At 47.8% G+C, this 132,191-nt stretch overlaps 3 protein-coding genes across 4 annotated transcripts; 1 reads left to right on the forward strand and 2 right to left on the reverse strand.

The window, feature by feature from the left end:
* Positions 1–9,342: 9,342 nt before the first annotated feature.
* On the reverse strand, positions 9,343–57,786 carry CDC42 (cell division cycle 42). 2 transcript variants are annotated; one of them, XM_044996280.1, is made up of 6 exons: positions 57,646–57,786; positions 42,562–42,703; positions 23,653–23,725; positions 19,517–19,626; positions 19,206–19,403; positions 9,343–10,783 (listed from the first exon to the last, which is right to left on the reverse strand). In XM_044996280.1, the coding sequence occupies exons 2-6, from the start codon at positions 42,664–42,666 to the stop codon at positions 10,694–10,696; spliced, it is 576 nt and encodes a 191-aa protein (XP_044852215.1). In that variant the 5' UTR covers positions 42,667–42,703; positions 57,646–57,786; the 3' UTR covers positions 9,343–10,693. The 2 variants fall into 2 exon arrangements, with proteins under 2 accessions (XP_044852215.1, XP_044852216.1); XM_044996281.1 differs by lacking the exon at positions 9,343–10,783 and adding an exon at positions 11,595–12,319.
* An 8,028-nt stretch (positions 57,787–65,814) lies between these two features.
* Positions 65,815–79,570, reverse strand: C21H1orf50 (chromosome 21 C1orf50 homolog). The gene is made up of 5 exons (XM_044996371.1): positions 79,444–79,570; positions 79,279–79,364; positions 71,484–71,570; positions 69,760–69,891; positions 65,815–68,116 (listed from the first exon to the last, which is right to left on the reverse strand). The coding sequence occupies exons 1-5, from the start codon at positions 79,469–79,471 to the stop codon at positions 67,931–67,933; spliced, it is 519 nt and encodes a 172-aa protein (XP_044852306.1). The 5' UTR covers positions 79,472–79,570; the 3' UTR covers positions 65,815–67,930.
* A 45-nt stretch (positions 79,571–79,615) lies between these two features.
* P3H1 (prolyl 3-hydroxylase 1) lies at positions 79,616–105,338 on the forward strand. Its single transcript, XM_044996369.1, has 15 exons — positions 79,616–80,045; positions 85,606–85,758; positions 87,500–87,689; positions 88,015–88,146; positions 95,043–95,182; positions 96,267–96,356; positions 96,643–96,695; positions 97,179–97,300; positions 97,570–97,697; positions 98,551–98,646; positions 99,090–99,240; positions 100,625–100,742; positions 101,248–101,323; positions 103,708–103,848; positions 104,678–105,338. Exons 1-15 carry the CDS (start codon positions 79,632–79,634, stop codon positions 104,819–104,821), a joined length of 2,148 nt encoding a protein of 715 aa, XP_044852304.1. The 5' UTR covers positions 79,616–79,631; the 3' UTR covers positions 104,822–105,338.
* The last annotated feature ends 26,853 nt before the right edge of the window (positions 105,339–132,191 follow it).

Genomic DNA, 132,191 nt, shown 5'->3' on the forward strand with positions numbered 1-132,191 from the left:
CGAGAGAGAGGGGTCCCTGAAGAGGGACTGGAAAGGTAGGGGGTGTGTGTGTGGCATAGCCCAATGAAACTCTCTCCAAAACCCATTTGTCTGTGGCGATATGCTCCCATGCACATTGGAAATGGGAACAATGGCTTATAAATGGGAGAGGGTGGGCAAACTGTTGGAGCTGGCAAGTTAAAGAGTGGAGAGGCTTCAAACCTTAGACCAGCTCATCAAAATGGATGCTTTGAAGACAAAGCCAATTGAGTGCTTGAACCAGATGGTTTTGTGGTTCTCTTCCTATGGAACCTGTGCTTTTTTCTAGAGGGCTCGGCTAGCCTAGCCTCTGGAACCCAGAGAAATGTATTGGATGGGATCTTTGGGCAGTGTGATATCTACTAAACCTCCTCTTGCTCGCAGGGGTATAGATTCCTAGTGACCACAGCTTAGCTCAAGTATTTTAGAGTATGGAGGGACTCATCCATGTTCTCTACAAATAACTTGAGCCTCTCAAATTGAAAGTCCTCCACCATACTCTGGACCTCCCTTGGGAAGCTGGACTGCTGAAGCCGTGACTGGTGCCACAGAGATGGAACAGGCCACAGCGTCTGTGCATCTAGGGATGCTTGGAGGGATGTCAACACTAATAACTGTCCTTCCACAATGAAAGCTTGGAATGCTCTTTGTTCCAGAGGAAGATGATAATTGTATCAACTATGCAAAGTTCAGTGCATTTATTTGTATTTGGACATAAGTGCCTGATTAGTGATCCAAAATTGTACGGCTGCTAATGAATAGGACTTCTGTCCAAAATGATCAAGACGCTTCTGGTCCTTGTCATATGGGGTTACCTTGGCATGATGCTGCTTCTTCCATTCATTTACTAACCTCCACCAGCAGGGAATTAGGAGAGAGATGAGAATTCAGAGTCCCTGGTGGAAATGTAGTATAGCTTATCAGACCTCTTGCAAGTTGGTGGTGTTGGTGCTGAGGTCTGCCAAACAATCCAGTCAGGATTGAAGATCACCTTGTTAATCAGAAGGGTAACTCTAGATGATGTAACTGATTGGAGACTATCCAATAACTTATGTTGTGGCTCCTTGAGCAGTATCTGCAGGGAGTCTGCCACGTGCTTGATGAGCTCTTGGAATCACTTACAGTCAGCAACCATAGATGGCTGAGTGAGCATCACTGCTTCATCAGGTGAGGATGAGATAGCCTCCTCATCTACCCTATCTACTGCTAACCTGTTCCTCAAATGTCTCCCCCTGCTTGGGAATGGTCTGAGGTAGCAGAGATTGAGTCTCATCCCGGTGGGCTGGGTTTGGAGTCCGAGAAAACTGCTGATGGTAAGCAGTCCTGTGGTCCCAGTTTGACCACTGGAGGGGTCCATAGAGGAGCAATGGTGGCACCAAGGGCTGTGATGTCTTGCTCTGGACTCTTCCTTGTCCCCATGGTGCACAAAGAAAGGGTTCCTATATGAGTAGGTGGGGGAAAACGGTATACAAAAATTGACAAGGCTGAATGGACAGAGTGAAAGTCCCCTTCATTCTCCTCTTCCTCAGAGCAACGGAGGAGTCCCAACTGAAAAAAAAGTGGTGAATCAAGTGTCAGTGATAAATGGGAGTCCAGCAACTGAACTAGTCTTGGTACCGTGGAAACCTTGGTGCCCAGAATCAGCAGAGACTGCAGTTCCTCTACTATGGCTAGGTCCATAATGAATCAAAATCCCTGCAGTACCGAATGGGGTGACAGCACTGACGCAATTGTCTCTGGAAGCTGACAATACTGAGGGTTCAGAATGCTTTGATGAAGGTGCTGGAGTAAGATGTTTACATTATTACAGCACCAGTAGGCCTGTCGGAAATACTGATGAAAGATACATCTTGTCTGTATGAGTGTTTCTCCTTGTCATTCCTGTTGTGTCTGGTTGGTATCAAGGCTAGCTTGGAGTAGTATTTACTCTTTAACCTTCTTGGTTTTCTAGCCCTGACCGCAATGGAGGAACCTGCAGCCTCCACAGTACTGGATCTAGAAGTCAATTATTCCAAGACTGCTAACTTAGTAGGAGACAAGGCCTCTTTGGAGCAGATTCCTTACAAAGTGAGTCAGACCCCCTTTTCCTGGGGCCGTTAGAGGTTTCTGAGGCCTTCCCCTTCTTGGGGGAGTGATGGGCTGAGGTCAAAGGAGCACTAGATCTGCCCAGAGACCGATGTAGAGGGGAATCCTGATCTTGCTCTGCCACAGGGCAAAGAGAGCACTCCACCATCAGATGTCTCAGTTTGATCTCTTGGTTATTCCTAGCCATAGATTTGTGTGATGTGCAATTTTTAAAGGCAGCGCAGACACTTGAAGTGGCCACTGCTAACCAGCATAGCCTCCTGGCAAGCGAGGCAACGTTTGAAGCCCTGGGAGCTGACCCTCTCTCCTCCCATCCAGGAGAGTTGCCTCTTTGGGAGGATATGAAAAGAAAGAGGTGCTCCTAAACTAGACTAAAAACTAAACTACTATTCAGATAAAAAGGAAATGATTCTAGGAAGAGGAGGCATGCTGGTAGCGGACATGCTACAGTTCTGTCTTAGGCCAAGGTGGTTGAGAAGGAATGGACTCAGGTTTGCCTGCACAGCCCTCTATAGCCTTGGTGCTGTGTACAAGGGTATGTAGAGTACATGCAGAGGCAAAACAGCACTGCTAACAAAAAAACACTAATCAAAAGGCATCTAGAGCACGTGTGCACCTGAAGTTGAGCACCCACAGGGACGCTACTTGAGGAACCAAAGCTGTGGTCCCTAATTCTCTGCCCCAGCTCAGGATAGAGCAGCTTGTAGGGACCATTTGCCACCACTCCCAATGCCCCCTGAAGCAAGAGCTGAAGAAGAAAACAGATGGGGTAACTGGGTCCGCTGTGGACATACTAGGGAATCCCCAACGGGGATTCCATGTGATTTCTGCTTCCCTTGCACTGACTGAGCAGAACTAGACTGAGAACCTGCCCCAGGATATTGTGGCCCCTTGAAATTTTTCCATCATATGTTTGGCCCTTGTGCTGGAAAGGGTGTACTGCACTGGTATAAGGGAACCAGGTGCCCTTGGAGAAGTATTCAACGGTTGTTTCTTTTAACATCCCAAATTAAAAGTAGCAAATAAGCAGCACATGTAGTACATCAATAGATTCAGAGTGTATTGCCACAAAGCGCCACAGTGATCAATTCAGGGCTCCTGCCTAATGAAGACCAGAGAATTTCACACACTACACTTGCCACATTAGTGTAAATATGGGGGAGAAGCAACTTCCATGGCATCTCTCTCTTTTCTGCTCTTTAAGATTATCTCTCCTAATGACACAAGCTACATTTGAAGTTTGGACTGCAGTTTCCCCTGTGCCATATTTGCTTTAAAACGGTTAGAAACACCACAAGTGAGTCAACAACTGTATCTACCTGATTATGATGTGTAGGCCATCGGTTTGACGATGACATTTTCATGCTCTCTTTTTGTGGATTCTGGAGTGACTCTGAAGTCCAAAGCGTGACGTGCAGGCTCATGAGCAGATGAGGCAGACAAAGTCATTGGTAAGAGTCTTGATAGCTATAGCAGTAGTATGATGCTTTTCTTTCCCTTGCAGCTAACAAGCGATTATTTCTGTACTCTTCAAAGGTTTGGAAAGCTCTGAGTGCTGGGTGTTGTCAGGCTGATCCATTTGATGCAGCCTTCTTGAGATCATCCGATTTTATTGCACCAAAGTGTGTGCTGTTCTTGATGCTGTCCTTGTAGCGTTTTCTGGGGTGGCCTAGATTCCGATGTCCTTGTGCCAATTCTCCATAGAACATTTTTCTGGGGAGTCAATGTTCAGGCATCCTAATGATGTGTCCAACCCAGCGTAATTGGGCTTTTATCAGCATGGCCTCGATGCTTATAGCATTTGACCTTCAGAGAACCTCCAGGTTCGTAATTTTGTCCTGCCAGCAGATCCCCATAATGGCACGCAGAGTGCGGTTATGGGAGGCCTCTAGCTGTTTGATATGCCATTTGTATGGTGTCCAGGTCGCACAGCCGAAGAGGAAAGATGTGAGCATAAAAGCATGATAAACTTTTGGTTTTGAGAGGGTTTTGTTGTGGGATTTCAGGACTTTGCCACGTAGCTTTCCTAATGACCGAGACACTTTCTGTATCCTGTTCGTGATCTCTTTTTCAAGAGATTCATCATTGGAGATGTTACTGCCGAGACAAGTAAAATTGCCAACTTGCTTTAGTTGGATTCCACTCCTGGATATGCTAGGGATATAGCATGGAACCATGAAGATGACTGGTGCAAAACCTACCTACATAGATAGATCTATTCTCCTAATCACCATAATATCTGTCAGCTCCTTGTGCATTTAAAAAACAGAAAGTGCATCTCTCCCCTTATTTCCAGACTGTAGGAGAAATAGGAAGTAGTTTCCTGCCCCCTTCTTTCTAAAAAAAAAAAAAAAAAAAAAAAAAAAATAATGGGAATATTAAGTGGAAGAGCTAAGTTCTGAGTAGGGTGAGGCCTGAGGTAGCAGTGTCTCGGTCCAGGTCACAGTCTAGGTCCAGCTCCAGTGAAAATTCTGGCTCCAGCACTCATAAGCCTCCCCTGCACTGGTCACAGGTTTCACTGTTACAGTGGAATACAGCCATCAGAGTGCTAGGGCCAACTGCACTGAAGGCTTTGACCATCAGGGCAGATAGATTGCACCAGGTGGCTCTCTCTAGCTAATTCACAACAGATTCAGAAAGCACTCAAATGTGCCATACTATGATGCCAAAACTGTCTTACAAGCCCTGCTCTAGCCCACTGTTGCATCTACACAGGGCCCTGTTGCATCCTTACCAGGGGTGAAAGTAACTTAATGGACTTACCGGTACTCCAGAGTCCTGAGCAGGGTGTGTGGCCTCAACCAGAAGAGTCGTGGCTTCAACTGGAAGAGGCAGGGCCTTTAAATTCCCTGGGCCCTTTAAAAAAAATCAAGATTTAAAGGCCCCAGGGCTACGGCTGCAGGTGGGAGCCCCAGAGCCTTTAAATCACCCCTGGAGCTCACAGCTGCAGAGGCGGCTGGGAGCCCCAGGGCTCCCACTGCTACCACAGTGGAGTTCAGGGCCCTTTAAATCACCATGGGAGCCCTGCCGCTGCTACCTCAGGGCTCCAGCAGCGGGGCTCGGGCAGCGCTTTAAAGACCCCAGGGCTCCGGCTGCTGCAGGGAGCCCCGGGCCCTTTTAAATCACCAGCCGGTCTGGTCAAGCATGGCGTACTGCCTCTTGCCAATACACCGTACCAGCTTACTTTCACCTCTGATCCTCACCTCTTACCAATACATCTTTGCAAAAAATGACCAAGACACAAAGCTGGAAGGTATGGTGAATTTGGAGCCAACTCCCTATAACTAGGCAAGGATTAGAAGTAGCTTAGGTTTAGAGAGTAATTCCACAGCCTAGCCACTAACAAAATTTTTCCACTTGAACTACAGCTGTGTTCCAGACCCAGAGTTAGTTGGGACACAGCCTTGTAAAGCTGTAGGGAAAAATCTCTATAAATGATTTCTCTGGTAGGCTGCTTATTAACAGCAGGAAGATAGTATAAGCATTGCTCTGGGTACCTGCTACCAAAAAAAGTTAGCACATTGCTCCCTAGGACTTAAATGTACTATTTTCAGAATAAAAAGCTTTGGATACGTGCTATTCTACCACAAGGATGAAGTTAGTACAAGTAAACCTGCTAGGGAATTTCTTCCCTAAGTGGCTTGGTTTTACTAGTTAGAAGATATATGGCCCATCAAGCACTTCTTTCTGTTGCTTGGCCTCACCCTCCTCTTTAAAAGAGGATTACAACTCCCATTACTGCGGAGCACCAGGCTGAGGGATGTGCAGCATGACACTTCTCTGGTACCATATCTATTTTTGCAAAATCAGAGCTTTCATTAAACCAAAAATTCTGCTTCTAGCCCTGATGCAAAGATTTTCCACTGCAACTACCAAAAATTGCCTGCTAGAGACCTTTCCACCCACAGAAGTTTCCAAAAATTTTCCACCATTTCTCACAGCAGTTCAGCTCTGCTATTAGTGCTATGGGGACATGCAGGCAGGCTACCTGGCTAACACTGATGTAACCTTGCTCAGAGCAGGTCTAGTTGACATGTATAAAAACGATCAGAGGCCCATCTACATTTGAGCACCTGATATTGCTTAAGTGGGGAAAGCTGAACTAGTACTGGCACCAGATTTTTAGTGTTGACCTAGACACAAAAAAAACTTTTGAGAAGTGGGAACTGTTCACAGCACTGGAGTAATAATTAAAAAGTTATATTATATCATCTGCAGTATTGGTATAGCCATGCTGGTCCCAGAACATGAGAAAGACAAGATAGGTGAGGGAACAATATTAATTGGAACAACTTCTGGTAGTGGAAGGTAAAAGCTTTTGAGCTACATAGAGCCCTCCTTCAGGTCTGGAGAAGGAAATCAGATTTTCTAGTAACTAAAGTTGGTCGAATAAAAGAACGTTACCTCACTTACCTTGCCTTTTATTACAGTGTTGAAATATCAGCTGTTCACTGGCAGGATCTTTCTGCTAAGAAACATTGGAAGTGGGGCAGGGAACAGAATTTCTTTCCACACCTAAGCTCCAGCCACTACCCATCTGATATTACTACTGAATTAGAGTACGTTAACTTTACCATATAGCCTCTTTGAAACAGGCAACTACTTTATATGAAACCAGGACTCTGCTCTTAACTATGTTGTTAGGCAGACTAAAGTTCTTGGGGATGCTCTAATCCACCTCTTCTGAGCATACTTTCCAACCTCTGAGTGCACTCTCTTTTCTGAATGGACAGATAATACAAGAATCAGCCTAAAGTCACAGCTTCTGGAAGCACTGATACAGGTACAACCTGTGACCAGGACACCAGCAGGAAAATTCAAGGCCATTGAGATCAAGCCAGTAGTCTGTACTAATGTCTTGAACATTAGAGTGCTGGTAGTGTTTTAATAAAGTGCTCCCACAAAATTATTCTCCTTCCGCTTTCCTAATGACAAACCACTCATACAGGGGGATATTTGTTGTCAGAGAGGGAGGGGCTGGGGATCTAGCCATTTGTTCTCCTATTTAAAGGATAAGCAAAGGAGGCAACACGCTGTAGTAAACATGCTTCTATTAAGCTCACCTCCTACCACTCTGAGCCTGACAAACAGAGTCCACAGATTACCATACTACATTCAACTTGTATAAAGACTTCTTGGGTGTGGGAGCCAGCTGCTAGCAGTAGCCTTGTAGATTTTTAGGACAGATGGGTTCCAAAACAGAAAACTGATTACATTTAAGCAAAACAATTGTTTTCCTTCCTCTAGCAGAGGAAGGGAAGATGGTCCACGCATCCTTTTAGTGTAGTGCCAAGCTAAGAGAAGCACCTGTAGCACAACTGGGTGACAAGGCAAGGGCAGCACACCACTGCAGCTAAGTAATAGAAAGAGGTAGTAGCTATGTTATCAAAGCCACAGATTAAGCTGTTTTCATTATCCAGGATCTCATCCCCTTCTAAAACAGGAACATGCTTAGAGGTACATATTAGGAGATGTTGCTACAGCTACTGGGGGGAGCAGGAGGGGGAAAAAGGCCCTCTGCACAAGGTTTGTAAGCTAGTTTTGCAATTTAGATAATTCATCCTACCAGCAACTAAGTCAAGACAGTCCACTGAAAACCCACAAGTTTCTCCATGAATCAAAAGCATTCTCGTCCAGAGAGGTTAGGCACTCAGCCAATTCTGACTGCAGACCTTTCTTCCTAGCTAAGTTGCTGGGGTTGGGTAGAAGACTGGCATATCCCTTTTTGAGAGGGAGGAGGTACATGATGAGACATTACTGGTCTTGAATGAGACTGACCAGCCAACTAGCTGCATACACAGCTCCTCCATGAGGATGTACACAGGTGAAAAAATGAGATGCTTTATGAGCCAGAGCAACAGCTTTATAGAGTAAAACAGCTACTTCAGGAAGAACAATGGAAATTGATGTGTCTCCTCCATTTCAGGCTTTGTTTCAGTATGTCACTTTAGTGCAGTGGTCCCCAAACTGGGGGGCACACTCCCCAGGGGGGTGCAGAGGAACATTTGGTGAGCATCCGGCAGGGCACAAGCCAACACCCACAGGGCAGGGAAGGAGTGCCACCCAGGCCTGCTCTGTCCCCAGCCACAGCTGCACTCTGTCCCCAGCCCAGTCCCACCTCTTAGCCCCAGTTCCTCCCCTGTCCCCAGTTCTGCCCCCCCCCCCCAGCTCTGCCTTCAGCTGAAGCTCCTCTGATGAAGAAGCCTTGGCTGTGCAGACAGATTCCATTACTGGTAAGGGGGGGGAGAGGAGCACAACAGGAAAAGTTTGGGCACTGCTGCTTTAGTGCCCGCCTTTAACTAAGCAAGCTCTGTGATCTAAATTCAACAGTGAAACTGGCATGTTCTGCAGGAGCATGGTCAGCTTTGGGGGTCTGAGGAACAGCATGGGAAATACAAGTCCCTGTTTGTCCCTGCCATAGGCTGTCAGAAGCCTGCAGCCTCCAACCTTTGCTGGATGTCAAAGCCAGTATTTCAACAGCATTGACAAACTTACCTTGAAGCAAAGCCTTCCTACGCAATCAGAGAAGTTGAACTCCACAAAAGCAGTCCTGAGTGGCGGCACCAACAGCAAAGCTTAAAAGTTGGAAGCCACCTGGGTTTTAAGTTTGGTTACGTAGGTTGTTGTACAATTCTATTCAACTTCTTCAAACAAAAGTAATCTTCAACAAAGCTCTTTGGAACGTGTTTTAATCATTAATACAAAATAATGCTTCCACACTGCAAGACTTCATTGATCTCCATAGCTGAGAGAAATTGCTAACAAAACCAAAATATACGTTTGGAGAGAGGAACATCACAATATTTGGTTTCCTGAGATCTATGCACAAGCAGAAAGCAACATGGAGTTTCTGTAATAGCATCGCATCTCACTCCAGAAAAAGTAATCTGAAGAGGTCATCTTTTCATTTACGAAAGATTTTGGAACATGTTAAATATTAAATGGTAAAATCTCAACAGACCTAAGTTTAAGAGAACAGCATGCATCTCTTTACAGACCCTGATGCTATGGCAGTAATTTTCTGATGTGGAAGAATTACTTTGTGAGCATTACAATATGAGACCATTAATGAGGGAGGAGAGCATGGGAGGGATAAATATTTGGAACTAGGTGTGAAGAATGGAATGAAAGCTACTCACAACTGGAGAGCAGGGCTCAAGGGAGAAAAGTTAGCTGTGTTTGCAAGTCCTTAAAAGAACCATAATGAGAGTCAGGGGGAAAAATTACCCTTAGGCGGGCTTGTGAAGATATTTTATGTTTAATACATCTGAAAAGAATGCATATACAAAGAACTTAGACATGAAAAAGCATTGGTTCAACATTAATGAGTCTACAAGAATTAGGAATTTGGGAAGACTGAAAGAATTCCCCATGTACTAAAAAAATTTGAATCTGCAAGCCAAAATATAGTTTTGGTAAAATCCCTATTAACACTGGAGTCTAAAGATCTCATACATGATCCTTATTAGACTGGAACCCATCTTACAGGCTTTAGGGTTACTAACATGCACAATGCAGATAAAGGGGATTCCCTTAACTGGTCCATATGGTGCCACACCAAACACTAGACATCCCTCCCCTGCAGTTCTTTCCTACTGAAGCAGGTCTATTTTTCCACTCCTCCTAAAAGGATGCTGAACTGTTCTGTAGGATATGCACCCACCAGCACCACTTCCCCAACTCACCTTAATACATCCCAGGCTCTTTAGAAGTGTCCTAGCAACACCACACTGGTAATTTGTAAGCCTGCCCGTACCAAGCAATTCAGTGATTGAGAGGAGTATGTGGGTTTTGGGCGTTTGTTTTTCCTTGTTAAAAACCAACTGTAAGTTGGGTGTGCTTAAAAATGTGCAGTTATTTCTTCACATTTGATTAAAGCCTGTAATGTCGTGTGAGGGAAAAAAAAGTGACCCATTCCTCACCTCCACTGCCAATAATAAACTAATTTTCTTAAATACAAGTTGATGGTGCATCCACAGAGAAAGGAACAATTCACCTCCCGTTTCAAAGGTTTCATAACTTAAAAGGACAGGGTAGGAATTTCTGACCTGCTCAGAGAAAAGTGAGGGAGAGAGATAACAAGGCAACTTTTAGAGAAGGAGCACCAGCTGGGGACATCTTAGTTTCAGTCCTCAAAACTGAGTCACAAACATGCTCATACCCAGGCTGCCTGCTGATTACACAATATAGCCCCAGAAGATCAATGAATCAGAGTCTTGCCAGCTTGAGACAAGATTTCAGTAACACAGCCCAGAATTAGTCTGTTACAGAGAAAGTCATCACAAGCATGCCTGGATTTTAAACAAAAATTAGAAACAGTAAACAAAATAAAAAACTAGTACTGATCAGTATTTTCTGATAATACGTAATTACTCAAAATTAACTAGTCTGTAACTGAATTGGGAAGGGCACTGGGAATGAACACTAACATTCTCAACTCACACAGGGAGAGTGTGGGGGAGATGGGAGTGCAGGGCATTTGTCATTATTGCAAAAACAAATTTTAAAATTTGTATCTTTAGTTTGATTTAAACATTGCTTTTAGTATGACATCAAACATCAGCTTTGCAGAGGGGCTGTGGAGGGACGCTCATAGCAGCACACACCTGCGACTCTTCTTCGGCTCCGGAGGCTCCAGGGCAGCCAATATCGCCTCGTCAAATACATTCTTTAGGCCTTTCTGAAAAGGGGCAAAGAGAGAAAGGGGCGGTCTCATTTTCTGGGTTGTTATAAAAAACAAATAAAACCAAGGCAGAATTAAACCCCAATAATGGTGAATAAAGCATTGAGATCTACAATTTCCAGAAAGTCATTTTGCTTTGTCCAAATTGTGTTGCTGTACTGAGCAGTTCTTTAGAAGAGTATCTGATATTCAGAATAGTACAGTAGTCCTTTGAAACCATTTTCTGCAGACCAGTGTATTTCATAAGAAGCAAAGCAAATACAGAAGTAACTGCCTCAATCAATGGCAGTTTTATGATTAGTTTGCTGGTAACGAATTTCACATGCTAATGACAAAGCAGAAAGTACTGCATTCAGATGAAACAGCTGAATCTGGAATACAGAACAGTAATGATTCCAGAACATGTTGCAATGACACCTGTGTTATACAGGAGGCAAGCATGCAAAGATGGATCGCAGTCTGGTATATTTCAATCAAGCTTCTGTTCCCCGCACCAAATGTTTAGCAGCAGCTGTGCTAAATAGATAGAATTCAGAAGCTGTGCATGGTATCCATACTAGAATTCAAATGGGAGAATTACAAAATGGGTACTATAACATTGTATAAATGTTAAATTGAAGCCAGTGAATGCAAACAGAAATAAAGCTTCATCAGTCATTTATACAAACAACTGCACTTTTTAATTTCAAAATTTAAGGTAACTACAATTGAAGTTTTTCCCCTTAAGACAAAAATCAGAAGCATGAAATTAAAAGGCAAACTTTACATGTTACATTAACAAGCTTTAAGAATCAGTTATTAAAATGAAGCGGTCTACTGGTGTTAGTGAAAGCAAGAATTTAACATCTTTGTAAAGCAGTAGCAGATACATTGATATTTCCTTCCCCCGAGGACTGACAAATACTCCACTACAGCACAGACAGCCAAAGCAATAGCAACAGAAAGTCTCACTGCACAAAGGAGAACCAGAAAATCCTTCACATTACACCATTACTTGCAGGTCACTTTCATGTATGTTTATCATGCAAATACAGTTAACAATAGACTCAAGTAGAAAATGAAGTGTGCATTTTTTTCCAGTTGGAGCTCAGGAAGATAAAACATGTCTTTATTCCTTCTTGATTAGGGGTTTTTTGTCGTCCTTCTGTTTTTACATGACACACCCAAGCCCTTTCCCCAATAACCTAAATTGTAAAGCTATCCACATCTGGCAACCCAAGCAGCAGAGAGTTAAAGGAGTCCAGTTCATGTTCCACAGTGACAAATGTTTTACTAAGGAACTCTATATGTTGTTTTCAGTACAAAAGCTAATACAGAGGTTGCTCTAAGATGTTAAGCAGAGACACGGAAGCTTTCAATCAGGATAGTTTTATTCATTTTTAATCAAGTTTCTACAGTAGTGGGACAGAAGAAGCAGCAGCAAGAGGGGAAGGAGAAAACAGTTTAGAATATACAGCACTTCCTTTTGGGCTGAGTTTCCGGAGGCTCGAGGGCAGCTAGGATAGCCTCATCAAACACATTCTTCAGACCTCTCTACAAGACAGAGGGGAGGAGAAAAAACAGCAGCCAGGTTAGAGGATTAGAGAAAAAACAAGCAGATAAAGAGCATTCAGGATAAGTTGGGCTGAATTCACAGAAGCAGCAAGCAGATTTACTTTGTTGTAACAAAGTAGATCCTGGAGAAAATAATTCACCATTTAGATGAACAGAAGATCAAACTAACAAGACAGCCGTGTTCAGAAAGCCAACAACTGGATGAAACACATACACCCATAAGGACAAACATAGCAGAGGTTAGCGAGAATACTAGAATCTTAACAGAATCTTCGCTGCCACCTATCTGAACTATTAGACTGAACATTTCCAATGAGTTTGATACACAAACAAATGTGATACAAAAGTAGCTTGTCCCATGTGGCTGTGATGGAAGGTCAGTTACATACATATCTTTCCTATCCATATTAGATACGTTATCATTTTAGGTATGAGACGTTTCAAACTTGTGCTGCTGTTCCCCACTTACTGCAGAAGCAGTTAGTTTTAAGTGGTACCTTCAAATTACTGGATTGCTATGTGAATTCAGCCCCGAATAACTGAAGATTTCCAACACACAGACTGCGGGCATGTGCACGCTGGGATGGAAGCAGGACTTGTGCCTGGTAAACCACTCTTCCAATGTAAGGGCTCAGTAATTTAACATAAGGCAATGCCTTATCAGTGCTATTATTTTGACATTTAGAGAGCCAACTATAGAAATGGTATATTCCAGTTAGTCAGCTATACTGTTACTAAAGCAAGTATTATAACCACTCAAGTTACAGAGACACAGAAAAATGGTGTTAGAATTGGAATGTTTCTTTGACACTATGGAATCCAACATCAAGCAAGCAGTCAAAAGCTTTAAGAAGTCTGCAAGGATTACAACTGAGCACAAAGCATGCATTACAGCTCAGCGGTTCTCAAACTTCATTGCACTGCGACCCCCTTCTGACAACGAAATTACTACATGACTGCGGGGGTGAGAAAGGCAAGTCCAATCCCCACCACCATGGGAGGAGTGGGGGGCTTCAGCCCTGGGCCCCAGCAAGTCTAATGCTGGCCCTGGTGACCCCATTAAAATGGGCTCCTTCACATTACACCATTGAGAACCACTGCATTAGCTCTACGGAAACAGGAATTCTGCAATATATTCTCACTGCCATACAATTCTAAAAAGTTAAACGTGGGCACCAGAAGAGAAACCTTGCTCAGTTTATACTAACTGGACTTGCCTAGCTTTACTGTCATGTGTGTGACCTGCAGAATTTCAGAGAAAGAGGTTTACAAGGTAAGAAAAAGGAAAACAAAAAGGTAAAACTCATTCCTCAGAGATTACCATCTGTGCATAGGGAGGAAATTCAGTCACCCAAGATGAAAAGCGTCTCTCCCCCACTGATTTGAATGGGAAAAGCACTCAGGTTTGAATACTGGTTTTAGGAAAAGCTTTAGTGTATGTTTTTAGACATGTGTTTACAGGAATATATCTAGTTGTGCTTTAGAGCTTGCAGAGGACACAAAAACTGGAGAAGCAGTTAATAATGAAGAGGACTGATCACTGATTCAGAGTGATATGAATCACTTCATAAAATGGGCACAAGCAAAATGCAAGTGTATACATCTAGAAAAAAGAATACAGACCATACTCACAGGACAGGAGACTATCTTGGGCAGCAGTGACTCTGAAAAAAATGTGGAGGTCGTGGTGGATAATCAGCCCAACATAAGCTCCCAGTCTGACTGTGTCCAAAAGAGCTAATGCAACCCTGGATGCATGAACAGGGGTATCTTGAGTAGGAGTAGAGAGGTTATTTTATCTCTGTTTTATTTTGCCATTGGTGCGACTGCTGATAGAATGTTTTATCCAGTTCTGGTGCCCACAGTCCAAGAAAGACATTGATCAAGAGGGTGCAGAGAAGAGCCACAAAAATAATTAAAGGATTAGAAAATATGCCTTACTATGATAGACTCAAGGAGCTCAATCTAGTTAGCTTAGCAAAGAGAAGGTTAAGGGGTGACTTGATTGTCTGCAAGTACCTACCCGGGGAACAAATATGTAATAATGGGCTCTTCAATCTAGCAGAGAAAGACCTTAGAATCCATTAAAGGAGAAAGTCGCCTTTTGGGGGGGGGAAAAAATCACCTCTAGCTGAAAATGTTTAAGCCTATTATTGTTACAGGTAACACCTAAGATTGTTACAACTGAAATATAACTGGAAAAAGATAGTTTCTTCTCTATATTTCATAAATATGTCAAACATTTTGTGTAAAATCCATTTTCATTTCTCCTAGAAAGGAAGTGTGTTTCGCCTTTTGTTTCTATGGATCTTTCAAAAGCACCAACCAGAGGAGGGGGGAAAAATTGAAAGGCAAATGACTAACGTCACCAGGGCAGATACAGAACTATTTTGAAAATAGACTTCAAATCAAGGGGTCCTTGACATGGAGAAAAAAGGTAGCCCATTAAGAGTTGTGCTTGAAATCCTTATTCAAAACATGACTCAGGCTGAATATGGATGTGTCAAAATGGTCAGTTAATGCTGAAGTCTGACTTAAAAGGGAGAAAGGAAGGAGACCAATTTTGAAAAAAAAAAAAAAAAAATTTAAACTTCTCCATGGTCTAGAATAAATAGAGCCTTTCAGTGCTCAATACATCTAGGACAGTTTAAAGATTAGGCTGCAAAAGTGATATATTGAGGAGATAACAGACCAAAAGCAGGTTAAGTTGCCTCTTCATAGTCACTAACACCTACTTTAAGACATGCTTTAAAAAAAAATTATAGGTTTTTCAGCAACATAGAACTGTAGTATCCAAGCAGCTCACAACCCTCTTATGACGTAGGGATGTATTACACACTTTTTACAGATAGACTGAGGCACTGGTTTACCAAAGGGAGTCTATTAGCAGAACTAGGAACAGTATTAAACACAAGATTACCCTTCCTCTCAAATCAGGAGAAACACCCATGAATTGACCCTGTACCTCCTATATGTCAAACTCTGCTACTGAATCTCCAATGCTGTACAACAACACAGACTCATCCAGCCAACACAAGCTGTGTACCGACCGGATAGGTGCATGTTTATCTTCACATCAAAGTCCCAGAACTTATCTGCCTATGAGTCGCTATTATTTTGATAGAAACATTAGAGCTTGAAACTTGTTTTTCCCCCCTCAAAAGACTAAATCCCATCCATCAAGCATTGTCTCTGTCTGCCACATGGAAGCAACTCCACCAGATTTCCCAATTATTCGTCTGTCACTAGCCATGACACTGCCAGCAGCAGAGAAGCACTTTACATATAGAATCCATTGCAAAGGGAAACCAACAAGGACTGTACAATTCTAGTCCATTCCCTGATGCCTGATTTGATGAGTTTCCTCTGAAGGAAGGAAAGAGACTCATCCTACTCAGGGAAAGTCAGGATCCTTCTACATTTAGTTTACATACAATAGATCAGCAGGTGGAAGCTAACTAGGAACTTTAGTTTCCCTCTGCAGGCTTCCGGTGTGTAAATTTTTGTTCAGTGGCTGTGGCTGATTTAGTTAAAGAAAAAACAGAACAAAAAATAAAGATACAATAGCAAATTAAGAAGAATAGGGAAGAGAGATGGGGCTGGGCAAATTAAAAAGAACAGGGAATTAAAAAGATGGAGAAGAGAAGAAAAATGGTGAATCTGCAATTTATTCCATTAAGAATTCTTGGGCAAGTTTAGAGATGCATAACAAAAGTGTATTTGGGTCATACAAAAGACTATAAGCAAACAGTTTGTTTACTCCAGCTAACCACCAACAGTAATTTTGGTGAACAAGGTATTAGAACACAGGGGAGTAGTTACATTTAAGAGATATGTATCCATCCCCTTTTCCCAAAGCCCTGGGGAAAAAACACTAATTAGTCTATTTAATATTAAAGGAGTAGGTAGATAGAAGAGCAGCAATCCATGGACATGAGGTGAGGCATGAAAGGCATCTTTATCCATTAATGGGAATGTCACAACACAATACCACCATCTCGCTCTTATATAGCGCTTCTCATCCGTGGATCTCAAAGTGCTTTACAAGAGGTCAATCACATTATCCTTATTTTAATGATGGGTGGGGGTGGGGGAAAAGGTTTGCCCACTGCCACCCAGCAGGCCACTGACAGAGCCAGGAACAGAACTCAGATCTTCCAGGCCAGTGCTCTATGGATCTAGACTGTTCACAGTGGGATCAGATGACAGAAAAGGAGTAATAGTCTCAACTTGCAGTGGGGGAGGTTTAGGTTGGCTATTAGGAAAAACTTTTTCACTAGGCGGGTGGTGAAGCACTGGAATGGGTTACCTAGGGAGGTGGTAGAATCTCCTTCCTTAGAGGTTTACGGTCAGGCTTGACAAAGCCCTGGCTGGGATGATTTAGTTGGGGATTGGTCCTGCTTTGAGCAGGGGGTTGGACTAGATGACCTCCTGAGGTCCCTTCCAACCCTGATATTCTGTGATTCTATGATTAGCCATCACTGCTTCATACTGGTCACAAATTTTAAAAGACTCATATTGGATAGCAGTAAGATTACCAATGGATCCACTGTGCATGCATTTGGGTCTCCCAAGTAAAGACCTGTTTGCTCTCATTTTCGGAGAGCATCAAGATGTGCATTAGTAGAATTTTGGAAGAGGACGGAGCCCCTGAGGAAAAAAGCTTCCAGATGGTCTGAGACAGAATTAGTTACTTACAAATTGAACTACCATTTCTAGAATACATGGAAAGCAAGAAAGAGCCCCAGGAAATATGGAAATTTCTCCTTCTGCAAAATTTTGAGTATGTAGTTTCTATTTTAATATCTGGAAGTAACAGAATTGATGGATGTTGAATTTCTGATACTGACTGACTGAGTTCTTACTCCAACAACTGTCAGTGCTGCATGTAATTTAAAACAAAATGATTTTATCTTGCATTTGCTCAAAGCCTGCAAAATGTAAGTAAAAGAATTGAAGTCCATGACATGGATTACCAAGGGAGTCGCCTCTAATTTCATTGCCATGGGTAACAAGAAGTCCCTGGACACATTGTTCAGCGAGAATGCACTAGAACCTGGTTAACAGCATGTGGACAGTTGTAAACAGGATGGAATTATTCAAATCACAGATTTAAATCAATTTAAAATCAGCAAGCAGAAAACCTTGCTTTAAATCTTCCTGGGAAACAGTGACTCTGGGGCTTGTGGTGAATAATCAGCTGAACACGGAACTGACAATGTGACACTGTGGCCAAGAGCTAACATGATCCTCAGATGCATAAATTGGGGAATCTTGAGTAGGAGCACAGAGATTATTTTACCTCTGTATTTGGCACTGGAGCAACTGCTGCTGGAATACAGTGCCCAGTTTTGGTGCCTATAATTCAAGGAGGATGTTGATAAATTGGAGAGAGAGTTCAGACAAGTGCCATGAAAATGATTAAAGGATTAGAAAACATGCCTGACAGTGATTGAGCTCTGAGTCTATCTACTTAGTTTAAACAAAGAGAAGGTTAAGAGGTGTCTTGCTTATAGTCTGTAAGCACCTACATAGGGAACAAATGTTTAATAACGGGCTCTTCAATCTAGCAGAAAAAGGTATAACATGATCCAAAGGGCGGAAGTTGAAGCTAGACAATTAAGGCATAATTTTTTTCCAATGAGGGTAATTAAAAACATTGGAACAATTTACAAAGAATCAAGGTGGATTCTCCATCACTGAATTTTTAAATAAAGGTTGGTTGTTTTCCTCAAAGATCTGCTCTAGGAACTATTTTGGGGGTGTTTATGACTTGCGTTATACAGAAGGTCGGATTAGATGATCATAATGTTCCCTTCTGACCTTGGAATCTATGAACAACAAATTGGGGTTAAGGCAAGATTTACAGAATACAGGAAACTGAGGTAAGGCTTCATACTCCAGATACTGGGCCAAGACAATACATGGAATTGAGAAAAGCATGCCATTTTGTATCTCATATCTCTCTACAGTTCCCCATGCATGTAGGGACATATGAAGCCAACTCTCAGTTTTCAACTATCTGTGGATTCACGTCAGATTAGTATTATTTTAACATAATTATGTGATTAAGAGCAGGTATGCCAGGATTTTAAATTACTAGGGTCTGTGTAATTATCTAAAGAAGCTGATTACTCTCTAGGACCGCCACAGGATTTCCAATTTTGTTGGCCTTAAATCACCACTGGCTTTAAAGTTAAACATGTTGGAGTTTATTTTTTTTATAAATAGCTGCCACTGTTTATCTCCATTTCTGTGGATGGGGTAATGTCTTAGAGTTGCCATTTCATGGTTAGTCCGAGTCACATTAGGCTTCTGGTGGGAAGCAGACATAAGAAATGCAGCTCACCATAGGCTGTACAGGAAGGGAAAGAGACTGTCAAGACTGCTATAAGGTTATTAGATGGGGGAAGGGGGGAAGGGTAATTTAACTTTCTTTAAAGGGAATAAAAAACTGACCTTGGCAAAGTCTCTGCTTTCCCCAGTGATAAACTTCATCCTGTGTCCTAACCCACAGACCATCCAGATCACAGCTTCCTCTTTAAATGTACTCTTTAAATAATTAACACTACACTGCAGTTCCTCCAACACAGAACAAACCCAGGCATGAGATCCCTCCTCTAACTACACAATCCCCATCCCCCTCTAGTTAGACTGTGCTCCATGCTAGGATTTTCTTCGTGCCATTTCTAATCCCTCATTCCTCAGAAACTTCCTTTCTGCTCAGCCATTTTGCATCCATACCAGCAGAAAGAGCACTCTCACCTTTTAACATGCCCTATTTAGCTGTACTCCACAGCTGTGAAGGAGAAAAAAAATGAGTAGTGAACACAACCAGGAAAGATGTTTAGTGGATGATTCTCACCTGTGTAAGTGCAGAACACTCTACATATTTGACAGCCTTCAGGTCCCGGGCCAGTTTTTCAGCAGTCTCTGGAGTTATGGGCTTCTGCTTGTTCTTGGCAAGCTTCTCAATTGTTGAGGGGTCATCTCTGAGATCAATTTGGGTCCCAACAAGCAGAAAAGGGGTTTTTGGACAATGGTGAGTAATTTCAGGTACCCACTAAAGGGGACAAAGAACGTTTTGTTACTATTCAAGCTCCTGAGGCAATTCAAATGACATTGCCTAAAGCATTGCTACAGCTCCAGTTTTGGGTAGAAAGATATCTGACAAACCTTTTCTTTCACATTTTCAAACGAAGAGGGAGAGACCACTGAAAAACAAACCAGAAACACATCTGTCTGTGGATAGCTGAGGGGTCGTAATCTGTCATAATCTTCCTGTCCTAGAAAAAAGAAAAAACAGCAGCATTAGAAGGGGAGCCTTCAGAAGTCTCTCCTAGAGAAGGATTCTTTTTTAGTCAGATTACAAAATGTTTGTAGGATGTATTGGTGAAGAGTTGCACATCCAATTTGTATTCCAATAAAAAAGACATTTTGCTTAACCTTACGCATTAGAGAATACCACCGCCCACTACCACATAACAGGGCAGAAATCTAGTTATGTCAAATATGTTATGTGGCAACCAAAACCAATAATTTATAGAAAGCAGAGTCTTCACACCCAGTTCAACACAGCACACCACCACACTCAAAAGGAAATAACTCATCAAAACTACCTTAACTTTGCCCTTGGAGTGATGCAAACACAATATTTACAAAAAAGCATCAGAGAATCCCCATATATAACTAAGTTTCAAATCGTAAGTATTTCAAACTCTAGAATACTTTACTCTTGATTGTACAGTTCTGCAAATTCTAGCTACAACAGAGTCCACACACAAGAGGTGCTTAAAATTTGATAACAGCATGCAGGAAGCCATCTTTGTTCGTTAAAAAGCCTTGTGCCACCAATGCACATTGCTCCCATGTAAAAAGCCTAAGCAAAAAATAAAGTTACAGAAATGATACAAAAAATGAAGTCAGAGTGGTGAGAAAGTGTTACAATATCAGATGCAGATCACAGAATAAAGGCCTTATCAATTAAAGATAAAAGCGAAGCAGAGATGGAGACTATTTGATAATAGCGCTGTTACAGAAACTACAGATTTAAGGGGGAGTAGTTAGGATTATGAAGGATCCAAATCCTATGACAGCACCACCTTAAATGCCTTAAGAGGACTCAAGGAGGGCCCTGGATGATTATGTGATCTAAAGGGATGCCACAAGGCTCTTCTTCAAGGCTATGAGATGGTTCCTCCCTCTCTGCAGGGCACAGTTAGATTTTGCCCAACTCAGTAGTTTGGTACTTAATCCTATGTGATCAACATCTCTGCTTTTTCTTTTTAGAAAGACAAGGTGGGTGAGGGAAGATCTTTTAATGGACCAACTTCTCTGGGTGAGAGAGACAAGTTTCCAGGCTACACAGAGCTCTTCCTCAGGACTGGGAAAGGTGCTCAGAGTTTCACAGCTAAATATAAAGTTGAACAGACAGAATATGTTCTAACTACCTATGCTAAACTAAGAGAACATTAAAAGGGTGTTAACAGGCCACCTCACCTTAAATCATAGGACAAAAAGGAGGGTTTAATGGGTTACAGATGGCTGTACCACCACATAAATCCAGTGCCTTTATTAAAATCATTATTTTAGTGTCTACCAAAGTTAAAAATTTAAGCTCCTAGGCTCGTCTTTTGAAAGCGCTGTGCAGATTTAAAGAAGGATTTTAAGAAACAGTTAAATGTGGAAAGGTACTGGATTCACAGATTTAGAATGCAACATCACCTGTTTATCTCTAGATTGCTGCTTGTCTGTGCTGCAACTATGAATGCATCCTCAGCAAATCAGTTCTAATATGGAACTGCCTCTCATGGCAAAAAAAAAGTGGTCTCCAAGGCCCATTCAATATTGAATTACTGAGATTTAACAAGGACATCAGTTATACTGGGTTTTGCAACATGGACAAATAACGACTGCTGTTTGATATTAACTATTTTCTGTACAACTTACCTAACTTAGAGTTGAGCTGGTAAACAGCTCCAGTTTCTCTCATTAACTCCTTATGACATGCAGTCAAAGACTTGCTATAAATATTTTACAATTTGTAGAGCATTAATGGCATCAAACTTTTCCCCCTAAAATGAGGGGGGATTTGATAGCTGCTTTCAACTACCTGAAAGGGGGTTCCAAAGAGGATGGATCTAGACTGTTCTCAGTGGTAGAAGATGACAGAACAAGGAGTAATGGTCTCAAGTTGCAGAGGGGGAGGTTTAGGCTGGATATTAGGAAAAACTTTTTCACTAATAGGGTGGTGAAGAACTGGAATGGGTTACCTAGGGAGGTAGTGGAATCTCCTTCCTTAGAGGTTTTTAAGGTCAGGCTTGACAAAGCCCTGGCTGGGATGATTTAGTTGGGTTTGGTCCTGCTTTGAGCAGGGGGTTGGACTAGATGACCTCCTGAGGTCCCTTCCAACCCTGAGATTCTATGATCTAAATAAGAGCTGTCCTCATTTTCCTTCAGTGTTTCTAGTAATACAGTAACTTAACTGAAAAGGTCATTAATGTCCCCACTATTTTAATCTGAATCATTGTGTATTTTTGGAACTACTTCTCATTGCTCCCATCTATACTGTTTGTAATACATAGTTAAGGATTAATCAACAATATCTACTACATTCTGTACTGAAATTGTAGGTTCACAAAGAACAGAACTGGGGAGAGTCAGTCTGGCTTTGTTATATGGCAGCTTTCCCCTGGTTCTGTGTGTTTTGTTCCTATTTGCTCATTGTCTTAGATAGACGAATCTCTTTGGGACAAGCACAATTTTGGACAGCATTAAGTATCTTCACGCTCATTCACCACATAATGACATAAAAATGCCCCTACTGGGTCAGACCAATGACCCATCTAGCTCAGTATCCTGTCTTTCAACAGTGTCCAATGCCAGGTGCTTCAGAGGGAACGAACAAAACAGGTCACTGAGTGATCCATCCCCTGTTGTCCACTCCCAGCTTCTGACAATCAGAGGCTTGGGACACCCAGAGGACAGGGTTGCATCCTTGACCATCTTGGCTAATAGCCATTGATGGACCTATTCTTTTTTGAGCCCAGTTATACTTTTGGCCTCCACAACATTGGGTAACAAAATGGAAGATGAAATTCAATCACCCAGTTTAGTGAGATCTCTTTGTAACTCTTCACTGTCTGATTTGGACTTCACTATCTTGAGTAATTTTGTAACATCTGCAAATTTTGCCACCTCCGTGTTGACCCCTTTTTCCAGATCGAGAATTATTTAGGAATTATAGGGGCTAACAAACCCCAGAGTTTTAAACAGTTTGAAAGTTAAGCAAGAAGAAGATGGAATTTTTAGTCACTCTCATATATAATATCACCTATTTTCCAGTCACCCTAGAGCATTTCAGTGTAGACCATACACTAGAAACTGAGGTTAAAAAAAAACCCCACATTTTAAAATATAAAGCTTTCTAGCCTTTATGCTCCAGCAAAAACGGGCAGACACCCAATTTCTTTCTTCAAAGATCACGTTTAATGAACAATAATTCAAACATCGGGCATGTATCCAGCCGATTTTATGACAGATAAAGGCAGCATGACAGGTTGATGCCTAAACACTAGCAAATTTTTGACCTTATAAATTCAGGTTCTATCTAGGCCAGAAAACAGGCTACTGGAAAAACTAGTAAAATTACTGTACCACAGAGACTCGAGAATGAAAGTTATGCAACAAATAGGAAAGAATTTTAGTCAGGATTTTTAAGAACTTTTAATGACTCTTATTTAACTTCAATGGCTAACATTTTGAAAAGAACCCTCAGTCCAAGATTCAACACTCCCAGCTGTCTAATAAAGGTTTTTGTTCAAATAACTTTCAGTCATCTCAGGGTTTACCTGAACCAAGATGAGTTTTGTTTTTTAAATGTGACAGCTAACATTTTAGAACTCTAACGCAGATAGGACTTTGAAAATATATTAATTAAAAACACCTTTTATCCTAGTTTATGCAAGCCCCCCAGAGATCCACCAGAAAAACCAGAGAAGAATTAATTGACATCTCAGAGGTGTTTTAAGATTTAAAAAGGCAGAAAAGAGTACAAAAGCCTATCAGACTCTTTATCCATCATAAGATAAAGTAGGCACAAGCTAAAATTAAAAAAAATATATACTAAGTCACCTTTAAAAAATTGGAAAGTTGTTATTAACCGTGATAAGTCTGCCATGATGGCTGGCAAGATAGATTGTTGCATACTAGCATAGTTTTTTCTACAAGGAACTGATTGTGTGTAACTAGTACCTAAAATATACCTAAATGTTACAGAGTTAGTATAAATACAGAAAAGTTAACGTTCTCACCTGCAGTATCAAATAAGCCTAGGGTATATGGCTCCCCACCAATCATCACTGTTACAGCATAGTTATCAAACACCTGGAGAGAGGGAAAAAAAGTAGGTCAATAATCTAACCTTTCATTTTAAAAAAGTTAAGCCCGTGTAGATCAAAGAAATCCTTCCAAACATGAACTGAGTATAAATTAATAAAGCGAAGTCTACTTGAGCATGCAGACCTGAAACAGTATCTCAATGGAGTGAGAACTCTGGAACACAATGTAAAATATCAATATTAACCATTTCACTTGTGATCATTTTAGCAGAATTAAGTTCATGTGTTCCCCCATTACTGCTGGATGTAGTAAACAGATATCAGGGCAGGAGTACACCTGGGAAGCTAGTTGCTGACAAAGAAAGTGGGGCATTCAAAGCACTCTACTTCTAAACAGAATCACTGCTGCCCAAAATGGGAAGGAAATATACACCTTTCTTAATACCAGAAGCTCCAGTGCCCACCCATCCTGCCCCTACACACACTCATCCTTCCCTACCTTTCTGGGCACCAAAATATTTCATTACCCTATTCAGCTGCCAAAAATATCCACCATCTCTCCCAAGTCTACAATGTAATTGCACATTTTCAACTATGAGCTTCTATGACAGTGAAATTTTAAAATTTGGTGAAAGCATCAACTAAGCTATGTCTATTAAGGGTTCATGCCACATGACAAGGGACTTGATCATTTCTGGCCTCTGGAAAACTATTATTGCCCCGTAAACCTTTGTTCTCATGTTTTATCTAATTTCATCCGTGTTGATCCTCCATTACTAACTAGCATTGCTGCAACCATAGCCAGTCTCCTCAGCTGAAGAAAATGTATAGTTTGAACTTTCTTTTCTTGACCACCAGCCTTATGTCAAGAAATTCCTAGCGATATTCCCATCCCCTCAAGATGGTGCCTATCATAGGAGACATCCTGCTAAAGGTTTGAACTGCATATGAATGCCCCACTTCCTTTGTCAGCAACTATCTGCCCAATTGCACTCCTGCCCCGATATCTGTTACTACATCCTTTCAAAACTTTGGGAAATCTACCATTGAAAGAAAGGAATCTGATTTGAAGATCTGAACCAGGTTCCTCATGAAGGAATGTTCCTTGGGCTACTGTGTGAACAGAAGATACTGCCTTAACCACCGCTTTTTCTATAAAGGTCCAGGAAATTGTAAGCAGCACCCTCATTGCCACAAAGGGGAAGTGGCCCCAGTTTTGGCTCTCTTCTATAATCTGATTTTTATCTATGGTGGAACAGAGTTTCTGAAATCTGAAGTGTTGGCAGGCAAATAATTCCTTCTTTGGGGTCAAGTACTACTCCCATGTGAATTATGGTATGTATAGGCATTGGGTGGTCAACAATTAAGCAGTGTGCCACTGAGTATTCTCAGAGTGAACTCCATAATGGTCTGTATCCTCTAGTAGTTGAAATACCTGATAAGTAGATCAGCCAGAAGTGGACAGATGAGTATTCCCTGTACTCTCAGGTTGCTGATCACTGAATATTATGCATGCTGTCACGAGGCCGAGTGGGTAACACTTGCTACTGGATGTCTCAGTAGACGATAAATCAGTGACCACTTCAAGAATAAACTTTGGGTATGGTTTAACACTTCGTCCTTTCACACCAGAATTATAGGGTAGGTCAGTTATCAGGGCTTGAAGTTCACCAAACCTCTCATAGAAGTGATGGGTATTAAGAATGCTGCCTTGGATGACAGGCAGGAAAGAGCATTTTCCTAGTGGTTCCATCAGTTTTGTTAGCACTGAGTTTAAAAGTTCCAAAAAGAGGGAATGGTTCTTTTGCAGTAGTAAAGTGTTTGAGGCTTTGCAGGCATCAAAGTGATGGGATGAAAGAACGTTAACTCCATGTGCTGGAGCATGATAACCTGATATGGCAGCCAGACTGACTGAAGGATGATAGAAGTACTGCAGCTGAATTAGTGACTTATAGGTGTCGAAAATGTCTTTCATGTCTTAGTGTAATTTTATTTTGGGTAGAATTCCTACATTGTAGCAAGACTGCCTGAAATTGAAGAGCGTAAGCTAGCTCTGTGGAAGCCTGCTTCCTATGATACATGCTATCAAGTCTGGAAACTCCAAAATGGGATGGAGAATTTGATCATACCTCTAGAGTATAGGAGATCCTAAAAGAGAGGCAGTTGATAAGATGTAAGCTCTTTGGGGCACGGATTGTCTTTTTGTTTGTATGGTGCTTTGCAATAGAGTCCTTGTCTCTAGGCCAGAAGTGGGGAACCGTTTTTGTTTTTGTCATTGGGGGGAGGGATAGCTCAGTGGTTTGAGCATTGGCCTGCTAAACCCAGGGTTGTGAGTTCAGTCCTTGAGGGGGCCATTTGGGGAACTAGGGTAAAAATCTGGGGATTGGTCCTGCTTTGAGCAGGGGGTTGGACTAGATGACCTCCTGAGGTCCCTTCCAACCCTGATATTCTATGATTCTATGACCCACTGAAAAAAAAAAAAAATCAGTGTTGGGCCACACATGTTCAACTCACCTGTGTGTGTACGTACGTAAACACACACGTATGTGTACACAGGTGAAGGCTTGGGGCTTCCCCCTCAGCGGGTCAAGCTGGCGGTCATGGTTCCAGCCCTGCGGGAGGGTGCCGAGACTCACGGTTTTCCCTCACACCCACCCACACTGTGGGGCAAGCTGGCACTCACTGCTCCAACCCCATGGATGGGAAGCCAAAAGTCTCAGTGCCCCCCACTCCGCAGGCTGGAGCTGTGAGCATCAGTGCCCCCGCACAGGGCTGGAACTGCAAGCGCCGGGTGCCCTGAGCCTCCACGCTGCCCCACTAGGTGAGCTGAACGTGTGTGGCCCGCGGACCAGACAAAAATAAGCAAGGGGCCAAATCCATCCCACGGGCCATAGGTTCCCCACCCCTGCTCTAGGCATTAGCACAATACAAATAAAGACATTAACAACAACCAGCACAGTTCCTGTGACTGCTCTAGAAGTTGGCCTGTCAGTGATGCCTTAGCCATCCTGAAGCCATGGAGACTATTGCTCTGTCTCAACATATCTTTTGAACGACCACAGGAGTGAGACGAGTTGGAAGGAACTCTCTTCTCCAGTACTTGAGGAAAGTATTCACCAGAAATATTTTCCCTGAACAGAAGGTGGTATAACTTTGAATTTCCTATGAAGGCAAAGGGTTCTGCTCGAAAATCCCTACCTGAAACCATCACTGATTATTTCTGACACCACTCATGCTTGCTTTGAACCTTTTCTGTCAAGTGCAATCCAACCACTAGGTGCATGTGATGGTCAAGATACCAGTCAAAAAAATCAGGGCTTCTTTGCAGAGTATTTGGGAGAGACTTCTCTCATGCTTTTTCAGAACATTCACTTCCATTGTGGTTCTGACAGCATGTGAACAACTGGACCTTGCAGAGATGGCAGAAGTGACTTTAGGGCCCAAACAAATATCTCTGCATTCCAGCGCATTTAGGTGGCCATGGACTTCTTGTTCATGTAAATGGGCTCCTAGCCCAGTTTGGAAGCATCTGTGGTGATAATTGCTAAGGAAGCTAGTGGGTTGAAGGAAGCTTTCATTACATTGTCCCTGGGCTCACACCATCTGAGCTGTTGTAGGATGTAAAGAATTGGTGAACCAAGTCTCTAAGGTGTCCATTTTTACGGTTTAATTTAGGGACACCCAGTGTGGTAGAGGCTTCATGTGTAGGTATTTATAGTCATATGTGAACAAAGACACCAATGTGAGGAAAAACACTGTTCCCTGACATGGTTTCTTTAAGACAGACATGGCTCTTCAGATCTGTCTTATGGCAGAAAGGCTTCTGCCAGAGTTGGGGCCAGAACTGCTCCTCCTTGTAAGATATCCTCCAATATAAAACAAGCATACTGTTTATTTGCAGACCAAGAGTCTGCAACAGAGGATGTTAACCTAGAAGTAAGTATGCAAGTGCCTGGCTGAATCATGCTTGAATGAGCCAAAGGTTCAGGTAGGGTAAGATATGCAATTACCATAGCTAAGCACTTTGAACACCTTTGGTGCCATGGATAGCTCAAAAGCCTGCCCTCTGTACCAATAGTAACTTTTTCCCCCAACAGTTCGATATTTCCGGTGCAACTGTCAGATGGCTATGTAGAGCGGGGGTGGGCAAACTACGACCCGCAAGCCGCGTCTGGGCTGTCAGACCTTTTAATCTGGCCCTCGAGCTCCACTACCCCACTCCAGCGCTCCCTCTCCACCCACCCAGCACTCTAGCTGAGGAGCGGGGTCGGGGACTTGCCCCGCTCCAGCCGCCTGGTGCTCCTGTGTGTGAGAAAAGACGGTTACTCACCGTTGTAACTGTTGTTCTTCGAGATGTGTTGCTCCTATCCATTCCATGTAGGTGTGCGCGCCGCGCGTGCACGGCTCTTCGGAACATTTTTAGCCTAGCAACACCAGCGGGCCGGCTGGGCGCCCCCTGGAGTGGCGCCGCTATAGCGCTAGTTATATACCCCAGCCGGCCCGTCCGCTCCTCAGTTCCTTCTTGCCGGCTACTCCGACAGTGGGGAAGGAGGGCGGGTCTGGAATGGATAGGAGCAACACATCTCGAAGAACAACAGTTACAACGGTGAGTAACCGTCTTTTCTTCTTCGAGTGATTGCTCCTATGCATTCCATGTAGGTGACTCCCAAGCCTTACCTAGGCGGTGGGGTCGGAGTGAGACGTGGCAGAGTGCAAGACTGCGGAGCCGAAGGCTGCATCGTCTCTGGATTGCTGCACCAACGCGTAGTGGGAGGCGAAGGTGTGGACAGAGGACCAGGTGGCCGCTCTACAGATGTCCTGAATGGGGACATGGGCCAGGAAGGCGGCAGACGAGGCGTGCGCTCTCGTAGAGTGAGCGGTAAGACGGTCAGCTGGCACCCCAGCCAGCTCATAGCAAGTTCTGATGCATGCGGTGACCCATGAGGAAATCCTCTGAGAGGAGACCGGCTTGCCTTTCATACATTCTGCAACCGCTATGAACAGTTGTGGCGAACGCCGGAAGGATTTTGTCCGGTGTATGTAGAACGCAAGGGCCCTGCGGACATCCAGGGTGTGCAGCTGTTGATCCCGACTCGAGGCATGAGGCTTCGGGAAAAAAATGGGAAGGAAAATGTCCTGATTTACATGGAAGGCTGACACCACCTTAGGGAGGAAGGCCGGGTGAGGCCGAAGCTGGACCTTGTCCGCATGAAAGATGGTGTACGGAGGACCGGCCGTCAGGGCCTGGAGCTCGGAAACTCGCCTTGCTGAGGTTATTGCGATGAGAAAAGCTGTTTTCCACGACAGGTGAAGCAGTGAACACGCAGCCATGGGCTCAAAGGGAGGTCCCATGAGCCTGCCCAAGACCAGATTCAGGTTCCAGGGCGGAGTCGGGGCCCGCACTGGCGGGAACAAACGCTCAAGACCCTTGAGGAAGCGGGAAACCGTAGGATCAGAGAAGATGGATCGGTGACCGACGGGTGGCCTGAAGGCCGATATCGCTGCCAGGTGCACCTTTAACGATGAGACCACCAGGCCCTGTTCTTTAAGTGACCAGAGGTAGTCCAGTATCGTTGGGATAGGGACGACGAATGGATTCAGATCTTTCTGGTCGCACCATATGGCGAAGCGCTTCCATTTGGAGAGGTAGGTCGAGCGAGTGGAGGGCTTTCTGCTCTCCAGCAGGACCCGCTGGACCGCTGCCGAACAGGTCCGCTCCGCGCGGGTCAACCACTCAGGTACCAGGCTGTCAGATGGAGGGACTGCAGGTCCGGGTGGCGGAGCCTGCCGAAGTCCTGCGTTATCAGGTCCGGCCATAAGGGCAGAGGGATGGGATCTCGTACCGATAGCTCGAGCAGCAGAGTGTACCAGTGCTGTCTCGGCCAGGCCGGAGCGACGAGTATGAGGCGGGCTCTGTCCCTCCGAAGCTTGAGAAGCACCCGATGCATGAGTGGGAACGGAGGGAAGGCATACAGTAGGTGACCCGTCCAGGGGTAGAGGAATGCGTCCGACAGGGAGCCCGGGGCGCGACCCTGGAGCGAGCAGAACTGGTGGCACTTCCTGTTCTCTCTGGAGGCGAACAGGTCTATCCGGGGAAACCCCCACCTCCGGAAAATCATGTGAACCACATCTGGGCGGAGGGACCACTCATGGGACAGGAACGACCTGCTCAGACGGTCGGCCAGCGTGTTCTGCACCCCTGGAAGATAGGACGCCATTAGGTGAAAGGAGTGGGCTATGCAGAAGTCCCACAGTAGCATCGCCTCCGTGCACAGCGGAGAAGATCGGGCTCCACCCTGCTTGTTGACATAAAACATCGCCGTTGTGTTGTCCGTCAACACCGCGATGCAACGCCCCTGGAGACTGGGGCAAAAGGCTTGACAGGCGAGGCGAATCGCTCGGAGCTCTCTGACATTGATATGGAGGGAGAGCTCTCGGGGCGACCAGAGGCCTTGGGTGTGCAGGTCGGCTAGGTGCGCTCCCCACCCCAGCTCTGACGCATCCGTGGTCAGAGTGGCGGATGGTTGAAGAGGGCGGAAAGAGACTCCGGCACACACGACTGCTGGGTCCAGCCACCAAGTGAGCGAAGCGAGTGCTGGCTTCGTGGGCGTGACCACCATATCGATGGAGTCGCGATGGGGCCGGTACACTGACGCGAGCCAACTTTGAAATGGGCGAAGGTGCAACCTCGCGTACTGAGTGACGAACGTACACGACGCCATGTGGCCTAGAAGGCGGAGGCAGGAACGCACTGTTGTCCGTGGGAAAGCTTGTAGGTCTCGAACTAGAGAGACCAGAGACTGATGCTGAGGTTGGGGCAGGCAGGCCGGCCCTGGCCAAGTTGGAATCTAGGACCGCACCGATGAACTCCACTCTTTGCGAGGGGGTCAACATCGACTTCTCGGCATTTATCATGAGCCCTAGACGCTGAAACAGGGCTAGGACCGTGGCCATGTGGGACGCCACCAGTTGGCGGGATGGTCCCCGGACTAGCCAGTCGTCGAGATAGGGGTAGACACGTATCCGACGACGGCGGATGGCCGCGGCCACCACTGCCATACACTTGGTGAATACCCTCGGCGCTGTAGAGAGGCCGAAAGGCAGCACTGTGAATTGGTAGTGCGTATTGTTGACAACGAAGCGCAGGTATCGCCGATGAGGAGGGTAAATGGCGACATGAAAATACGCGTCCTTCATGTCGAGGGCGGCAAACCAGTCTCCCGGATCCAGGGAGGGAATGATAGTTCCCAGGGTTACCATGCGAAACTTGAGCTTGACAAGGTATTTGTTGAGCTCTCGGAGGTCGAGTATGGGTCGTCGGCCTCCCTTCGCCTTGGGGATTAAGAAATATCGGGAGTAAAATCCCCTGCCTCGCATATCGCTCGGCACCTCCTCTATAGCACCCAATCTCAGCAGAGACTCGACCTCTTGTAGGAGGACTTGCTCGTGAGAGGGGTCCCTGAAGAGGGATGGGGTGGGTGGGTGGGAGCGAAACAAACTGGAGATGGTAACCAGACTCTACCGTGCGTAGCACCCAGTTGTCCGATGTAATCTGGGACCACGCCGGGAGGAAGTGGGAAAGACGACTGAAAAATAATGGGGAAGGATCCGGGGAAGAGACTGCTGGGCCGTCCTCGTGCGTCCCGTCAAAACGCCTGCTTCGGCCCTTGGGGGGCCTTGGAAGGCGCCTGGGACTGGGTACGGCGATTGCCCGATGGCCTACGGCGGTTTAGTCTGCCCCGGCGTGTATTGTCCGGCCGAGACCTGGACTGATTGAACGGCCGAAAGGGCTGTTGCCTGAAAGGCCTCCGTTGAGTCGCAGGCGTATGCATGCCTAGCATACGGATGGCAATGCGCCCATCCTTAAGGGTCTGTATCCTGGAGTCCGTTTTCTCCGAGAATAAGCCCTTAGTATCGAAGGGCAAGTCTTGCAGAGTATACTGAACCTCTGGCGGCAAGGTGGATGATTGCAGCCAGGAGATCCGTCTCATTGTCACTCCCGATGCCAAGGTCCTGGCTCCGGAGTCTGCAGAGTCCAGTGAACCCTGAATGGAGGACCTGGTAGCTTTCTTGCCCTCTTCCAGCAAAGCTGAGAACTCCTGCCTGGAGGATGTTGGAACCAACTCCGTAAATTTAGAGAGGGCTACGAAGTTATCGTAAGCATAGCGGGCCAGGAGAACCAACTGATTTGCTATGCGTAATTGGAGGCCGCCAGCCGAATATATTTTTCGGCCCAAGAGGTCCATCCTGCGCGCGTCCTTAGACTTAGGAGCCGGCGCAGGTTGCCCATTTCGCTCCCTGTCATTCACGGACTGTACCACTAGGGAGTCCGGGGTCGGGTGGGTGTACAGGTACTCGTACCCAGTCGGGGGTACCGAGTACTTCCTCTCCACTCCACGGGCAGTGGGAGGGATGGACGCCGGGGACTGCCAAAGTGTGGTGGCATTTTTCTGGATCGTCCGAACAAACGGTAGGGTCACTCGCATGGGGGCCTCTGTTCCGACCACATTAGTGATCGGGTCCTCGTCCTCGACGACCTCCGCTACCGGAAGGTTAACTGCTTGTGCCACCCGATGAAGGAGGTCCTGATGGGCACGTAAGTCAATCGGCGGGGGATCGGATGACGAGGATCCCGCCACCGCCTCGTCGGGCGAGGAAGACGAGAAGTGGGCCTGACCGATAGGCAGAGGCTGAGGCTCGTCCATGGGGTGTGAGGTCGCCGTCTCTACGGGATGTTCCGTCTGCACAGGCGGCGGTGGAACCTCAACCGGAGGCGATGGAGGGGGCCTGCTGACGGTGGCTTCCGGCACCCCATGGTCAGAAGGCCCCTGTCGCGGGAGGAAGGGGGCGCCTTGAGCCTCGTGACCCGCCCAGGGGGTCCAGAAACCCCATTGCTGGGGACCCAGGTCTTGTCCTTGTGGGTCCGCGCGGTAATCTGCACCGCTGCCGTCGTGTGAAGCGACCGACGGTTGGCGGGAAGGCCACGGGGGGGCAGAGGCGCTCAGAGACTGCGCCGTCGATGCCACCAGTCTGTCCGTGGACGGTGCCGTGTACCGGTGCCGATCGTCTCGGTGCCGGGAGCGGGACCTCCGACCGCGAGAGTAGCGGGAGGTCGACCGCGATCTCGATCGTCGTCGACGGGAGCGGCTTCGAGAATGGCGTCGGGAGCGGTGCCGGGATCCGGACCTCCCTCGGTGCCGACGGTCCGGAGAGCGGGACCGGGACCTGGAACGCCTCCGGGAGTACGACCGGTACCGCGATGAGGAGCGGTACCGGGACTGCGACTGGCGCCGAGAAGGAGAGCGGTACCATGATGGAGACCGGTGCCGTGACCTTGAACGGCGGGAAGGTGACCGTCTCCGGGATCGAGACCGGGAGCGGGACCTGGATTGCCTCCTATCCCGTTTGTCAGGGGTGGCCGGTCGTACCATGGCCGGTTTACCCGCTGACGGAACAGCCCACACCGGCGGTGCCGGGGGCCGGAGGCTCGGTGCCTCTGTTAGCTCTATGAGCTCCCTCGCCGTCGAGAACGTCTCGGGCGTGGACGGGAGAGGCAGCTCGACCACGGCTTGCACCGGGGAGCGCGGGGGTACCGGACTCGACGGCCCAGCCGGTGCCGGAGTCGACGGTACCGCGCACGGTCCGTGCGCTGTCACGGACGGTGCCGAAGGCGCCGCTGCTGGACCGATGGTCTCGGCGTAGCAGAGTCTACAGCCTTGGGCTTAGGCTTCCGTTTCCCAGATGGTGAATGGGAACGGTGCCGGGGCTTCGGTGCCGGCTGTTCTTAACAGTCTCGGTACCGGACCGGCCGGGGACCGCTGGAGCACTCCGCACCGAGGACGACGCTGGAGCCGGAGGAGTCGGCACCGCAGGGGTAAGCGCCGACTCCATAAGGAGCTGCCGCAACCTAATGTCCCGCTCCTTTTTAGTTCGCGGCTTGAATGACCTGCAAATGAGGCACTTGTCTGGTCGATGTCCCTCGCCGAGACAACGAAGGCAGGCGTCGTGGGGGTCCCCAACGGGCATATGCCGCTGGCAAGCCGCACAGGGCTTGAATCCCGGTGTCTTGGGCATACACCCGCACCGGACGGGAAAAGAGGGGCTAAGCCCCCCTAATTCCCCCTAATCTAACTACTAACTAATCAACTAACTCAGTTTAACAACTAACTATACACACTAAATACAAACTAGAACCAAGGTGAGCTAGGTAAGTGGAGGACGACAAGCACTCCACAGTTCCAACTGCCATCACGGGCGGGAAGAAGGAACTGAGGAGCGGACGGGCCGGCTGGGGTATATAACTAGCGCTATAGCGGCGCCACTCCAGGGGGCGCCCAGCCGGCCCGCCGGTGTTGCTAAGCTAAAAATGTTCCGAAGAGCCGTGCACGCGCGGCGCACACACCTACATGGAATGCATAGGAGCAATCACTCGAAGAAGAACACACATTACTCTGGCTACCCAAGCCAAAAGTGCCTCATCAGAGCCTGGAACATGCAAGCCCAGGTGTCTGCTACTTGTTGACTTAGGTGACTTTCCAAGCACCCAGAGGTGATTTGATTGTGGACTGTTGAGACCTATGTGGGAGGAGATTTCTGAGAGCAGGGGGCTGGGTGAATCTTAATGAGTTCCCATGACTGGAAGCTGATGCCCGACAAATCCAGGGTAACATACAATTTCTGTTCAGACAGAAGCAAAATTGTGTGGTAAAAATCAACAAACAGCCCAGTAATGTAATTTTCTAACAGCGCATTGTTCAAAATTATTTTAATAGTGTTGATTTTGAAACAAACCTGTATTGTCCCTGTCTGAACATGAATTGTTAATTTTGTGAACATTCATGGCCCGCCATAAAACCTCCATACCCAGATGTGGCGTTCAGGCTAAAAAGCTTGCCCACCCCTGATGTAGAGGCTAGCATTTTGTTTAGATGAAGACCAGCACAGTCAGCTTAGGACAGGGTAGAGATGACTATTCAAGCTCAGCATTTTGAACTTGAGGGACTTGATGAATCTGCTTCATCTTGGATTCAGAGAGGCCTTCTACCTTCTTTGGTATCAGCAAGCACCTGAGGTAGAATCATACCCCCCTACTCCCTCTCCCACAGATACTCCTTGAGGAACTGTCTCTATAGCTCCTTTGTTGCAAAGGTATTCTCAGAGGTGGTGAATATCTTGGACTACTTTGCATTATTCCCCTTCCTTCCATTGCTGAGCATGTTCTAGGAAGAGGGGAATGATGGAAGCTGAGGAGGTGGAACAGAGTGAAAGAGAAAGGGGATCCACCACACTGGTGTAGTGACAATGCATCACTTTCAGATGAAAGCCTTGTCTATACTGGGGTTTTCACTATTGCAGCTACAAAATGGCTCGTGCGGTACAGAAGTGAAAACCATTACTTGCACCAGTGTAGCTAACAGGGATAAGCTGAAAGTGGGAGTTCACAGCATACACCAGTGCCTAAAAACCCAAGTGTGCCACTTTTTGCATAATCTCCCTTCTCCTTCCCTCTACTCTAAGAGTAATCAATAGACAGACCGCTGGCCAAATCTGGACCGCTAGATGCTTTTGAACGGATGCCAAAATCTTTTTTTTTAAATTATAATTGTTATTGTTTTTCCTCTGGAGTCTGGACCTTCACTAGACCTTAGTCAATTTTTGTCATGGTCCAAATTTCTTGATGATCCCTGCACTTGCCAGCTCCCTTCTCCTTGAGCACAACCAGCAAAAGGGGATCTACACTTTTCTCTTGCTAGAATACGAGTCATTTCTAGCCAGTTACTCTCTACTCTTACTGGTATGCTTGGGGGCGGGCGGAGGGGTGAGGGGGGGAGGAACGACACGACACACGACTTACTGTCCATCATCCCAGATTCTACCTCTGAGGTAGAAAATATCAGTGGGGGTAAGAAAGCGTATTTCAGCAATCCCACACAGAACCCTTAGCTGCTTTTAAAGTTTCCTTGCCAGGAATCACAACTGATCATTTAACACTGTTCACCACAGCAGAAAACAGCCTTGCAGGCACTCAGTTAAGTTTCTTTTTCAGCTATAAATGCCTTTGAGACATTAAGGCTGGCTGATGACAAATGGATGACTCGTTTTCATTTTAGAAACAATACTGGCTGTTGTATTTCTATATTTTTTGCCTGTTCTTTTATTACTATGAGCATTGGCAAGAAAAATGAAAGTCACTGTCCATTAACAGGAGTTTGAAATAAGCCTCTGTGCATTCACACTATAGGAAGATGGGCCTGTAGAGTTGCAGGCCAATGGAATATTCCAACAGCAGTGCTTGCTGGGGCTCCTGCAAGCAGACCCTACCCACTTTCAGACTCTGAACATTCTGCATGCAAGGGCTAGAAAAGGGGATGTGACATAACCAAGGTTCCTTCCACCTGAACCTCAAAGCTTGAGAGTAACAGAACTCCAAGGAAGAAGGGCAGATAGGCTTCTGCATGTTCATACTGCCCATCTTGACCACCACCAGCTATTGCTAAGTAACTATGTAACTTTTGTTTCTTTACGGTCACTTACCTTACAGTAACTGCTGGGAATTTAGCAAGCAATGCTACCCTTCCCCAGAAAGGTGGGCTTAGGAGTCCTAGATAAACAAAGACTGAACACTGCTCTCAAATGTGCATAATATATTGAGGCTTGGTGGAAGGCATAAGGCTTATTAAAAGTATGTATTGAGCTCCATGTAGAAGCCCTATAGATTTCCTACTACGGGAAAACAGTCAAGCCCCTGAAGTTGCCTTAGCCCTAGTGGAATGAGCCATGAGCCCTTCGGACACAAGAATGCTGGCTATCTTATGACCTCTTTAATAAAGACTCTGATCCACTTGGACACGCACTGAGCAGTAATAAATTTCCCTTATCACCATATGCAATGAAGAGATGGTGAATTTTTATGGTAGAAAGCCCTCTTGACATCTGCTGCAAGTAGTTGTACATGCACCCCTAGGGGTACGCAGAGGTCTTCCAGGGGGTACATCAACTCATCTAGATATTTGCCTAGTTTTACAACAGGCTACATAAAAAGCACTAGCAAAGTCAGTACAAACTAAAATTTCATACAGACAATGACTTGTTTATACAGTTCTATATACTATACTCTGAAATGCAAGTACAATATTTATATTCAATTTATTTATTTTATAATTATATGGTAAAAATGAGAAAGCAAGCAATTTTTCAGTAATAGTTTGTTGTGACACTTTTGCATTTTTATGTCTGATTTTGTAAGCAAGTAGTATAAGTGAAGTGAAATCTGGGGGGTACACAAGACAAATCATATTCCTAAAAGGGGAATAATAGTCTGGAAAGGTTGAGAATGACTCGTTTAGGAACCCAAAGCTCGAAGAGATACTAACAGATATAACAAATGATTAATATATGGTAATCTTATCAATTTAGGAAAAAATTTGGGGTGACTGCAAAGGACCACATTCTCAGGGAAAAGCATAAAAAGAAGATCAGTGATAAGAACCTTAAGATCACTGACACTTCTTGCAGTTGTTACAGCTATAAGGAATGCAATTTTCAGAGACAAAACAGTGAGCCATCTCCCATGGGTTCAAAAGTGGACTTACACTGCTCTCAGATCAGGGTTTATTATCTGCAAGAGGATAGTTTCTCCATCCTCCTCCTGTGGTATAGGTAGAATCACAGAGATTGCCAGCACAGCCACATCATTCAAGCTTCAAACTTAATCCCTCCAATGTCTGTAATAAGATTCACTCTTGCCAGAAGGTGGAGTTGTAGATCAATGCATATGCATAGGTCCTCGGGCTTTGAGCCTAACCTCCAACAGCTTCAGGTCCACACTAGTCCAAGATTAAGAAGATAGTCTTCCTATAGTCCCAGATACGGGAGTGGATCAGAGTAATTTTCTTTTGTGGAAGAGACTGTCCCATTGTTAAGGAGCTCCAGAAAAAATGATTATTTATCTTACAGTAACTGTTCTTCAAGATGCATTGCGCACATATACATTCCACTGTAACTATGTGCACACTCCGTGCACTCGAGCTGGAGATTTTTGCCAGCAGTACCACCTGGCAGAGCATGTGCTCCTTCTCTCCTCATGCTCCTAGGCGATGCCATAGAAGAGGCATCCCTGCCATATCCTTCTCCATTCCTTCCTCAGTTATGACTAGTGGGAAAGTTGGGAGGGTCGTGGAGTGTATATGTTCTTCGATGTGTTGTGCACAAGTTACCGTAAGATAAGTAACTTTTTTCTGAGTGATTGTGCACATATACATTCCACTGTAGGTGACTCAACAACAGTTTCCTTTCAGGTGGAATGACTTGAGATCTAAACAGACTGTAGCACCAATTTGCCAAAGCCAGCACCATCATGAGAGGCTTGCATGATGGCATAATGTGTAGAAAAGCTATGACCATGTTGGTGCCTTCCATATAACATCACCTATTGGAACATTGCTCAGGAAAGTTGAAGTGGAGGACTGAGCTCTGGCAGAGTGAGCCATTATCCTCTGCAGGAGAGACTTAGTGAGCTGGTAGCAGCCAGAAATCCAGTGAGATTCTCAGACAATACAGATTGGCCCTTCACTCTTTCAACAAAGGTTACAAAGAGTCTAGGAGAAGATCTGAAGCAGTGGTTCTCAAACTTTTGTCTGGTGACCCTTTTCACACAGCAAGCCTCTGAATGTATATATATATGCTGTGGGCAAAGCGGGGTTTGGGGTGGAGGCTGACAGCTCGCAACACCCCACGTAATAACCTCGAGACTCCCTGAGGGATCACGACCCCCAGGTTGAGAACCCCTTATCTAAAGAATCTAGTACAGTCCAAATAAAATGCCAGAGCTCTATGAACATCCAATGGAGAGTTTCCTCGGCCTGAGAGGAATAGGATTTCGTGAAAAAAACTGAAAGGTTAATGGTTTGATTTAGATGGAAGGCTGATACTACCTCAGGCATAAACTTAGGATGTGTTTAAGGAACATCTTGTCCTTACAAAAGACTGTAAAAGGAAGGTCAGCAAGAAGAGCTTTAAGTTCTGAAACCCTCCTCATGGAAGTGATTGCCACTAAAAATGTGATCTTCATAGACAACACAGATAGTGAAGTTGTCACCATAGGCTCAAAGGGGAACCCACAAATCTAGAGAACTAAATTTAAATCTCAGACACAGGACGATAAGTATTAACTAGGCCTTCTGAAAATCTCAAAACAAGAGGATCAGAGAAGATGGAAAAATCCATCTATTGGCAGATATGCTAAAATAGAACCCAGGTGAAATAGAACCCAGGTGAACTCTCAAAGAACTATCTGAGAGGCCTGAGGACTTCAAATATAGGAGATACTGCAGTTATGCACACACTGGACTGCGACGTGGCGATACTTTGTCAGACTGTGCCCAAAGGGGAAAATCTCTTCCACTTTGATTTGTGTGTGGCTCTAGCAGACTCCTTTCTGCTACTCACCAAGATGGTCTGGACCTATTGGGATCACAGTTTCTCATGAGTGTTCAACCAGAGATCATCCAGGCAGTAAGGTGAGTGCAGAGATACACCCTAATTCTATGACAGAAGATCTGCCACTAGTGGTGAAGTTCTCAGTGAACAGATGGAGAGGCAACGTAGATCCGTGAACCAACAATGTCTTGGCCATGCTTGTGAAATGATGATCAACAATACTTTGTCCTGTTTCAGCTTCCTGAGAATTCAGGGAATGAGAGGAACTGGAGGGAATGCATATAGGAGCAGACTGGACCAGGGAAGAAGAAATGCATCTATGATGGAACAAAGGCTAGGAGCTGCAGGCAGGTATACACTGTTAAAGGGTTGGATCTGAGGCCACTGGAAAGGCTGCTATAATTCTATACCTTTCCACTAGGAGAGAAGCCATGACTATTGAGGTATGCCCCTGTTAAAGATATACATTGAGTGGGTTACACTTGAGACCTCTCCAAATGTTAGTTTCAGGTGTAGACAAAAGAGGACTTAATGACAGGCATCTGATGCTTCTGATGTTGGATCTGGTCTCTTGATGCTGCCCACATCAGCCAATTGTCCAGGTAAATGAAAGTTTGAATGCCTAAATGACAGATGTGCTGCTAATACTGACATACATATGGTGAAGACCCTTAAAGCTTATGACAAACTAAAAGGGAGCACTATGTACTGGTAGTGGTTGGTGCCTACCACAAATCGAAGGTAATTAATGTGGGAGGGACATATCACAATGTGGAAGTATACATATTGCAAAAATCGAGGACAGCTACCAATCTCCAGGGAAGAAGCAAGGGCAACCATCCTTAACTTGACCTTTCTGATTAATCCGTTCAGCTTTCTTAAGTCTAGAATAGGATGGATGCCCCCAGATTTCTTCAAAATCAGAAGGTATCAGGAATAGAAGCCTTTCTATTCATGTTGGTAAGGAACGTCTTCTATTGCTCCCAATTCTAGAAAAGACCACAGCACTTGAAGCAACAGTCTCATGAGAGGGGCCCTGAAGAGGGACAAGGAATGTGGGTTGCTAAAAGGAACTGGATAACATGTCCCTCCTTAACCATGACCCACTTGTCTGATGTGATGTTTTCCCAAGCATGGTAAAAAAGGGACAGACGTGACTCAAAAGGAGATATTGTTGATATACTGTCTTCAACCAAAATGTCTGTTCTGAAGATGTCTGATGAGAAGGGCCCACTACATTAAAGACAGCTGTTGACATCTAGGAGATCTTGGTTTCTTCTTAGGGGGATATTGAGGTCTGTGTTGGAGAGAGGGTCTAGTGCAGCAGTTCTCAAACAGTGGGTCGGGACCCCAAAGTGGGGGTTGCCAAGAGTGACATTAGACTTCCTGAGGCCTGGGGCTGAATCCCAAGCCCCACTGCCCAAGGCCCAAGAACTTCAGCCCTGAGTGGCGGGTCTCAGGTTACAGCCCCCACCACAGGCTGTCAGGGCTGAAGTCCTTGGGTTTCAGTTTTCACACACACACACACACACACACACCCACCCACCCCCCTCAGGTTTTGGCTGTGGGCCCCCGCCTGTGGCCTTCTCCTGTTTCTCTCTTGTGCCCACCTGACCAGGATAACAGCCTTGCATGTGGCACATTGTTTAGAACCAGGGATTTCTTCATAGTAAATCTTCCAGGTAGTAATAAAAGTATAACTGTGACGCAGTAGAGAGTGGGGTGGATTGACCTGGGAATGTCATTTAGTTTTACTGGAACTGTCTGCATGGGGGATGGGAGAGCAGGGGATTACTTTAGGTGAGGGACGGTACCTGAGCCAGGAAGGGGGATGGGGCAAGTCGACACCTTTGCCTGGTAAACTGGACAAAGGGAGAGAAGGAGGGGGAGAGAGCCTGCTCGAAGGGTTTTGGTTTCAGTTTTGGGCTGGCTGGGAAGAGGCAGGGAACCCCAAGTCTGGGGTTTAAGATCCTTGCCCCCATCCCAGAGGGACCTGGCTGAGGGATCCTGGTTGTACCTACAAGCCCTGCTTGGGACTGTGCTCCTGTCATCTAATAAACCTTCTGTTTTACTGGCTGGCTGAGACTCACAGTGAATCGCAGGAAGTGGGGGATGTAGGACCCTGACTCCCCCACACTCGGTGACAATAACTATACTATTCTACACTATATACACTAAACTACACTTATACTATAACTAGAACAACTTTATAAAGTTTTCTAAAGCTGGTTGACCAAAGCTAAGGCTACATGGAGCTCCAGCTCTTGCCACAAGCAGTGAGAAGAGAGTCAGAGGAAGGTGGTGGACATGTCCCTTTTATGCCCTTGCCTGAGACCACAAGGAGACCAGGGGCACATGCGCTGACTATTGCTGGCAAAAGTCTCCAACTCAAGTGCATTGCACGCGCACACACACACCTACAATGGAATGTATATGTGCACAATCACTTGAAGGAAAACTAGGTAATCAGTTCCAATAGAACCAGAAGCTTGTACTGCCACCTCAGCACTCTCACTTAGGGCTAGTCTACACTTACGAGCCGGGTCGACGCAGTGAGTTCGACTTCTCGGAGTTCGAACTATCGCGTCTAATCTGGACGCGATAGTTCGAACTCCGGAAGCGATAGTTCGAACTCCGGTAATCCACCACTGCAAAAGGCGGTGGCGGAGTCGACCTTGGAGCCGCGGACTTCAATTCCGCGGCGTCTGGACGGGTGAGTAGTTCGAACTAGGGTACTTCGAATTCAGCTACGCTATTCACGTAGCTGAATTTGCGTACCCTAGTTCGACCCCAATTCTTAGTGTGGACCAGCCCCTAGTGATTTTTTTCCCTCCTCCAAAGGAAAGGAAGAAGGGGTTCTAGATACCTCCCTCTTGCCCTCAGGACCACAGAGAGGATTAGGACCTGCAGGGTAATGCTTCCTAGAGCTATCAGATAGATCCTCTGCAGCCACAACTTTGCCATGCTTCTTCCAAGTTTAAACTGGAGAGGGAAGTATATTGATACCTTGTACCAACAGACCTTCTGATTCTTGCTGGTCAAATTCCTTTGCCTTGATTCCTAGAATCTTAAGTATATGGCTACCTCCACTACCTTTTAGCCTCTAGATGGGTCATGAGACAAACATGGGTCCGTCATAGAAACAGATAAATCATGGACAAGAATTCACTTATACCAATGTCTCAAAACACACAGAGAAGCAATACAGACGCTATTATAACTTTTGCTTATTATAAGCAGAATGTGCCTTGAACATGTTGCTTTCTAGCTTGTCATAAGACGTCAGGTCTGGGTACCAAGTAGAGAGGGAGAGATGTGATAAAAGTAAAGATCTGGGAGGAGCACAAGAAAGTAACAGTATATAGACCATAAAATTAACTACAGGATTATGCTTTTCATTTCGCCAGCCCCCAAAACAATGACATTTTCACCCTTTATACTCACCGTTGGTACATATTCCGATGGGAATTTGTTTGTTGTGTAAGAAATTAAGAGACATGTTTTACCAACAGCACCATCACCCACAACCACACATTTAATTGTCTGCATAGCTGAAGTCCGTTAGTATATCAAATCCAATATGAATCTAAGGGAACAAAAGAAAAAAATTTAGATTTTTTGCTTACTTTCTCACAGAAAAGCACTAAGTGTCATTATCAACCCAGTTTCATCGAGCAGTCTCAACTGCAGAATGAGCATCTTTGGTCACTGGAGTCCTCTGGTCAAGGTAGCCCCACACTCATAATTTCACACAAACCTCAAATATGTCGTAAAAAACTGGTTAATACACTAGGTAATTTTTAGCCTTAGTCCAGTGGATATTTTCTATTTAGCACACCTATTGGTCAATTTATGGTATCAGCTGGCATCTTGACTCCAACTGGTGACAAACAGCATGAAGAAAACAAGAGTCCAGAAAGCAACTTTCTGGGAAGGGTGTCCAGAAGTCCATATCACTTACAGATGCGGCAATGCAAATTAACTGAAGAGTACAGAGTTGGGCCACAACAAAACTAACTTAGGCCTTGTCTACACCACTGGTTCTCAACCAGGGGTCCAGGGCCCCCGGGGGGCTACAAGAAGATTTCAGGGGGTCCGTCAAAATAATCCAGAGAGCAAGGCAGGTGTTAGACTCACTGGGGCCCAGGGCAGAAAGCTAAAGCCCGAGCCCCACTGCCTGGGGCTGAAGTCTGAGCAACATACCTTCATAGTGCCCCCTGTGGCATGGGTCCCCAAGCAGTTGCCCTGCTTGCCACCACCTACTGCCAGCCCTGGCTGTTAATCTACTGGATATGCAGAAAAACAGTTGTTGTGGCACAGGTGGGCCGTGGAATTTTTATAGCATACTGGGCAGGGCCTCAGAAAGAAAAAAGGTTCAGAACTGCTGGTCTACACCACCACTTTTGTTGGTAAAACTTTTGTCAGTCAGGGGTGTGAAAAAACACACACACCCCTGACCAACGTAAGTTTCACCAGCAAAAGTGGTGGTGTGGACAGCTTTATGTCGGCAAGAAAGGCTCTCCTGACAGGGAAAGCTTTCAGCAGTACAGTTGTGCTGCTGTAAAGTCTGTAGTGTAGACATAGCCTTAATTTGGTTGTCAATGTTACCTTGGGTTTAGGAAGTTTTTTTCCCCCAATAATTATTTCAATTCAACCCAAGTATTTTAATGCAATCTGCATTTTTGTAACAAGTTATTCTCCATCCATGTGACAGAAGTGAAGAATTACCGGTTTTTCTTCCAATGCTTATTTGTCTTCAGAACAGATATGGAAATTGTTAGACATTTTCAGTGGTTTCTAAAAATAAGGTTTGCAATAGAATCCTCACTACAATCTTATCTTTTGAGCCATGGGTGCATAAGAATTAAGAATTAAGCCAATTTTAGGAAATGGTAGCAAAGAATTTCTCAGAACAAGATATAAAGCACCATCTGGCATTTCACTCCTTCAACACTGTCATTTATACTGCTCTTTTCATACACATTAAGCCCTTTACTACAGGGAAGACTTATGTAGGCATGGTAGACAATGACATTAAACCTCTACTCCATGTCATACTTTGGCTAGCACCAGAAAAACCAGGAATTTGCTAACCTATGTAGACATGATAGAGTAAGAAGCATACGTATGCGGCAAAAATTCCAATGTCTAATCTGATACCACATTTTAGGGAACACACTCCATTCATGTGCCCAGTATTTAATTTCAATAATCTGGCCCCCCCAGGAGAGTGCAGGGTTAGTGTATTTTCAAAGGACAAGTCCAAGTTCAAAACAATTACTGGTAAATTTAGTCCTTTCATTCAGGTCAATTTGACTACATATTTGAGGTTAAGACCAGTGACCAGAGAAATATTTAATGACCTACACAATCTCACTTAATATTTTCCCTACATTCTATGGCACTTGCATATAAAGGCAGAGTTTAGCATTTAGTTATAAGAATGGCATCTGAAGAAGTGGGTATTCACCCACGAAAGCTCATGCTGCAAAACGTCTGTTAGTCTATAAGGTGCCACAGGACTCTTTGCTGCTTCTACAGAACCAGACTAACACGGCTACCCCTCTGATACCTGAGTACCTGTGGCACCTTAGAGACAAACAAATTTATTTAAGCATAGCCTTTCGTGGGCTAAAACCTACTTCATCAGATGCATGCAATGGAAAAATACAGTAGGAAGATATATATATATATACAGAGAACATGAAAAATGGGTGTTGCCATACCAACTATAACGAGTGTAATCACTTATAGTATGACTGAGGGACAAGAATAATGTTTCAGAGAAAAAAAATCATGTCAGTGAAAAGCAGACAACACGGAGACCAACTCAGTCCTGATTTAAGAAACAGGATTCTTACTAAAAAAGGGGGAGAGGGGGAGTGTTTTACAGCAGTGATACTCAGACCTCAGCGGTTCAGAAGCCAAATTAGCGATCAGCATTACCCAAAAGAGCCACAGTAGTGTGAATTCATTGTTTCATTTACTATACTATACTATATATTTTTAATATATAAAATTCTCACAGCAAATACATTAATAATTTAGTGCAAGTAGATAACTTAATTGGTTAACAACACAGTAAAAGCACAGTGTTTTGATATGTCTCCTGCAGCTCTTTGCAGCACACACTAAAGAGCCTCAGTTTGAGTGAGTATCACTGGTTTAGAGAAACAGATCCATAAGAAGATAGGGACTAGACTACTCTACTTTTAAAATGATTTATAGTGAATCATTCATCCTAGGATGCAGAACTGCACAAAAGACATAAGGATTCAGACGCAACCCCCATCGATGGCAAGAGCAACACGATTGCAGCTGCTGGCAATACTATAATATGCCTGATGCAGGAAATAGCTAAATATTCATGTGCTTAGTTGTGGGAGAAATAAGGCAAAAGAAAGATGTTGAAGGTCAGAGAGGATAAGGGGCAAAAGAAAGTTGGTTAAGAAGTGAACTGAGCAAAGACTAAGCTTTAGTGAGAATTTACTGGTTCATTTTATTCAATTTCTACATGAAAATGGAAGGAGTATAGAACTCCAACTAAGTTACCCAGTATATTCCAAAGTGATATCAGGTCACAACTAACAAGCTCAAATACCAACAGATCCAAATTATGAATATGCCACACTAACTCTCCAATGGGATCCATTCAGGAAGATAGGCTGATCTGCATTTTTTTTTTTGTTGGACTTGTTATAGGGTAGGCTCTCTCAAGCTGTGTGGCCAGGCTGCATTGGTAGGGAGTGGATAGTATCTGGGCGAGGCCTGGAACTCACTTCCTGTTTTCAAGAGGGTGAGTTGAAAATGTAAGTTGCTGCATGGGCTTCTCAGTTTTTTGTATGCTTGTAGCAGCTTTAGTTACAATCTGTCAGTCACCCACCCAGCAGCGCTTCCTCTGCAATGACGACTCTTGGCCACCTTTGGGAGCCACTACAATACCAGCACTGAGAACAAGATAACTCTTCTCCACGCTAAGTGCTCCACTTATTGGTGACTACAGCCAGCCTGCAACCTTTCAGAAGTGGTGTGCCGAGTCTTCATTTATTCACTCTAATTTAAGGTTTCGCGTGCCAGTGATACATTTTAATGTTTTTAGAAGGTCTCTTTCTATAAGTCTATAATTTATAACTAAACTATTGTTGTATGTAAAGTAAATAAAGTTTTTAAAATGTTTAAGAAGCTTCATTTAAAATTAAATTAAAATGCAGAGCCCCCCGGACCAGTGACCAGGACCCAGGTGAGAGTGCCACTGAAAATCAGCTCACGTGCCTACCCCTGCTGTAGTAGATAGCAGCTCCCAGGCCTTAATCTCCTTTATCTCCCATTCTGTTGTTCTCCCCTTGGAACCCTACCCCAAAATTCCACTGAAGGCCACTCCCAGTTTTAGTTTGGATAGGTTTTTCCACAACTAGAAATGCTAAACACACACAGTGACACTTTGTAACTAAATGGATGAGCTTCTGATGGTTTAATTATAAACTTTATAGCTTTAGCCAATATGAACATGGGGCCTGAACTAATCTCCTTTGACAGGAGAGTGAGGTGTGATAGTAAAGAGGTTTCAGAATCACTTGCTCTAAAAGATACCAAGTGCAATAATTAAATACAACAGGGAACATAAACAAAGATACACAAAAAAAAAGAAATTCCTTTGTGGAATTTAAACCTGTAACTGAATCTTTCCAAGTTACTGACATGCCAAATGACCCCTTTTCAATAACATGTATAAAATACTCCCAAATACAGTGGTGTCCTTTTAAAGACACATTCAGAAGTCTTTTTTTTGGGGGGGGGGGGGGAGGGATAAGAGTCAGTTTAAGGATTTATCCATGCTGCTTCTTGTCCAAAAAATCTTGCGTTATGATTTAAAAAAAAATCCACACACATTTTGGCTTTTAAGGCCATATTTAGGTACCTAAATAAATGGTCTGATTTCCAAATACAGATCTGGTCTACACTGGGGGGGAGGGGGAGAGAAATCGATCTAAGATGCGCAACTTCAGCTACAAGAATAGCATAGCTGAAGTTGTCGTATCTTAGATCGAATTAAAATTACTTACTTCGCGTCCCCACAGCGCGCCACGGCTCCCCCATCGACTTTGCTTCCGCCTCTCACCGAGCTGGAATTCAGCAATCGAAGGGAGAGAGATCGGGGATCGATTTATCGCATCTACACTACACGCGATAAATTGATCTGCGATAGATCGATCGCTACCCGCCAATCCGGCGGGTAGATCGAATTAGGACGTACCCTTAGGATCTTAAGTTTAGACCTCCATTTCTGAAAGTCTTACCTGACACCTAGTGTAAGTCTAACAAAGGAAAATTAAACATTATCTACAGATTTTTTAAAAAGTGCACACACGCATACACACAGATTATTTTTTTTCTTAATCTAGTTCAACCCAAGATATGAGCAAATTCCTCACACCCAATAAAAAGTGCATAATCTGCTGAGAAAAGCAAGGAAAATACTTGTTCATACTTTTATAGATAGTAAGTACTTCAAGACAGGAACAGTGTCCATATATATCTAGTGGGATGGGGTTCCTGGGTGTTAACTATAATTAAGATGAAATTATTTATATAAAATTTCCTTCCTGTGTTTGCCTCCTCTCCATGTTTTCTACCCAGTCCATCTCTCTATTCCTTTCCTTTTTACTTAAGGACCATTTCTATCTGCTCTACGAAGTACATAGCACATTATAAATAAAGTCTGTCCCCTTAGCTCAGCAAAACTACTAGATTCCTACAGAAGGAGCTTCAGTGGTCAGGAATATTACGTGTCACTTAGTTTCTACCAGCACACAAAACAGGTTGATGCACAGCTCAAAGAGTTACAGAAGTAGATGCCTTGATTTCTTATTTAAGCACAGTCTCTTATCAGTAATTAAATTAAAATGCAAGTTTCTTGATTTACTTCCAAATTTAAAACAAAAAGCTAAAAGGTTCCTAAGGCAACAGTCATCCACACATTGCAGATTAGTTAAAATATGCTCTAGTTCAACCACAAGTTATTGGGATCATTGCAAGAATTAGAAGGCAATTCTATGGGCTGTTAGCAAAAGATCAGATGATCACATCCCTTCTAGCCCTAAAGTCAGAATCTATAAGCTATTAAGTTTTCACCGTCACATATGCAGTATGAGCCATTAAAATTGATATGGAAGACATAGCTTTTCCATTTCCAGCCTTGAGTCTAAGTTTGGTAACTTACACTTGCATCAATGCCTCTTTTTTAGGTTAAAATGTACATACATCTATCTGCCTGAGGAAACTGATCCGTCAAATTTGTGTACACATCCTGTATTAGTTTCCTGTTGAGCGCCAGCTGCATCACAGCTTCCTCTTTTATGGACCATGTAACCGCGGCCGTTTCATTGCATGGATTGGCTGAACTTAAAAAGTTCACTACAGGTAAATAACTGCCTGTTGGTAACTGAGAACTTACTTAATCAAGCTCTTTGGAACATCAAAATTAATTTGCATCACATCAACTCTATTATTACAAGATCTGAGATTAAGTCACAAATTACTCAAGTAAGGAATTTGCTTAGAGAGGCATTTTGCTTGTTGAATGCTCAGATTTAACAAGTCCTCATTAGAACAAAGTGAAACTATTTTTTAAAGTGGTTTCAAATGCAAAGCTGTATTTTAAATGACTTGACAGCCTATTTACAGCATTCATATTATTTCTCTAGAAACCAAGGCTAAATGTGCTTCATAATGCATAGAATCAGGGACATAGTGGAACCACATGGATCAATTCCACTCACACTCACCTCCATTGAACATTTTGACCCTTCCCAGAACTTCAGTATTAACCAGCAGTGTTAACTATATAACTAACAGATTGTAAGAAATTAATGCACTGTTAACATTACTAAAGTTCATATTTTAGTTTCCATTTTCAATAAAAAATACAAATTCAAGTTCCAGCTACCTTACTTCTGCTGAGCATGAGACTTTCCCATGTCTATTAGCTAGGTATTTAAGTAGCACAATTAATAACTTGGGGCTTGGCTACACTGGCGCTTTACAGAACTGCAACTTTCTCGCTCAGGGGTGTGAAAACACACACCCCTGAGCGCAGCAAGTTACAGCGCTGCAAAGCGCCAGTGTAAACAATGCCCCAGCGCTGGGAGCACGGCTCCCAGCTATAAGCTAATCCCCACAGGGAGGTGGAGTACGTGCAGCGCTGGGAGAGCTCTCTGCTGGCGCTGTGACCACACTCGCACTTCAAAGCGCTGCCGCGGAAGCACTCCCGCGGCAGCGCTGTGCCGCTCTAAGTGTAGCCATACCCTTGGATTGCAATGATAGCAAGACACTTTACTCAGAGTACATCTCCAATGCAAAAAGGGAAAGAAAAAAAAAGTATTCCTAACTTGAGGTGAAACAGTAGTGAGGGCAACTGCTTTTAACTCTGGTTAGCAGCTCAAGTTCAACTCTCCCCCCATCCCTAAAAGCTTTAACTTTAGCTGCTAAGGAAAGCTAAAAGCCAAGGTGCCATGTCTTCACTGCTATTTAAAGTCAAGTTAGCTAACCTGAGATAAGCACACAACCTCTTTTTGCAGTGAAGCTATACTCTGTTACTTTCTGCGCTTATTTTGAAAGTTCACAAAGTAACCAAAGAGCATCTTACCTGAAGACTTCTGATATTAAAGTTTTGCTTCCAGTTTTGCATGTAAAAAAAGCTACCTAAAAACACAAGTACTTTTTTTACCCCCTGTTAATTCAAATTGGTTTAGAGCTAATTTGAGCAAAATTCCCTTTCAAAAGTGACTTCTAAACTAAGACCAAGCATGGAAAATTTCAGCAGCTTACAAGCACCTACAAAAAATAAAAATGCTGTTTTGGTGATGAAGACAAACCTTCATGTGTAGTAAAATGGTACACAATCCCATGTAAATACTGGTTCACGGTGCCTTAAAAAACTGATGTTATCTTCCTCATTATCTTAACTCCAAACTATTTCCACCCCAAAACAATTTTCATCTCACCAAAAATGTTACAGGGATGGACACACACACCACCTTCATTAACTTGCTTATTTTTTGAAAAATAAACAAGTAATTTCAGGTCGTACACATTCCCTCAAGTCTCAATATTCTTTCCCCCCCCCCACCCCACCCCTTTTTTGGTTAAAGAGATTTCTTACTGCCTTACCGCTGTGCGAAAGGTCGAGGAAACTGACCATAAATGAAGTGCTGTTAAACACAAAGTATATAAAGTGAAAAATAAAATGTTTTGCCTCTTAAGTTTAGTGATATTCGGTGTTACCTGCACTAGGTAAAAACGTCAGTTTTCTTTTAATTAATTTTATGCCCTTTTACAGTTTGTGGATGTAATTATTTGTTCACCAATTCCAATACCTATTCACAACCTTTACAGCTAATCTGTGCCTGGTTAGTTGTTTGGCTGGCTCTTGACATTGTTTGTGTTTGCTTACCCCATGGTTAACACTATTAGTAACTGAAAGCTAACAGTGTTTAACTTTTGCCAGTGTCCTACTCTGACATACTGGCTTCCTGTCACTGGCTGAGCACACATTTTTTGAAGCAAGGATAAGACCATGCCCCTGTAATTGGTTTTGACTGATCATCTTTCCTCTCAGCTCTCTGTCCAGTGGATGTCCCAGAATATTGTGCTCTGTGTGTGCACCTTCTAGGCATTCTATCCCACCACAATGCAGTATTGTAATCTGTGAGATAACTAAAGGCCCATCAGTAAAATGACAATTTATATTTGCCTCCTTCTGTGAGTAGCTGTGGTGTCAGATTTCACTCAAGTGTATGAAAGGAGGATAGCACAAAAAGTATCCTGAAAGCATCAGACTACTTAAAAATTTGTAACATTGTCAAAAACAACCAACTCAATTTGAAGAGGGCTAGGAGCCTGGCCAAAAGCCAGACTAAAGAGAGAGGTTCCTCTCCATGCAGCCTAACCACAGGAAGGAAGTGAAGCAGTTGAGAGTCATACCTCCCTTGTGCAACACCAGGTGCTGACCATTCAAGTGCTGTGGTGAGCATGGACCTGATAAAATTCAGAAGCTTACAATGCTGTTGGTGACTTAGCCCAAGAGTAGGTATATGCAGAGGCCCCCCCTAAGGAAGAAACAGCAATTATTGAGGGCAGGAAGTGGAAGAGGAAATCTTAGAACTCTAGACCTCCTGCCTCCCAGTTTTGTGCTCATTACCCAGCGGTTCTCAAACTGTGGGTAAGGATGCCAAACTTGGTCACGACCCCATTTTAATGGAGTTGCCTGGGAAAGTATTAGATTCACTGGGGCACAGGGCTAAAGCCCAAGCCCCGCCACCCTGGGCTAAAGCCGGAGCCCAAGGGCTTCAGCCTGGGGCGGTGGGGCTCAGGCTCTGCCTCCCCGCAATCTGCCCAGGGCAGTGGAGCTCAGGATCCACTCATATACCCCCGCCAGGTATTTTTGTTGTCAGAACAGAGTCAAGGTGCAATGAAGTTTGAAAACTGCTGCATAAGCTAAGGAGGCCTTTTCTCAATGAGAGCAACAGCAATTCTTACAAGACCATGTTTCTGATAATTGCTTAAAAATCTCTAAAACCCACCTCTGCAGAAGGTCAGGAGAGAACGGAATTAAGCTTATAGTGCATGAGGATCAAACAGCATGGACACACTGCACTTGGACTGTCAAACTTGCTGAACTCAAACCAACTCTACTGCACATGAGCAAAGGCTTAAAAAAGCAACCATATCAAGACTGATTTTTACCAAGCAGCTAGAAGACACTTCTTAAGGGCTATTCCCATGCAAAATTTCAACCTCCTTCACCCAATTTCATCAGCCTGAAACTGTTTTTAAAAGAATACAAAATTGAAGATTTAAGTAGTTTGGGCAGGGGAAGAATTTTCCCATTAATTTCACAAAAACAGAAGTAGTTTTGCTCATCTTTTCCAAACAGAATTTCACTATTGGACAGAGACCAGGCATAGTAAATATCAGTTTGAAAGATGGTTAAAATGGAACTAAGAAAACTTTAGCTATTGCTACAGCTATATTATATAGAAATAGAAGGTAGATTTTGTTTCGAACCGTGAAGTTGAAACCACAGACAGCTACGCTCCTAATCTTCTCTTGCCTTGTCTATTCCCTCCCACTTCTCATTAAATTGACTTGTTATATTTGGTCTTATTTCCTTTGCAAGCTTTTTGGAGCAGGAAACGTGCCTTCTCATAACTTTGCCAATATTAAGCAAAAGGACACTGGCATTTCTAGATTTCGTTATAGTGGTGTAAGTTTTCAAAATACAGAAAAGGCCCATGCCACTTAGCATAATGGGGCCCAGATCCCGAATAATGCGTCTGGCGATACTATGAAACAAATGATGCTTCACGAACGGTATGTGATCAGTTTTCAATTTTATTGTCTATTCCTTAGACAGTTGAAAGTAACGTGTACAAAAAGTTGGATGCTCATGCAGTGATGGTGTAGCAAGAGATCCTAAATAGGACAGAAGGTAAAGTACCAGCAGAACATCTGAAATTCAGAAGTGTTGATTTAAAAACCTGTGTGTGTCTTTCTTCTACATTTCTAAAAAATTTAATAATGGTATAAAAAAATCTCTCTTCCATCTCATTCCTTTTCATTCAGAATAAGGATCTGCAGGGTGACCTGATTATCAACTGAGGATGCTGTGTCCAATTTGGAGATATAAACTGCTTCTCTTTAAAGTGGGAATCATTAGCAAGAGACAGAGAAGCAGCAGTTCAAACAATTAAATATTGGTATCTCTAAAAATCTGGACCTTGCTTGCATCAGTTTAACTTTACTCTGTGTCTAGGGACTAGAGGTATGTGGACTTGTTTTTTTCACCCAGCAATTCAATGAACTACAGGATATGTAGCAGAAAACCACAGACCATCTCCTGCCTTAAACTAAGTTCTTCACACCTTTATGCTCTTCCCACTGATTTTAGACCTTTATACCCACACTACTGTAGGGAGGGATGTGCTAGAAGCTGTAACAGGCTACAGAATGCCTTATAAAGCAGCAGCAGGAGATGTCTTGAGTTTGCACAGCCATATGGGATTACAGTCCATCCACAGCTCTGCACCAAATTTAAACCCTACAATATACATGACACACAGTTTTAGAGTCTGCTAAAGTATCAGAATTGGTGGCAATTCCCTCTCACTGATTCCTTTGGCTAACTAACACAGCATATGACCCATTCATTATGGCTGGGATTTTCAAAGGAGCTTAAATAAATTAGATCCCAACTCTCCCTGAACTTCAATGGGATGTGGGTGTCTAAAGAACAGAAAGTCATTGACAGGTTGTTGATATTACAAGTCAGTTAAACAAAAATCTATCTAGGCTACTGTTATTGTAATAATGCATGTTGCTTATAGCAGTGGTTCTCAATCAGGGGTACACGTATCCCTGGGGGTATGCAGAGGTCTTCCAAGGGGTATATCAACTCATCGAGATAATTGCCTAGTCTTACAAAAGGCTACATAAAAAGCACTAGTGAAGGCAGTATAAACTAAAATTTCATACAGTGACTTGGTTATACTGTTCCATATACTGAAAATGTAAGTACAATATTAACATTCCAATTGATTTATTTTAGTTATATGGTAAAAATGAGAAAGTAAGCAATTTTCAGTAATACTGTGCTGTGACACTTTTGTATTTTTATGCCTGATTTTGTAAACAACTAGTTTTTAAGTGAGATGAAACTTGGGGGTACACAAGACAACAGACTCCTGAAAGGGGTACAGCAGTCTGGAAAAAGTTGAGAGCCACGGGCTTATAGTATTGTTATTATGTATGTTATGAGGTTCCAAGCAGGGATCAAGGCACACCTTCCTGATTTGTATGCAGGGGTGGCTCCAGGCACCAGCACGCCAAGCGGGTGCCTGAGGCGGTAAGCCACGGGGGGCGCTCTGCTGGTCGCCGCGAGGGCGGCAGGCAGGTTGCCTTCGGCAGCATGCCTGCAGAGGGTCCGCTGGTCCCGCGGCTTCGGCGAACCTCCTGCAGATGCGCCACCGAATCCACGGGACCGGGGACCTCCCGCAGGCAAGCTGCCGAAGGCAGCCTGCCTGCCGTGCTTGGGGCAGCAAAATACCTAGAGCCGCCCCTGTTTGTAGGGCTGCACACATTCAAATGCTAAAAAAAGTTTAATTTAGAATATTTATGGGTATGGCTAACAAGATCTAGGGCATTTTAGTTTTGGTACTAGATCAAAGGTCTAGCAGAAAGAAAGACCGCTACACTGAATCAGACCAGTGATCCATCTAGTCCTGTATTTGTCTCTGAAAGTGACCATAGCAGATATTTTACAGGAAGGAGCAAAATAACGGATACTTATAGACTCACATGCTCATAGAATTAGTTATTTACCAGTTCCATTTCAATTTATCATTGTTTTTGAACTAAGAGAACGGACAAATAAAAATCACCCAGATTACCTGCCGCCAACCATACATCCAACTACAAGGTAATCAGACTAAATGCATCAGTTACAGGTCATGAAAAACACAACCATAAGACATTACATACACCACTACCTCGATACACCACCACCCGATATAACATGAATTTGGATATAACGGAGTAAAGCAGTGCTCGGGGGGGGGCTGCGCACTCTGGTGGATCAAAGCAAGTTCAATATAACACGGTTTCACCTATAACAGTACGATTTTTTGGCTCCCAAGGACAGTGTTATATCGAGGCAGAGGTGTATATGCACATACAGCTCCATCAAAGTTTCACCATATAAGCAAGTTAACAAATCTTGGACATGTTCCATCTTGCATCAGAAGCAATGTTTGTCACCGTTCTCTGTACAATTACTCAATGCAGACTTCTAAAACAAGGTGCTCTCTTTACAAAGAATGGTAATAATGGAACTATTGATCTACTGGTTCCAACATGCTGAGTCAATTCTGTGCTTGTAGACATGTACAAGATTTATACATATACATGCTCTTTTCTAACAGACTTTTCTATGCTAGTTTTTCCTTCACCACACAAAGGAACACAAAGCTGCCATTTTACAAGACTGTACTTTGAAGTTTGTCATATTCACGTATTTCCAGTGACCAAAAGCTTCAGACAGAAATTTTAGGACACTAACAAAATAATTTCTATTTTATTATGGAAAAGTTAACCCTTTACTGACTGAAAATGATAGCTCTGAACATTTATAGGTCTACTGCATTATTCTAAGAAGTACCATGATATTTCTTGACCCATTTCTCAAACCCACTTTCAAAAAACAAACAAAAAAACTTCCTGGGCACTGCAATCTATAATGCCATACAGTTTAAATGCACCTCATTTTCCCAGAAGCAAGCCACACCCACAGGTAAACCTTAGACAAAGGACTCAATCACAAATGGCCAAACTAAACTATTTCTGACTGTATTACTGTCAACCAATATGGCTTCCTCAATGTGGTCTTGTTTACATTATGCATTTGGCTTTAAAAAATTCCCAGCACTGCTAACAGTACATCCAGTGGAGTTTCACGAGTGTTATCATAGACAAGGCAACAGGCTCTGTACCATCCTTTTGTGAAGATCTGCTCCAAGAACTTTCACCATACGGCACTTTGAATAGTGGCTACTGCTTGGACTCTTGCCCTTGCTAGCATTTCCACTGTTGCTGCTACTAGTAAATATACACCAGCATGAAGTTTTTCACACACAAAAAAGGGGTAATGCAAGTAGTCTGAGGTGCCAAAAGAACACTTATAATACAAACAGGGGGAGGGTTTGCGCACTACAGTAGTTCATATGTATCACTTTCACAATACATTTGAGATTTGGAAGGAGTAAAGGGGATTTACAAGTGATCTATCAGCCCATCCACCAAGCAGCACTGAATCTTATTCTCTTGTAGCTCTAGCCAGAAACAAAATGACATGACTATGGAAAGAGTTAAAAAAGGAGCAAAAAATGTACACGGTATTGGAGGGAAAAGTATGCTATCCTACGTGTACCTGCTTTTGCACTACATGAGATTGCCTTATTCTCCCTTGTAGCCCAGTCATGGGCTAAGAAAACAACTTCCACGGACAAATCAATTACTGACATCATCCGAGTTATTTTTGAATTAAGAAACAAGGTTAAATGAAACTACTGGTTCTTTTTACAGGAACTCTTAATGTTGCAGCTCAAGTAAATCAACTTTAAAATATCTAGGAAGGAAGTTACTTTCATTCATTCTCTTTTGTTCATTGCCTAAGTAAAAAACAATCCTGCAATCCTTTTAGACAAACTAGTATTCATATATTCTAGGGCATTAGACAATGGACCAGAAGGCTGAACCCATAACATACAAGTATACCAAAAAGTTAATGTCATATTACAGTTAAAATAGTCAATGAACAAGAATCAGGAAATGAAAAGATAAAGCTGGTAAAGTAATATTAAGCCAGCTCTACTCTGCACAAGTGTCATGTAGTGGTCGATGCATGAGGTTTTTAAGGTCAGGCTTGACAAAGCCCTGGCTGGGATGATTTAGTTGGGGATTGGTCCTGCTTTGAGCAGTGGGTTGGACTAGATACCTCCTGAGGTCCCTTCCAACCCTGAGATTCTATGATTCTATGTGGCATATACCTTAGACAAAGACAGGATGGTTTCTGTCCCTTTTACACATCTAGCTTGTCATAGCAGTAAAGTACTGGAGATCTGAATTTAAAGTTAAAAAGCTTGAATGTGCAGCATATGCCAGGGAATAGCCAGATGCTGAGCCCTCTACCTCCAATCTCTGCTCCCAGTATGGTGGAAGTATAAGCCTTCCGTGTTGGGAGTGCAGCCCAGTCAGCCCACTATAGATGGTTCTATACACAGAGGCCTGCGCGTTGGGCTCCTTGTGGATCTTTGTTAGCAGGATGGTAGTGCAGACCCAACCTCGGCAACTGGGCTCCCAGGCAGGCTGAGGCAGCAGTTGCTAAGAGCAGCGAGAGCACAAGGCGTGTTCCTCCCGTACCCCACCCACAGCGAGGGCCGGGATAGCAGGGACCGCCGGAGCCCCCTCCCCAGGCTGGGAGCGGACACGGGCGCTGCGGCCGTTCAGAACGGACGGAAGGCGCGAGCGCCCCGGCCCGGGGAGGTCGAGCGCAGAGGCCGGGCCCCACATCCCTCCCTAGTGCTGTAAAATGTCGGCGGCTCGGCACAAGCAGGAAGTCGGCGCCGCGGGGGAGGGGGAAGCGAACGAGCGCCCCCACCCCCATCCGCCCCCTGCCCCCGGAAACACCCGCCAACTCCCGGGGCCCGGAGATTGCAGCCCCGCCCGCTGACAAACGGCCACGGCCCACCGGCCCCGCTCTGCGCCCGGGAGGCCCAGATCCCTGCTACTCCGGCGGCGCGCACCGACGGCGGCTCACGAACACCCAACCCATGGCCCCGGGCCCGGCCCGCTCCCGCGGGAAGAGCCTCCCCAGCCTCGCGCGCGGCAATGCCCGCGATCCCCCCTCCATAGCGGGCGCGGGGCGAGGCGCCCCCCGAGATTCGCTGCGTCCCGCTCCCCGCCGCACTCCCTCACCTCAGAATCTCCGCCGGGCGTTGGCAGCTCTGTGCGGGTTCTCCTGCGCTCAGGAGCAGGGGCACGCACGCTACGTCACCGCGCACGTACGGGGGAGGCTGGCACAAGAAAGGCTGTAGGTTGGGTCCGCTGAGTAGCGGAACTTCCCGGCCCTGCCTCCCTGCGCTCCTTGAGGAGGTAGCTCCGCCCCCAACCCCAACCTTCAGCCCCGCCCACCCCGGGCCGGTCTCCTCCCGCTCAGGGGTTTGCCCCTCCCCCCGTCTGCCCATTGCACGCGGAACCCCCCCCATCCCCCGGGGCACCCCATTGCACCCATTGCTATAGAGCCCTACTCCATCCCTTTGGGCGCACCCATCACCCCAGCGCCCTGCCCCATCCCCCGGGATGCCCCATTGCGTCCATTGCCGCCTCACCCTGCCCCATCCAGTGATTTTCCCAGGGGGGTGTACACCCCCCCTGAATTTCCCCAACACCCCCCCCAGTTTTGTGAGCTAGTTACATACTAATTCAGTGACTGTTTGGAAATCTGAATTTAAACTGAAACATTAATACACACTTTAAAAGCTTATACAGTGTATGATAAAATATGTGTATCTGAAAAAGTATAATAGATTTGAAAAGTATGAACATAGATTAGCTTCCTTGCTTCCTTATACAGCTGTTGTTTTTTATGATGTCAGTGCATTCATTTCGGTGATGTTGGCCAACCTAATAATTTCAAATGATGATTTGTAAGCAAAGTCTAAATGAGCTCTCCCTGACAGCTAGTGATGAGCTGGGGGTTAAGGCTTCAGGGCCAGATTATATTTACATTCACACCTAATCTACCTAGGTATCCAGCACACAGAGCTGTGTTGTCCAAGTGATAGATTTTGGCTGGGGTTGGGTTACAAACCACTTGAATGTGGGGGGAATGGGGGATGAAATGTTTTTCTTATTGTATGAGTAAAGGGCTTATTGTATGAGTAGAACTGTAGCCTGTGATGATTTGAAGGCATCAAGAGAGAGGGTGGGGACCTGTCCCTCTCCCAGGGCCGGCTCCAGAGCCCAGCGGGGCAAGCACCCGCCTGGGGCGGCCCTTTCCCGGGGGGCGGCAGGCTGGGCCGGCGGACCTGCCGCAGTCATGCCTGCGGGAGGTCCACCGGAGCCCCGGGAGCAGCGGACCTGCCGCAGGCATGACTGCAGAGGGGACACTCGGCCGGCGGCCCCAGTGGACCTCCCGCAGGCATGACTGCGGACGGTTCGCTGGTCCCGCGGCTCGGCTGGACCTCCCGCAGGCATGACTGCGGCAGCTCAACCGGAGCCGCCGGACCAGCGAACCGCCCGCACCTGCGGGAGGTCCAGCCGAGCCGCGCGACCAGCGGACCCTCCGCAGTCATGCCCGCGGGAGGTCCGCTGCTCCCGCGCGCCTCCCGGGCATGACTGCTTGGGGCGGCCAAATTTGTAGAGCCGCCCCTGCCCTTTCCATTGTTTAAAGACAGAGCTGATTAGGCTCCATAGATAGTCTTTTGTCCTGTTAAGTGACCACTGCAGCTGAAATCACTGACAATCAGGTCTAAGTGCTTAGTCCTGTTGTGGGGACAGTGTTCCTGTGGGTACAGTGTTTTTGTGTAAGAGACAGCCCAGACTGCACTAGCAGCGAGGTTCCCGCACTGAGAGCTCAGCTGAAATCACTGAGAGCTGGTGGAACCTCAAGAGACCAATTCGCAGAGGTCACAGTGGCAGGTGGCAGCAGAAGGTGACTGCGCAGGGCCATTGGCAACAGACTGGTGGAGTGAACGGTGGCACAACGAACAGACGTGGCCAGAGCGAACAGTGAGCAGCTGGAGGAACAAGCAAGGTGCCTTCTTGTCCCCCACCTGGAAGGTGTACTCACATGAAAGCACCTCTGAACTCTGAGTCTCCACTGACCAAGGACAACATTGGTGAGTGGAGTGCGGTGGAGGGAAAAGTGAGGGGCATGTTAAATAAACATTTGTTTGCTGGACTATATTTTAGTCACTTTGCTCCAGAATGCTAGATTTGTGACTGGGAATGGAAACTTATATAAATATGTTTCCTAGTAGGCCAAGATTTTTAAAATGCAGTATTTGCCAAGGTTGTTATCTCACATTGTTGCTATCTTGGGAGGTCATTATGTTGGGGAGTTTCTGTACTAAACATTTTTGTTATTATAATTAATTTTTACATAAGAATGGTCATACTGGGTCAGACCAATGGTCCATATAGCCCAGTACCCTGTCTTACAACAGTGGTCAAGGCCAGGTGCTTCAGAGGGAATGAACAGAACAGGTAATCATCAAGTGACCATCCCCTGTGGCCCATTCCCAGCTTCTGGCAAACAGGCTAGGAACACTCAGAGCATGGCATTGCATCCCTCCCCATCCTGGCTAATAGCCACAGATGGACCTGTTTTCCAGGAATTTATCTAGTTCTTTTTATAATCCTGTTATAGTTTTGGTCTTCACAGCATCCCCTGGCAAAGAGGTCCCTAGGTTGACTTTATATTGTGTGAAGAAGTACTTCCTTTTCTATTTTTGAAAACCTGCTGCCTATTAATTTCATTGGGTGACTGCTCGTTCTTGTGTTATGTGAAGGATTAAATAAAATTTCCTTATTCACTTTCTTCACACCAGTCAAGATTTTGTAGACCTCTATCATATCCCCATTAGTCATCTCTTTTCTAAGCTGAAAATTCCCAGTCATTTTAATCTCTCCTCCTGTTTCATACCCCTGATAATTTTAGTTGCCCATCTCTATACCTTTTCCAATTCCAATATATATATTTTTAGGATGGGTGACCAGATCTGCACACACTATTCAAGGTGTGCACGTACCATGGATTTATATAGAGGCAATATGATATTTTCTGTTTTATTATCTATCCCTTTCTTAATGATTCCCAACATTGTTTGCTTTTGTGACTGCTGCTGCACATTGAGTGGATGTTTTCAGAGAACTATCCACAATGACTCCAAGATCTCTTTCATGAGTGTTAACAGCTAATCAAGATGCCATCATTTTGTATGTATAGTTGAGATTGCTTTCCAATATGCATTACTTTGCATTTATCAACAATGAATTTAATTTGCCATTTTGTTGCCCAGTCACCCAGTTTTGTGAGATCCCTTTGTAGCTCTTCGCAGTTGGCCTGGGACTTAACTATCTTGAATAGTTTTGTATCATCTGCAAATTTTGCCACCTCACTGTTTACCCATTTTTCCAGATGAATATGTTGAACAGTACTGGTCCCAGTACTGACCCCTCAAGGATACCACTATTTATCTCTCTCCATTCTGAAAACTGATAATTTATTCCTACCCTTTGTTTCCCATCTTTTAACCAGTTACTGATCCATGAGAGAACTGCCCCCTTATCCCATGATGGCTTACTTTTCAAAAGTCAATTTAAATTAAATACATTTTTTTTAATTTTTTTTTTTTTTTAGAAATCTAGATCTGTTATGTGTTTTGGTGTAACTTGCATTTTCCTTATGTTAAATTTGCATAATCCTAACAAAACATTTACTTTATTCATATCTCTTTTATATATCTCATTGGTCCTGACACCCTCCCTGTAAATTCGAACACCCCCCCTAATTTCAATTCGTGGGGAAACCACTGGCCCCATCCCCCGGGATGCCCCATCGCTATAGAGCCCTACTCCATCCCTTTGGGCGCACCCATCACCCCAGCGCCCTGCCCCATCCCCCAGGGTGCCCCATTGCGCCCATTGCCGCCTCACCCTGCCCCATCCCCCGGGACGCCCCATTGCGCCCATAGCTATAGAGCCCTACTCCATCCCTTTGGGCACACCCATCACCCCAGCGCCCTGCCCCATCCCCCAGGGTGCCCCATTGCGCCCATTGCTGCCTCACCCTGCCCCATCCCCTGGGATGCCCCATTGCACTCATTGCTATAGAGCCCTACTCCATCCCTTTGAGCACACCCATCACCCCAGCGCCCTGCCCCATCCCCCAGGGTGCCCCATTGCGCCCATTGCTGCCTCACCCTGCCCCATCCCCTGGGATGCCCCATTGCACTCATTGCTATAGAGCCCTACTCCATCCCTTTGAGCACACCCATCACCCCAGCGCCCTGCCCCATCCCCCAGGGTGCCCCATTGCGCCCATTGCTGCCTCACCCTGCCCCATCCCCTGGGATGCCCCATTGCACTCATTGCTATAGAGCCCTACTCCATCCCTTTGAGCACGCCCATCACCCCAGTGCCCTGCCCCATCCCCCAGGGTGCCCCATTGCCGCCTCACCCTGCCCCATCCCCTGGGACGCCCCATTGCACCCATCGCTATAGAGCCCTACTCCATCCCTTTGGGCGCACTCATCACCCCAGCGCCCTGCCGCATCCCCCAGGGTGCCCCATTGCGCCCATTGCCGCCTCACCCTGCCCCATCCCCCGGGGTGCCCCATTGCTGCCTCACCCTGCCCCATCCCCCGGGACGCCCCATTGCGCCCATTGCTATAGAGCCCTACTCCATCCCTTTGGGTGCACCCATCACCACAGCGCCCTGGGCTCCCCATTGCCAGAGCACCCTGCCCCATTTCTCTGAGCATCGCTTTGTGCCTGTTGCTAGCCTGTGGCCTCTCCATCACCCTCTGTGCTGTTGCCTATTCCTTGCTATTTCTCTTGTCTCTCCTGCAGCAGCGAAGCCAGTTTGGACACTGGAGGGCAAAAGAGGGGGCATTATTTACTGTTAATTATTTTACAGCACCACCCATGTGCAATGGAGCGTCTCATCCAAGCTGTAAAAGTGACATGAAGAGTGAGGTGACAAACAGAGGGGAGTGGACAGGCCACTGTCATCTGCCAGATGTTTAATCACCATGTCACCTCGGCCTTGCTTGAATACGGTTAGATGACACACAGGTTAATCACTGGTGGCTGGGATATGCTCCCACCCTACCTTTACCAGTGATAGTGCAGTGGGTGGTCTAGTGGTAAGGGCACTAAATTGGGACTTAAGAGAGTGTAGTTAAAATTTCTGCTTTGCTACAGCTTTCCTTTTTGGCCTTGGGCATGTCACTTAGTCTCTCTGTGCCACAGGAAATATGAGCCCTGCCCAGCCTCACAAAGGTGGTGAAGAATAAATATAGTAAATATTGTGAGATGCTCAGAGCCTGCAGTTTGACACTGAACTCCCTTGGAAGTTAGGAGTCTAATTACTTTTGAGGGTCTGAGCCTGAGTTTAAGTGATTTACCAATGATAACACAGAAAGTTTGTGGCATATGAATAGAAACAAAGCTGATCTCCAGCAGGTTCTTATCTGGTAGTAGAATGGCTTAGCCATTAGGTGACAGCTATTGGGGTTAATAATGCCAATACACTTGTGTGCACAAATTGTGGCTGGCTTTAGGCCGATTCCCCTGATTCCCCAGAATCGGGCCCCACACCCGCACCTAAGAGGGCCTCATGCCTTAGGCGCCTTTTTAATTTTTTTTACTCACCCGGCGGCAGTCTGGGTCTTTGGAGGCATTTCGGTGGCAGGGTGTCCACAGAAGACCCGGAGCAAGGGAAGGACTCCCCGCCGCCAAAGTGCCGCCAAAGACCCGGACCGCCGCCGGGTATTCGAATCGGGCCCCGCAGTTCCTAAAGCCAGCCCTGTGCACAATGCTCTTAGTTATCTAAGTGGTATTAGCCTCCTTTCTCAACTAGGGAGAGAGACTGAATGAGTTAGGAGGGAAGTGCTCTGCCAAACCCAGATTTTAGTTTTACTGGTGGGTCAGACTTTTACCACTTTAGAGCACCTCCTGAAGCAAAGACAGGCTACACGTGCACATCCTGCTTAGAAGCACATTCACAACTCAGCACTTGTCAGATACGGACTGAATGACACATGGGTCCAGAGGAGCCCTGCACTCAGGCACTAGACACTTTGCAAGCCCCAGGCATGTGCATGGAAAATGGCATTCTAAGTGTTTTGGCAGACTTCTAGATTAGTAACCCAAGAATAGCACCTACTGGACTCCCCCAGGCCTCACGCCCCTGAAGGAGGCAGAAGATGAAAGGTGCCCTGCAGGTCCTAGTTTCTTGAACCTATGACAGGCTTCCCCCCACTCATACATCATCATCATGGATTCTAGTTTTCCATGATAAATTCTCCAATAAAAAAAAAGTTTTTAAACAATTAAAATAAAACGGTGAACTTTGGTTTCCCTAGCCACTATATAGGTATCTGTCAAACACAATGTTTTATAGTTAAAAATTGTAAATATAAGCTGACAGCCCAAGCCCTGCCAGTTCTCCCATTTATCCAAATTTTTGATGATCTGATCTGACCTCAGTCCCAATTAGATCAGATAATCAGGGTTCCACTGTGTTTTTATTTTTTTCAGAAAATGTAAAAATGAAAGATTCTCTGTAAAAATGCAAATTCCACATTGTTCCATGGCAAACAGATTTCTAGGATCCTTGATCATCAGGCAAGGTGGAACCTGCTCAGCTGACAGGAAGAGGGGCCATGCCAAGAATAAGGTACTTACCTATTTAGTTATTTAAGACCACAACTGATTTATTTCACTTTCTGCAGTACCCAGTTAGGTGCTCTAGGTACACATCCATTCAATCCACATGTAGTGGAGGACTAGGGTCCCCAACATACTTCTCATCCAAACCCCAGCTCTCTAGGAAAGGTGATGGGAATTCTCTTAGAAGCTCAGCCCTTAGCCACCAGGAGAACAAATGGACCTTGCAATATGATCTGAAGGGCAACAGATTCAACTTTGGTAAACTGGAGCAGGGAGCAGATTCCACCATTGCAGCCCCAACTCTGAACATCCCTCCATCTCCCTTCCAATTAAATGGGTTGGGGACACATGTGCAGGAACTAGGGGTTTGACGTGGTTTCCTATATGGAAAGAGAGAGAGAGAGAGTGTTTACAGTTTGGGTCAATGGCTCGCAGCACCCTCCTATAACAATTGTTCCAGCACTCCTGGGTGGGGAGGATTAAGGTTGGATGTCTCAGATGATCTGGGCCACTGGGCTATAACGGGGGATAGGCACATCTTGCAGGTGTTCAGGACAGAATCCATTTAAGGCTTTCTAGGTTAAAACCTACACTTTAAAGGGGCAGCCAGTATCTATACGAGCACAAAGGTAACGTATTCCTTTTAAGAGCCACTTCAAAGCTCCCTGTGAATTAGAGCAAACTCCTCACAGCAAGAAATGCTCTACGCTGCCACCAAATGGAAGCAGTGAAGATTCACCAAACTGGCCACTACGGCTGGAAATTGTGCACAGGCTGTGACGGAAACCCAGAACCTTTTCTTTGCTTCCTGCAGAGCCAGTGCATGAGATTTCAAATACTCTTTCAGTCATAGCTCAAGTCATAGGGGCCTCCCACCTATTTAAATGTTTCCCCAGGGCTGAAAACACTGGAATTATTTCAATATTAACTGCTATAGATGACTACAATTAATAACCAGAGCTGGCCAACTGACTCTCCAACTGGGCTGGATGTCCCTGTCCATATGACATTCCAGTCAACAGAAAAGATGCTAAAGGTGATTCCTGTGCAATAGGCAGAGAGATCAATACTCTGTTACATAACTGCCTACTTTAAATAACTGAGGCTCTTTTTACAATGATTAAACCTTTGGCTGGAAGTTTTTTGTTTTGGTTTTTTTTTTAAAAGATGGTTAAATCACCAGGGCATAGACCTAGTTTCCCTGTGTGTACTGAATGTCATGTGCACTTCATTGCTATATAAATAATATAGCATCACCCATAATAAAGTTGGAGACAGGGAATAGTTTGCATTTTAGTCCTAGGGCTCTGAAGGTGGCATTAACAAATTAAGATTTTAATTCAATTCTCAATTTCTATTCTTTGGTACTGAAATATAAGTGAGCAGCTGAGAATAAGAGAAAATACCTTCACTAAGTCACCTCCTGCCCCTCCTGGAAATCCCAGAGGCTTTGTGATTTAAAACCAGTGCTTTGACTTGCTGTGCTTAGAAGTTATGATTCATGTGAAAGTAAACCCAACAAGCAATGGGAATTGCATAATAAAGAGGTATCAAGGGGTAGCCTTGTTAGTCTGTATCCACAAAAATGAGGACTCCGGTGGCACCTTAAAGACTAACAGATTTATTTGGGCATAAGCTTTTGTGGGTTAAAAAAAACCACTTCTTTAAGCTTTCGAAGTGGGGGTTTTTACCCACGAAAGATTATGCCCAAATAAATCTGTTAGTCTTTAAGGTGCCACCAGAGTCCTCATAATAAAGAAGGAGAACAGATCTCTTTCCTATTCTGGCAGCACAGCTGCTTCTGACATTATTTTGTGGTGGAGTATTCGAGGAAAACCTGATAACACAATGCTACAATATTTAAGCTGAGCACCTAGGGGCCCTGTGTTCAGTCACACTAGACACTTTGCATGCCCCAGGTATATGTACAGGAAATGGCATTGTGTTTTGGCAAAGTTCTAGATTATGTACTATATGTATTTTCTGACTTTTAAACTAAACTTTGTACTTTTGGATAATGTAAGCATTATAGCCAGATGTATAAATGCTCTTTCCTTAACCTGTGTAGTTGATCATTTTAACATTAGTTTTAACAAAAAAATCAAATCTGTTTTTTCCTTATCAGAAAAACAAACCAAAAGAATGGCACCTGCTGGACTCCCCTAGGCCTTACTCCCCTGAAGGAGGCAGCAGATGAAAGGTGCCCTAGAGAGCCTAGTTTCTTGAATCTTCTATGACAGGCTTCCCTGCACTGAGTCTGGCTTATGCATTATCAGACCAATGGGAACCTGCTCAGCACCCTGGGAAGTGCTGGTACGCTTTCCAAGAATAAGGTACTTCTATTTACTCCACTGGATAGTACTGACCTCACTACCATTTGGCACAAGTCAAACTGCTGTAAGCATGGTCTGATTGAACTCTCCCTTGACAGCTAGCTGGGAGGGGGAGAGACTTCAGGAGCAAATTGTATTTACATGAACACACCTACTCTGCCATAATATCCAGTAGATCGAGCAGTATTGCTCAAAGTGATCAGCTTTGGCTGGAGTTGGGTTACAAATCACTTTAGTACTGAATATTGGGGTAGTGAAATGCCATTATCAGTGTTGTCTTTATTGTATGACTAAAGGGGAGCAGAACTGTGCTTAATCTATCCCAAATGAGGGGGTCACCCTCAGCTAAAAGGACCTCGTTAAGCCAATGGCTCAAATGCCAGCCCTGTGAAAGTGAGAGGGTGTCCCAGCTAGGTGTAGACTCTTCCAAGGTTCCCTAGTCTGGTTTAACCTGTTCCTTCCCACTGTTCAAAGACAGAGTTAAATAGGCTTCATTAGGAGCCTTTGCTAAGTACTCAATGAGAGCTGAAATCACTTGCAGTGGGAAGTGTTTCTGCCCAACCTGCTGAGAGCTAATACTCATTAAGGTTATGTCTGCACTAGAAACGTCAAAGAGCTCTAATAGCAGTGCTTTGAAGTGTGTGTGGTCACATGGGGCTATCCACACTAGCACTTTAAAGTGCTCAAACTTGCTGTGCTCAGGGAGGTGATTTTTCACCCCCATGAGCCAGCAAGTTAGAGCACTTTACAGTGCTCGTGTGGACAAGCCCAAAGAGACTGACCTACAGAGGTCACAGGAGACATGCAGGTGACTGACAGGCAGCGAAAAGAAGCGGCTGGCAGGGCAGCCAGGCAGAGCAAGTGCTCAGATGGTGGATCAAGCCTGGTGTCTTCTTCTCTGAGTAACACTTCACACAAATGCACTTCTGAACCCTGAGTCCTCACTGAATGACAGCCAACAGCCGATGTAAATATCCTGCAGTGTCCACACACACACACAGCGTTGCCCTAACTACACCGACATAAGCCCTACGCCTCTCATGGAGGTGGAGTTGTTATATCTGAGTAATAGGTCACTTACATCAGCAGGAGCAAGGCTGTAGTGTGTACACTGACATAATTAGGTCGATGTAGGCTGCCTTACATCCACCTAACTCTGTAGTGTAGACCAGGCCCTAGTAAATCATGGGAGAAGATACTAGAGGAACTCGAGAGATGTCTGTTCTTAGAGCTGGTAGAGTAATTAACCAAACTACAAGTCGTTAGATGCTGTGGGGCAAGGCAGAAAGGGTTTGTGTTAGAGTTTTAAATGAAAATCTGGAACCAGGGGTAGCTGAACTGAGCTGCTAAAGTCTGTTTTAATTTGTTGGTCTCTATTCTTAGAACTCCTTTTGCAGTAATCAGGTAAGGAAAATCCATCCTCTTCTAGAAGCTGTTCAGAATGCCTGCACGGTTATTGTCAGCCTGCTTCACTTGGTGAGGCCTTGGAAGTTGGGCTCCGTACACTGAGGCAACACTGCCTGCTGGCTCAGCAGCTTGTCAAGGATGCTAATTTCAGCATCTCGTTTCTCAGTGTTCTCGGATGAAGTCCAGGACATATCGTGCTGAAGCTTATAGGCACCAAGGAACTCATGTGGGCAATTGGTCCCCCATTCCTGTAGAAAACAGATGACAAGTTCATGTCAGGGTTTGGTCTCACTCACGGGAAATTCAGCTGTTACACAGATTACACACAGGTCTGTCTACTAGAACTGAACTGCTCTACCAACATTGATAGATTTTAATATTCAGAGGACTTTCCCCAGTTTTGAAGGCTTGCTTCCCTTCTTGTGGTATTAATGATTTGTTGCCCCCCCCCAAGGAAAAAGTTGTTTGTGTCTAGGTACATGGGGTATTTCAGTGTGCATTCACTAACAGGAAAATAAGAATAGAAGGTGTATGTTAAGAATAGTAAAGCATATAATAGCTATGCGCGTGATATGGGGAGTGGAGGGAGATGGGACTCAGAGGATCTTGGCTAAATATCTGTTTGGGGGGGAGGAGAAAGCAGTGGGGGGGGGGGAGAAGAGGACAGTCATATGAATTGGAGGATTCAAGCAAACTCACTCATATTAGTTTGGTTTGATGAAATACCCAAATTCTGGTTTCAAAAAACTTAACTTTTGTACCAGGCTATTCAGAGCCTGTGACCTCCCTAGACATGCGAGATTAAGCAACCCTGCTGATGACACGGGCATATTTTAAGGCCTATTACCATACTTTCTAATACAAGCTCTGTGCAGTGACAGAGCTGACAGGGACAGGGCAGTGGCTTAGCCAACTAGAGGCATTCATTGCCATGGGCCTCGATTTGTGGTTTGCTCTTTTCTGTACTATGCCATTACAAAATCTGCTTTTATTAAAGAATGTGAATTGGATACTGAACACTTCAGAGAGAAAATACAACTTTTACCTCAGAGGAGATTCCTCGGAGTGGGGTAACATAATGAGCAAAGCCCTAGGAGGTTGTGATCTCTATTCCTGAACAATCACAGTACTGGTATAGAGTGAGCATGGTCACCAGAAGGGGGCCTACTTAGAAAGCTGCTGCTGGGGTACACGGGGGCGGGAGGAGGTGATATCACATAACATAGCATTCCAGCCCTTTGGGGCGTGTCATATGTAACCATCTTGATATGTAACAAGAATCCTCAATTTTATATTTAATGAAAACTCTAAAGGTTCTTTAGCTCACACCCAAGGAAAGGACAGCTGTGGCTGCCTGGAGCAGGGGAGCTTCTCTGAGACCTCCCCACTAACAGTTCAGTAGCCCCTGGTTTCCATGACTAAACACATGAAATGCTGAACTGTGAGGAGTCAATGAATCAACTTTTGGGCTCACACATTGGAAAAGATTTTCCTGAGAAGATTCACTGACATGGGGTTCAGAGGAGATGAATCTGCAAGCATGCATGTTAATTCCACCAGGAGGGGACTCCTTGAAATCTCCCATTCAGTTCTCAGGTCAACCTAGATTTGGGGGGGGAGTGGCTGCTTTCTAAACAGCCAAAATCTTTTCAGCTTTCCTCAAAGACTATTTCACCATACAGCTCCCAAGCCAACCTGTGAGCATAAACCAAGTCACCAACAAAAACCATACCCTCTTAAGAGCAGCTTTGGAAAGTTCATCCCCATTGAGTCAATGGACCCTTTGCTGAGAGAGCCAACAGAATAAGCCAGCCCCCAATGTGTGCTGGCGACATCCCCTTCATGCTCACTCTTGATTTCCACTCTTACAGGAGAGTAGGTCACCACCTACCTTAGGAGAAAGGATGGAAAAGTATCTCTGGCCACTTTCCCGCCTGTACAGGTAGTAGATGTTTCCTGGTTTCTTCACAATATTGCAGGCTACATGATGAAGATCAGCATCTCTGTTAGCTTCATCCAAGACCTACACACAACAGAATTGTAAGACTCCTACCCCCTCTGAAATCCACAGCTGAAAAGAAAAATGCAACACTAACACCTCAGACTATACAGCATGCCCTCCAGCACTGAAACACAGCAGCAATTCTCCACCAGGAACACTATGCTGTAGTTCTGGAAAGGAAGAGAAGAGCCTCCCTCAGTAAAGTCAACTAAACAATGTGGGCTAATTTGTGCCAATGTTTCATAACTATCAGCACTACGTAGACTCCTCCCTTGGAATCTAGCTTGGCTGTTCCATCTAACAGACCACAGGTTTATTAGTGAGCATAGGGCTTCATGGCTCCAAATTTCAAATTCCAGGACTTGCGTCTTAGAAGTTGGGGGGGGGACGGGACTTTTATAGTTATCTCTTAACTCTCTGAGGTTTCCCTAGGTGTCTACAATGGCCAACTACAACCCAATGGAGTGTCAGGGCTAAGACCTGCTAATGATGGATCACCACCAAAGACTCTGGGCTGCTGAGTTCAGGGAAGCAACACAGATCCTGTCCTAGATAAAGCACTTGCCTTTCACACATGGGTTCAAATCTGTCTCAGGATTACAAATCAGTCAAGTAGCTGAGATCAAATCTATTATGGTGGGTATCTATAGGGAACTATGACCTTAACAAGCAAGGACAGAAATTCCCTGTGAAAATCATGTTACACACCCATCCTTGACACCTCTGCTACTTTCAAAACAGTCATACAGACTTCAAAATCTTGTCCGCCCTTGGCTTTTGTAAGTGTCAGCTCTGAGCTCGCCTTCCATCTCCCTGGTCATTCAGTCAGTATCTCCTTTGGTGGACCCTCCTCCTATTCTCCATAGAGCCCCAAGGTTTATATCCTAAACCCAATCCTCTTCTCCCTTTACATCCATCCTCTCTGAAAATCTAACTACTCACATGGCTTCATTTAGCTTTTTATGAAGAGGACAGATCTAGCTCTCCACTCTACGGAATCCCAGATCTCCTCCTGGATGTTTTGCAATCAAGATTAACTTAACATAGCTAAAACCAAGCTTCACAAACCACCTTCCTTCCCAAACCTGGGAGTAAGCCATCTTTGAGTACTCTCTCTCTCCTACCCCACACATTCAGGCTGCATCCAAACCTTGTTGTTTCTTCCTCTGTAACACCTAAGATGTTAGGTTAGATACCAGAGCACAATTCTGTGGTGTGGGAGGTTTATGTCACAAATCCTATCATTCCAGTGAGACAGCGGCTTTTGCTTTAGAGATTGTACACTTCATACTGTTTGGGAAAGGAGCAATCTTCTTTACTCTATAAAGTTGGGAGCCAGCTCAAAGGTCTGACAGTTTCTGGTCGCATAGTCTGTATCAAGACTTTTGCTCTCCTCCTTCCACACACTACTCATTCCTGGAAAAAAGGGATTTCTCTGCCAGCGACAGAATGGTTTCTGAAAGAAGTGTTGGACTGCTGCCTGTTTTTTCCTGTTCTCTGTACCATATAATGTATACACAACTACAAACCATGTACCATTTTGACAGGTACTAGAAATCAGTTCAACCTGCAGGATTGAAAGATAAGCACTGATAATGCTAAATCTTCCTTACCTTCCGGGCCTGCTCCTGCAGATACCGGATTTGCTCAGCTATGACAGTCAATCTGTTGCAGGCATTAGCTCGGATGAATTCATCTGCCTGTAAGAAAGAGGGAAATTTTAATAAGCAGGCATCAGAGAAAACTTACTGGCCTTCTCACTCCTTGTAAAGATTAGACTGTATGGGTTTAATGCCTGCCAGCTCCACTCCCACCATGTTAGCCTTTCTGACCTCGCCAAAACTCAGGCTGGTTATTTCAGGTAACGTTATAGAAATTGCACAGTGTACATTGTTACACGAAGACTGGCATGAAAACTTGCCATAAGCAGCCTGAGTTTTGGTATGGTCATAAAGTAAGTTCTTCCTGAACCTGTCTGATAAGGTTTATGCTCTGAAACATGAGATTTGTCATTTAGCCAGGCAAAAGCTCCTAGTGTAAATACAGCTAGACAGCATAACCTCACTTTTGCTGGTAAAGCTTGATTAATTCGAGAAACTGTAATAGGCTATACCAGTAGAAGCTCAGTTTTGCCAGTATAAGTTGTGTCCACTAGGAGTGCTTCGATGGTATAGTATAAAAGTTTAGCCACACTTCCTGTAGCAATAAGTTCCACTCTTCAATCACACATTGTGTGAAAAAGTATTTCTTTTGATTTCCCACCTTTTAATTCCATTAAACATTCCCTTCTTGCATTTTGAGACAGGGAGAACAGAAGTTCCTGATCTACCTTCTCTAAGCCATTCATTGTTTAATGTATTTTTGATCATGTCCTGTCTTCTTGTTCTCCTTTCAAAGGCAAACAAGTCCAATCCTTTCCTCAATCAATCATTCTTCTCACTCTTCTCTGAACCACCTCGATCGCTGCAATATGAAGTATAAGCCTATGACTAAACTTAAAACACTACTGTAGCTGCCCCCAGGGCCGTCCTTAGGATTTCTGGTGCCCTAGGCGAGATTATTAAACTGGTGCCCCTGTGCCTGATCTGCTCTTAGGCTTTGGCTACACTTGCATTTCAAAGCGCTGCCGCGGCAGCGCTTTGAAGCGCTAAGTGTAATCAAAGCGCCAGCGCTGGGAGAAAACTCTCCCAGCGCTGTCCGTACTCCACTTCCCTGTGGGGAATAACGGACAGCGCTGGGAGCGCAGCTCCCAGCGCTGGGGCTTTGACTACACTGGCGCTTTGTAGCGCCGCAATTTGCAGCGCTGCAGAGGGTGTGTTTTCACACCCTGCTGCAGCGCTGCAAATTTGTAAGTGTAGCCAAGCCCTTAGCAACACAAATATAAGCATACAGTATTGGAAAACTTGCCACATTCACGTTATTAAAACCAGTTTAACTTAATTAAGCACACTGTAATGCTGATGCACTAGCACTAAAGTAGCAGCACTATAGAAAAAATTCTGATTTGACAGAATGATGCAAATAATATAATTTTTTTAATTTGTCAAAATGTTATTGGAAATTTATATGAAGAGGTATTGAAACAAAGATTTGTTTTTAATTAAAAGCAATCTTTCTGGCTTTTTTGGCTGCAAAATCAGTTTAATAAGCTGGGTTTCCAAACAGTGGGAAACTATAACCCTAGTTTTACTGCTAAGTAAAGCACAAAGTGACCAAAATGAAGTCAGCACAGAATCATCTCATCTAGATTAAGGTAGCACAGAAATGTTACAGAAGTCCTATTGTACCTTATTTTTGTTTGGAAAGACATTAGCAATAGCAGCACATTCACATGATAAAATACAAGATAAATCACTGCCTCTAAAGTTCCATCAAAAACTGACATTTTCACAGCTCTAGCATGATCTGCTGTACAGATTCTTCACAAGGAAGTGTCCCTGCCCTTTTTAACTCATATTAACTATGTATTTACTTTATGAAAGTTGAAGAAAACATTGTGAAAACGTAAAACATTGGCTGCCCAACTTCTGGGCTGGCAAAAGCTATACTGACTCACAGGAAAAAAAAAAAAGCAGGAGAATCTTAGTACAACATATGGTCAGTCTATACCAGGGGTCGGCAACCTTTCAGAAGTGGTGTGCCAAGTTCACTGTAATTTAAGGTTTCTCGTGCCAGTAATACATTTTAATGTTTGTAGAAGGTCTCTATGTCTATATTATATAAATAAACTATTGTTATTATCTGAGGTCCTGGCCACTGGTCCTGCTCAGGCCACTGCCAGCTGAGTAAATGAAACCCCAGACTGGCAGCGGGCTGAGCGGGGCTGGAACCCTAGACAAGGATCCCAGGCCCTGCTTAGCCCACTGCTGGTCTGGGGTTCTGACCACCAACTCCTGCCAGCCAGGATTCCGGCTGCCAACCCCGCTCAGTCCGCTACCAGCCTGGGATTCTGCTCACCCAGGCTGGCAGGAGGCAGAGTGGGGCCGGCGGCTGGGCTCCTGACTGGCAAGGGGCCAGCAGCCAGAACCCCGGAGTACCAGTAGGCTGAGTGCTGCCGGCACCCCAGACTGGCAGCAGACTGAGCCACTCAACACTCCACCGGCCCTGCTCAGCCCACCACCAGCCCACTCAGCCCGCTGCCGGCTGAGTGAATGGAACTCCAGGCTGACAGCAGGTTGAGTGGTTCAGCCGGCCTGCTCAGCCTGCTGCCAGCCTGGGGTTCCTTGGGGGTCCCCAGGCCAGCAGCGGGTGCTGAGTGGGGCTGGTGGCTGGTATCCCAGCTGGCAATAGGGCAGCAGCCGGAACCCCAGAGCAGTGATGGGCTGAGCCGCTCAGCCTGCCGCTGCGTACCATCAAAAATCAGCTCACCTGCCACCTTTGGCACGTGTGCCGTAGGTTGCCGACCCCTGCTTTATACACTAGTAAGGAGATGAGCATATTACAGTTGTTGGAGGGCTCTTATCAGGAGTAACAGGCTATAGGAAAGTCAGTCAACATTTTTTGTTTCTCTGATGAAAACTGGCCCACTCCCTGCCTCAAACCAAACCTGTCACTAATAATTGTCAACAACTTAATTTTCTGTTTTTGGCTAAGATATTGATTTTAAAAAAAATATTGAAATTGGATTCAGGATTGTTAGCAAGAATTTTTGGCAAGTTGTTAAATGACAATCTAAATGGCACCACAGCACTGCTTTCATGCTTGGCTCACCCCCCAGCCTGCTGGTCCAACAGCTGCAGTAGACCCCAAAATCCACCTCTTGGGGTGCAGAGTGGCAACAGCAGCAGCAAACCCTCAGGTCCAATCACACGCCAATGGGCACCACCACCAGCCTTACGGACCATGGTGAAGTTAGCACAGCATCTGATCTCAGGGACAGGTCACCCATGGAGCCACAGCAGCTCATCCTGCCCGTGTAGCTCCACCCGGATGAGGTGGATCGCTGGCAGCTGCCAGCCCCGGGGGAGAGGCGCTCCCCAGATAGGGTGCCCAGATCCAGATGTCCTGATTTTATAGGGCCAGTCCCGATATTTGGGGCTTTGTCTTATATAGGCACCAATTACCCCCACCTAGAGTGACCAGACAGCAAGTGTGAAAAATCACGACGGGGGGGTGGGGAAAAGGAGCCTATATAAGAAAAAGACCCCAAAATTGGGACTGGCCCTATAAAATAGGGATATCTGCTCACCCTACCCCAACCCCCTGTCCTGATTTTTCACACATCTGGCTAACCCCAGCCCAGCCCTGTGTGACATTCCAATCCTGGCCGAGGAAGTGAGTTACTTTCACTTTCATTCCTCAGCAGGCAGGCAGCCTCCTCCCCCCCACCTACCCCCCAGCACCTCACCCAACCCAGCCCTGACGGAGGGGAGGGAGGAGAGAGAGAGGGATGCTCCTGGGGAGGAGGGAGAAAGGAGGGGGTGCTCCATGGGGCAGGGGGGGAGAAGAATGGATGTTATGGGGGACAACAAAGGATACTGGTTCCAGAGCCTCTGAGCCTGCCTCACCTCACCTCAGCCGGGGGGGGGGGGGGAAGAGTCACACTCACAGGTGAGCTCCTTCCCCAACCCCTACCCCCTTCCCTTCCCAGAGACCCCAGCAGCCCATCCCCTCCCTCAGACTGTGCTGCATTCGGCTCTCTCTAGGACCCAGCAGCCTGCTCTTACATGCTCCACTGCTTCCCTTCTGTCTGGGCTCCCAGCAGAGCCCCCAGACCTTGTGGTGCCCTAGGCGGCTGCCTGTTCTGCCTATGCCTAAGGACGGCCCTGGCTGCGCCACTGTAGCGCTTCAATGTAAACATTTACTACAGCAATGTTCTCCCGTAACTGCAGTAAAATCCACCGCCCTGCAAGGCAGAACTCTTCCATCCACTTAGTGCTGTCTACATGGGGATTTAGGTCATCTTAACTATATGGCTCAGAGGGTGTGGATTATTCACATCCCTGAGCAAAGTAGCTGGGTCAATCTAGTTTTCCAGTACAGAACAGCCCTTAGTCTGCTGCTATGGAAGCAACTGCGTCTTCTTCCTCATTCTGATTGACTAAACAAGTGATGCCCTTTCCCTTGATTTTTTTCTATTTCAAGTTCAACCTTGAAAGAAGGGACCTAAAGTGAATTATTTGTATTACAGTAGTACATAGAGGCCTCAAGCAAGATCGGGGCCCCAATGTCAGGTGACATATATACCATATATACTTGTTCATTAGCTCGTTCGTTTATAAGCCGACCCCCCAAAAATGGATAGGTAAAAATAGCAAAAACTGTATGACCCTTTCATAAGCCGACCCTATATTTCAGGGGTTGGAAAACTTTGGCTCCTGGCCTGTCAGGGGAAGCCACTGGTGGGTTGGGACATTTTGTTTACCTGGAGCATTCACAGGCACGTGGTTTGCCATTCCCAGCCAATGGGAGCTGCGGGAAGTGGCACCACTTCCCGCAGCTCCCATTGGCTGGGAACAGCGAACTACGGCCACATGGAGCTGAGGGGCTCCATGCCTGTGAACGCTTCTGGTAAACAAAACGCCAATGTATTAGATATTCAATTCAATGATTCCATAGAGTTTAAAATCATCAAATTTTGGTGTAGACCCGTTTATAGGCTGACCCCCGCTCTTTGAAGCGTCAATTTTTTACCAAAAATATTCAGCTTATGAATGAGTACATACAGTATATGCTTTCCCAGTCCAGTGCTTTAACCTGAAAACAAGTCCGCCTTCCTGTCTGAATGCTGCATTCTACAGGAGGATGTACCATCTATTTGTATATGCAGTAATATCCCCTTATTCAGTTCCTACAAATGGGTCTCTTATTGGTTTTAACCAGGACTCAGTGTATTCCAAGATTCTGCAGCAGCAGAATTTACAGTGGAATTCATCCCTTGCTGAATTGAGCTCCAGAATCTGAGCTTTCAAGGGTTTTTAAATTGTTTCTAGTCCTTATCATTGCAGCAGTAGTCACATGAACCAAATGTGAACCCATGTTCTTATCCTGACTGAGGGTGTGTCTACACTACAAGTGCTACAGCAACACAGCTGTTGTAGTGTGGAGACACTTGCTACAATGATGGAAGGGGTTTTTCTGTCACTGCAGTAAAGCCACCCCCTTGCAAGGCAATAACTAAATAATCCATTAACCTATAATCACCCCTGAGTGATGCACCTAGGTCAACCTAAGTTTTAGATGTAGACCAAGTCTGAGCAGGGTACCAAGGGGTTCTGCTGGCCTCCATTGCTTACCCGTCTAGGTCCAGTGGGAGTTCTTCAGATAGTCAGACATCACTGTGTAGAGATCATTGCTGACCAGCTGGCGATATCCCACCCCAGTTGGTCAGCAATGACCAATCCCACCCCAGTTGGTCAGATGCTTCTAAAGATGCCCACATTAGAAGCAAGAAGAAGAGCAAACAGAGGGAATAAGGACAACCCAGGGAATAATAGACCTATTAGCTTAACTTCAATACCTGGAAAGATAATGGAGCAAATCAATTTGTAACCACATAGAAGATAATAAGGTGATAAGTAACAGTCAACATGGATTTGTCAAGAACAAATCATGTCAAACCAACCTAATAGTCTTCTTTGACAGGGTAACAAGCCTCGTGGATAAGGTTGAAGCAGTAGATGTGAGATAACTCAAACTTGAGTATGGCTTTTGATACTGTTTCATATGACTGTCTTATAAACAAACAACCGAAATATCGCCTAGATGAATAAGGTAGGTGCACAACTGGTTGGAAAAGTGTACTCAGAGTAGTTATCAATGGTTGACAGTCAAGCTAGAAGGACATATCAAGTGAGGACCTGCAGGAATTTGTCATGGGTCTAGTTCTATTCAATATCTTCATAAATGATTTTGATAATGGCATAGAGAGTACACTTATAAAGTTCGCAGACAATACTGAGCAGGAAGAGGTTGCAAGCACTTTGGATGACAGGATTAGAATTCAAAATGATACTGGCAAACTGGAGAAATGATCTGAAATAAACAGGATGAAATTCAGTGAAAACAAATGCAAAGTATTACACTTAGGAAGGAATAATCAATTGCAAAAATACAAAATGGGCAACGATTGCTGAGAAAGGAATACTGCAGAACAGGATTTGAGGGTTATAAAAAAATCACAAACTAAGTACGAATCAGCAATGTTGCAACAAAAGAAAACATGATTCTGGGCTGTACAGTATTAGCAGGAGCATTGTAAGGAAGACAAAAGTAGTAATTCTTCCACTCTACTCAGGACTGTTAAGGCCTCAACTGGAGTACTGTGTCCAGTTCTGGGCACAATACTTCAGGAAAGATGTAGACAAATTGGAGAAAGTCCAGAGAAGAGCAATAACATGATTAAAGGTTTAAAAAGGGGTAGATGTGTTAGTCTGGCTCTGTAAAAAGTGACAGAATCCTGTGGCACCTTATAGACTAACAGACGTATTGGAGCATAAGCTTTTGTGGGACTTCGTCAGTAGGGTGACCAGACAGCAAATGTGAAAAATCGGGACGGGGGTGGGGGGGTAATAGGAGCCTATATAAGAAAGAGACCCAAAAATCAGGACTGTCCCTATAAAATCGGGACATCTGGTCACACTATTCATCAGATACGTTTATTTGGTTTGGAGAAGAGAAGACAGAGGGAACATGGTGTCAATCTTCAAATACATAAAAGGCTGTTATAAAGAGGAGGGTGATATTATTCTTCCTACCTACAGAGGACAAGCCAGGAAGTAATGGGCTTAACTTGCAGCACAGGAGATTTAGGTTAGGCACTAGGAAAAACTTCTTAGCAGGTAGTTAAACACTGGAGCAGATTACCTATGGAGACTGAGGGATCTCCATCACTGGAGATTTTCAGAACAGGATTGTCTAGCTCAGTGTTTCTCAAACTGGGGGGCAGACCCAAAAATGGGGGTTGTAAGACTACAGGAGAGCAGCAGCTGCCAGCCAGGTGCCCAGCTCTGCCTCTACCAGCAGCGCAGAAATAAGGGGGCTGGGTATGGGTGGGGTCATCACAGCCTGAACTCTTTCAGAGGGGGCCCACCAAGGCGTTTGAGAAGCTTTGGCCTAGCTAACCGTAGTCCTGCCCGGGCGCAGGAGCTGGGCTAGCCGAGCCGGAGAGCCCTTCACGCCCATCATGTCTGGAGCTCTGCCCGCCCCTTGCCCCAGCCGGGCCCGTCCGGGCTGGTTCGCAGCCAGCTGTTACAGCCGGGGGGGTGGGGGGGAGGGGCAGCGCCGCGCCAGCTCCCCGGGCCGGTGCAGCCCCTGGGGCCACCCCGAGACCCCCCGAGCGCCTCCGGGAACGGGGCAGCCCGGCTCGCCCCTGCCGCCCCACAGCAATGCCCGGCCGCGCCGCAGAGAAAGTCCCGAGGGGCCCCGGCCTCCAAACCCCGGGGCGCCAGGCTCGCCGAGGCTTCTCACCTTCTGCACCTGCTGCGCCAGAGCCACGAGCTCGCCGGGGTCCGCGCCCCGGCCGGCGCCGCGCTCCACCAGCGCCACAGCGGCTCCTGCGGAGAGAGCGCCCGTTAGAAAGCGGCGCGGCCCGGCCCCTGGGGGGGGTGGAGGGGAGATACAGCCCGCACTCACCCGCCCCGGCAGCGCCCGCCTCCGCCATCGCCGCGGCCTCCCGCCCAAGAGCCGATACGTTCCGTGCGCCCGGCAGCGCGGGCGGGGCTGAGCGCTCTGTGGGCGGGGCTCCGATGGGAGGGGGCGGGGCTCCGATGGGAGGGGGCGGGGCTCTGCCGCCGGTCCTGTCTGTCTCTCCCCGCTCGGCCATGGCGCTGGCCGCGCTGCTCCTGCTGCTGCTGGCGCCGTGCGCGGCGGAGCCCCCGGAGCCGGCCGAGCCGCCCGACGCGCTGTTCGCCGCCGGCTCCGAGGCGTACGCGCGCGGGGACTGGCCCGCCGTGATCCTGCACATGGAGCGGGCGCTGCGGGCCCGGGGGGCGTTGCGCTCCCAGCTCGTGCGCTGCCGTCTGCGCTGCGCCAACAGCACCGCCTGGTCCGCGGGGGAGCCGGGCCCGCCGCCCGCCCTGCGCGACCTCCTCTTCTTCCGGCAGCTGCTGCGCCGCGCGGCCTGCCTGCGGGCCTGCGCCCCCAGCGCCCCGTCCCGCTACCTGCTCAGCGAGGAGCTGGAGCTCGAGTTCCGCAAGCGCAGCCCCTACAACTACCTGCAGGTGGCCTACTTCAAGGTGAGGGGCCCGGGGGCGAGCCTGGACCCGGGGAGGGAGACAGAGCAGGCCTGGCTGGGGATGGAGGAGCCCCCAGGGAACAAGGGAGAGCCCTGGGTCCCCGTGTCTCTACAGGGGGGCTGTTTCCAAGTGGATCCAGGCAGATTCAGAGGATGTAGGGAGGGGCTGGCTGGGGCCCAGTGGTGGGGCTGGGAACCCCAGGTGAGGTTGAGAGCAGGTGAAATGGAAGACCATGGGTGGAGCTCTGTCTCAGGTGTCCAGTGCTCTGCTCTAGTTAGATAAATCGCAGGGGAAATCAAAGTGCAGCATCCCCTGGGAGGCAGGGTCTCCATGCTCTCTGCATTGTGGTGCACATGGGCTCCAAAAGCTGGACACTCACACTTCACTCACCAGCTACAGCAGGCAGCGTGGGGGCCGTTTGCAGCCACTAGGACGTTTGGGGTTGAGAAATGACCTTGTCTGCAGATCAGACCTGTTACCAACTGCAGGAGCTCATTTCAGTGTGAGACTGAAAAGTTACAGGACCATATCTGGTCTGTCTGCTGCCCCCTAATAAGGAAGGGAGTCTGTCCACATCGGACACCGTCCAGTGCAGTCACTCCTATGTGGCAGTGGTGCTGAGCATTTTGCTAAGCCATGGCCCAGCTGAAAGCCAATGCCTATTCCACGCTGATGGTGCACACGCAGAACTGTCCATACTGGGCTGGGCTGAATCTGGGAAGAATGGTCCCTTGAAATATGTGTTCACAAATTATTCTAAACAATCTGTTGCCCTTGTATCTAGCTGTGACTGTGTGCGTTTCCCAGACCTGAGGAAGAGCTCTGTGTAAGCTTGGCTCTCCCACCAACAGAAGTTGGTCCAAAAAAAGGTATTACCTCACCCACCTTGGCCCTCTTAACGAGGGTCAAAATGGACAGCATGCAGATCCATTCGTCCTTTCCTTGGGTACCAATCCAGAGGAGCCATGTGCTGCTCTTAATGTAGGCACATTTCTCCTTGGGGAGGGCTTGCCAGCAGTTGTATTAGGCGGGGGTGCTGGATGGTGCTAGGAAGGGAGGCAGCTGCATCTGGAGGGGGAACAGGATGGTGCAAGAAGAGAGGCTGTGGGAAGGGTGCTGGGGAAGGTGCAGTCTGTGACTCAAGGAAGTGCATGAGGGATCAGTGAGAGCATGAGATAACACTAGAGATGGGCAGAAGGGCGCTCTCTGGGAGTTAGCTACAGGCAAGTATTGTGCTGTGACTGGTAGGGTAGATGATGGGGGCAGTGCCAGGTCTCTGGCCCCAGCATCACCTGGGTGCCACATGGAAATGGACATTCCCCCTAACTCCTTTTGTGCCTTGCTTTGTATTTACACATTTCCTTTTCCCCAGTTCAGCACATGTAACAGAATCCAATCTAGGAGCTTTCCATCCTCCCCTCTCGCTGCTCCTCCCATCCCAGGGCAGGGCAATGGAGTTTATGCCACATGTGCAGTCCCAGTTGCTTCCAGATGTCTCCCCTCCTTTTCCTGCAGCAGAAAGTCCAGCCCCCTCTATTCTCCTCCTCCCTTCTTCAGAAGCTGGAATGCCACGTAGTGAGCTGGGGGCTGTATCATCTTTCATGCCCAGTGTAAAGCTATCCACAAGGGTCTCGTGTTTCAGAGCTGATGTCAAGTGCAGTTGTAGTCAGAAAAGTGAAAAAACTGGCCCCTTTGTACACTCTTCCTTGCCGCTGGTGTGTCTTTGTCCCATTCAGTGACCTTACTGAGACGTGTAAGTGTTTACACCCATTAGATCGGTATTTTAGTGGTAACTAACGTTAGCGCTAACAATGTGCCCCACTGGGCACTTAAAGGAAATACCTGCAAAGAATATTCTTGGGGTCTCAATCCCCTCGGGAAGCTTTGTATTGCATCAATGATCACATTAACTCTGTGACACAGAGACTCTCCTGTAGCCCAAGAATAGTGGGCCACAGACACTTTTATCTCTGCTTTGCCCCCCTAGGAGGCTTTAAAAAAATACTGGGTCAGGTTGATTTAAATGTCAATGTAATCACACTACTGTTTGAATAGTTTTTACCTATTGGCATTACAAGTAACAGCTAAAATCAAATACTGAAGGCAATGAGAGGAAAACATATTTGTTTTTCAGTTTGTTTACTTTGTGCATTTAACAGTTTCACTCTCCGCTCTATACTTCGTTGGTGTCTCTCTTTACTTGTTTTTCACAGAGCAAGAGAGAAGAGAAAATATTTTTAAATGGAAAAATGTAGATTAAAAAACTACAAGTTTGGCAGAGCAGCTTTGGTAGATGCAGAACCTGAAACTATTCCACAGTGTTTTGTTTTGTTTTTTTTATTGATTAGATTTCACCTGGATGGGCCCTCTAAATTCTCATGAAAATTAAACTATTGGGATAAGGTGCAATTCATAGAATCTCAGAAGGCAGAAATGAAAAAGGCCTGTTCAGCCCCTGCCAGCATAGGATCGGTCTGTATGGTGCATTCTGGACTTTGTCTAGTCCAATTTTCAATAACTTAAGAGTCTGGGCTTCCACTACTGCCCTGTATATCCTGTTCAGGTTTTTATACTGAACCTATCAGGGCAGTGTCTGAGTGTCTTCCAGACCTGCATTAAACAACATGCCTGACATCTGTCACACATGATGTCTTCTCTATTTCTTTCTCCCCCTGCCCCAGGGGAAGGGAAAAGGGGGATGTTTTCCCTTGGGAAACTCTTGTTAATTATCATTTGAATGACCATCGCTAAGGCTACGTTTTAGTCATGGGTATTTTTAGTAAAAGTCATGGACAGGTCATGGGCGGTAAACAAAAATTCACAACCCGTGACCTGTCCATGATTTGTACTATATACCCCTACCTAAAACTGGGGCTGAGGGTGCTCTGGGGGGGTGGGCCAGAGGTGCTGAGGGGATGGCCCAGGACCCTCTCCAGGTGCTGGGGGGGAGGTGGGCAGCAGCACATGGCCCGGGACCACTGCTGGTGCTGAGGGGGTGGCAGCACGCGGCCCGGGACCCCTGCTGGGGGAATGGGGGCTGGGCGGCGGAGCTAGCAGGCTCCCTACCCAGCTCCGCGTGTCCCTGCAGCTCCTAGGGGGATGAAAGGCTGGGGGGCTCTGGAGTGCTGCCCCCCGCCATGAGTTCCAGCTCCACAGCTCCCATTGGCTGGGAACCACAGCCAATGGGAGCTGTGGGGGCGGTGCTTTTGGCCGGGGGACAGTGCACAGAGCCCCTCCTGGCTCCGCCATCTTGGGGCTGCAGGGACATGCCTGCCGCTTCTGGGGAGCCCCAGGTAAGCACCACCCCTCCCACACACACACTGCCCCAGCAGCAGCCAGTGCAGTTGGTGCAGGGGCTGCTTGATCTGCTCAGGCAGCCCAGACGCAGCCTTAACCATCACTCCTAGAGGCCCCATTCAAGATCAGAGCCCCATTATGCTAGGTGCTGTACATACTATACATAATAAGAGACAGTCCCTGCCTTAAAGATCTTGCAATCTAAAGAGACATAATGGGTGAGAGACAGGAAAGATTATTATTCCCCTTGTACAGATGGGGGAATGAGGCCCAGAGATTTGCCTGAGGTTATACAGGGAGTCTGTGGCAGAGCCAGGAACTGAACTCAGATCTCCTGAGTCCCAATTCAGTGCTTTAACCTCAAAACCATCCTTCCACTCCAAAATAAGGACGCATGGACAAAGCCTCCCAAAACCTGGGAGTGAACCAGTGATCTTAGTTGAAATTTTGTGCTGTCCCTGCAAGACAGCCAGACTTTCAAACAGCTGGGTTTAGCTAATGCAGTAGCAGCCCCCAGCCTAGGGTTCTGTGGAACACAAAAGAAAATAATTTTTTAGACTGATGTAAGGTATAAGGTGTGTATGGAGAGCTGGGGAGGAGAGAGGCTTAGTATTTTGGTTAGTGAGTAATGACATCCAGCTGTGACACAGGCAGTTTGTGATGTTTCATTCAGTCTGGGTCTGGGAGACGTTCCTGGTGAGTCTTCCTGGTGAGTCGGCAGGGACTGGCTGGGCTGGTACAGTTTTCCACACAAATTGTCTTGAGGGGATGTTCTCCTGTGGTTTTACTACACAAGCAGTTGAAGAAGCCAGCTGCTTTCCCCAGTAGATTAAGCTTGTCTGGTCCTAGCATTCCCCCAGAGCAGTGTGGGATTTTCACTCTTCAGCATTACGCATCATCCCGAATTCACTGGGTGGTTTATTTGTGTTCTCAAGCTGTGGGTCTCCTTGTAAAGTTGACCTGTGACCTTTACAAAAACGTGCTTTTGCTCTTTTTTGCTGTTTTGTGATGGATTCATTTCTAAGCAACTTAGTTATGGTGCAGTTCGGGTTGTTGCCCCAACTCAAACATTTGAAATCCTCCGTAGGGTTGTGTTCCCTTGCCCCAAAGAGTCAGTGAGACAAAGCAAAACAAACCACAGACCCATTAAAACCAGGAACTGCTCCATTGAAGTGCTGCTTCCCACACCGTGTGGCTGTCCCGGGCTATATTGTTATTTGCGAGTGGGGAATGTTTCTCTAACCTCAGGGAAACTAATAGTAAGAGATCCCCACTGCCTCTTTAATTGTGACTGCAGCATGAAGCACGGATGCGAGGCAGCGCTCAGTTTATCCAGCGTGATCTCTATCAACCAGCAGTGATTATTCCTGCCCCAATTCAGTGCTGCCACACAGACCACACCGAGGGCCCCCTAGGATGGTGGGAATAAGAGACCTGAATTGGAGTTCTGGTGGGTACAGTGAAATGGCATTTTTTTTTATTAGGGAAGGGTCAGGTGCTATGAGGTTACTAGTCCTGTTGTTAACCTGGTGTGGGCATGCACAGGGCCTGTGGAGAGTGGCTGAATTGGGGTGTGCTGTGGAGACAGGGACTATGGCTGGATGGAGTTAGGCAAATCCATAGAATCGTAGAATATCAGGATTGGAAGGGACCTCAGGAGGTGTCTAGTCCAAACCCCTGCTCAAAGCAGGACCAAACCCAACTAAATCATCCCAGCCAGCAGGGGCAGCGTGCTTGGGGCGGCAAGCTGCGGGGGGGCGCTCTGCCGGTCGCCGCGAGGGCAGCAGGAAGGCTGCCTTCGGCGGCATGCCTTCGGAGGGTCCGCTGGTCCCGCGGCTTTGGCAGACCTCTCGCAGGCTGCCGCCAAATCCGCAGGACCGGGAACCTCCTGCAGGCAAGCCGCCAAAGGCAGCCTGCCTGCCGTGCTTGGGGCGGCAAAATGCCTAGAGCCGCCCCTGCCAGCCAGGGCTTTGTCAAGCCTGACCTTAAAAACCTCTAAGGAAGGAGATTCCACCACCTCCCTAGGGAACCCATTCCAGTGCTTCACCACCCTCCTAGTGAAAAAGTTTTTCCTAATATCCAACCTAAACCTCCCTCACTGCAACTTGAGACCATTACTCCTTGTTCTGTCAACAAGAGAGAAGTGGTTGAGACCTGCACCGTGCTGATATAGTAACATGTTCCCAGGGTGCCGAGTACACCATCCCTGTGTGGCGAGGAGTCCAGGCTTCAGTCTCACTTTTCCTCGTGTTTTTTTGCTTAGATCCACAAGATCGATAAGGCTGTGGCTGCTGCTCATACCTTCTTTATGGGGAACCCCGACCACGTGGAGATGAGGCAGAACCTGGAGTATTACCAGATGATGGCAGGAGTCAAAGAGTCGGACTTCACAGACCTGGAGGCCAAGCCCCATATGGTAAGAAGAACCCTCCTCCCCCAAGTGTTCCCTCAGGGTCAGGGCTTCCACCCTCACCCACCAGCCCAGCACCATCATTTCCTTGGGCACTCAAAGTCTGTTTGGAGAGTATGAATGAGCAAAGTCTCCCTCAGCACCTGCAGGGCGGGTGGCCTCTGGAGCTGACCTGCAATGGCTACAAATGATGGAATAAAAAGGGTGTCCTATTCGCTGGTTTATGACAGGTAAAGAGGCTGGGGGGAGAGTTCTGCTTCTGTGGTAGAAGTTCAGGTCCTGTCTGATGATGGAGACCAAGTGAAACAGTGACATCGTACAGGACAGGGAGGTGAAAGCTGAGTGATTGAGAAGTAAAGGATTTTGTCAGTGTTGTAAAACTTTTCAGGTCTTTTGCTATTTTTAAACACCTATTTAACTACCAACACCCAGTGAACACTGTAGAAAAAGGATGTCACAGTTAAAGATTTGACTCCCCTGCCCTTCAGCTCAGGTGAAGCCCTCCGGGACAGCCAAGGAAGATCAAACCTGATCTTATCAGTACTTGTGAGTGTTTCGGGAGGAGATGGGGGAAGCAACCTTTCAGGGAAGGGCCCACGTCGTAAGGAACCCAAGCCCATGTGTCAAAATCACTTCCTTAGCAGGCCACCCCTAAGGTTCGAGAGCAGGGGCTGTGATTGTCTCGCTCTGGCCTTGGCTATGAGTTTGTAGCAAAGGGGCTCACATGACAGGAGGAGGCAACAGCCTGGTATCCTACCCCCAATTCCCTCCTGACTACCCTGCTGTGTCAGATTCTGCATCTAGCCAATGAATATGGAGGGGACTGGGCACTTCTGGTGCATCCTCACAGATAGTAAAACTCTAGGTGTTTTTCTAACTGGTAGAATTTAAAAATGGATGGTAATTAATTTAAAATAATGGAGAAGCCCTGGAACCAGGGATCCTAAACCATCCAGCCTGCATTGTCACCGACGCATGAGATTCAGGGGTGCGACTGGACAGGGGAAAGGCATATGGGACAAGAGCTCAATGGCCTGGCTGGCTGGCTAAAAGAGCTGTGCTGTATGTGCAGTGAAGTGGCCACGTGCCGGGGGCACCAGTAAAGGGGCCTTTGGGGAGAGCAGAATTCTCCCACGTGGAGCAGCGTGGAAGTGCACCATTCCTGTGACACTGTGCTGAATTGAGAGCCCATCCCAGTGCACAGAGCCAGAGAGCTCTTCATCTTTGGGAATACCTGAAATGTGGAACTGGATGGATGGATTGATTTTAACTGTGAAATTTCCAGCAGCAAATATTGGGGTGGGGGGATTTCTCTCCCTCTATTCCCTCCTCAAACACTCAGACACATCATGGGAAAGAGCCAAAATGTTACATGCCTAACGGACCATGTATTGACCTTGGCCCAAACAAATGCATGAAAGATGAGAGCCCTGGGTAGCATTATTGGCCACAGTAGACTAACCCCCTCTCTGACAGAGCAGTTGCTTTTGAAGGCTGTATTAATCTGTTGTTGAAAGAGCATCTGTCCTCTGGCCCCATGGTCTGTGTGGTATGTATTCAGCCTGCCATCTGCTTGGAGATCTCTTTTATTGAGGGACCCTCTGAAGTTGGGCAGCCACAATCTACTGCCCCTGGGCCCCAGTGATTAGAGGGTGGGCGAGATACTGGGGGGACAGTGCTGAACTGCACCCACAGTGGAATGTGTCTGGCTGGGGCCTGGGTTCACTTTCCTCCTGGCTCTTTGCAGCACGAGTTCCGCCTGGGTGTGAAGTTCTACACAGAGGAGCAGCCACAACCAGCCATTCTGCATCTGGAGAAGGCCCTGGAGGAATATTTTGTAGCTGACACTGAATGTCGAGCTCTCTGCGAGGGGCCCTACGATTACGAAGGCTACAACTACCTGGAATACAATGCTGACCTGGTCCAGGCCATTACGGGTGTGTGCACCGGGGTAACCAGCTGGCGTGTAGCACAGGGACTGCCTGCCTCGAGCCCCTGCATACTGTACTTACTGCTGTAGCTTTCTCTTTGAATGTTTTTGGCTATCAGGTCAGATTTCTGGGGCACTTTCCACCAGCGAGATGGGGGGTTGATGGCTCGAGAGTCTGTGCTAAGGTTGAGCTAATGGGGATTTAAATTCCCAAGCCTATTTTCTTGGTTCTAATGAAGGTAATGCCTGAGTGAAGCCCCCTCCTGGCTGAAGAATGCTGCTCTGGTACACATCTCTCCTGACCCATAAAATGTGCTGTCTTTCTCTCCCAGATCATTACGTGCAGCTGCTAAGCTGTAAGCAGAGCTGTGTTACAGAACTAGCCTCCCAGCCGGGCCGGGAGAAGCCCATTGAGGATTTCCTTCCATCCCACTTCAACTACCTGCAGTTTGCCTATTACAACAGTAAGAAGCATTTCTCTTATTTCTGTGATGCTTGGGAAGCCCGGACATTAGGGTTCTTGGGGTCACTGGCACACAATTTAGCTGTCTTCGTCCCTCTTTCTTTTGCACAGATAGCAGAGGGTACAAGAGTCCACACAAAAGAACTACCTTAGAAGAAGATTATCAGTGTTGCAGAGTCAGGCACTGAGAAGTTAGGAAACACCAGAGTTACTGTTGTCCAGGCAATGTGCTCTGCCCCTTTATGTACATATGTTATGATAGAACCGTAAATTACACTAGTTCATATGTTTTCCCACAGTGCCCTCGCATCATTCAGTGCCCAGAGGGATGGTGCAAGGGAACGAGGCAGCTGTTCAGTATTTTTTTCTGTTGCTTGGCCTGCAATGTGCAGCCCCAGGACTTATTTTCTACTCATTATCCAGATGCTGCACTGACTACGGAATCTTTTATTCCTTCCCGGGCTTTTCTATTGCACTTGTAACTGTAGTATCTGAACAGCTCACAGACATTCACGCGTTTATCTTCAGTACCCGGGTGAGAATAGCAGAGGAGCGTTACAGTTGGCGAACTGAGGCTCAGAGAGACTAAGGCCAAGTGTCCACTGATTCTGGATGTGCACTGAGCCCCTCTGAGAAATGGCACCCTAGGCGTCTCCAGCTGCGCACCCAGAAAACGTTGGTCTAAGTGACTTGCCCAACTTCATACAGAACCAGGAATACAACATAGTTCTCCTGGCTTCCAGTGCAGCGCCCTAACCCTGAGATCAATGTTCCGGATCTGGATTACGGTAGCACCTAGAGGCCCCGATCGGGATTGCGATGATCCCTCATGCAGGGTGCTGGACAAAGCAAGGGCGTGAGATGGGCCCTTCCAGTCCCAGCAAACGGACAGGCTGAGACTAGCACAATATACAGAGACATACATAGCACTTGCGAGTTAGGTTAGTATTTGTTTGGTTTTGTTTCCTAACCCTTCCCAAACATTGCCCTGGCGGCCTCGCCTCTGTGGTGGTGTCCCAGCCAACCCGCTCCACGATACTGACCTAGAGTCACAGGTTTGGTAAATTCGGCCTGAGGTGGCATTTCTACGTTTGGCAGACCCAGCTCTGCCATATTTAAAACTCGGGTTCTGTTCCTGGTGCAGTGTCTGATACTGGGTTATCTCATCCGTAAATTGGGAGAAATTATACTTACCCCTACACTTCTGAAAAGCTGTGAAGTTCCAAGTTATTAACGTCAGTCAGTGGGAAAGGTCAGACTAGAACTCATGGTCTCCTAACCCAGCAAACCTCACTTGGCCAAAGGGTATTTTGGGGAAGGAAAGTAGCAGTAGCAGCTGGAGGAGGATCATCCTCTCTCGTACATATCCCACTTGGTGCACTAGCTCATTGTGTTTGCTGGTTGCAGGAGGCTTAAGTAGGCCTGGTGTCAGGCCCAGCACAACTGGAACATTCCGAAAATTAAGGGCCAAATGTCGAACAAGTTCTGCTGTGTACATGCAAATGATTTTCTGAGGCTTATACATTGGCCGAATCTGGATAGGTTTTGTGGAGATAGTGAAAGGCACCTACCTGGTCCCTGTCAGCATTTAAGCACCTGCTCCGAACCAAAGAGGCATTACCACTATTCAGAAAACAGTCCGAAATTTTTTTTTTTTAACATTGGCAAAACTGCCTATTTTTCACTATCCTCCTCCTAGGAAACAGCTGAACTGCCTCTCAGCTTCTGCATAAACTTTCCAGAACAAAGTCAACCCGAGGAAGAAATGAAACCTGGAAAACTTCGGCTCAAATTATTAGTTTGTCAGAGTTGTAAGGGACTGAAAATGGAAGATCATAATGGAACGCGTTAGGTCTCTCTGTGCACTGCTTAGAAATAGTACTTAGACGCATATTCCAAGTGTGAAAACTAGTAGGCCTGCAGCAGTGATGCCTGATGATGTGGAGATGGGGTGAGCCTCTGAGTCCAGTATCCTTCTCCTTGCTTTGGTAACATCCATTACCTGTCTCCTAGCTCTGTGCTAACTGTCCATGCTCCTGGTATGCTCCCATCCCAGGGTATTGGGACCTTCATGTCTTCCCATTTCTCTCTTCCCAGTATCTGATTTATTTCCTGCTTGCAGCCTCCAACCAGGTGCTTTCATTTAGTTCCTCCCTGTCAGCAGATGAGAACTGAGTGATTTCATTGCTTCCTGGCACATAGTTCTTTGTCTCCAGCAGGTGGTGTGGTTTCTTTTCCGCTAGGCTGGTAGGTGTCTGGCTGCCATCCCAAGAAGGAAGCTGCAGCTGTTTTCAGAGTGGTGAAGTTCTGGCAGCTCTGAGCAGGGGGCTCCCCTCCCCAGGTGCAGACTCCAGCGACTCAGTGGCTGTTGCAGCACGATAGACATGGGAGTAGCAAAGGCCCAGGGATGTTCCCATCACAAAACAGACACTTGTCAATATTTTGTTCCTGTTGAACTTTGAGCAAAACTGTCAGGTGGGAGTGGAAGAGCCGGGCATCTGGTAAAGGTGCTCGCCAAAGCCTTCCACACGCAGTGGAGCTTAAGTCTGTGTGTCTGGCTCTTTTTCTTGGCCACGCTGGCTATGGGAGCAATGCTACATTCTCCTGCTTAACTGGGGCTGCTTCTAGGGTCTCCCTCCCATCACCCCATGCCCCCTCCTCACACATGGGCAGTGGGACCGTCACAAACCTGAGTTGCACAGGGTATGGTCACCCCTTGCAGACCCAAAACAAGGCTGTGACCATGGGTGGCAAGTTTGTAGAAATTTTGGTGGTGCCCAGAACCCGGCCCCCAACTCCGCCCCCCAAACTCCGCCCCCACCTGCCTAAGGCTCTGGGAGGGGGCTCGGAGGGGGAGGTCTGGGGTGCAGATCCTAGGCTGGGGATTAGGGTGCAGGAGAGGTGCAGGGTGCAGGCTTTGGGATGGAGTTTAGGTGCTGGGTGCAGGCTCTGGGCTGGGGCAGGGGGTGGGTGTGCAGGAGGGGGTGAAGGGTGCAGGCTTTGGGATAGAGTTTGGGGTTGGGAAGGGCTATGTGGGAAGGGGGAGGGGGTGCACCTTCTTGGGAGGGAGTTTGCGGATAGGAGGGAGTACAGGGGTGAGGGCTGTGGGGCTGAGGATGAGGGATTCATGATGCAGGAGGGGGCTCAGGGCTGGGGCAGAGGATTAGGGTGCGGGGGGATGAGGGCTCTGGCTGGTGCTGAGGTGTTCATGATGCAGGAGGGGGCTCAGGGCAGAGGGTTGGGGTGTGGGGTGAGGGCTGTGGGGCTGAGGATGAGGGGTTCATGATGTGGGGGGGCTCAGTGCTGGGGCAGAGGATTAGGGTGCGAGGGGATGAGGGTTCTGGCTGGGGATGAGGGGTTCATGCTGCGGGGGGGAGGCTCAGGACTGGGGCAGAGGATTAGGGTGCAGAGGGATGAGGGTTGGGGCTGAGGATGAGGGGTTCATGCTGCGGGGGGGCTCAGGGCTGGGGCTGAGGATTAGGGTGCAGGGGGATGAAGGGTTCATGATGCAGGGGTGCTCAGGGCTGGGGCTGAGGATTAGGGTGCGAGGGGATGAGGGCTCTGGCTGGGGCTGAGGGTTTGGGGCATTGGAGAGGCTCAGGGTAAGGGCAGCCTGCCTTGCCATTAATAGAGGGCAGGCGCTAGGACCCTGCGGCAGCAGACAGCAGTTCTGCCGGGAGCCGATCTCTGGCAGCACAGAGCAGGCAGGGGAGAGGCGCAGCTGCTTTTTGTCAGGCAGAGACGCGGCGTGGCGGGGAGGGCACACGGGGGGGGGTGGCAGGCGGGGGCTGGGACCTGCTCCAGGCAGGGACGCGGCGGGGCGAGGAGGCCTGTGGGGGCCGGGGCCCGATCCAGGCAGGGCCGGGGGAGAGACCCAGCTCCAAATATTGCTGGAGGAGGGCCCCCAGCCCTGAATATTCCTGGAGCCCGGGCACCGCAGGTGTATATAACCTGTGTCGGAGAAAAACTCAGTTCTCGCTTTTCGTTTGGGTGCAGCAAAATCAAATACTTTATTCTTTCTCTAGTTATTACAATAGAGGGAGGAAGTGCCCTAGGACACAGGGTTGCCCCAGTCCCGGACGGGTCTCTCAACTAGTAAACAATTACAGCAAGCATTTATACCTTTGTTACAGACAATAACTAGCAATAATACAGACAATAATGAGCAACAACTGCATTTTGTTTATACATAAGCCATCCTGCTATCTTATTTTTCTCACTCCTAGAAGACACCAGTCTACATATTTGGTTATCAGTTGCAAGGTCTGATAACCAAACTTTTTACACAGTTCTTTCCCTCTGCCTCACACCATCCTCGCTTCTACAGGCCTCACGTCATTAGGGTTACAGCTGGCCTAACTCTTGCTAACTATTAGCTTGACTCTTGCTAACTGACTGACATGCATTAAAATCCCCTTCAAATCCTTGTTAATTCTTTCCCTACTTCCACACTTGCCGCCTATGGCTGTGACAGTGGCCTGAACGGGAACTGCTGAGCCGGCCCTCTGTCACCCCAGCTCCAATTTCAGGAGATAAAGTGGAGCTGGCTAGAAAAACCTGTGCCTGATTGGCAAAGGGGAAACAGCAGACAGTCTGATTAGCCTGGGGCTGTATCAGGCCCAGAGGAAGGAAGCAGGGCGGGAAGCCAGAGAGTGAAGGGAGATTGGTAGTTCTTCCTTCCTGCCTGCCTGCAGAGACCGAGAAGACCCTAAGGCTGAACCCCCCCAAGCTGTAACTGGTACGAAGGTGGTGGATTGCACCCTGTAAATAAACTGCACCGGTGATTGCTGAGTCGGAAGGCCTCTGAGTGGTTTTTGGAGCAGAGCAGAGGCAGGACCAAGAGGGGCCCTGCTACGCCCTGTTGCAAAGGCTCTTACCAAATGCCAACATGCTTTTGAGCCTTTCCCATCCTGCTGTGGACTCACACTACAATTCTCTGAAAGCTCCTTCCAGGCCTGAGGGAGGTGTTGTTTCCAGGGCTCATTCCTCTGAAATCAGGTGAACTCTGCTGTGTCCGAAGCAGATTGGCCAGGCCCGGGAGGAGTAGGGAAGATGCCAGACTCGCTCTTCTCTCTTCACCTATACAAGAGGTGCATGATTTCACACTAGCTGGTTGCAGCACAGACCAGATCTCATTTCTCGGAGTTCTTATATTATTCCGAGCTCCCTCTGCTCCCTTTTGTGATTTCCAAACTGGTTTGTGCTCTTGATCCATCTTCCCAGTTTGTGCTTTACTGGAGTTACGAAGTACATCAGCGAAGGATTGTGAGTCAACCAGCCCTGCGCAGGGAGATCCTGCCTCTGGCTACTTGGAAGAGAGGCTTTGCCTGATGTAGAAGTAGTCAGAGCGGAATGACGAGCTGAGAGGAGAGATCTCCCTGTTTCCAGAGCATCCAGGACAGTTCCTACTGCAGAGCCAGTTTCTCATCACTTGCGGGGGAGGGATTTGAGCTTTGGCCTGCTAAACCCAGGGTTGTGAGTTCAATCCTTGAGGGGGCCACTTAGGGATCTGGGGCAAAATCAGTTTTTGGTCCTGCTAGTGAAGGCAGGGGGCTGGACTCAATGACCCTTTGGGGTCCCTTCCAGTTCTAGGAGATTGGTATATCTCCATTAATTTATTTTTTATTTATTTACAGCACTGGCCAGGTCTGACACCATGACCCTTGTATTTCTGAGAATAAGTGATATCCATTAAAAAGTGTAAGGGAAACCCCCCTTGTTTCACCTACTGGCTGGGTTATAGCAGGTGTTGCAGTTACTATTACAGCTGTGCTTCAGAGCCATTTCTCATGGCTGTTCTTCTGCAGTGCAGGGAAAAATTGCTCCCCATGATTGTGAAACCGGGAAACAAAAGATAAATGTTGGAAATCAAATAGGTCCCATATGAGGAGAGATTAAAGAGGCTAGGACTTTTCAGCTTGGAAAAGAGGAGACTAAGGGGGGGATATGATAGAGGTCTATAAAATCATGAGTGATGTAGAGAAAGTAAATAAGGAAAAGTTATTTACTTGTTCCCATAATACAAGAACTAGGGGCCACCAAATGAAATTAATGGGCAGCAGGTTTAAAACAAATAAAAGGAAGTTCTTCTTCATGCAGCACACAGTCAACCTGTGGAACTCCTTGCCTGAGGAGGTTGTGAAGGGTAGGACTATAACAGCGTTTAAAAGAGAACTGGATACATTCATGGAGGTTAAGTCTGTTAATGGATATTAGCCAGGATGGGTAGGGAAGGGTGTCCCTAGCCTCTGTTTGTCAGAGGATGGACATGGATGGCGGGAGAGAGATCACTTGGTCATTACCTGTTAGGTTCCCTCCCTCTGGGGCACCTGGCATTGGCCACTGTCAGTAGACAGGATACTGGGCTAGATGGACCCTTGGTCTGACCCAGTACGGCCATTCTTATGTTCTTATGATAAGACTGAACATGAGTGAGTAACCAGTCCTAGTCTTCAGAGAGAAAAGGGTTTGAACACCAAAGTTTCTCACTGCAGGGAATTGGAACTAGGTAAGTTCATGGATGATGGGTCCATCAGTGACTATTAGCCAAAATGGACAGGGATGCAACCCAATGCTCAGGGTTTCCCTAGCCTCTGACTGCCAGAAGCTGGGAGTGGATGACAGGGTTTGGATCTCTTGATAATTGTTCTGTTTATCCCCTCTGAGATATCTGGCATTGACACTGTCAGAAGACAGGAGACTGGGCGAGATGGACCATTGGTCTGACCCAGCATGCCTGTTCTTATGTCTGAATCTGACTCTGTGCTAAATCTGAGTCTGACTGTCCTTGTGCTGGAAATGTGCCCTAGCGTCGTTCCTGTTCTGTACCCCTCCTTGCCGGCATCCTGCAGAGCACAGAGGAACAGCTTCTCTTAATGAGCTGATTTCTCTTTGCAGGTGAGAATTACGAGAAAGCCATTGAATGCGCCAAGACCTACTTGCTTTTCTTCCCTAATGATGAAGTGATGAATCAGAACTTGGCCTACTACACGGCTGTCCTTGGGGAAAGGCTGGCTGCACCTATCGGTCCCCGAGAAGTGAGTGATCTTCAGTCTGTCCCTGCAAAACCACTCCTCAAGTTCTGCCAGTTTGCTGGGCTCATCTCGTGATTCCCAGGCCTGTTGAAGCAGCATCTGCAGACCTGGGATTGGTATTTGTAGGGCAGGCGGGCTGCAGTCTGGTTAGCATTAGAATTGGCCGTCTTCATTCACCGCTTGTACGTTCCAGTTGGTGCTGAAGGGACTGGACACAGAGCCCCTGGTCAAAGCTCAGCCTCAGCAACACAGTAAAAATGGCTGCAGGGTTTTGCAGATTTCTGTGCTTATGTGAGCCAGGAATAAGCATAAGATAGCCTCCTGCCTCAGGGCACCAGCCAATCACTGACTGGCAGGGCTAGGGAGAAGCCTATCCTGTCGGCATGTTGGTGCGAGCTGATCCAGTGTGGGGTTCTGCACCTTCCTCTGAAACATCAGGGCCTGGCTGGTGGTGTAGGCGTTTCGTTTGCAGAAACTGCCAAACTGACCGAAATGGAAAATACCCAGCCTGAAGCAGACATTCAGTGTGGGATGTTTCGGCCCAGATGGTTAAAGTTCGGCAAAGTGATAAGCAAATGAAAACAGGATTTTATAATGGGGAATGTTGGGCAGCTTACGTGGTGATGGTGCAGCCAGCCCCACCTGTCATAAAAACATCTCGCCAAATCAATTTGTTGACTTTATTTGCTACCATTACAAAGTAGGAGTTAATGGAAAGGGGGGATGTTTTATGGCGAGGCTGTGGGTAGGGGTGAGAGCAGCTTTCCATTTTGAACCTGGCGTTAACGCTCATCCCTAAGTTTTTCAGACTGGAAATGTTCTCCATGGACAGAGCTATATAGGGACCCGGGACTAGAAGAGCAGGAGGCTGCAGGGCTGGATTGAGGTGTATTGAGAGGGATTGAAACGTGGCATAGAATAGCAGAATCATGCACTCTCATCCCCACCACACCTCCAGTTTTGGAATTCTGTTGCTCTCTGTAATGCTCGTCTCATGGCTGCTGGTTCCCGCACTAGCCAGACCAGCTTGTCTGTTGGAAAGCCCATGTAGGCTGCTCTGACCCATCTGTCTCTCCCACACTTTCAGAACATCCGGGTGTATCGCCAGCGCAGTCTGCTGGAGAAGGAGCTGGTCTTTTTCAGCTACGATGCCTTTGGGATCCCATTTGTGGACCCGGTGAGTGGAAACTCCCTTGGCCTGGTACTGGACACACCTGCAGGAACTCAAAGTGGGCAGATTTAGACTGAATGCTCGGGGGTGGGTTTTGTGGGGCACCAAGGGGAGGAGCTGTGCTGGGGGGGTGGATTTGTGTAGGAAGAGAGGAAGCTGTGATGGGCTGATTGCTCTTCAATGGCACTGCTGTCTGTCCCTGCCCAGGGCTGCACCCTTGTGTCTGAGCCATGGCTGGGGTGTCTCGGGCAAGGATGAGGTTCCTTATCTCTGGTTTCTTTCCTGTCTTTAGGACACGTGGACCCCAGAGGAGGTGATCCCAAAGAGGCTGCGTGAGAAGCAGAAGTGAGAACTCATTCAGTGACACTGGCTGGAGCATCGTCTCTTTGCTCCCACTGCTGGCATGTGGAATCGCTGTCGTGGGGGTTTCTGTTAGTGCGGGTTGCAGCTGGAATCCTCCAAACCCATCTGCTGCAGCTGGGGGGTGGGGAGGGGAGCCTGGTGGTTCCAGGAGTGGCTGCAAGGGTTTCTGGGGGATGCTGTGTAACATGGGAGCTAGGGCTGGAACGAACCGCGTCAGGAAGGTGTTACGGGCATGTCATCAGGCTGCTGAACCCCCAGCCAGGGGCACTGCCCGCCCTGTCCGCCTGACTGTTGAACCCATCCCACAGCTTCATCTCCTTCCCCTGCACCTCTTGGTCTCTGCCCCCTCTGTGGAGGCCTCAGGATTGCTGCCCCCAGCCCCCTGCCCATCTCCCAATTGGCTGATCACTTAGACGTCCGCCCCAGAGGCTGGAGAGCAGCTCACAACAGCTTCTTTGTGTCCAGGGTGGAGCGCGAGACGGCGGCTCGAATCTCCGAGGAGATCGGCAACCTGATGAAAGAGATAGAGACTCTGGTGGAGGAGAAAACCAAAGACTCTGTGGACATGAGCAAGTTCGTGCGGGAAGGTAAGAGAGGGAGTTGTGAAATGTGACCCCAGCAGACGGCCAGGCCGTCACTCCTGTGTGCTCCATAGCTGGGGGCTCTGAGCAAGGAGCAGGATGTTCAGTGCCACCAAAGGGGTGGCCTATGGCTGAGGCAAAATGGCATCTCCCCTTCTTGTGCCTGCCACCCTCTGTACGTGTCACACAGCCAGTGCTGGCAGTGCCCTCTGACCCCCCTCCAACCCCCCGGGCTGAGGGCTCCCCGACTCCACTGTTGCTCCTTGGCCCTGTAGGTGGGCCCCTGCTGTACGATGGGCTCAGCGTCACCATGAACTCCAGGCTGCTGAATGGCTCTCAGCGAGTGGTGGTGGACGGAGTCATCTCCGAGGAGGAGTGTGTGGAACTGCAGAAACTCACCAATGTGAGTAGCTCATCGCAAGTTCCAGCACCCGGAGGCTGGGGAGGCGAGGGGAGAGGCTGGCATGGCGGCTGGAGACGGACAGCTCTAAGCGATGCGGGAGAGCGGGCTGAGGTTGAGCAGGGGCAGGGAAGGGGTTGCTTTGAGTCACCCTGGGAGGGGAGGATGGGGCTGGAGTGTGGAGAGCATTGGGGAGGGGGGCTGTCACCTATTTAAAAGTACAATCCAGAGTGAACTACTAGAGAGGAATTAAATTCAATCTTGTTCTGCAATCCTGAAGCCAGGACTTTAGTTCCCCAGTGCAGCCCTCCTATCCGCCTGACTGGGGGGAATGTCCCGTCCCTCTGCCCCATTGGCTCCTGCATGCCAGGATTGTCCTGTTACCGAGCTCAGGGCATAACTGCACCCCCATGGCGTTGGCTACCACGGGTCTCAGGCCGGTATGGGGAGGGTCTGTGTCTGCAGGGTGGGGCCTCTGACCAGAGCAGGAAGGGGGTGCGATAGTGACACCAGGACAGGGTGTGGGAGAGCTTGGCTTGGGAGGCTGGATTCAGGGTAATGAGGATCTGCAGCATGTACCAGCGTGTCAGGGGGACGGGATCTGAACTCCTTGCCTGGGACCCTAAACTATTTCACTGGGACCATGTTACGGGTTCTAGCCTGGCCAGGCCCCAGTGCTCTTCGGCGTCACATCTGCCCCTTTCCAGGGAAAAGCCTCCCAGAAAAGACTGGGGAGGGGTGGTTCTGGCCCCGTCGTGCCTGCTCAGGATCCCTGAGGGCTTGGCCTGTCTCCCTGCCCTTCTCTCAGGAGCAGGCGGCAGCGTGGGGGTCTCACATCTGACCCTGGGTTTTGCAGGCAGCCGCGTCTGCTGGGGATGGCTATCGTGGGAAAACCTCCCCCCACACTCCCAGCGAGACTTTCTATGGCGTGACGGTCTATAAGGCCCTCAAGGTAGGATTGCTCATTTGACTGAGGGGGGAGGCTCTGGACGTAGGTTGGGAGAAGAGTGTGGCTAGCACTGGGGAAAGGCTGGGAGGAGCGTGGGGGAGATCGGCTGGAAGGGATGGGGCAGGAACTGGAGACATAAACAAATTTGGGGAGCCCCTCGAGGAAGCCCAGTTCGGAGAATGGCGGAGTCACCAGGGTGTGTCCAGCCCATTCAGGCCCCCAGAGTAACGATTGGTGAGTTTACAGAACTGCCCCCATATCAGCTGGAGGGGGAGGGGGGGCGCCCTTTGTGCCCCCCTGTATTGCAGAGAGGAAGAGCTGTCTCTATCATTGCTGCCTTTCCCTCCAGTCCAAACTGCTGGCTCTGGGGACAAAGTCCGGTGAGATCACTGGGGAAGAAACCAGGCCGCCTGACCGCTGCTCCTGCTCTCTGTCTCCCCCTGTAGCTGGGGCAGGAGGGCAAGGTGTCCATGCACAGCGCCCGGCTCTACTACAATGTGACAGAGAAGGTGCGGCGTGTGATGGAGTCCTACTTCCGCCTGGACACCCCGCTCTATTTTTCCTACTCTCACCTGGTGTGCCGCACAGCCATCGAAGGTGAGTAGCTGGCGTGCTCCACCTGCCCCTGTTCAGTGGGCTGCTGGCCTTGGGCTTCCCCCTTCCCGGTGGTTGTGAGTCAGGCTGCTGCTAGTGGCAGAACCCCTCCTTCTCCTCCCACGGCCCTGTGGACAGCTGCTGCCAGGGGGACTCCCTTCACAACCATCAAACACTTCTCCAGTGGGCTCTCTGTCTCACACCTGCCTCGTAATACGGATTCTGCCCTCGGTGCCACCTGTGCAGCCCAGGGAGTGTCAGTGGGTTGGCCCAAGTGTAAGTGACTGGCACTGAGTGAACTATTCTGCTGCTGTGCAGGAGGGGACAGAATCCAGCTTCCTCCCTATTGGCTGGGCTGGCTTTGCAGGGCTAACAGGAGGAAGAAGCTGTGCAAACTTGATTGCTAAATCCAGAGAACGTGGGGAGTGAACTATGCAGTGGGAAAGGGAGATGACGTGTTATAGTCACTGCTCAGAGCTTCAGTCACGTGTCCTAGACAAGCACCAAGGTTCTGCCTGTTCTGTGGCAAGCTGAACCCCGTCACTTCTGCAGAACTCAGCCCTTGATTTTACAGCCGCTTCGATTAAAAAATGCCTCCGTTTGCTGGCAGCAAATAACAGCATCACATAGAACAGCGGCCGGGGGTTGACAGCTGGATGGGGGGTTTCCAGCATTCAGAGGCACTTAGCGCTCTTAGCCCAGATTGTGAAATGTATTGCGGTGTTGCTGCACGCAGTGTTGCAGAGCCTAGCTGAGACTCTCACTTTCCAAAGTGATTTAGGAACTGAGCCAAAATCCTATCAGTGGGTTTAGGCTCCTAAGGAACATGAGACTTCGGTTCCGAAATCGATTTGCTGTTGCAGTGCTGAGCCCAACGACATGTACATACCTTTAAAAATGTGGGAGGGAGGTGCTGAGTTCCATGGGCAGGGGCAGATGTGACTGGAATTCTGGGGGTTGCTTGAAACCTAGTTCCCCACCCCAGGAACTTGGCCAGCCGTTCCCAGTATCCCCCAGTGCATCCTACCTCACTGGAAAGTGCACTGGCTGGATGTGTTTGCTAGGGTGAGCAGTGGGATAGTTATTACATGTCATTGTTTGAACTGGCATCATGAGCTCCCATTGAGATGATGGGGTAGGTGTGGGGGTGTTGCAGCCCTAAAACACTCCCTATAGGCCTAGGGAACAAGGGACCAGAGCTTTGCCAGCTGCCACTGAATTCTGGCCTCCCCAAAATTGCAGGTCAGAGCATTGTGAGGGGAGAGGCTCATGGGGTGAGGGCATCCTTGCTGTGAGCGCCCTGGGGTGCAGGGGTTGGTGACCATAGACGGACGTCCTGCCGTTTCAGGACAGGTTCTGTAACCAACCACGCTTCATTCCATCTCAGATAAGCAAGTGGACCGGACAGACTCCAGCCACGCCGTGCACGTGGATAACTGCATCCTCAACGCAGAGGCCATGGTGTGCGTCAAGGAGCCGCCGGCGTACACCTTCCGGGACTACAGGTAACAGCCATGCGAGCAGTGCTTGGCTCAAGGCACAGCCTGCCTACACTCACAGGAGTCCCCATCCTCATCCCACAACTGCCTGGTTCTGCTTGGTCACCTGATCTCTGGCCTTTCAGTCCCTACTGGGGAACTACATTTCCCAGAATTCTGCACCGAGCCCCAGTGACAGACAGGCTAGGAGACCCACACTTAAAGGGACTAACACACCCCCTTCAGCAAGGTCCATGTAACTAAGTATCAGAAGTGTGGCCACAACTGCTCCCAGACGTTGTGTGTGAAGGAAGATCCAGAGCTCTCTGGCGTTCAGAGGCCCTAGCAGCAGGGCTGCAGAGAGGCGCCCTGCTGTGCTCACTGCCTGCTTGGGAAATGGGGAGAGGGATCGGTAGGTGTCTCTTCTCTGGCTAGTCCTCGCAAGGCTGGGAGCCTGGGGGTGGAGCGAGGCATGCTGAGGCCCTAGGCTGCTGGGTAGTGAATGCCTTCTCTGCTCTGTGTCTGGCTCTAGTGCCATCCTGTATCTCAACGGGGACTTCGAAGGAGGAGCTTTCTACTTCACCGAACTGGACGCCACCACTGTGACTGTAAGTAGCTTGTCTGCCCCAACCACATAGTTTGGGCAGCTCTGGAGAGGTTGGCGACTCGTTTCTGCTCTCCCCAATTCCTGCCTCACTCTGCCTGTGGCTGACACTCGGGGTTCACCCTGAGAGCTTGTCTACTCGTGAAAATTAATTCAGAATGAGGTAGAGTGTGACTTTAAAGTGGATTAACTACTCCTAATTAACTCCCTCTGTGGATGCTTTGATTCCAGAATGCTTTATTCTGAATTAGCTCAGTCCGCTGGACTACGAGCATCTGTGCATGGAGCTGGTCAGAAATAACTCCCCACTGTTACACTGCCAAGAGGGCGCCCTGGCTCCCCGGGCTGAGCGCAGGGACCGGCCTGCTGAGCCACACACAGCATGTAGAGCTGGCTGGGCTGGGAGGCAGCGTTCCCGCTGTTACCCTGGTTGGAAAATGGAGATGGCTATGCTCTGATGTGGGATGGGGCCTCCTCTACAGAGGGGTGTGACCGGGGTCCCAGTGGGGAGCCAGCCAAGGTCACTCAATTAGGGTGAACTGCAAAGAATGGGGCAGACAAACCCCAAAGCTGGTGAATAATTCAGTACTTAGATTTACCCAGCCAGTACTAAACAGCTTCTTTTGTACCTCACTGGTTATCCAGAAACCAACAACACAGTTCCCTTAAAGCAGGGGTCCCCAACGCAGTGTCTGCAGATGGCGCCTGCAGGGGCATCTAAATGCGCCCGTGTCCTGGCCGGCGGTTGAGCATCTGCCGAAATGCCGCCGAAATTAGGCGATTTTTCGGCAGATGCTCCACCGCCGCCATGGTCCTTCGTCTGACGCCTGCCAGATGAAAAGGTTGGGGACCACTGCAAAGTAACCCTGCCTCAGGCCTCCATCCAGGTACCCAAGTCAATAGGATGAAGATTTCTGAAAATTGTATTTCATCATATAAAAGGAAAGGTTCTACTAATCCCAAAGGATTGGACACAGGTTACTGAATATTCCAGATCTTACCCAAACACGTGCTACAGCCAATTCTTATTAACTAAACTAAAATGTATTAAAAAACAAAAGAGAGAGAGAGTATGTTTAAAAGATCAATATACATACAGACATGAGTTCAATTCTTGAGGTTCGGATTCGTAGCAGAGATAGTGAGCTTTGCAGTTGCAAGGAGTTCTTTCAGAAATGGTCCATAGGTTATAGTCCAATGTTTATATTTCAGTGAGCAGTGGGATCTCAGTCCTTGTGGCTTAGGCTTCCCCTACAGGAAACCTTAAGCAGATCAAACAGGATCAGAACCCAAGGGTCTTTATATACAGTGTTCTAGCATCCACTTGACTGTACAGTCCTGGGTAAACAGTAGGCTTTGGATGTAACCTTCTGTTTTCTAAACACCAGTAATTAGTTACACAAATTAACATAGGGCAATTTATCCATTAGGCGGTCTATCACAAACTTCAGAGACCTATAGACAATGACATTATTTCACCCAAGATTCATCTAAATGTTAATATTCCCTTTTGATCTCGGAATTAGTAGCTATAGTGACAGACAGGAGCTGTCTGTTTACATGGGTAGCATCTCAGATACACACAATTAGTATCTCTTCTAACGATACAGGTTTGCATTGCAAAGTTCCAGCCTATCTAGCCATCGAATGGCCCTACTTACCATGTCTAACATGTCTTTAAAGGTCGGCTTTGGGCTAATTAGCCTGCAAGCTGTTTAACCCTTTCTGGCCACGGGTTATATTTTGTATAAGATTTGTGCAATTATGCATTGTGCATTAATGACTTGCATGGTTATATGTTAATTAGACAATGTCACAAAGGGCAGAATGGGGGCTGTGCTGCAGTACAGGGCAGGAGTGATCCCTGTGGCGGAGGGGGAGCTGCATCTTGTCACGATGCCCGGCATCTGACTCCCAGGCTAGCCTCCATGGCCTCCAGGAGCCTGGGGAGCTTCCCCCACAGGGGAAGCCACCAGTGGCAGAGCATGTGCTGCATCGCTCAGTCTGGCTGCAGATGGAACCTCCAGGAGAGCTGGGGAGCCGAGTGCATATGGCCTGGGCTGTCCCAGCCACTTCCTGGGCAGATGCCCCCACTCCCCGGCGTTGCCTGGAGTTTCCACTGCACAGCAGGGTCTAAGAGCACAGTCCCCTGCCGCCACCCCTCTGCAGTGGGATGCTTCTGCCCTGCACTGGGGACTCTAATCCCCCCAATATCCCCTCTCCAGCTGGCCCCCAGGGCCCTGTCTCCCCTTTTGCACACCCATCCCAGTGAACAGCATGCTCCTCCATTGCCTGGCCTGTCTGCTGGCTCTTACCTCACCCATCCCTCATTACCCGCTGCTGCCTGGATGGCTAGGAGCTCCTAATCCGTGCATCTGCCCCCTGCAGGCAGAGGTGCAGCCGCAGTGCGGGCGTGCGGTCGGCTTCTCCTCTGGCTCAGAGAACCCTCACGGGGTGAAGGCCGTGACCAAGGGCCAGCGGTGCGCCATCGCCCTGTGGTTCACTCTGGACCCGCGACACAGCGAACGAGTAAGTACTGCCCCGCATTGGCATCCTGTCTCGGTACCTCTCCACTCACACGCACGCCTGTCCCCCAGCTGTGCACATGCTCAGTCTGCCCACTCCTCCTCTCCCCTGCCTTCCTCGAGGAATGGGCTCTGGGGCATGGGAAACAGCTGGGTGAGATCCCCGGGGACGTGCCTTTCCCCCTGCAGCTGCTGTGCAAGTGTCAGGCTGTGAAAATAGCAAGGGCAAGCCTGGGCTGTGGCAGGGGGTGTATTTTAGGTAGAGGTTGAGAAGTTCTAATGTCATTGGACCAAGCACTGGTGAGACCCCATCTGGAGCAGTGTGCGCTCTGGTCTCCCATGTGCTAGAAAGATGAATCCATGCTGGAGTGAGGCAGAGAAGGGCTGCTGGGATGCTTAAGGGGATGGAGAGCCGATCTTACGGAGCAGACTGAAAGAGCAGGGCTTGGGTAGCCTGAAACACAGGCTGAGGGGGAGCTGATTGGTGTCTATAACTACACCAGGTGGGGTGAAGAGCCATTTAGGCTAAAGAACAACATCACGAGAATAAATGGGCTGGCCAGGCGTAAACTCAGGCTGCACATTAGGAGGTTTCTATCCATCCGAGCAATGAGATTCTGGAGCAGGCTCCCAAGCTTCTGAACGGGGTTATCTGAACGGGTGGCTACGACAGCAGGGACTGGACTCACTGACCCAGGAGGTCCCTCTGAGTCCTATGCCCTTGCATTTGGGGTGTGATCCCGTTATGTCCTGGGGATCCCCTCCCCGGTGCTACAAGGGCAAAGCAGGGGGCTGGCTCTTGCAGCGTGCTCTAATCTGCCCTTCCCCCGCAGGAGCGCGTGCAGGCCGATGACCTGGTGAAGATGCTCTTCAACACAGAGGAGCTGGATTTGTCTCAGGTGAAGGGGCCGGAAGCAGAGCTGCCAGCCACGACGGACGATCCCGGGCAGAGTGTAGAGGGAAAGGACGAGTTGTGATGGACCTCCAGGCAGGGCCCCGTTAGGCGCCAGCTTGGCCCCACTATCGCATTTCAGGACTCAAACCCCCTTGACTGCAGCTCGTGGATTCAGGACACTGGACCTGGGACTGAAGGCGACTAATTCACTTAAAGCCCTTGGCAGGAGCAGAGTTTTCCTTGGCCTGCCCAGAGGCCAAGGCGTAGCTGGGGCTGGAGAGGAAACTTCGCTGGATTTGCTCTGGGCCAGACGCCTCAGAAGTGCCTGGTGTCGCTAGTCACATCCTGCCTCCCCCATCTCCCGCAGCGAGGATGTGGCTAATCCAAGGTGAGACTGTGTGAGACATGCACGTTCTGGGAGGGATCAAAGTTCTGGGCTGCTGGGAGGACTTCCGGTGCCTGGAGTTAAGGGGATGCTGGTCAGGGTTGGAGCTGCAGCCAGTGAAACTCCAAAGGGCCCGTTGGTTTGAACACACTACACGTCACGGCTGTTTAAGTACCTTCCAATGACCACCAGGGAATAAAGGTTTCTTTTCTAATCTGTTGGTGTCTCCTTTGATCAGCCCCTTTCTGGGTCACAGCCTGGTGTCTGTGTGGAAAAGTAGAGTCAATCCCCAGAGTGGATAGATAGGCAGCAGTCCAGGCACCCGTTGGCTCCCTGCGCCATGGGATGCTGCGAAGATGTGTGGGGTGGAGGGGTCTGAATGCCCAGGGTTCCTGCTGCAAGTCTATTTGCTACAGAGCTGTGGATTCTGCACCATACTCCCCACTGAGGACCTCGTTTGGGAAGTGTCTGGTATCCACTGCAGTCCGTGTCCTCCTTTGCCCCACAACGGCCCTTTAATAAATGTCTTCCTCTGGCAATGGACCATCTGGATCCCACTCTGTTAGCTGCCTTGTGTACTGTCCATGCTTGTAGTATCCTCTTATGGCGGCGATGCCCTTGTCCCCTGCTCTGTCCCTCGCTTAATCCTTCCCTTGCTTGTCTCCACTCTCCCACTTGTCTTGCTGCGTCCTTTCTGGCCCTTCTCTCATCTCTGCACCTTCCAGGTTTCATGCCTGTAACCCTCATCCGTGCTCCTCTGCTTATTCTCCGAAGCACTTGCTGTGAGTGCTGCAAGGCAAGTCCTGGATTCCTGGGGTCACCTAGTCTGACCCCCTGTGTCACACAGGCCAGAGACCTGCCCCACAATCATTCCTAGAGCAGATCTGGGAGAAAAAACCTCCCATCTTGATTTGAAAATGGCCAATGATGGAGAATCCACCGCAACCCTTGGCAACTTCTTCCAGTGCTTAATTACTCTCACTGCTAAAAATGTACATCTGATTTCCAGTCTGAGCTTGTCCAGCTTCAGCATCCAGCCATTGGATCGTGTCAGACCTTTGTCTGCTAGTCTGAAGAGCCCGTTATTAAATATTAGCTCCCTGGGCTGTGCTGTCCTGCCATACTCCATATCCATTCCCTTGGGATCGCCTGTGCTCTCAGCATGTGCGGTTGTCACTGCAATTCTTGAAGCTGGTAGGTGGCACATGTAGAAGGGTTCAGAATCCCCGTGTCATGTGACCTGCCTGTGTCTGCCCAAAAGCTGTTGTTCTGGCCGGCTCCCTGATTTTCCCTGCCACATTCTTCCATGCTCACAGCTACTGGGGATCACTGGACCAGCTGGAGCATCCTTTGGGAATCAAAGCCCTTCCATGCTAAAGGCCTCTCAGCAAGCACTGGTGCCTCTGCATCCAGCAAGTAGAATAGAAACTGCACTGGGATAGATGGTCCCTTCCAGTTTTGTTGGCTGAAGAGCCTTCTGGATGTAGTTTGCCCACTTGAGGGCAGCAGTTCCTAACCAGGCCAACGAAGAGCAAGCTGAGCGGCTCAGGGCACAGGGACTGTTTCCCTCTGTGAAAGGGACTGAACTTAGGTATTGCTTAGAATATGTGGGTGCAGCCTGCATTTTGTCCACTTACATTTTCCTTTATGTGACTCACGCCATAAGAGGGCCGGGGACACATCTGTCGCGCTGATGTGAGTAACACTCTAAGCAATATTGAAGGGTCACTCAGCCAGGATGTGAATGCTCTGGCCAGTTACCTTCATCAGTGGAGTCGTACATTAAGTGAGTCTAAGACGGTGGCTGCAACCTTCCTTCTAAACAATCACCTGGCCGATCAGCCCGTTACAGTTGGTGTTGAGAGTTGTCCACTCCCTTTACAGCCAGTTGCCACTTATTTAGGAGTCAGACTGGACCATAGTCGACCCTACAGGTCCCATCTAGAACACTTAAGAAAAAAGTTCACCTCTCGCACTACCTTGATCCAGAAGCTAGCAGGAACCTTCTGAGGAGCAGAGGCTGATGTTTTATGAACTTCAGTCCTGGTGCCGGTATTTGCTTCAGTAGAACATTGTGCTGCGGTTTGGGGCAGAAGTCAGCGTACACATCTCGTTGATGCAGAGCTGACCACAGCCACCCGTATCGTTAGTGGTTGCCTTAGCCACAGGTTAACATCTGTGTGTTGGCTCATACAACTCCCTCTAAACTTTGACCCAGTGCCATTACCCTCAAAACTGCCTGGAGGGCTGTGGTGGATGAAAACAACCTTCTGCATGCAAGGCTAATGATGGTTCCAATAGATGCAAATAAGCAACATGCTTCCTGTCAGAAGACCAGCCCACCTCCAGAAGAAAACCTCCACCTGCAGTTCCTGCTGACTTGCTATGATTGACACAGTGACATCCTTTTGCAGCGGCCATTTGTGTGTTCATGTCCAGTGCTGCCGGTCTAGTGCTGATCTCAGATGAACAATGCTATCCTGGCCGACAGCTGTGTCCTTGCAGAGTGGCAGCTACTGTGGGATAGAGAGACAGACCTGCTGATGAATTTTAGAATTCACGTCCACTTGTTTGCACCCTGGGACATGGATCCTGGACTGGGCTTAACAGGCTGCTGACTGGAACAGTGAGAGTACTGCCACAGTGCAGAAATTTGGCTTAACCCCAGTCATCACAGTGTGACTGCGGGGCAGATGGTCAAACAGGTGGGAGGCGTCTGCACTTAGATGGTTGGAGGGTGAAGTGCAAAACCTTTCTGCCCTCGATGTTCAGCCTCTAACTGCTGCATCAGTCGTGATATTGACTTGTGGTGCCTGTGAAAGAAGAACTAAGGGGCAGGGTAAGGGCAGGGAAAGAAACTGCCCCCGGGCTAGAGAGCACAGTGGGTCACCTGCTGTTGTTTCCAAAGCCAGCCAGCGGGTCAGCCAGGGTAGAGTTATCGCTGATTTTATTCCCCTTGTTCATTATTGGACCTGCTCTCATCAAGCCTTTGTTTCCTGCTGTATTTGTACTTTGGGGGGGTGGAACTGATTCATGTCCCAGTGTCCCTTTGGCTGGATGTTATCTGGGAATGTGTAACAGATTTAACCAGGCAGAATGGGATCCTGCCAGCCAGGGAGTGGGGTTTGTAGGAGAGCAGCAGCATCTGATGGAATCCTGGCACAGAATTCCCAGGGAGCAGCTGCCCAGCTGACAGTCTGCAGTGGTTTGAGTCCTGGCTACCTGAGAAGTGACAGTGCAGCAGGTGAACGAATCAGTGGAGATGCTACAGCGGAGCAGGCTCTTAACTTCACTGGGAGGGGCTGCAGCAGAATGTTTTCAGGGAGGGGTCCTTGACTCTGCCACCTGGCCCCTCTCAATTCAACAGCCTGCAGGCTGTACCATGGAGGCCTGCCTTTGCCCACAGGCAGTGGGTTGAAGGGAGGGGACTGTGCTTGTTTTGATGCTAATGTGCTGTACATAATGTTCAGCAAGAGGCTTTTGTTAACTTGAACCAATCAGTGGAATCCCCTGCAATTAGCATTAATGCAGCTCTTTGCTGAGAGCCAGCAGCTCACCTGCTCTGGTGGGGAGGGTTCAGCTGGGGGCGCAGACAACCATTTGTTCTCATGTAACAGAGGGGTAGCCATGTTAGTCTGGATCTGTAAAAAGCAACAGAGAGTCCTGTGGCACCTTTAAGATTAACAGATGTATTGGAGCATGAATACCCACTTCATCAGACGCATGTAATACTCAAAGGTTAAAGTGGCCTGCAGAAGCAGCAAAGAATCCTGTGGCACCTTATAGACTAACAGACGTTTTGCAGCATGAGCTTTCGTGGGTGAATACTCACTTCTTCGGATGCAAGCAGTGGAAATGTCCAGGGGCAGGTGTGTATATCAGCGCGAGCGGGAACCTCTAAGTGGCTCTATTAGTGCCACAGTGTGAGCCCAGGTCTGGAGCCCTGGTGCTGACACTGGCTGGTGCAGGGTGTTTCTGTAGATGTACCTAAAATGTCCAGCCCTTTTCCATGCTCAGAGCCTTGAAAACGTAACCAGTCCAAATCGACCCCTTTTGCTGAAAAGTCCCCAACGCCAGGCCCCACTGCTCTAGCAGGAGGCTGAAAGGGACCCAAAGATCCCTCAGGCTGGCCCTGGGTGCCGCAGTCTGAGTGGGATGGAGTTGCTGGAGATGCTTGTTGTGAGGAGTGCTCAGCATGTGTGGGTTAGCAGGGCGAGGGCAGCCCAGGCCTATGCTCTGCCACCTCTGCACCCACAGCTCTGAGCTGGGCACTGCCACCCCGCAGGAACAAAAGGAACATTCTCAGCCATGCGCCTGAACAGGGGCAAGAATTGTTCCCTGCTGGAGTCCGGCAGCTCCGGCCATTAGCATAACCATCCGGAGAATGTGAGTACAGACAGATCTGCATAAAAATGCCCAACTGGGCAGATAAATAATATTTAGAAAGACAGAAGAAATAGTTTAATAAACAACCCTGCTTGTCACAAATCACCCCAGCTGGGGGAGAACTTGAACCCAGACACCCAGAGCCTGAGAGCAGGATGTCATGATTAGTTCAGCTTCTCATGACCGTTTCCTGACAGCAGGCCCCAGCGTGCCCGTGTTTCCGTGGCTGAGTGCTGGTGCTGTCTCTCTGACACCCACACGACTGCCTGGTCACCTCTGGGTGGGGCACTGAGCACTGGACTGGCTGATAGGTCAGGCGCTCCAAGGGCCAGAGATGCTGCTGGGAGATGGAGGGTGGATCCAGCCCTTTAACAGAGGATAAAATGAAAGCAAGAGCTCTTGGGTGGAGAAAGGCAAGGGAAGGATTTAGCCTCCAGCCTCCTGTCCATGAGCACCACGCCTGAGCTCTGACGGGACAGGGTGGGGGAGTGCTGGATTCTTTGCCACACACAATCTTTGCATTGACACTGCCTGTTTCTGGGAGATCCACTCTCATGCAACCACAAGTTCCTGGGCTCAATGGCCTCACATAATAGGGACTGATTCCCTCCCTGCGGGAGTCACCGGGGGAGGGTCTCTGACCTGCATCATGCAGGAGGTGGGACTAGATGATCTCATAGCCCCTACTGGCTATTCAGTACATTCTTCATTGAAATGAGAATGGTCACTCCTTGCTTGGGCTGAATGCCCTGGTGCGCTCCCAGTGTGTTACAGCCATGCCAGGCCCAGGGCAGGTTTGAACAGAAGGCCATGGTGGGCAGGAGACAGGGCCGGCTCCAGACCCCAGCGCAGCAAGCACGCGCGTGGGGCGGCCCTTTCCCGGGGGGGCGGCAGGCTGGGCCGGCGGACCTGCCGCAGTCATGCCCGCGGGAGGTCTGCTGCTCCCGCGGCTCCGGGGCGCCTCCCGCGTATGACTGCTTGGGGCGGCCAAAAAGGTAGAGCCGCCCCTGGCAGGAGATGATGGGAGTTTGGGCAAGGTGGATCAGGAGTGTTAGGTGGCTTATTCCTTCACCCTCTTACTTCCCTGATCCTTTTTGCATGAACATAGAGCAACAATATCTGAAGTCCGAAGATGCAAACAATTTGATGTTTATTGGGGTGAACTTCCAGCAAGCAATGATTCCAGTTTCCTTCCTCAGTGTCCCCCTTCCCAGCTCTGACACCACAGAGCCTCACCTGTGTCCCTGTTCCTGTTCCCATCCCCCCCTTAGCAAAACATGATCCCAATTCCCCCACCCCCAGTCCCTGTTCCCATTTCGCCCCCCCTTACTTCCTGATTGACTGCAGACTATATAGTAAAACTTGAGTTTTGCGTAGCTATACCTTAACCATTCATTTTACTGAAATTTAACTAACCAATCCTAACATATTGTAACATGGTTATTTAACCAATTATATCCCACCACCTTAATTGGTTTATAAGAACATAAGAACATAAGAAAGGCTGTACCGGGTCAGACCAAAGGTCCATCAAGCCCAGTATCTGTCTACCGACAGTGGCCAATGCCAGGTGCCCCAGAGGGAGTGAACCTAACAGGCAATGATCAAGTGATCTCTCTCCTGCCATCCATCTCCATCCTCTGACGAACAGAGGCTAGGGACACCATTCTTACCCATTCTGGCTAATAGCCATTTACACCCAGCAAAATTAATTATACAGCAGCCAGAAACAATCACAGGATTTCACATCCCAGCTATTGATAAGTGAGTTCTTGCCAGACAGGATGCTATCAAACTAAGTTTCCTTTCACATCTTCTAGGCTCTTCCCTTTCTCTGGAGGTGACAGGAATATCAGGACAGGGTTGTATTCCTAACAGCCCAGTAGCACCTTATTTCAGTGTGACTGGTTTGGGATGTGAGGATGTGACCATTCACTTCCCAGCTTATGGCTGCCCCTGCTGTTTAGCTGAAGGCCTCAGCCTAAGAACAGGGCCTCAGACTGTCACAGTGAGAAAAGACCCTTACACCGGCAGATGGTGATTTTGATTCTTTCTTTTATACCTCTATAACTAGCTAAGTGATAAGAATACACCTACATTCTTAAAGTATAGGCCTTTGCACACAGGCCTGAATACCTATATCCTAACAAGGAGGCAGATTAGGGCCGGGGCAAAGCTTCACCCTTCCCTGGCTCCAGCGGCTGGGGGCTTCCGGCAGATAGGAGTTGATGAAGGGGTGGGGCTCTGAGGTTTTCTCCTCCTTTGCTGGCCTTAGGATTGGGCTGTTAGGGGAGAAGCTGGAGTGTCACGGAAACACCGTGGTGTCACAAGACTGGTGTCAGAGGGTGCAGGATTCCCGACCCCGGGGGCTAGATTCAGCATTGCAGCGCCTAACTTCTAGGTGTCCTGCAGCCACCTGGTGGAATTCACAAACCCTGAGTCAGGAGCCTGGGCTCCCTATACAATGCAGGGGAGAGGTGGGCACTGTGAATGGGATCCACAGGTGCCAGCATGCTGGGCAGGGAGCCGCCTAAGCCAGCCAACGGGCTGCTGAGGAGAGGGGACGGTCCTAAGCCCTGCCCCTCTCAGGGGGTTCACTGTCCACCTCTGTCTGGGATTCACAGCCAGCTGGGAATTCTCTCCTGGACTCAGGCATCAGCTCTTCCTTGCAGGGCAGCGGCACATCCCTAACTCCACACAAACCAGCTGTGGGCAGGTGGAGCCAATCTCCCTTAGCTCAGTGCAGCCCCCTGCCTGATGTAGAGAAGGGATTTGAACCATGGTCTCCCCCTCTCAGGTGCACACCCTGGCCACCAGGCGCTGAGGTATTCTGGGGTGTCTCAATCTCTCCTGCTAGAAATAGTCATGGGAGCAGGAACTGGAGTCTCTGATCCCTCCACTGAGTGCACTAGCCACCCCGCTAGAGAGTCAATTCCTTCCTTTCCCCAAATAGATTTAATTATTTATACAAAGTGGAGCAGCTTTGGCAGGCGAGATTGAGAAAGTCCTGCCCCCAGCTAAGCCTGGCGCTTAGAGCACTTGCCAGGCGTTTCAAGTCCCTGCTCCAGATCAGACAGTGGGGATCTGACAACAGGCCTCCTGCATCCCAGCCAAGTGCCCTGGCCACCGGGCTATCAGCCTCTGGCTCGCTCTCTTACTTTTCTGTTGCAAAGGCCTCAGGTCAGAGATCACTTCCTGGGCACGAAATCAAATCACTTTCCCCAGCAAAAACCATCCCTGCAGAGATGCTGGGGGAAGGGGAAGGGGGACAGCGGAACCAAGATGCAGAGCAGACCTCAAGATGGGGCTGGGGCTGGGGAATTACAGATGAATCATAGAATCTCAGGGTTGGAAGGGACCTCAGGCTGTGTTTAGTCCCACCCCCTGCTCCGAGCTGAGAGGCTGTGGGTGGGGAGCAGAGAGAGCTGCAGAGGACCCTGGCCATTCGGGATGGTGTGAAGCTGAGACAATGAGCCAGGGGAGCTGAGGCTCACTGCCGGGGAGATGTGTGGGGAGACGGTTGGGCTCTTGGAGCAGGGAGATCTCAAGGTGAGGGGCTGGAGCTCTGCTGAGGCGCGATTCCCTTTTCAGTCCATTGAACATTTTACCCCCTCGGGCGGTGGCCTCCCGGGAGAAGTGCAGGTGAGCGCAATGCCCTCTGGCATGCTCAGGAATGCAGGTGTGAGCAGATTGCTAATGAGAGTTCGCAGGAGAGTTAAACATTTCCAGCCCCAGGAGCCATGCAGGGAGACCTCACACCCAACAGCGGTGTGGGGGGGCATGCGGGCCATGGGGGAGGCGCTGCATGGATGGGCTCTCCCCTCCTTGCTCAGGGATCAAGTCGGCCCAAAGCCCACCAGGCTATTTGGTTTTCTTCTGGAAGCTCCTCTTTTCCTGCCACCTCTTTTGCTGTGTCTGCCCCTCGGCGGCACAATTGCTTCTGCTCCTTCCCTGCGGCACAGCACAGCCATTCCCAGGGACAAACAGATTCTGCCGGGAAACATTGCCTGAACTGCAAGTCAAATGACCTGTGTCTGGCTGAAAGGCCAGCAGGAGCCTGGTGCTGGACGGAACCCGTCACCTGATGACTTCTCCAGCTCACTGCAGTCGCTGCCGTGGGGAACTTGGTTGATCTTTCACTGGCTGTTTCCCAGATGGCCTTGAAATACAGCCCTGGCACAAGACCCCTTCCCGGCATGGCCTGCTGGGAGGACGCCTGTTCCAGCTGCTGAGGAAGCACCCAGCAGAGATGGCTCCCAAGTGCCTAGGTGGTTTTGTGAGGAAGGCCATGGAGGGGCATCTGTGTTGGCAGGAACCTTCTAATCCCCAGGGTCTCCATGCTGGTTCCCTCTGAGTTTACCCCAGTTGTGTAAGTACTGGAGAAGGACCCAGGCCCTGCCCCCCCCCACCTTTGTTCTGAGGTGTCCTCTGTGCCCCGGGCTGTTGTGGAGGCGGTGCAGAGGCCCCCTGCACTGAGGCATTCCCCACAACAGGGGTGTAGACAGCGTGTTCGGGGGATGAGAGTGAAATAATAAATGAACAGCTGGTGGTGTCCCTTCAATCAGGAGTTTTGCACCACGATTAAATGTGTCCATTTTTATTAAAATGAGAAAAACGAGCGTCTGCTCCAAACGCTGTTTCCTTATATATCAATGTAATTCCTACACTTTGGGGGGGCTAACCCCCCCCAACCTCCCAGCTGTCTATGCCCATACAGAGCCTGGGGGAATGTTAACTCCTGCCCGATGGCTCCTCTGTCAGCCTGGCTGACAAATCAGGCCCTCAGACGCAGGCTTCTCCTTTGGGCCTGAGCTGGGTTCTGCAGGGTTTGAACCCCAAAGCCCTCCAGTGCTGCTTCCTGAGCGGCTGCCTCCCATGGTCAGTGTGGCCCAGGGTCACTGTTGCCAGCACAGAATGCTTGAGGCAGCAAACAGTGGTTCGTTGCCCGGTGTGCTTCGTTCCAATAAACACACCAAGGTGGAGAATGCAGAAAAAGTTTATTTGAGCCCAAATAAGGTGCAAAGGAGACATTACAATCTCAAATCCTGCACACAGACATAAGCTGTGTGTCTCTTCTTATACATGACTTCAACTAGGCATCCTCATTACCCCCCACTATTCTCCTCCCCCTCCTATATAGTAAACACATTGTATAGTTAGCAATTAAATCATCCTTGACAGCAAACAATTCATCTTGTTAGTAACTTTTCAAGGCTGTTACCTTGGTTTACTTCTGGATTTATTGCTTTGCCTCCCCTCCCCTCCTTCTCTTAAGCTAGACACAAGAAGGCCCCTCTTTTACTATCTCCTGGTGCCAGTGTTGCACTGATAAGAAGCTTTTACACATTCCATTCTCAATTCTGACCTGGGAGTTCAACTAAAGTTTAATATGGAGGCACTCTGGACAAGCATAAAATAACTTTGGTCCATTCAGGCCTAGTATAGATGCCTGATGACACCAACAGTCAGTGTCTGTTGTGTCTTTATTCCACAGATCCCTCAGCCTGTGGGGCCTGCCCCGCTCAGGTGTCTGCCTCCCCTGGGGCTGAGCAGGGACCTGGCACTCTCCAGGGGGCAGGGACAGAGCGGCAGGAGGGGATGTACCAGATGTGACACTGACGTCCCTGTTTCCCAGCAGTGGGAATTTGCAGCCGTGGCCTGACCCCTCCCTAAGCCCAGCATGCTCAGGTCCCTCCCCCTTCCCACTCCCAGCTGTCAGTCTCCCAGCCCCACAAAGCAACCACAGCCACTGAGCTCACCTGGGTTCAATTCCTCTGCCCAGGATTGATCTTGCTGGAGGACTCAGCAGCAGGAGGTGCTGTGCTCATTCCCCGCCCTTGGGAATGGCTGGCACAGGGGCTGGAACTCGGGGTGCTGGGGATGCTGCTGCACCCCCTGGCTGGAAGTGGTTTCTATTATATCCAGGGTTTACAGTTTGGTTCAATGGCTCTCAGCACCCCCACTATAACAATTGTTCCAGTGCCCCTGCCGGCCAGCAAAGGAAAGCCATGCAGCACAACCACAGGGGAGCTGCGTGGGTTTGTCCAAGTCTGGGATACGAATGTGGCCAGGCTAGGGGTCCAGGAGACATCTGCTGAACAGGACCCACTCACAGCCAACAAGGAGCGAATGCTTGCAGAGCTTGGGGGAGAGACAACACCGCAGGCACCAGCCAGAGCCCACCTTGCTGTTACATGAATTAGTGGTATTGGCCACAGCAACAACAGTGCATCCCTCCTTCCATAGCCAATCCTCAAGCTGTGTCCAGGGGCTGGAGTCTTGGTCCCCCACTGGGGCCAGGTCTGTACTCACAACCCCTCTCATGGGCCTGTCCTTTCCCAGCACTGCAGCCCTGATGTATAGAAGCAGGAAGTCAGCAGGAAATCTGTAGTGAGCAGCTTGTTCTGCTTGGCAAACTGAGTGACAGTAACCTGCCAGTCACCTCCTGCCCCACTATTACCGCATGCTCCCTAATCTCCCGTAATAGCCTGGAATTCAGCTCTGCCAGCTCCCAGCAGGAGCCCTGTAAGCTGGAGCACACTGCACAAGTGGCCTGCTGGCAGCGCGGGAGAGCACAGACCAGGTGGGGATTAGCCGTAGCTTTCTGGAGTGGAATTAACCTAGACTTGATTGGGTGGAGGGAAAAGCCAGGGAAAGGCCTGTGACTGGCAGGAGGTGCAGAGGCCTAGAAAAGGCAAAGGGTGAATTGCCACTGGAATGCGTCAGACACAGGGTCTGGTTTCTGATGGCACAGGGTTCTTTATTACTTCGGGTAATGCACACACCTGTAATGCAGAGCTGAGGGACACCCTGTATGAAACCGCCTGCCCCAAACCACAACCACCCCAGCCAGCAAGGCTAGGGAGTGTCTAGAAATTACCATTTCTGGGGAATACAGTAGGGGAGGGTCCAAAAAATTCAAGCACTGTGGAAATGTCAGTTGTTGGTGTACGATCATAGCGCTCCCTTATGTGTGTGTGCCTGGCACCATTTGCAGGTCCACGGGAGTGGAGTAAACTGTCAAATGTTGTCCTAAAGGAGGGTGCACTGGCCAGCTGGATCTGCTGTCCTCTGCCTAGGATTCATCCCCTATAGTGATTATCCTCCAAATGCCTGGCCGTGTTCTGCTTTCCTTGGTGCCCTGCATGTGAAGAAGTCTCTCCGCCCTGAGTTTGCTCAGTGCTCCACTCTGTCTTAGCCTCAGTCTCTGGGATTGGAGCCCGTGACCCTTTCATATAGTTGTTTGAAATCCACCTTCTCCAAAATAACCTGAAGCACAACTACTCACTGGTAGGAAGAGACCATGGAAGCAGGAATGGACATGGGAGACCGGCAAGGAGAACGGACAGCGACTTCAACCTGAGTTTACAGTGAGATGCAGCAGATGATAAGGCAAATGCAATTTTGGGCCTCAAATCCAACACAGGGAGGCAGCAGCCTCTCTCTCTGGTGTGACTGCACCTGGCATGCCATGTTCAGCTCTGCAAAGCACATTGCCAGAAAGATGCAGAAAGTACCAACAAAAGTGATCAAGGGCCTGGCAGGAAGATTGAAAGACCTAAAAAGTATGAATTGCCTAAGCCACAATGAAGGGGTGTCAGGACAGTCTGCAGATATTTGAAGGGTTTTAACACAAAAGATGGAGAGGGGCTATTTATTAATTATTTGCATTGTTGTAGCACCATGACTATGTCAGGGCTCCATTGTACACTATGCAAATACATGACAGTCCCTACCCCAAAGAGATGGGATTAAGGGGATGAGATTAAGGATGGGTTTAGGATGAGTGTGGAGAACTCCCTGGCTCTGAGATTTCTTGCTGTCTTTGGCTTTCTACAATAATCCTCGCACCAAAGCAGGTCATTCTGGAGCAGCTGGAAAAGGCCACAGCCAGCACAGAAAGGGGCAGAAAAATCCATCAGCTAAACAACTCTATAAGCCTGAACCCCAAGAATTGATCTGAATCCCATCAAAGAGTGTATTTGTTATGTATTTGGAACTTTGTGTAATTTCTTTTTATTCCTGTTATTAACAGACCTGGTCAGCATTTGGGGGAGGGGGTTAAACTTTTTTTTAACATGGCTTTTTGGTCAAAGGGAAATAAACCCAGGAAATGTCTTTCAGACTAAATTTTGTAGGCTTTTGTCCAAACCCCAGAAAATGAATACTCTTTAGTTCTCAGCAACCAAAAAGTGTTGATGCAAACCCAAAAACTATTGAAGAAAGATGTTAATTCAGATTAAAACTTTTTCCATTTTTTTAACAAACTTTTGTAGGAAGAAAAAATAATTTCCCAATAAGTTGTAGTTATTGAACTGTATGGGGAAATACCCCACCTGCTTGTCCCAGCATTTCCCTTCTGCTGGGATGAATTTTAACTGCAACCACTAAAAGGGAAGAAACTCTCTGCAAGAGATTTTCTCATTCCACTTGTGATCAGCCACAGTACAGGCCTGACCTGACTCACATTTACTTCCACCTACAAGTTTATGGGTAGTTTCTAAGACCAACTCGCTTTTAAATTCCTCTCTGCTGTGGTCTTGGCACCTTTCCAGCATGTCTGCTTGAGGGAGGGCCAGGTTACCCCAATGAAGCCATACTGTTACCTGTCAGCATTAAAAGGAAGGCGAGCTCTCACTTTCCAGGGTACTTCCTTGGGCTATGTTGAAGTTTATTTGTCCAGAGAACTAAATGATCAAAAACATCTTGTGTCAATGAAAGTCTTGTTTACACATGTGGTGCACCCAGATTCCATCCCAAATGCCACACTTCACCCACAGAGCCAGTCTCAGCACAAAGCAGCCCTTGGACGCAAGCAAATGAGAGGCAAAGGTTACACTTATTAACATTCATCTCAGGCTCTTTTGCCATTGGCTCCTTCTGCCGTTCCATGAAAGATGAATTCTGGAGCTGGAGCAATGAGGGTTCAACCCTTTCAAATTCCCATGAGGCCTCAATGACACCAGGTCATTTCTGAAACAGAAGCACCAAGGGCCTGATTTTCAAAGTGGTCACTTGAGCTGCCACAATTCCCTTGGGCTTCCATGGGAGTTGTGAGTGCTCGGAGCTTCTGAAATGTGGGCCTTGATTCTGATTTCTCTTACATTGATGTGACTTCCTTGATTTCAGTGGAGTTCTTCCTGGTTTACATGTATGAGCTCAGAATTAGGACCCAGCCTCTCCTGCACTTATCCCCATTCCCCTCCTCCCCACCCTTTCTGGTGTCTTCTTTGAAACAGAACACCAGGGACTTAGCTTTATCACAGGATAACCTGCACCCCAGGCCCATTTGTGAGGGTGTGTACAAACCCCACACTGGTGAGGCGAGAGATAAGGAGTTGCTCTGGATACAGTAAGCCCCATCCTGGCCACCCCTGCTCCCAGCAAAGGCAGAGCTCAGAAGGGAGCAGCTCAGCTCAGTCTGTGCAGGCAGAGCAGGACGGGGTTGCAGTCTCCTGCAGAGAAGCCGCCGAGGCTCCCAAAGGCTGGGACCAGGCTCTACGGTCCAGTCACCAAGAGCCCTTCAGTCATGGGGGCCAAGGCAGGGGGGACCCTCTGGGGTGTGGCCTGAGAGCACTCCAAGGGGGACCCCAGGACAGACTGGTGGGGCCAGATCCAAAGCCAGGGTAGGAAGTGCCCGGGGAGCAGGCATAGGAGCGCCTGTCTCCTAGGCCATGCAATTTGAATTTTTGTTTTCTTTGGCCTGGGTTGGAGCCTGGTGGAGCAGGGAGGGTCAGGGACCCTCGCCTGTGGCCACCAACTCTCGCCATTGGGGAACATGGCCACTGAATCCTGCCACTAGACGAGGCGGCCACTGACTCTCGCCACTGGGTGACTCAGTCCAGAGTATCATCACTAGGCAGTGCTGCCAGCCTTTGACTCGTCACTCCCCCTCCCTTGTCACCATTGTAATACGGGCCACTTGCTGTGTCCCCAGCGAAGACTGTGGTAGAAGTAATAGGAAAGACAGGAAGCAATATGCACGCTATAGCAAGGTATAACATGTCTGCTGGGTACTGGTACTTTCCTCATTGGGACACTAAGGCTGGTCTACACTGGGGGGGCGGGGTCGACCTAAGATATGCAACTTCAGCTATGCAAATAACGAATAGCGTAGCTGAAGTCGGTGTATCTTAGGTCAATTTACCTGGCCGTGAGGACGGCAGCAAGTCGAACGCTGCTGCTCTGCCGTCAACTCCGCTTCCGCCTCTCACCGCAGTGGAGTTCCGGAGTCGACAGCAGAGCGATCGGGGATTGATTTTATTGCGTCTGCACTAGACATGATAAACTGATCCCCAATAGATCAATCACTTCCCACAGCTTGAGATATTCTGGTATCTCTGTCTGGTGTTTTGTCTGCAGTCTTGGTACATGCTCCCAGTAAGAGGCTGAGGTTTCGTTTGAAGCCCTGAATCACACATGACTGATGTTACACAAATAAATATAAACCCAAGAACAAAATGGTTAACTCAGTATTAGGGTTACCCAGTTACAGCGAAAGTGACATTCATTTCCTCACATTGCACATACAGGATATGGTTATTCATTTACTAGCCTAGGAATCAAATACTTAAGCTGGCCAAGGTGAGGAAGTAAATGAAGGCATCTTCCCAGCAACCCTTGTTCTCGGGATTTCTGTCCTCCATGAAGGGACCCTCTATGAGTCATGTACCTTGTCACAGACCCATTCTGACCAGGATGGCCATTAAGACATGTGCATAGCCTCAAACTCAGCAGACCAGAACTCACTTAGAAAACTCCATTAAACACCCTGCTCCTCAGTTCCGCTCCTCAGTTCCGCTCCTCTCCAGAAGTTATAGGTACCTAAACAACTCCAAAACTCTGGGGGAAGAGGGAAGGTAAAGGTTAATCTACACAGAAAGTTTTACCAGTTTAATTATATTGGTATAATTAAACCAATTTAGTTATACTAATATACCTCCCTGGGTGGACACTTATTCTGGTATAAGCGTAGCTTTTCTCAATTTAACTTAAACCTCTTCCAAAGCAACATAAGCTAAACAGAAAAAAAGCCACCATACCTGAATAAGCGTGTCCACACAGGGAGTTATTCTGGTAAAATTATACTGCTATAACTCTCCCATGTAGACAAGGCATAAGGAGCCCCAGTAGTTGCAGAGAATTTTTGCTTTCCTGAAATGAATATTTGATCTGGATTTGAATATGAACCAAACTCCCCTAGGAACCTTACAAATCTTCAATATAAGCAGAGTTCTGACTGTTCCATGATTGTATAGAATTTGCTTCAGAATCTTACTCTCACTGCACGTGCTCCAGAATCTAGCTTGAATTGTAAAATAAATAAATAAATAAAAATTATGTTTATTGCTCTCAGTAACTGTATCCCAAACACTGTGTACCCACAGAGAATGCCTTGAGACCTCTTGATTTTCCCTTACAATATCCAAAAATTCCTGCCGATCCAGACTTGTCTACATGTAGAATTACACTGGCTCAACTAACAATGTGTCTTTAAAAAATAGAGTTAAACTGATGCAACGTTGTGTGTGGCACTCTTTAATCGGTTTAAACCTGACATACCAAATTGACATTAATACTGATACACACCATTTCACTAAATTGGTGACAGTTTGTGCATAGACGAGGCCTTAGTTTTCTATCAATAATCAAAACTCAGATGGACAGAAACTTAGGATAGTTGGTGAAAAAAAATTTTAAGCAAAAATGTACCAGCTCTCTGGTGAATGATGCTTTACCCACTGGAGTGTGTATAGTATAAGTCCCCTTCTGTGCTGATCCAGAGAATGAGTTGTTACAGCTGCCAACTGTATAGTCTTGAGCCTGGTTTACCCTACAAAGTTAAGTTGACATTAGTCGACTTGCATTGATCTAGTTATCATAGAATCATAGAATATCAGGGTTGGAAGGGACCTCAGGAGATCATCTAGTCCAACCCCCTGCTCAAAGCAGGACCAACCCCCAGCTAAAGCCAGGGCTTTGTCAAGCCTGACCTTAAAAACCTCTAAGGAAGGAGATTCCACCACCTCCCTAGGTAACCCATTCCAGTGCTTCGCCACCCTCCTAGTGAAAAAGTTTTTCCTAATATCCAACCTAAACCTCCCCCACTGCAACTTGACACCATTACTCCTTGTTCTGTCATCTGCTACCACTGAGAACAGTCTAGATCCATCCTCTTTGGAACCCCCTTTCAGGTAGTTGAAAGCAGTTATCAAATCCCCCCTCATTCTTCTCTTCTGCAGACTAAACAATCCCAGCTCCCTCTGCCTCTCCTCATAAATCATGTGCGCCAGCGCCCTAATAATTTTTGTTGCCTTCCGCTGGACTCTTTCCAATTTTTCCACATCCTTCTTGTAGTGTGAGGCCCAAAACTGGACACAATACTCCAGATGAGGCCTCATGCCTTATGCATGTGTCTACACCAAAATGTGTCTCCTACTGACATAAGCACCCCATTCCAGCAATGCAATAACACTGCCTCCTCATGCAGTGCAGAGCCATGGTTGACCTATTTAGGTTGATGCAATGTGAGTGTAGACACTGCATTAGTTGTGTCAACCTTAATAGTTTTCTAACTGCTGTCCCACAATGCCCTAGTTCCGTCAACAGTGACCACTCTGGTCACAGTTTTGAACTCCACTGCCCAGGACGGTCACTGTGATACAAAGGATCTTTGGCAAAGGGTCCCCTCTTCTTTGCAAACAACTCTCACCTCAGACCCAACAAACTCACCGCACCAAACACAGGTTTTGAAGGATATTTATCCATATAAAGTAACACGTAAGGTAGCTACAGAACGCTTGTAACTTGTCAAGATTCATAATCAGTGTGAGATGCATGTACAGGTAATATTTAAGAAATAATGTAAATATACTAAAAGTCTGCTTTATGGACATAGAGTAAAAGTTAGTTGCCGGGATAATATGTTTCTGTGATAGACCATTCATGCAGGAGGGAGTTGTCACCCCACCCTTGTTAGCCAGTGACGCAATGCAAGGTTCAATTGCTCGTCTTGTGCCATCGTAAGACTGTCAATGGAAAACCTTCAGAGACAACTGGAACAATTGCAAGAATTGAGGTTTTTAAAAAAAGAAACATTACAACATACAGGGGATCACCCTGGCTATGAATAGAGACCAAAGACTGTTTCAGTGTAATACAGAGGCGGGGAAGGCCGTCTATATCTTTTCACTGAGGAGACACCTTGGGAAGGGGGATGTTTGCATGAAAAACTGGATCCTGGTTCCTGAGAAGCTAGCCACCTCTGCAACAGAGTGAACTTTGGTCAGGAAACCTACTTTATTAGATAGGAAAGGTAACTATTACTAAGTATAGACACAGGTTTGTGTTTTATTGTTTTGTATTGTAACCATTTGCTTCCACCACTCTCTTGTTTCTAGGTAACACCATACGTTTCTTTTATTATAAGTGCTCACATGTGTTGTGTAGTTCACAGGAGTGGTGATTTCAGATGAAACTGGTAAACTGGGGTACACTGCTTTCTGGGGGCAAAGGATCTGGAATTTCTGTGAGTAGCCCATGTCAGGGGCTGGATATCACAGGGGAATGATTCAAAGGGACTCAGGGACAGGGTGCACCTGTTGTTAACCTGCCAGGTGGAGACAGGGCTGGCATAGATCAGAGGAGAGTGCTTGAGTGTCTGAAAGGCTGGTGGTGTCAGGGAGCTGACTCCCAGCCCCCACTCACTGGAGGCAGGGGGTAACAAGGTGACACACAGTCCTGGGTACCCTGAGAACTGCCACAGTCACAGACACTGGAAGCTGCCCCCACCCCTCCTTTAATCTTTCCCATGTTTTGAAATACCTTTTCCTGAGCACACCTAGCAATGCACCTTTGTTGTGTGCATCCCACCATGCCAGCTCCACTCACCCAGATCTACCAGATGCACTCCTGCCTGGAACAGGCAAGAAGTTGTGGATCTCCTTGGCCTGTGAGGAGAAGAGACTGTGCAAGCCCAGCTAGGGACCAGCTGTAGAAACATCAACATCTACGTGCAAATTGCACAGGGGATGCTGGAACAGTGTTGTGACAGGGCTCCGCAGCAGTACCACACAAAAGTGAAGGGAACTATACCTGGGGTACCAGAAGGTGAGGGAGGACAACAAGAAATCTGGTGCTGCTGCATAGACCTGCCGGTTTTACGATGAGCTACAAACGAGTGTGAACCAGCAGACGAGTGTGAACACTTTAGAGGAACCCAAGGCCAAGACCCGCTGCCACAAACAATGAGGAGGATGACGAGGACAGCTGCCGGAGTCAGGTCAGTCCCAGCAGGAGAGTGCAGATTGGCCCACTGATGAAAGGAAAGGGAGCTCAGGTAAGTGTGCACATTCATTATTCCTTATAGTGGGATTTTTGCTTTTCATTTCCCTGAAACCTCATTTCTCTTCCTCCCTCACTCTTCCCCTTCTCCTGCTCTCCCTCCCCATTTAAAAATGGGGCCCCTCCCATCCGCTAGTTTAGAGAACAAGGTATTGAGTTTTGATTGCTTTACTGCTATAATGTCACACAATAAAATGTTAGGAATAAATTCTAAGAGTAGAATGGTCGTCCCCTTACACCTTCCACACTAGAGCAGTGTCCTGTGCTCAAGCAGAGAGAAACCAAACAGAGTACAGTTGTCAACCACTTATCATTTCTTTGACTTTTTGAGCTAGTCAAGGAAAACCATGCAGAGCACTGTGTTTATCTGAAGAGGGATGTCCCTTTTATCCTCTTGAAAGTTTAATGGAGACACTCTGCAATCCACTCTCGAAGATTTCTAGGGAAGACAGCCTGGTTTCTTCCACCATGATAGGAGAGTATCAGGGGTAGCCATGTTAGTCTGTATCCACAAAAACAACAAGGAGTCCAGTGGCACCTTAAAAACTAACAGATTTACTTGGGCATAAGCTTTCGTGGGTAAAACATCTCACTTCTTCAGATGCATGGAGTGAAAATTACAGATGCGGGCATTATTATACTGACACATGAAAAGAAGGGAGTTACCTCAGAAGTGGAGAACCAGTGTTGACAGGGCCAATTCGATCAGGGTGGATGTAGTCCACCCCCAATAATTGATGAGGAGGTATCAATTCCTGCAGAGGCAAAGCTGCTTTCAGGGCCGGCCCACAACATTTTGGCACCTGAGGCAGGAAGCTCAAATGATGCCCCCATGCCCCCTTGCTTGGGCCAAAACTTTGAAAGGTCTCAATTCTGCCTTCTTCCTGGTCTACTCCTCTCATGCCACTGCTCTTCTACCTACCCCAGTAAAGGAGAACTAACAACTTAAAATGCCTTGTTCAAAAATTTTAAGTAACACGTAACTTTCAAACGCCTGAACAGCAAATGTAACTTTTCTTGTCTGCACAGTAAACACTGGCATTTTGACCTGTTTGAATAATCAAAGTGGTGCTTTCCCTGCCTTCTTGGTTGCAAAGATTTGAACTGCTTCCTGCTGAAGGTCCACAGTCTGGGCCAGCTCATGACCTATCGAGATAGTTGCAAGGCCGACCAGCCTCTCCTGTGTCATTGTGGAGCGTAGATGTGTTTTTATTAACTTCAGCTTGGAGAAGCGGTGTTCTCCACAGACAACTGTTACAGGAAGTGTTAGAAGTATGCGCAGAGCAACAAAAGCATTTGGAAAGAGGGTGGTCATCTTACTTGTGCACATATATTCCAGAACAGCCTTTGGAGTTGATCCTGCTGAACTGTATCTTGAAAGGGCTTTCAGTTCATCACCTAAATCACTCACATCAATATCACGCATGTCATCATGTGTCAACACTGTCTCTAGTGCCCTGCATTGCTGGTGTAGGTCTTCTTCAGGTATAGTGAGGAGTTTTGGAATATCATTGTGACGAAGTGGGGGGTTTTCTTGGGGTTTTCTGTGTTTTCCAGTGGTTTGCATGCACAGGGGATGGGACTCAGTGTCCCCAGGTGTTACTGGTTTAACGAGGTGAGGGGAGAGGGAGTTTGTTGTTACAGAGGACCAGAGAGGGATTTGGGACCCTGTCTGATGGCCTGGAGGATGGAGACCCCAGCGACTGGTGACCTGGTGACCCGGAGGCCCAGCTCGGGAGTCACAGCCAGTTCTGGCCAGTGGGAGGACAATGGGCTGCAGAGAGAGGACCCCGTGACCAGCCGGTTCCAGCCAGAGGAGGGCTGAGAGGAGAGGAGACCCAGGCCTTCCTGTTTACGACCCTGTTTACCTGGAGAGAAGCCAATGGACAGAGGGGGGGCTTGGGGCCATGGATATCGGAGGCCCAGCTGGGAAGCAGGGGGGCTCCAGGCTGGAGAGGGGAAGCAGGCAGAGCCCACCTGGATGCAGGGAGACTGGGATATGCTGTGCTGAGGGAGGCCTGGCCTGAGAGGTTCCTGTGCTGTGTTCAGACACTCAATAAACCCTCCTGTTTTACGCTGGCGGAGAGTCACTCCGGTCTAGAGAACAGGGTCGCATCAACCCCTTTGGGGGTGAGGAGGCCCGGGGGGTCCAGAACGAGTGGACTCCCTGAGGGGGCCCACGGCAGAGACAGACGTGCTAAGGCTCAGAGAGGTGCGGCTCCAGGAGGTGGAGGGGCCTGACCCCGAGAGAGTGGACTCCCGAGAAGGGCTGTCTCACTGAAAGGGGCACCCCCCACGGACCGCACGGGGCCATGAGTGGGAACGATCTGTGAGTCCATGACAATCATACAACATCCCAAATATACTGCTGTGTTCCCTGAGCTGCATGAAACGTTCTTCAACTGACTGTATTGCACAATCTAGCACCTGGTTAAAGAATTCAACTTTGAATTGTTGTTTGGGGTCTCGTATGGTATTATCCCATGCCTCGTAATCAAAATGTCTTCTTCTTTGGTGACTCTTGTATTCTTGAATGGGTGGGAAAATAGCTTCAGTGTGAATGAAGTTCCTCTGCCAACTTCTATGCACTCTTCAGAATGTTTTGAAATCCCTCATCTGACCGGTAAGACTGTAGGTATGACTTTGCTTTGTCCAGTTGTTTCATTGCTCCAGATATGTCAAGGTCAACACCTTGGAGTCTCTTGCTTACAACATTTATTTCAAACAGTATGTCATGCCACAACACTAAGCCACACTGAAATTTGAAGTTATGTATGTTTCTGGTGATTCAATTTCCCTCTGCTACTGTTCTCCCACAAACAGTTCCTGTCATAGCATTATCCTCCATAATGGCAACTATGGCGTCATCTATCCTCCCAGTTTGGTGTTTGTGACAAAGTGGGACTGTTCTTAATGTTTCCCCTGAATACTGTGTGGGTGCCTCAGTTTCTTGCTGACCCTCTGTCGCCTAGCAACTAATGGCCAGGCCCTTCCCCCCTGCAAGGGGATGCTAAAGGTGTGAGAGAACAAAGAGGTCAGGTGACCTCCTGGCCCGGGAAAGGAACTCAGCAGAGAAGGAAGGGGCTGGAGGGGGTTTTCAGTTTGGAAGCTGGCTGGGGACAAGGAGTGAGGGCAGATGTGGGGGTCTGCCTCGCTGGGCCCCAAAATGGACCCAGCCGAGGGGTCTGGTTCTCTGTACCTACAAGCTCTGTTTTAGACCGTGTTCCTGTCATCGAATAAACCTCTGTTTTACTGGCTGGCTAAGAGTCATGTCTGACTGCGAAGTGGGGGTGCGGGACCCTGTGGCTTCCCCAGGACCCTGCCTGGGCGGACTCGCTGTGGGAAGCGCATGGAGAGGCAGAGGATGCTGAATGCTCCAAGGAGAGACCCAGGAGGTGAAGCCGTGTGAGCTTCTTACCCTGAAGACAGTCTGCTCCAAGGGAGAGGAGGCTCCCCAAAGTCCTGACTGGCTTTGTGGGGAGCAGTTCCAGAGCATAGTCCGGGGACTCCATGACAGTGTTCGATAGGCTTTATCGCCTCCATTCGACTTTCCCATTGTGTGGCACTCAATGGTTTCAGTGTCAGAGAGGATGTTCCCAGATGTTGCTTCAAAATTTGCCATTGATGAGTTGATGCAGAGAAAAATACATAAATGCTTTGAATTATATTAAAAAATTCAGCAGCCTCACTAGAAGCTGATGCTGCATCACTGACCACCAAGTTCAAAGAATGAGAACTGCATGGGACCAAAAAAGCTTGAGGGTTTAACTCTTGGATCCGTGTCTGCACTCCTCTGTTCTTTCCTCTCATGTTGGCACCATTATCGTAGCCCTGACCTCTCATGTCAGCTATCGCAATTCCCGTCTCTTCCAGCTTTTAAGAAGCACATTTGTCATACCAGCTCCTGTAGTTTCATCAACATCAGTAAATTCTAGAAAATGCTCTCTGACAGTCACCATTGAAGAGATATTTTCACTAGGTTCTGTTGTTGTTACAAAACGCACCATTAAAGTCATTTGTTCCGTATGGTTGATGTCAGGTGTGCAGTCCAGAATAACAGTAATATCTTGCTGACTTCAGATCTGCCAAAATCTTCTGTTTGACTTTTGTTGCCAGTAACTGTATGATCTCATTTTGAATTGTTTTTCCAATGTAGTGGTGTGTGTACATTTCTTGGGTGGTGACTCTTCTTAGATGCTCCTGGAGTACAGCATCAAACTCAGCCATCAGCTCGACAATTTTAAGGGCATTTCCATTGTTTGGCACATAAAGCTGATCTGAAGTGCCACACAGTGCTAGGTTTTGGGTAGCAAGCATTCTCACAATGGCAATGAGCCTTTTCAGAACATTGTGCCAGTAAAGAGACTCTGATGCAATCTTCTCTTGATGCTGATCATCTATGGTGGCCTTTAACTTTAGTCTCATCTCAAGCTCTTTCCACCTATGGAAAGCTCTCTGGTGATTTGCTGCCTTCTCATGGCATGCCAGATTTCTAGCCAGATGTTTCCAGTCCTTTGTTCCTGTAGAACCCAATGTGGCTGGAACATTAGACTGGAAGAGTTTGCAGCAAAGACAGTATGCAGCATTCTGGGGTTTTGAGTACATAAGCCTCTCCACTTTGTCACCATTGGGGATTTCACGCCAGGAATGTGTTGGATAGAAACTTCTATTTTCATTGTCTTTGGGGAACATGAAGTTTTTCACTTGCTGTGGCCCATGCAGTACAAGGAAGTCCCTCAGGCTACTGCTCAAGTAGGTCCACAGTCCTGGATCATCTCAACTTAAGGAACTAAAGTCAGCAGCAGCTGTTTCTTGCGCCTCCACCACACTCTTCTCTGATCTACACTTTTCTTCAGGAATGTGCATGGTTATGTCCATTTGAGATGGAGATATGGATGTTGCAGTAACTGCCAGGTCATCTGTACTCTGACTAACTGGAAGATCAGGCATCTCCTCACCACTCACATCCTCACTGGGGCCGGAAGGCTCACCATGAACATTTGAGTCTATAAAAGCAGCAAAGAGTTCTGTGGCACCTTATAGACTAACAAACTTATTGGAGCATGAGTTTTCGTGGGCGAATACCCACTTTGTCGGCTGTATTTGTGTCTATGTATTTCAGGAGATCTCCTTCCTGCTTAGATAGAAAAGCTTCCTTTGCTTTCTTTCTTTTTCTGAATGCTGCCCCAGAGGGGCGTTTTCTTCTTTCACTCATGACTGCTGTTTTGTGCCAGCTAGAATGGCTTTCAACACTCAGTTGAAGGGGACAAATAAGCAGGCTGGTAGCAGAGCCTGAGGGAGGGAAGATATCAGCATCTTAAGGGCCTAACTGGTTCCTACTGCTTCAGCTGACTGCCTGTTCTCCTCAAGTGGGTTCAGGGAAGCAGCAGGAAACAGGAAGCTCCCTGAGAAGCTGGTGTGAATCAGTCCAGGCTCCTGGGGTGCTCGAGAGATACATAAGAGGCTCCTCCTCCTCTCTCTCCCTGCAGCTCCTGCTGCTTTCTGTTATTCCCTCTCATCTTTTCTCCTGCCTGCCTGTTATGTCTCCTGTGCCCTCCTTCCTCCAGCACAGCACTCCACCATCGCTGTGCATCTTGAGCAGACAGAATACATATCACATGCACCAGCAGCAGATACAATTTTCTACAATCTGGGTCTTAGTGGCACACCCCTCCTCCCCCAGTCTAGCACCTGAGGTGGCCGCCTCATGGTAAGGCCAGCCTTGGCTGCTTATGTAGTGAGCCAGCCACTCCCAGTCCCTGTTCAAGCCCAAATTAATGGTGTTAAATTTGCAAATGAATTTCAGTTCTGCAGTTTCTCTTTGAAGTCTGTTTCTGAAGCTTTTTTGTTCAAGTATGGCTACTTTTAAATCTGTTACTGAATGTCCAGGGAGATTGAAGTGTCCTCCTACTGGCTTTTGTATGTTACCATTCCTGATGTCTGGTTTGTGCCCATTTATTCTTTTACGTAGAGACTGTCCGGTTTAGCCAATGTACATGGCAGAGGGGCATTGCTGGCACATGATGGCATATATCACATTGGAGGAAGTGCAGGTGAATGAGTCTCTGATGATTTGGCTGATGTTGTTGGGACCTCTGATAGTGTTGCTAGAGTAGATACGGGGACAGAGTAGGCAATGAGGTTTGCTACAGGGATTGTTTCCTGGCTTAGTGTTTCTGTGGTGTAGTATGTAATTGCTGGTGAGTATTTGCTTCAGGTTGGGGAGCTGTCTGTAAGCGAGGACTGGCCTGTCTCCCAAGGTCTGTGAGAGTGAGGGATTGTTTTCCAGGATAGGTTGTAGATCACTGATGATGTGCTGGAGAGGTTTTAGCTAGGGGCTGTATGTGATGGCCAGTGGTGTTCTGTTATTTTCCTTGTTGGGCCTGTCCCACACCACTCTGTGATGAATTCAGCTGACACCATTGCAGTCAACAGGCTAGTGGCATATGGGCGTGATCAGTTTCAGGACACCACTAGCAGCCAGGGCGGGTGCAAGGATGTTTCGCACCCTAGGCGAAATTTCCACCTTGCGCCCACCCCCCAGCCCTGTGGCAGCTCCCTGCCCCCCCCTTCACCCTGAGGCACACACCCCCCGCAGCAGCTCCCCCCCTCCGCCCTGAGGCGCCCCCCCCAGCAGCAACTCCCCCCGGCCCGGGGAGCCATGTGGCAGCTCCCCGCCCCAGCTCACCTCTGCACCACCTCCTCCCCGAGCACGCCGTCGCTGCTCCACTTCTCCTGCCTCTCAGGCTTGTGGCGCCAATCAGCTGATTGGCGCCGCAAGCCTGGGAGGGAGGGAAGCAGAGCAGGGCGGTGTGCTCAGGGGAGGAGGTAGAGCAGAGGTGAGCTGGGGTGGGGAGCGGTTCCCCTGCATGCCACGCCCCCCCCTTACTTGCTGCAGGCGGCCCTCCCCGCACCCCCCTGCCCCAGGTCCCTCCGCCTAAATGCTGACGATGACTGAGGCAGCCGAAGATCCGGCCACCGTGGTCGCCACCGAAGGACCCGAAATGCCGCCCCCCAAATGCTAGCACCCTAGGCAACCGCCTAGGTCACCTAATGGGTTGCACCATCCCTGCTAGCAGCTGGATTTGCTCAGGCAACAGACTCAAATGTTGCAGAATATTGTTGACCTACATGTCCAAAGACCCTGGCCTCAGCAACCTTTCCAGTCCTTGGAGAACTCCATGGTCACTGCTCCATACACCCCAACCCCCCAACATACCATGTGGCACTGCAGTATACCTCCTTACCCCTACCAGTCCACGCAGAACAAAACGGAGAACAATAGCTGGGTAAAAAACCACAGGTCAGTGTAGAAGTAGCCTACTACACTGTAGTAGCTTTTAGATACATGGACATAAATGTTCACTGTTGATTTCTATTTTCACTTGGGATTTTACTGTATGGTTCACCCTGTTACAGTCTTGGGAAAAAAATTTAACCTTGTATGCATGTGTCTGCTGTTTAAATTTGTTCCCTACATCTTTACATCCAATAAAGTTCTATTTTTGGAAACATCAAACACTGCAGAATTCATAGCCAGAGGCAAAGTCCCACCCTTACGTAGTAGACAACACTCCTGTGGCTGACTGTTAAAACGCTGCAGCTGTATCGCTCCACAGTTAGCTCTTCTAATAGACCTTTTGTCTGGCTGTTCAAATTAAGCAGACCGCCAGTCCCACTCAGCCCTGGCGGCAGCTTTTCCCCCTTACACCTCACAGATACCACAACAGGCACCTACAACTCTGGGGACTTTTTTCTCACTAAGAGCCAATCTAGTGAGTAAATGCCACCAGCGTACCTTCCATCTACCAAAAGCACATTCAATCGTCCATCTGTACCTACTGAGCCAGTAGCTGAATCTTTCCCTGGTGCTGTCGAGGTGATCAGTTTACAGCATGAGTCAGGGAAGCAAGGGGTAGGCTGGGTTCTCCAGAATAACTATTGGCATTTCAGCATCGCCAAGTGTAGTTCACTGGTCAGGGAAGAATATCCCATCTTGCAGCTTTTTGCAAAGTTGTGTGTTCTTAAAGATGCAAACATCATACACCTTCGCAAATCAGCCCGCAATGATATCAGTGAAGCATCCCTGGTGATCACCCGTGCTTGCATAACCATGGAAAAATATCCCTTTCTGTTGACATACTCAGGGGCAAGGTGGACTGGTGCCAGAATTGGGATATGTGTACTGTCACCCCACTGGAGTTAGGGGACCCCATTGCTGAAAATCCATCCACTATTTCCTGCACATTACCGAGAGTCACAGTCCTGCGTAGCAGAAGATGTTTAATGATTTTACACAGCTGAATGGCAACAGCCCCCATGGTGGATTTTCTAACTC

The sequence above is a fragment of the Mauremys mutica genome, chromosome 21 (assembly GCF_020497125.1).
Source record: "Mauremys mutica isolate MM-2020 ecotype Southern chromosome 21, ASM2049712v1, whole genome shotgun sequence".
In the NCBI taxonomy this organism is placed as follows: Eukaryota; Metazoa; Chordata; order Testudines; family Geoemydidae; genus Mauremys; species Mauremys mutica.

Bases quoted from the DNA above. Each gene is read 5' to 3' on its own strand.
- C21H1orf50 (XM_044996371.1), bottom strand. From the start codon at position 79,471: ATGGCGGAGGCGGGCGCTGCCGGGGCGG. The intron at 71,571-79,278 runs GTGAGAAGCCTC...TCTTTCTTACAG, and splicing joins TGGCGCAGCAGGTGCAGAAG to GCAGATGAATTCATCCGAGC. The intron at 68,117-69,759 runs GTAGGTGGTGAC...TGTTTTCTACAG, and splicing joins TTTCCATCCTTTCTCCTAAG to GAATGGGGGACCAATTGCCC.
- P3H1 (XM_044996369.1), top strand. From the start codon at position 79,632: ATGGCGCTGGCCGCGCTGCTCCTGCTGCTGCTGGCGCCGTGCGCGGCG. The intron at 99,241-100,624 runs GTGAGTAGCTGG...ATTCCATCTCAG, and splicing joins GTGCCGCACAGCCATCGAAG to ATAAGCAAGTGGACCGGACA. The intron at 103,849-104,677 runs GTAAGTACTGCC...CTTCCCCCGCAG, and splicing joins ACCCGCGACACAGCGAACGA to GAGCGCGTGCAGGCCGATGA.
- CDC42 (XM_044996280.1), bottom strand. From the start codon at position 42,666: ATGCAGACAATTAAATGTGTGGTTGTGGGTGATGGTGCTGTTGGTAAA. The intron at 23,726-42,561 runs GTGAGTATAAAG...CCCTCTCTCCAG, and splicing joins CATCGGAATATGTACCAACG to GTGTTTGATAACTATGCTGT. The intron at 19,404-19,516 runs GTTTGTCAGATA...TGTCCCCTTTAG, and splicing joins TTGAAAATGTGAAAGAAAAG to TGGGTACCTGAAATTACTCA.